We start from the raw sequence: 144,179 nt of genomic DNA, 5'->3' as shown, positions 1-144,179 counted from the left end.
TAAGAAGTCCCGTTTGCGGTTTGTGAGAAGCCATGTGGGGGACACAGCAAACATGTGGAAGAAGGTGCTCTGGTCAGATGAGACCAAAATTTAACTTTTTAGCCTAAAAGCAAAACGCAATGTGTGGCAGAAAACTAACACTGCACATCACCCTGAACACACCATCCTCACCGTGAAACATGGTGGTGGCAGCATCAAGTTGTGGGGATGATTTTCTTCAGCAGGGACAGGGAAGCTGGTCAGAGTTGATGGGAAGATGAATGGAACCAAATACAGGACAATCTTAAAAGAAAACCTTTTAGAGTCTGCAAAAGACTTGAGACTGGGGCGGAGGCTCACCTTCCAGCAGGACAACGACCCTAAACATACAGCCAGAGCTACAATGGAATGGTTTACATCAAAGCATATTCATGTGTTAGAATGGTCCAGTCACAGTACAGACCTAAATCCAATTGAGAATCTGTGTCGAGACTTGAAAATTGCTGTTCACAGACGCTCTCCATCCAGTCTGACAGAGCTTCAGCTATTTTGCAAAGAAAAATGGTAAAAATGTCACTCTCTAGATGTACAAAGCTGGTAGAGACATCCCCAAAAAGACTTGCAGCTGTAATTGCAGCGAAAGGCGGTTCTACAAAGTATTGATTCTACAGGCACTGTAGAAAAATAAGTGACAAGTGAATACTTACAAACGTATGTCAAGTATAGGCATGTCTAAAAAACAAAACGGATGCGATCGCCTCCAAATCCGCCACGATCCCCTGATGGCATGGGAAGACCTCATAGTGTACAGGAATGTCTGACACAATTCGAGGGTCAAGCCCTCTTCTTCAGAGCCCTGGGCTCTGAAGAAAAGGGCTTGACCCTCGAAACGCATCAGCCGGTCCTGTGTGCTATGAGGTGCTCCGCACTGCTAGACCGTCTAAGCTCTGGTGGTCTAAAGTCCAGACATCATCGTGACCAATGTTCCATAGCCCTGCATCGGACAAGATGATACCAAGGGATAATCCACTGCCAGAGCAATGGGGAGCACCGTCTGCGATTGGAGCGGAGGATCAGTTAAGTAAATTGGTTTAATATCTCATGGCCATACATTACACTATTTTCTTGTTCAATTTCCTTTAGTTTGAACCTTCAACCAGTGGTGTATTTAGGTTTTGTGCTGCCCTAGGCCTGACTAAACTCGTGCACCCTCTAATTTAAATATGACCCACCCCTTCCTGTCAAGGCCACACCCCTTGCTGTTTAAGACCCGCCCTGAAATTTTCGAGTGGGGTTCTAAAGGGCCTGGGGGGGGGGGGGAGGCAATGGATTCCCTTAATTTGCATAGATTTCCTCTCACTTCCTGTTTATCTATAGGGCAGGAAGTGAAGGGAAATCTCTGCAATGGGACAGGAATGGTAAAAAATAAACTGACAGGGGCTATAACCCTCCCTTATTCTATCCAAAATGAAAAAAAAGTGTTGCTTATAGTTCTACTTTAAGCACAAATTTCTGATAATTTTATGGAGAGGACTAAGAAGATATAACCGTGCCAATGGTGCAGCAGAAATCATATAGCACAGTGAGGAAGGTTTGTGGTCCAGGATGATATGACAGTCAAAATTAGAAGCGGCACCCCCCCCCACCCCACAGTTGCGGAATGCCGGCCGCCCGCATACCAGAAGCAGTGCGGCTGCTTTATTTGCCTCTCAGCCCAGTCCGCCCCATAAGACTGGCGCTACACTAACAGTGTAGTGAAAGCCGGCGGGGACTCTTTCCGTGCTGCCCCCCTGCAAAGTGCTGCCCTAGGCCTGGGCCTTGTCGGCCTAGGCCAGGATACAGCATTGCCTTCAAATAAAAATTGAGAGTGTTAAGGTTTGACCTTATATTATATGTTTTTGAAAAAATCTAAAGGAAAATTGTACAAGAAAATTGTATAATGTATGGCCAGGTTAGACTAAATGAACTGTGAATCCTTGCAGACCAGGCACAGCCCCCACTGCATGCGAGAATTTTCAAGTTTCCTGGAGTGCAGCTTTAAGGAAATAATTTGTTTCCTATAACTTATATACAGTAACTTAGCTGTTTAGTTATTGGTATATATTTATTGACTGGTGTAATGTTCTGCTAACATGTCACCTGCCTTCCTGCATATATATAGGTTGTGTCTCTGAAAATCATCTTTTTTTTGTGTCCTCAGGAGAAGGAGCAAAATCCAGTATTGCTTATTCCCGAAGCACACTGGCCATCCTATAGGTGGCAGTAACACAGTGCATGCATATACCCTGCACTGTACGGCTCTGCACTGCACAGCTCTACTACGCACCTTATACAAGGAAGCTGTGATTTATTTCCATACTACGCAATGCTGAATAATGGAAAGCTGGACAGGATGTAGGAGAGCCAGTATTCCCCTTACGCAATATAATGATCCAAGTCCCCACAGGCATATATGTGTGATGAGTTACACTAAGACACAGTGTGCCTGCGTAGTACAACTCCTGGGGTAATATTGCACCTGTTACACCGTTGTGTCCGAGGGTGAAATACCCACTGCCTGCCTGTGGCCCTTCAGTGGAGATTCTTCATCTCTCTCTTTTGCCCCATCACCCTCTGTCATCAGAAAGTGAGATAAAAATACACAATTTTATAGTTATCACCAGGACAAGGGGTGAGGGAAAATCTCCAGAGGGGTAACCCATGTTGGAATCTTTTGGTAGAAACTTTTATATCACTTCCTGTTGGATCTTGAGAAGTATTTTTGCTTGTACATGATTGTATGATAAAATCAGCGGAGCTTCCCCTGATTTCAGATCTTCCCCTGAGATTTACAGAGGCTGCACTTCCAAGTGCACTTTCAACTGCACTTGTAGTGCAGAGTGGATTCGCCTTTAGTAAATCAACCCCAGAGTGTCACAGAATAGGTTGTATGTTTTGTAAAGGGACGGTGGTGTGATGATATGGGGCCATATGACATACAAACAGGACTTTGCAAGAGTGTGTAACAATTGACAGGTCCAGATTCTATCTGATACATAGAAATTCAGTACAGTAAAACATTGGATTGCGAGCATAATTTTTTTCCGGAAGCGTGCTTGTAATCCAAAGCACTTGTATATCAAAGCGAATTTCCCCATAAGAAATCATGGAAACTCTGATGATTCGTTCCACAGCCATTTATTCAGAAGTCCTTCAGTTTATAGTCCATATAAAAAGATTAGAGCGATGTGATAGGTTGTGTAACCATAAAATGTCCATCCACAAATGGTGGCCTCCACAAGAGGATTAGAAGCTAAATCCAGCAGATGCTACAGAGTATAAAAGAGAAGAGAGGCGGCTCTAAGTATAGTAATATGGTTACATTTAATGAAGGTACAACATTTAGCAACTCACATGGTTGATGATTAAAAGAGGCACATCTAAGTATGCAAGCACCTGGGGTAAAACTGTCCACATAGACCGTCCTCCACACCGCCGACTCTCACCGCTGTCAGTCTGCAATCATGACCGGAAAGACTACCCTGCAGTAGATCTGAAAGAGAGGCCTGAAGCGGTCATGGAGCGCAGTGTGGAAGGGATCAAGTTGATGTAGGTGTGGGGGATGGTCTATGGGGACAGCTTTACCCCGGATGCCTGCATACTTAGATGTGCCTGTTTTAATCAATGTGACTTGCTAAATGTTGTACCTTCATTAAATGTAACCATATTGCTACACTTAGAGGCACCTCTGTTCTGTTTTATACTCAGTTTTGACATGACGCTACTTGTATATCAAGACATCGCTTGTAGATCAAGTCAAAATTTATTACAAAAATTTAGCTTGTCTTGCAAAACGCTCTCAAACCAAGTTACTCTCAAACCAAGGTTTTACTGTATAAAGAAATGCTGTGTATATATAGTGCTGGAGGCTGGTACTGGAGATTTTAGTTTACTAAAAAACAACTAAAACTATTCAGATGACTAAAATATGACGAAAACAATTCAGATGACTAAAATCTGACTAAAACAATTTAGATGATTAAAGTACGACTAAAGCTAGAATGACATTTTAGTCAAAAGTCTATGACTAAAACTAAATCGGAATTTGACGTCAAAATTAACACTTGCTCTGCTGGCCATTTCTAAATCAGCAACTCAATTCCATCCCCAGCCTATAATAATAGCACATTCAAGTTTAAATATGCATTGCACTACCACATAAGAATAGGTAGGGGGCATCTAAGCTGCTGAAAGCAAAAAAAGTAAGAAAAAGGCTCTTCTTATTGTTTTTTTTCCTTAATATTTAATGTTGGTAATATATTCACGTAATATAAATAAAATATATACATTTTGTTTTTGTTTTGTTATATTTTAATATTGCACTTTTTTGTAAAAGAAACAATATTTGTGTTTGTTTATGAAACTTGGTTTTATTTATAAAAACGTTATATATCACAGCGGCTAAATCTGTGTCTGTAGTGCATGTTCAAACCTTCATACCATAAATAATAACATTTTATTAGATTTTTATGTCAGGAGTTTGGCAATTTTAGAGAACTGCTTGAATCATGAATTAGATTTTAACTAAACCCTTTAAACTATTTTTTTTTTTAACTCTTTTTATTGAAAAAGATATAAAACATTGACACAGTAATCAAAAACGCTCAACATGAGCATAGAAAACAATGAGGTACATTACAGTACAAAAGAATCTATCCATAATAACAAATACGCAGCATTCTACTTCAACCCCTTTAGATTTTAGCCGACTAAAATGCTCTGGAGATTTTAGTTGACTAAAATATGACTAAGAATAAAACAATTCAGATGACTAAAATGTGACCAAAACTAAAATGGCATTTTAGTCAAAAGACTATGGATAAAACCAAATCGAAATTTGACGTCAAAATGAACACTGGTTCATACCACTGGGTGACAACCAGAACTGGCCTTAGAGGAGTTTCCTACCAGGAAAGGACCAATGCACCAAAACCTTTCATCATTCATTCTAAGACAGTGGTGATCAACCCTGTCCTCAGGGCCCACTAACAGGCCAGGTTTTATGTATTACCTTGGGGGAGATTCAGACTAGAATACTGCAATCACTGAGCAGCAAATGATATCACCTGTGATGTATTTCAGTTATCTTGCAAACAAGGCCTGTTAGTGGGTCCTGAGGACAGGAGTTGATGACCACTGTTCTAAGAGACTCTCATTTGTAGTTTTTTTTTCTTTGTGTGCCTAATATGATGCACATTTCAGGCCCATAGCTGTGAAAGGGTCCTGGAAATTACTACCAAATTGCCAAATGTCAGTCTGATATTTACCTTGTCACTGGTATTATAATAACACATCAGGTTTAAAGTAGAACAAAATTTGCATTTCTTTAATTTTTCAAGGAGGGTTATAACCTCTGTGATTTTTTTCCCACCATCTGTGTCCCATTGAAAAGATTTCTCTTCACAGGAAGTCCTATACCCAAACAGGAAGTGAGAGGAAATAAATTTAAAGTGAGGTTATCATCAGAACTGGTGCCCCCCTTGAAAGATTTCCCCTCTATTCCTGTTCTGGTGACAGCCCAAAATTTGGGATTTTCCTTGTCTAAATTGTCCCTAGTACCTTTGCAGCTATAACAGCTTCAACTCTTCTGGGAAGGCTGTCCACAAGGTTTAGGAGTGTGTCTATGGGAATGTTTGACCATTCTTCCAGAAGCGTATTTGTGAAGTTAGGCACTGATGTGGGCGACAAAGGCCTGGCTCACAGTCTCCGCTCTAATTCATCCCAAAGGTGTTCTATCGGTGTTGAAGTCAGGACTCTGTGCAGGCCAGTCAAGTTCCTCCACCCCAAACTCGCTCATCCTTGTCTTTATGGACCTTGCTTTGTATACTGGTCCAAACCATTTGGTGTAGGGATTATGGTGTGGGGTTGTTTTTCAGGGGTTGAGCTTGGCCCCCTAGCTTCAGTGAAGGGAACTCTTAAGGCGTCAGTATACCAAGACATTTTGGACAATTTCATGCTCCCAACTTTGTTGTGAACAGTTTGGGGATTGCCCCTTCCTGTTTCAACATGACTGCGCACCAGTGCACAAAGCAAGGTCCATAAAGACATGGTTGAGCGAGTTTGGGGGTGGAGGAACGTGACTGCCTTGCACAGATTCCTGACCTCGACCCGATAGAACACCTTTGGGATGAAGTCAAGCGAAGACTGCGATCCAGGCCTTTCTCGTCCAACATCAGTGCCTGACCTCACAAATGTGCTTCTGGAAGAATGGTCAAACATTCCCATAGACACACTCCTAAACCTTGTGGAAAGCCTTCCCAGAAGAGTTGAAGCTGTTATAGCTGCAAAGGGTGGGCCAACTCAATATTGGACCCTATGGACTAAGACTGGGATGCCATTAAAGACCATGTAAGGGCAGGCGTGTGGCTGTGGAGCTGGGAATACCTTGGCCACTTTTGGTTGGCTTCATTCAGTGACAGCTTCCTGGCGGGAGAGCTCAGATGGGTCCAGACTGGGATCTAAACACACCTAAGCTCACTGCTCAGCTTCAGACTTTGAGGTGGCAGCGCCCATTCCCAGAACAGGTTGGGGGGGAAGTCAGGACACATTTTACTGATGATACATAGATACTGGAGGTCTCCAGGAATATATCTTTATTTTTCCCAGCATATATTTTAGTAAGAAACACCCGCCGGTCTAGTAAAACCGGGATCTTTTTGGCCCTTTCCAGCAAGCGCGCTTACATCTAAATCTATATTGGTCTTGGGAGGATTTCCTCATTTCAGTAAGTCATTTATTACACGGTGTAATCGCTTTATGGTCTCCAGTCTTCCTCTCTGCTCCGAAAAGGAAGAATACCGAGGATTGGAACAATAGCACACATCATAAAAGTCTTACTTACACTCCTACCGCATGAGGAAATTCTCAGGATTGCCGGCCTAATGACTTGTTGAGTCTATTTTGGCACACGGCGGCTCTGCAGCCCTTAATATTGTCAAGGTGTATTTCTGCGCCGCCCCCCCCCCCCCCAGCCCCCCCTTCGATACGGACTTGAAAGTTAATTGTTTTCTCAAAATCATTTGGGGGCTAGATGGAAAATGGAGATAGCGTCAGCGTGTCCGTAGCCTGTTCTCCACCTGTTGTTATTTCGGTCTGGCCCAATCAACCTGCTAGCCAGGCTGGAGCCACAGACCATCTGGAAAAACTGCAGTGTTTATAAAACTGACATAGAGAGTCACCCCTGGGCCCTGACCTCCCACACAAATCTGGAAGTCATTAAAACTGCCCTGGCTCTTTTCACTGCTCTGAGCTGAGAGCCGAGGAGATCTGGGTCCCGAGCACATTTGGAGATCTCGTTAACAGCGCTGCAAATGTAGCTAGTTTGTCCCTAATTGTCTGTTTTTGTTAGTTTTAAAGTAGACAGGAGCTTACTAATCCTGAGCCTTACACAGAGCGGCAGAGAGAGAAACCACTTGTAATGTGAATTTCTTCTTCTTCATTTTTATTGTTTCTCTATGAAGTTGGAATTCTTTGTGATTCTTTTGAATCAATTCTATAGGAACTAAATTCTTTTTTTTTTTTTTTTTTATGACTCTTTGACTGGACTGATTTCCTTGTTTCTTCTCTTTATAATCCTGAGAATTGGAAGCTTAATGGCAAATTATTTTTGAATAATTGACTTAATGAAACACTTGAGCAACACGCACTGTATAATCATCAGTTGAAATGTGTAATTTTTCCATAGGGAACACACAACAGTTACATTTCCATGTGTATTCCATTTATACATTGTACTCTGATTTCGAAATCCTACGTTTAGGTAAAAATTAAAAAAATAAAACCGCGCAAGGAACAGGGGGTTGTAAACCCTCAAGGTTTTTCACCTTAATGCATTCTATGCTTTAAGATGAAAAACCTCCTGTGATGCAGCTGCCCAACAGAGCCCCCCTTTTACTTACCTGAACCCGGTCTTTCCAGTGACGAGGATGAGCACACCAGCTCCAGCCGTTGTCTCTGGTCCTGATTGGATAGATTGATAGCAGTGCAGCCATTGGCTCCTGCTGCTGTCAATCAAATCCAGGGAGGCGGGGGGAGGGGCAGAGTCCTGCTGTCTGTGTCAAAGGATGCAGCAGTAGGACACGGAGGTGCACCCGCACGAGTGCCCTAAGGGAGAACGGCTCTCTAACGGGGCACTTGAGAAGAGGAGGACCCAGGAGCACTGCTGAGGGACCCCAGAATAGGAGGATTGGGGCCACTCTGTGCAAAACCAACTGCACAGATTAGGTAGGTATGACATTTTTTTAAAAATGGAACCTTTAGTTATCCTTTAACTTGAAGTGTCCCTTTTTCTTGTGCTGTCCTAGTCGAAATGTGAAGTCCTGTGCCCCCCCATACCCCCGCAGCTCTAATCTTCAACTGCAGTGGAGATTAATACAAATGCTGGACCTGCCACAAGCACTCATCAGGAATGCTGACTATGCCTGCCCCTTTTACCTCCTTCATTCATAAAAGCTCTAGTATAGCCTCTATGAATGAAAAATGATCTGTGAATGGAAGATGGGTGAATAAATTAAAGCTCCACCTCCTCTATTCATAGATCACATTTCATTCATGGAGGCTAAAGTACAGCTTCTATATACAAAGGAGAGGACGGGAAGGATGGGCATAATTGACAAATGAGTGCCTGTGACAGGTCCAATGCTTGTATTTACCCTTGCAGCACCAGGAGATTTTTAGCTGTGACGTATGGGAGGGGGGCAGAGGACAGATGATTTCAACTAGGACAGCTGGCACCAGCACAAGGGACACTGCATTAAATGTAAGTATTGTCTTTTGTGCTGATTAAAAAAAAAAAAAATACCTAAAGCCTATTAAAGGTGCATTGATTTGCAACGTTGATTTCATGTGTTGCTGTAATTTCTGTCAGTAACGTCCGATGATTCAAAGCATCCACTGTGTGAAGACCTGGACCTCAACCCAGAACCTCTGCTGCCTCTGGCAGTGGCTCTTCTTGCTGAGATGCTGGACAACTCCCTGTCCTTTGGACTGTCTTGCCTTGTCTCTGGTTTCTGATGAACCTTGAACTCTGCTCCTCCCATGAGCTTCCTGATTTAAGCCATGTTTCTGCACTTCCTGTGTGCCAGATTATTGTGCTCTCTCCAGCTGATACAGTGAGGGAAAAAAAGTATTCGATCCCCTGCAGATTTTGTATGTTTGCCCACTGACAAAGAAATGATTAGTCTAAAATTTTATTGGTAGGTTTATTTTAACAGTGAGAGACAGAACAACAACAAAAATATCCAGAAAAACGCATTTCAAAAAAGTTATAAATTGATTTGCATTCTAATGAGGGAAATAAGTATTTGATCCCCTATCAGTCAGCAAGATTTCTGGCTCCCAGGTGTCTTCTATACAGGTAACAAGCTGAGATTAGGTCTTTGCTGAGATTAAGTCTTTTATATATTACCTGTATAAAAAACACCTGTACACAGAAGCAATCAATCAGATTCCAATCTCTCCACCATGGCCAAGACCAAAGAGCTGTCCAAGGATGTCAAATTTGTCAACCTACACAAGGCTGGAATGGGCTACAAGACCATCGCCAAGCAGCTTGGTGAGAGGGTGTGTCATGGTTAAGCAATAGAGTTTTGTCTGTCAGCTTACCTGTCTCCATGTGTTCATCTCTAAAGACCAGCTGACTCTCACCTGACTGCTTTTATTAACTCTCCTCTAGCATGGCTCCACCCCAGCTCCTATCAGAGAACTCTATATTAACCTCTGCACTGCAGGCCAACCCTGCTGATCAACCTTTGTGTGTTTTGGCTTCCTGTTCCTGCCTGCCGTGTGCTCTACGTTTGTTTCTGTTACCGACCTTGGCGTGTTCTCAACTATTCCTGTCTGCTCATGACCCTGACCTTTGGCGTGTCCCTGACTATCCCTGTTTGCCTGTGACCCTGAACCTTGGCAGGAACTCTGTTGTCCTTGTCTGCTTGTGGCCCTGACCCTGGCTTTTTCCTTTACTATCCCTATCCTCCTGTTGCCTACTGTGGGTGTGAGTTGGGGGACCCTGCGGGGTCGCGACCTGGAGCCAGTTGCAGCCCAGTCCATCCTCACCACTAGAGGCTCTGGTGAACACCTGCTGGCTCTTAGACTCTGCGCCCCAGGGAATCCTATGCTCTAACCCCGGTGGGATCCGTATTGGTGTTCCAGCGGCCCTGCCTTCCTTACCACCCGGACTCCCATCCGCAGCAGTCAGCCGTAGGGTCAACTGCCTTGCGGTGCACTCCTGATCCCAATGGTGTGCATCTGTCACCTAGCCTCAAGGTGACCTGACAGGGTGACAATAGTTGGTGCGGTTATTATTATTATTAAAATTGTCAGTCTCTCTCAGTTTGGGGCTCCATGTAAGATCTCACCTCGTGGAGTTTCAATGTTTATGAGAATGGTGAGGAATCAGCCCAGAACTACACGGAAGAATCTTGTCAATGGTCTCAAGGCAGTTGGGACCATAGTCACCAAGAAAACAATTGGTAACACACTACGCCACGAAGGACTGAAATCCTGCAGGGCCTGCAAGGTCCCCCTGCTGAAGAAAGCACATGTACAGGCCTGTCTAAAGTTTGCTAATGAACACCTGAGTGATTCAGAGGAGAACTGGCCTAGCCAGTCTCCAGACCTTAATCCCATAGAAAATATGTGGAGGGAGCTGAAGGTTCAAGTTACCAAACGTCAGACTCAAAACCTTAATGACTTGGAGAGGATCTGCAGAGAGGAGTGGGACAAAATCCCTCCTGAGATGTGTGCAAACCTGGTGGCCAACTACAAGAAACGTCTGACCTCTGTGATGGCCAAAAAGGGTTTTGCCACCAAGTACTAAGTCATGTTTTGTGAAGGGGCCAAATACTTATTTCACTCATTAAAATGCAAATCAATTTATAACTTTTTTGAAATACGGTTTTCTGGATTTTTTTTGTTATTCTGCCTCTCACTGTTAAAATAAACCTACCATTAAAATTATAGACTGACCATTTCTTTTTCAGTGGGCAAACGTACAAAAACAGCAGGGGGTCAAATACCTTTTTCCCTCACTGTATCGTGCTTCTTTGCATACCTGTAGCTGTCCATATCTCCATTACCTCTCATTACCGACTTGTAGCTTGTCCCTCAACTACGCTTCTGCTTGATCCCAACCTGCAACCACTTGTTACTGACCTTTGGCTTGTTTACTGGCTATGCCTCTGCTTGATCCCTACTTGCTTTACTGGATTCCGACTTACTTACCCAAGGGGGGGGGGTGCTCTGAGGACCGCAACCTGGTACTAAAACGCAGCAAAACCAATCTCCACCATCAGGAGCTCTGCAGGTTAGTACTTAGACCCTGCACCTCGGGTGAGCCCATGTCATTCGCTTGGGTGACCTGCTTCTTTTTTTTTTTAACAGAAAATTTTATTAAACAAATCAGCATTACTTTACAGAGTGATTTAAAACATTCAAAGTATAGAAGAAAATGACATTAAAATCAACCTTCAACCTGTAGTCATTGCCTATCAGATATTCCAATTGTGCAAATATCAGAAGTATCACTTAACAGTACACCTTAATACATTATAGTATTATAGCATCGTAGATAAACTTACATAAGTAACCATTTTCAATCCAACCTGATAGGGAGGAGGAAGGGGGGGGGGGGAGGGGAAGGAGGAGGAAAGGGGAGGGGGGGAAGAGGGGGGGGAAGAAGAACGAAGGAAAGGCAAGGGGGGGGAAGAGGGAACAGGCAGCGGGAGAGCAGTCAAAGAGACACTAGATTTCCTCCAACCAGTTTCATAGCATAATAATTATGCGAGAGGGGGTTCCGGGGCCCCAGAGGCATCTACCCAAGAGGACCAGATCTTATCAAACTTTCCTGGACATTGCCTACTTTCATATGTCAATCTGTACAGGGGAAGTACCATGTTCACTGACCTTTTCCATGATGCCAAAGTAGGAGGCTCTGCCTTTTTCCATACCATTAATATTTCACGCCTAGCATAATATAATGCGAAGGTAAGACACAGTTTACTATATCTGTCTCCCTCAATATCCTCCAAATGGCTAAGCAATAGTATCTGAGGGTCAACCGGTACATTCAAACCTGTGACATCGCTCAGTGTGGTGGCCACTGCTAACCAAAAGGGTTTGAGTTTGGGACAGGACCAGACCATGTGCCAAAAGGTGCCCACTTCCTGCCTACATCTCTGACAATTGGGGTCCCTTTGATCATAAATGCGCGCCAGTCTCTGTGGGGTGAAGTACGCTCTGTGTAGGAACTTAAATTGTATGAACCTATCTTTCGCCGCTATCATGGAAGGAATGTAGGAAATTAAACACTCCTTCCATTCCTCTTCATCCAAGGAAGGGATATCGACCCTCCATTTTTCCCATGTCTTGGTTAGTTTGGTGTCATACTCTACTGTGAGGTATAGATATAACGTTGAAAGTGGCTTCCCCATCACGCTAGAAATCAGGAGCCGTTCAATGGAGTCTGGTTCCAAAATAAGGGGGGCAGGGAACTGAGCTTCAAAAGCGTGCTTTAGCTGCCAGTATCTAAATTGGAAGGAGGAAGGGATAGAAAATGATTGCCTCAGGGCCTGAAAAGTCTTAAGCCTACCATCCTGAACTATATGTTTTAGTGTGAGGATACCCTTTTTTGCCCAGATAGAGGGGTCTGGTATACTATAAAGGTGAGGGAGCATGGGATTGCCCCATAAGGGCATATGAGGTGAGATATGATTGGGTTTCCCATATATCCTCCTGGCCTCCTGCCAGACCCTTACAGTGGTTCGCATCAGAGTTGTCATGGACTGACTAGCCCGAAGTCCACGAAACGGAAGGTTGCTCAGGGCTGCAAAAGAACCCAAAATGGCTGCTTCAAGAGTAACAGCAGGATTCTGTGCGGGCTGGGAGAACCACCACCGAACCGTAACAAGAACAGCTGCCCAGCAATAAATTTGAAAGTTCGGTAGTGCCAGTCCCCCCCCGGATAATGGGAGATATAGGATCTGCTTGGCCACTCTGGGTGGCCTCCCAGCCCACACAAAGTGTATCAGCAGACCCTCCAATCTTTGGAAAAAAGCCCTAGGGATATGGATGGGTGTGTTGCGAAAAAAGTATAAGTATTTGGGAAGGTAAATCATTTTTAGCAGATTTACTCTGCCAACCGGGGTCAGTGGGAGGGAACGCCAAGAAGCACACCTAGCCGTTAGCTGTGTCATAAGTGGTCGAAGATTATCGTCCATATAATCCTGGACTTTACCACTAATCTTAATCCCTAGGTACTTGAAGTCCTCTACCCATTTAAGCTGCACGTGTGGGATCCTAGGGGTCGACTGATGGAGCGGGAACAGTATCGACTTATCCCAATTAATACGGATCCCCGAGTACCCGCCGAATCGGTTAATTAGACCTAGTGCAGTCTGCAGGGAGGACGACGCGTCCGCCAAATAGAGCAGAGCGTCATCCGCAAACAGCGAAATCTTCTCCTCGATTGGGCCCACCTGAAGCCCCCTCACCCCGGGGTCAGCCCGCAGCAGTATAGCCAGGGGCTCCATCGCCAGGGCAAATAAGCCCGGGGAGAGGGGACACCCCTGTCTCGTACCCCGAAACAATTTAAACTTCTCCGATAGACAACCATTGGTGCGTATTCTGACTGAAGGACTATGATATAGCATGCGGAGCCATTTTGTGAAGCCCGGGCCAAACCCAAAACGCGAGAGCACCTCCCATAAGTAGCCCCACTCGACGGAATCAAAAGCCTTCTCTGCGTCGAGTGAGGCCACCACTCCTCCGGACTCCCCATCCGCCCTGTCTATATGAGTATAAAGACGCCTAATGTTGATGTCAGTACCTCTCCCGGGCATGAAGCCTGTTTGATCTCTGTGGATCAGGGCAGTGATGACAAGGTTAAGCCTATTGGCCAGTACTTTTGCCAGGACCTTTGCGTCCACATTCAGGAGAGATATGGGGCGATACGAGGAGCATAAAGTAGGGTCCTTCCCGGGCTTGGGGATCACCACTATAATTGCTTCACTCATTGTATCCGGGAGTCTCTCGAGGCGCATCGACGCAGAGAAGAGGTCCTGAAGCTTGTCTACTAGTTCTGCAGCGTATTGTTTGTAAAATTCTATAGGGATTCCATCGGGTCCCGGTGTTTTCCCTGTCTGCATTGATTTGAGTGCCCGGAGTATTTCCAAGGATGTAATTGGGGCATCAAGCTTATCACGATATGTTACCGTAAGGGTTGGGACATCAATACTGTCTAAGTATGCCACCAGGTCCTCCTCCCCATAGTCTGCCCTGGACATGTAGAGAGATTTATAGAATTCCGCGAAACAGCTATTGATCTCTTCCGGTGTGTGGACTATCTGTCCCGAAGGGTCTCTGATGTGGGAGATGCTCATCCCCCCCGCCTGCTCCCTGGAGAGCCAGGCCAACAAGCGACCCGCTCGCTCCCCCTGCTCAAAAATCCGTTGGGATTGAGCCAGCATTTTTTTCTGGGTAAGAGTGGTACGAAGACGAACCACCTCCGATGTCATCAATTGTAAATGTGAGTAGTGTATAGGGTCCCGGGTACGAACAAAGAGGATCTCTGCACAACTCGCCTCTCTCTCAGCCCTTACCAACTCTGCCCTGCGCTCCCCACGAACTCTGGCTATAATGGTCTGGTATTGTCCCCTCGTCGTGGCCTTGAATGCATCCCAGACAACTGTGGGGTCAGCCGAGCCCACATTTACCACCCAGAAGTCAAGCAGCTCCGTTCTGAATTGAGAGTCTACGGCCGTGTCTGAAATCCAAAACCTCGAGAGCCTCCATATCTTGTCTACAGGGCCCAGTGAAAGGTCCAATGACAACAGCAGGGGAGCGTGGTCAGAAATTCCTCTAGGGAGTATTCGTATATCTGTAACCCGTGGGAGGACCGGACTTCCCGCGAAGACTAAGTCTATCCGGGAGAACGTCCTGTGAGAGGCCGAGTGGCATGTGTATGCCCTGGTCTGGGGGTGTCTCCACCTCCACACATCAGTCAGGCCATACGTGTCCGCCCACTCAGTCAACCCAGGATGGTGATACCCCGCAGACGCCAGTCTATCAAGATCCGGATCAGGGACTAGATTGAAATCACCCAATATAATATTGTTATCAGATGCAAATTCAGCTATCTTGCCGGTGATCTGGTTGAGCACCAGTAGTGAAGCCGGAGGAGGCAAATATAAACCCACAATGGTCCACGTTAGAGAGTATATTTTAGCATGTATGATGACATAACGACCATCAGGGTCGAGGGCTAAATCCAGGAGCCGGAAAGGAAGGGATTTCAATATCAGAATAGTGACACCCCTGGAAAAACTGGAGTGCGTGGAGTGGTAGTGATAACCCACCCACGGTTTTTTGAGGGCCAAAACTCTACTTCCTATCAAATGCGTTTCCTGGAGCACACATATATGTGGGTTGTAAGCTTTAAGGAATTGGAACACCAAGGAACGCTTAACCGGGGAGTTCAGTCCCCTAGTGTTCCAGGAAACAATATTAAGGGAGGACATGGTTACTCAGAATGATAATAATGTTAGGATCAATGTAGGTCGTGGCTCCCGAACTGGACCCCCGGACCCATAACGGACATACCTGAAAACATTGCAATGCTGATGAGTCAATTTTTTTAAAAAAACAATTGTAAAACAAAAACAGAACCAAACTGAAAACAGTCCAACTTCTAACGTAAATTAGAACAGCCCCATTAGGGGAACTTTCCCCACCCCCCACCCCACCCAGCCCCCCCAAACTGAGGCGGGTTTCAATCCCAAACCAATTCAGCTCGCCGGCTGCAGCAAGGGGTCCGTGGAAGAGGCGAGCCCGACCCCCCTAAATTGCACACGGGGGGGCAAGCAACAGTTCAAGCGGCCCTTCGAGTGTGAGAACTCCGCTAATGGATTATAACAGGCTGTGGGGTATTAGAAGTCAAACAGAGAAGAAGTAAATCGTGTTGTGACCCCACAGTGAAGTCGATCCATCACTAAGAGGATACAGGTATGCAGGTAACATGAAGCCTCATAGCTCAACAGTCTCCTGACCAAATGCTTAGGCAGGGGCATTAACTTAGAGTTTTCCTGAAAGGGGATAGTTGGTTACCCCCCTCAAGTCTGAACACATCATGGGGATGAACTGGGCACAACCTGTGCAACAAAACTAAGTCATCCATGGAGCAGTTCGTATGTGAATTCAGACTTGGGCCCAGGTTGTTTCAAGTAAAGAATAAAGAGGAGATTCGGTGTGTACCGATCGGTCGGTCAACGGATCTGTGGCAGAGAATCCAGCCAGACAGAGGCCTCCCTTGGTGTGGTGAAAAATCGAGTCGTCTCGCCATCCTGGACCCTCAAGCGAGCAGGGAAGAGTACACTATAGCGAATGTTGCGTGATCTCAGTGCGGCCTTAACCTGGTCAAACGATTTCCTGAGTTTTTGGGTCTCTACCGAATAGTCAGGGAAAATCATCAGTTTAGTGTTCTGAAATCTTAGGTCCCCAACATTTCTGGAGGCACGAAGAACTTCATCCCTGTCTCTGAAATTAAGGAGACGGAGTATGAAGGTGCGAGGAGGGGATCCAGGAGGCCCTGGCTTAGGCGGTATACGGTGTGCCCTCTCAACTGTGTAGTAGGGTGACCATCGGGCTTCCGGTAGGAGGTCTCGCAGCAGGCCCTCTATGAAGGAGGTAGGATTGTTCCCCTCCGCCCCCTCCGGTAAACCGATAATACGAAGATTATTGCGCCGGTTTCTGTTCTCCGCATCTTCAGCTCTGTATTCTAAGGCCTTTACTTTGGTCTGGAGCGTACGGAGTGTTGCTCCATGTTCCGCCACGGTATCTTCAGTGTTACTCAATCTTTGTTCCGTCTCGGTAACTCGCGACCTGATTTTGTCTATGTCTTGACGGATTAGACCCATATCCAGCTGAACAGCCTCTATTTTTGTTGTTAATGTGGATTGGCAAGTTGCTATGGCCGCCATGACGTCCGCCAGCCAGGGGGGACGAGAGTCATCCGGCTCCATGATGCTTGTCTGTGAGGCTCTATGTGTGCTGCGTGTGGTATGGGCCTCCGGAGTGGGACAGGTGGGCGTCTGGGGGAAGTCCGACTGTGGTGGAAAGGCCAACCTTTTGCCCCCCTTGCTATATTTTGCACTAGAAGATCTGCGCCTCATTCAGATTAGCAAGGCCCCAGTCTGGGCAGTAATTAGTGGCTGGCTGTGGGAGACTATCAGGGGGGGTTCAGGGGTATGCAGTCAGTATGTTTAGAGCTGTACGTGCCCCCCAGAGAGTTTGCCCCCTCACCTGCAGGCTGAGTAAAATCAGGGCTGTCCTCGGACTTCCACAGGCCTACAGGGGCTTTCAGTGTATCTCTCCCAGGGTGTCAGGGAAGGAGATGGTCTAGGGCCTGCTCCACAATCCAGATGGAGACCCTCAGCTTTCCTGGGCTCTCCCCCTCCAGATCTCTGGGGTCAGTCTCACCCTCAGCTGTTCCGGCGGCCTCAGATCTTCAGGGGAGGCCGCGGATGCGGCCTAACTGTTCGTAGGGCCTGAGGATGCAATCCGGGCCGATTCCGCGGCCGTGGCTAGGCCTGAGCTTTTATCTGAGGCCCGTGGTGGGCCGTGATGTTTCCGGAGGCGCCGACCGCGCCAGGGGTCATCCGGATCGCGGCGCGGCCCGCCAGGAAAGTCCGCGGCTGCGGCCTAGTGCCTCGAGGTAGGCCGGAGCGTCCGGCGGACCCGATCGCGACCCCGGATCAAAAAAATTATCCTCCCCCTCAAGAGATAGAGGGTCTGTGAGCCCCCCAGAGACAGCAGGGATGTGTCCGGAGGATTTAGAAGCCAGATGGATCCGGATTATGTCGGCGATGTGCGGAGCTCTCTGAGAAGCAGCCGCTCACATCGCCATCTTGGCCACGCCCCCCCGACCTGCTTCTTTACTCAGCTTGCTGGTCAGTGGGAGCCTCTCTACTGCTATAGCTACTGGACTCCAAGCCTGACCCCTGACCGTGACACTCTGATTGTCATCTACCTCAGTGCCGACTTTGCAAAAGGCTCTGCGAAGTTTTGCAGCTCCCCACATCATTTATCTCTGTTTCTATATTAGGTTTTGTGGCCATGTGACCAGTTTGGGGGTTCCGAATATCAGGTTTAATGACCCAGTATTGTGCTCTGATCCTTATTAGATGTGTTTGAACTGTTATTTATTTCGTTAGGTTGTCCACTGTATCCTATGAACAAATAGGATGCTATTCCATGCACAAAACAACTTTATTGATGTTGTGTTCCTTCAGATAATTTTACTGATTAGAGCGTCCGAGTTAAAAATAGTGAGTAAAGCACACATCACAAAAATCACATTCCTACTTTTATGTTGTTCCTTCCAGGCATCTAACATCAGATGTCCCAAGACCTTACAAATTTTCTTGTGTACTTGACATATGGCAGTAGAATTATTTTTACTTTCTGGTAATAGGTTTCCCGTTGACAGATTTCTGCGTCGGTCACCTCAACCCCATCTCTTTGGGATAGAGAAGAGTCATGGCTCCAATGTGGCTGCAGGCAGGTTGTAACCATGTTGCATGTTTTAGGACCACAAACCATCTGGCTGGATTTGAGCTGAGCTGGTCACTGTGATCTTGGCAGTATTTTTATTAGAGGTGCGTAGCTAATGAATTTTCTACAGCTCCAAACTCTCCGTGGATAATTGAAATCTCATGGATTACAGCTATGACTAGCGACCTGTTCTGGGGCCAGAGATTATGTGTTTGATTGGAGTTTGACATCACCTCTAGATTGCAATTTTGGTGACTAGATTAATACACACAATATGATTTTCTTTATCTACTAAAAGTTATTTATAAAAGTTTTTGAATTTCCGCTATTGCATTTTGTATCATATTTTAGAATTATCAAGTAGCTGTATCTTGTTTCTGGTTCTTAGTAGTCACAGACTTTACCTGGAGCTAATGCAAAGTGCTTGGGTAAAAAATGTAAGCTAGGAGTCCGTGGATCAAAGTAATCTTTATATAAAAAGAGAAATCTTATAATAAATTGTATATAAATGTTAATTGTGCCTTAGCAGTACCCTGAAAGACTTGTCTTTGTGTTTTGAATTCCTCCTGAAAAATATCAGAACGCTTCCTGTTTTTTAGGAAGGTAGTTGTATATGTGCAGTATGAGGGTGATTATACAGGATTTACAGTGCCTTACAAAAGTATTCACCCCCTTGGCTTTTTACCTATTTTGTTACATTACAGCCTTTAGTTCAATGTTTTTTTAATCTTAATTATATGTGATGGATCAAAACACAATAGTCTAAGTTGGTGAAGTAAAATTAGAAAAAAATATACATAAAACAAATTTTCAGAAAAAAAAAAAGGATAATTGGCATGTGCGTATATGTATTCACCCCCTTTGCTATGAAGCCCATAAAAAAGCTCTGGCGGAACCAATTATCAGAGGTCACATAATTAGTGAAATGATGTCCACCTGTGTGCAATCTAAGTGTCACATGATCTGTCATTACATATAAACACTTTTTTGAAAGGCCCCAGAGGCTGCAACACCTAAGCAAGAGGCACCACTAACCAAACACTGCCCGGAAAAACAAGGAACTCTCCAAACAAGTAAGGGACAATGTTGTTGAGAAGTCAGGGTTAGGTTATAAAAAAAATATCCAAATCTTTGATGATCCCTAGGAACACCATCAAATCTATCATAACCGAATGGAAAGAACATGGCACAACAGCAAACCTGCCAAGAGACGGCCACACACCAAAACTCACGGACCGGGCAAGGAGGGCATTAATCAGAGAGGCAGCACAGAGACCTAAGGTAACCCTGGAGGTGCTGCAAAGTTCAACAGCAGAGACTGGAGTATCTGTACATGACAATAAGCTGTACGCACCATAGAGTAGGGCTTTATGGCAGAGAGGCCAGAAGAAAGCCAATACTTTCAGCAAAAAACAAAATGGCATGTTTTGAGTTTGCTAAAAGGCATGTGGGAGACTCCCAAAATGTATGGAGGAGGGTGGTCTGGTCTGATTAGACAAAAATTTTAACTTTTTGGCCATCAAAGAAAACGCTATGTCTGGCGCAAACCCAACATATCACATCACCCAAAGAACACCATATTCAGCAGTCTGGACTGGGAAACTGGTCAGAGTTGATGGAAAGATGGATGGTGCTAAATACAGGGATGCTCTTGAGCAAAACCTGTACCACTCTGTGTGTGATTTGAGGCTAGGACGGAGGTTCACCTTCCAGCAGGACAATAACACACTGCTAAAGCAACACTTGAGTGGTTTAAGGGGAAACATGTAAATGTGTTGGAACGGCGTAGTCAAAGCCCAGACCTCAATCCAATAGAAAATCTGTGGTCAGACTTAAAGATTGCTGTTCATAAGCGCAAACCATCCAACTTGAAGGAGCTGGAGCAGTTTTACAAGGAAGAATGGGCAAAAATCCCAGTGGTAAGATGTGGCAAGCTCATAGAGACTTATCCAAAGCGACTTGGAGCTGTGATAGCCGCAAAAGGTGGCTCTACAAAGTATTGACATTAGGGGGGTGAATAGTTATGCACATTGACTTTTTCTGTTATTTTGTCCTATTTGTTTTTTTGCTTCACAATAAAAAAAACATCTTCAAAGTTGTGGGCATGTTCTGTAAATTAAATGATGCAAATCCTCAAACAATCCATGTTAATTCCAGGTTGTGAGGCAGCAAAACACGACAAATGCCAAGGGGGTGAATACTTTTGCAAGGCACCGTATATACTAACAGTTTGTGCAGTACTTAACAAAAACAAGGAGAACAGTACAGTTACAATACAATTCAATAGAGCAGGTTAAAGAGGGCCCTGCTTATGAGAGCTTACATTTTAAAGACCATCTTACTCCAGGGGTCCCTAGCCTGTTGGGCCGATGCAATTCTGCTTTTTTGCTTGTCTGGTACCTGTGCCAAGGCCCTGTCCTGCTTTCCACCCTAGCTCTATTCTGCCTCTGCTTCTTCAGCTTGTGATATGCAAGTTCCGCTTCTGTCCTGACTTCTTTCCCGCCCACGTTCTTCCCCTTTGTCAGTAAAGATCTCTGAGCATTTTCATTGGGCAGGCTTGAGAAAGGGGGCATCTCCCGACACGCAAAGCCACGACAACTTCCGGAACTGCTGTGTGATGGTTTTGGCTTTCACTGCTGCACACTCTGACTATTTACAGAACCGCCACAGAGCAGCTTAGGATGCCAGCTGCCTCTACCTGCTATGCTGGACTCCGTGTCTGGATAGGCATCTGGTTTTGATATTTGTTGCACTCCTACAACTCCCCCACCTACCCCTGACTCTGGTCCGTAGAGGGGTTGTTATCTGCAGCGTCAGTCCCTGGTGTCGGAGAGGTTGGTGACCGCTGATCTATGCCACTGCTGTCTCACTGCTAGTCTCACTAGATTTGGAGTGACATTTGGTGATATTACTGTACTACTCACTGTTCTCCTTGTTAGAGAGGAAGTTGTACCTGATGATCTGCAGTGCAAGGATCTCCCTGCTTCTGCTTCATTCATTCTGTGGATCTATACTACATCCACTTATCCCACTGCTTCTTGTTATTAGCCCACCAGTCACCTGGATAGGATTGGAAGCTGTGATATGAGGAATCAAAGCCCTGCTCCACCATCACACAGACACAGTGAAGAACAAGACATGGAAGATAAGCATTCTGGAAAAGATCAGCTGTAAGGAGAGCACAGGCAATACTGCTGATAGTCCTATACCCTGTGCTTTTGTTTTTTCTTTCCACAGTGCAGGGCTGAACTATGGGCTCCCTCCACATCCCTCTAATTGCTGTCATAAAAAATAAAATACCTTTTCCTACATGTCCCTTTTACTTATCTAAAATCACATGGGTCCTGAGTCTAAAATAAAGGGTATCATTTAAACTCCATTCTCTGACCTGGGGCCACTGATTGGGGGGGTGTCACCGAGCCTCCTGTAGGGGGCCTGGATAGCGGGGGATCGGTGCAGTGGTACAATTATATAACAATGTACAGTGTTTGTAGCTCTCCCTGCAGCAGCTGAAAGCCGGCTCTTCCCCCCTCCCTCCTACCGGCTTTCAGCTGCTGGAGAGAGAGGCACAGACATAGTGCACTGTTCTGTAATTGTCGGCCTGCCACACTGATCCACCTCCCTGTGCTGCCCACATCTGATTCCCCCATATGCCCGGGCCCCCCTTTTCCCCCATTGCGGCACTGCTGGGTTCCCTCTCCCCTGCCAGCTGCTACGGGTACACAGGGGGATGGAGAATGGGGGAAGGGGCTGGTAAATATGTAATTTACCAGCCCCTTCCTGTTCTGAATTGGACACAGTGAGCGATAGGTACAGATCACTCCTCTGTCCATTCATAATTGAAGCATAGCAAACTGTGTTTACCGTGCTTCTGTTTATGAATGAATAGGAGACACTGTCTCCTGTTCATTTAAATTCAATGCAGCTCAGGCTACAGAGAAAGGAATTGAAGAATACGTGTTCTCAATTCCTTTCCTTTCTCTTTTTAAAAGGTGAGATGTCGGGGCTTTTAAAAATGTAGACAGGCTGTATGGGACCCTGTGATTTCTAACAGCAGCCCTGCTCTGAGCAATGGCTAACACAATACAACACTTTCTCTATACTACTGCAATTAAGATTTGAAGCAATGCTGTCATCAAATAAAATTATATTTCTGTATGAAAAATAGACATTAGGCCCCTTACACACAGGGCGTCTAGTCCCTATGCTTCCAATCCCAGCCTTTTAGTGCACCCTGGAGGTACAGGTGATGAGTCCAGCCCTGCTGCCTGTAGTCTGTTAGAGTCTATGGAAGGCTTAATTACTCTGGGGCTGAATGCTGAATGGTATTCGTGTTTAGGGCTCCATGGATTCAGGGACTGATGCCTGCAACCTAGGGCCTAAGGTTCTGTTCACATCTAGGCGTTGCTATTTTACAGGTGCTTTTTCCAGCGTTTTTTTATGGTGTTTTTTTGGGTGTTTTTGCAGCGTTTTTGTACAGGCATTTTCAAGGTTAAAAGGTCACCAATGTAAAAGCAGTAAAACGCCTGTAATCTGCCAAAAAAGTAGCTCTTGTACTTTTTTGAGCGACGGGCATTTTGATTCAGGTGACAGAATTCTCAGATTTGAACAGGGGCCATTGAAATGAATAGGATTTGTCTTGTTGGGCGTTTTTAGAGTTGAGGCTTACACAGGGCCGGCGCTACCACTAGGCGAAGTAGGCAGCTGCCTAGGGCGCACTACCACCTAGGACGTAGCCACAGCCTCTGTCCCAGTGAAGCTCCAGGCATGTGTGAGCTCAGCTCTTCTCTCCTGATCGCTCGCCCCCGTTCAGTGCCGGGCCGACTATCCTGGGAACACATCCGCTGCGTGCCGCCAATCCCCTGATGTGTCCCGCTGAGCGCCCCGCTGTCCTGTCATCTCCTCACACAGAAATGTCTCGCAGCGCTGCTCCGGGACTCCTTTGCTCCAGCCTGTCCCTCTGGTGCGGCCTGTGTGTCTGTGTCAGTGCAGCGGAGGGGCGGGGCTCGGTGTAGATGGGAGCATTGAGAGAGGTGCAGTGTCTGTTAGCTGACCTCCTGGCCGAGGGGAACACCAAGGAGCAGCTGGATGGCGGGGACTCTTAAGCAATACCGTCTGCCCAGGGCTGAGGAGAGCCCTGATGTAATGGTTGATGAAGCCATAAAGAGCAGAGGTAAGGAGGAGGATCCCAGATCTACACTGAGCTGTGTGTGGGGGATATGGGGGGGTGAGTAGTGCAGGAATTTGCAGTCTGGTAGGTCAGTGTAAGGGTCAGGTAGGTCAGTGTAATGGTCAGGTGGGCCAGTGTAGGGGTCAGGTGTGTCTGGTGGGTCAGTTTAATGGTCAGGTAGGTCAGTGTAATGGTCAGGTGGGTCAGTGTAGAGGTCAGCTAGGTCATTGTAGGGGTCAAATCTCTCGGGTAGGTCATTGTAGGGGTCAGGCAGGTCAGTGCAGGTGTCAGGTAGGTCTGTGTTAGTGGTCAGGTAGGTTAGTGTAATGGTCAGGTAGGTCAGTGTTATGGTCAGGCAGGTCACATGTGCTACAAGGGCAGGGCCAAGGGAGGGGCAGCAAAATTAAGTTTCGCCTAGTGTGTCAAAAATCCTTGCACCGGCCCTGGGCTTACAGCAGAAAAACGCCCAACAACGCCTAGGTGTGAACAGAGCTTAAGATGTACTTATACTTATTTTGTGATACTACATGTCTAATTTAGTAACACATTTGTGTAAATAACTTCAATTAATAACTTTTTTATGTTTTGCTTTCTCTGCAAAAAAAAAAATAAACTGAACATTAAAAAAGTGGATGAAAGATGACACAAGACAGCCGCATACTTTATAAAAAAAAAGTTGCAGAAAATCCCAGGAGAGGTCAGAACCCACCCCCAGTGCGTCATTTGAATACATTCCGATGGTAATGGTGAAAACATTTGTGGAAACGCTTTTAATACCTGACCCTTGAAAACCCACATCTTTAATCCCCCTTTCTTCAACCCTTTTCTTTTCCGAAATGACATTCATAGACTACTCCTCCCTAAGACTTCACCGGTTTCCATCCTTTGATGAGGCTGTTGGGATTTGATGTGATATCAGGTTTTACCATTATCAGAGTTTACCTGTACAGACTTTTTCCTTCTAAGGGCAAAGAGTGTCCTCATGTCTTCGTCTGGATGGATCTAATCAAAGTAGAGAGGTGAAATAATTAGTCTGGGTAGCAAAGAGTCCATGAATGCTACTATGAATCTATCATGGTGCCAGTTACTGTATGTGTATATTTGTTGCATGTGTGGACAGCTGTATAGAAATCTGTGCCATGTGTCGCTTCAGCAAAGAGCTCCACAAGGCCTATTTGTGGGGTCGGAGGTTATATGTTTATGGATTATGCAGATCAATAGCCCAGATCGGGAGAAGAACACTTGCTGCCGCCTGCAAACAATCAAATCTTTGGCTGGAAGTTGTCTGGCATGTGGACAGTGAACACATCCCTCCGACACATGCTGTTTCCAGCCTGGCACCACAACACTCATCTGTCTCATTCTTTTGCTGCAACAATGACAGCTCCTTCGAAAACATGTGCTCACCAGATCTGCAGCTTCATCAGCTGACAGCGGCCTACCCAACACTGTCAGGATAGGGCAAAGAAGCATCGGGGGACCTAACCCTTTCCTGACCACAATGCTGAGGAAAAGGGTTCCAGTCTTATTGGTAGCAGAGAGAAAGGATTATCAATGGTACATCATTGCAGGCATCAAATAGTTCTGCAGAATGTTCTGGAATCTGTCATCATATGTTCATGATGATTGATGCTAGTCGATGACCTGGCTTTAGGCTATCCACCCACAAAAAACATGACGATCATCCATTGAAAGGGGACATATTTCATGGGTGGCCTTTTTTTTTTGTGTAAAGGATGTCGAGGGATAATAGTTTTGCTTTTCATCTTGAGGTCTTGTGAACGTTCTGGTTCAGAGAGGAGCTAAAATGCTTCACTTTAGTGTTAGGAAGTTTTATATTTTGCTGTGTATTTATATAGCTGTACAGATTGTTGTTCTTGCAAATGCTTATATATAATAGGATGAACTGTGACTGTGGTCATGGTCAGGAACTGATATCTTCTGTTATGTGATGACAGAGCACGTTCCATAATGCAGGTAGTTATATGAAGGAAAACGTTGGTGGGGGCTCCATCCAGCCTCCAGCACACGCACGTAGTCATTCTTCTCTGCTCTTCTTGGCCCTGGCCCTTTCAGCAAGGGGCTGGATGGAGGTAGGGGAGATATTAAAGGTCCAAGCAGGGGGTCTCTGCTACATAAGTGATGCAAGAGGCTCTGGCTGGCCAGGCTAGTATTTCATGCAATTGAATGCAGAACTTCAAGAATGAATTCTATTAGACCTGTGTGGGTCTGTGTGCCCCCCCCCCCCATGATTTATGGATAGTAAGGCTTATTCCCAACCTGGGACGTTCCTGGCTCGCAACATGCTGGGAGAGTGGAGAATCACTCACTAGCTTTGGGTACTGAAGGCATCTAGAATGTATCACAGCTCTAAAATATAGCTGGGTTACTTACCGATCTTGGGCGATCTATTCAGAAGACTGTATTCATCTGAATTTATAGCAGCAGTGTCTTCTTGTACCATGTTAACTCTCGACTAATGCGAAAAGCTTGATGCCCTTTACTGACCTAAAACTGACCAGGATAAGCAAATATTGTGTAAATGAATTTGTCATGTTTATTTCTTCCAGATTTGTGCAGTAATCCAGTGTGAGACTTCCTGCAATAAAGACCGCTCACTGATGCTCTCTCTTCTTGTTCAGGGTGGACTGGTCTTGTCTCCGCCCCCTCCTGTAGTTTTCTACAGGCAGCCTGTAGTGGGTGGAGCCTGCTGGATCCCTGCCACAGCCCTGCTCTCTCTCCTTGTTCAGGGTGACTGGTCTTGTCTCCGCCTCCTCTTGTAGTTTTCTGCAGTGGATGGAGCCTTCTGGGCCCTTCCCACAGCTCTGCTCTCTCTCTTTGTTCAGGGTAATTGGTCTTGTCTCCGCCCCCCTCCTGTAGTTTTCTGCAGACAGCCTGTAGTAGGTGGAGTCTTCTGGGCCCCTCCCAGAGCTCCGTTTGGCCTAGGATATGCATAGCACAGTGATGATGTCACTGCTACTATTACAAGGTAATATCTAGGTTTGTAAAAGCGTTTGGTGAAACCCACAGGAGATTTAAATCCTTTGTTGTAACTGAGAGAAATAAATTAATCAAAGTTTTCATGCCTGGAGATCACTTCTAAGTTACTAAACTTGCAAGATTTTGGGACCTGTTAGACTCTTCAAGCTAAAGAAGGACCCAACCGGTCCTGGAAACTCCCATCTTTAAAAGACATGCAGGTTTTTTTTAAATCATACTTACCTAGGTGGATGTAGCATTGGTCCGATGCTGCATCTCTCTTCCGCCACCTCTAAGACTGACAACTGAGCAATCGAGCACCGTTGATCGCTCCGTTCTTAGAGCTCTGGTGACTGGCAGCGACTAGCTCTCTGTTCTGCCCCCCTCCCTCGCTCACTGGGCTGTGGAGGGGGTGGGAGCGGCTGTCTCAGACCCAGTTTCTCGCTGAGAGGCTGAGCCGGGTGGCGATCCAGGGATGTGGGTGGATCCTGACTTCATTGTCACAATCTTGCCCCAGCCTGGACAGGCTGTGTGATGTCAACTGACTGTGAACTTCAGCCCGCTGTCTGCTGAAAACGAGTCACAGGTGTGCAAAATGAACTGCACTTCTGTGATCCACAGGAGAAGTACAGCCAAACCAGCTTTCCTCGTTCTTCTCTTTTAATAACCGAATGTGTATCTAAACTGAAGAAAAAATTTAATATACTGCATCCTCCCAGTGCTTATATGTGGTGTCTGCATTATTTTATCTCTGTTGATCCTGTCAGAAATCCAGTGTAGCTTTCTGTGCACTAAACTAAAATCCTAAATAAAGATATCAGCTTTCTTGGCTATTCTGTGATGGCAAAATACTAACCCCCTACGCTATGAAAGTTTGGAGGGGGCAGGGGGCCCAAAATTAGGAGAGCAGTCCAGAGTGGAAACACTGCTCCTCTATAGATACAGTGCAGAAATTGAGCGTTGTCACCTTTAGACAGGAAGTGTGTTACTTGCAGGATCAGCAGGTGAAAATAAAGCTTTTAAAAAGAAAACTAATACAGCCACCTGTCTAAGGACTGGTAAGCTGCAATATATTTTGTTTTTGGTCTTTAACCACGTCAAGACCCCAATACGTACATATACTTTGCAGTTTACCGGGACTATGGCTGCAGCTGTCAGCCATAACCCTGGCATTGCTTTTTGCAGCAGGCGATTCTCTATCTGATAAAAGGATCACTTTTAGAAGCAGCAGGAGAGAGACTAGATCGTCTCTTCACCTTTATGATCTAGGAGGCTTAGGTTTAGGGCGGATGTAAACTATTTTCCCCATTTTATTTTGATCTGATGCTTTCAAGGGTAGAGGAGAGATCTAGGGTCCTATAGACCCCAGATATCTCCATAATGAGAACCTCTAATGCTTCATTGTTATCACAAGAGATGACAGTGTATTTTTTTTTTTACATATTAAAAAACAAATTTAAAGCGCCCCTGTGCGCATAGGTGAACGCATACGTAGGTTGCACACGCATATGTAAACAGTGTTCGCACATGTGCTTTATCGCTGCGATCATTATAGCAAGAGCCTAAGTTCTAGTGCTAGATTCCCTCTGTAACTCTAAACTGGTAACTAGGGTTGTCCCAATACCGATACTAGTATCGGTGCCGATACTGAGCATTTGCCCGAGTACTTGTACTCGGGCAAATGCTCCGATGCCTAATCCGATACTTTCGCAGTCAGGGGTGCTCCTGCCCCCCTCCATGCTCTGCTCCTGTCCCCCACTGTGCTTGGCACCTGTCCCCCTCCATGTACCGCTCCGGTTCCCTGCTGTGCTCCTCTCCTGTTCCCCGCCGTGCTCCGCTCCTGTCCCCCTGCATGTACCGCTCCGGTCCCCCCGCCGTGCTCCGCTCCTGTCCCCCTCCATGTACCGCTCCGATCCCCTACCGTGCTCTGCTCCTGTCCCCCGCTGTGATCTGCTCCTGTCCCCCGCTGTGATCTGCTCCTGTCCCCCGCTGTGCTCTGCTCCTGTCCACCTCCATGTACCGCTCCGATCCCCTACCGTGCTCTGCTCCTGTCCCCCGCTGTGATCTGCTCCTGTCCCCCGCTGTGCTCTGCTCCTGTCCCCCGCTGTGCTCTGCTCCTGTCCACCTCCATGTACCGCTCCGGTTCCCCCGCCGTGCTCGTAAAATTGGTTAAAGTGTAAGCCTAAACATTTTTTACCTTAATGCATTCCTGGCATCAGGCTGGGTTCACACTGATACGGCCGCGGGTCCCAGCAGGGGGTCCAATGCGTCCCTGTACACCGATTCAGGTGTGAATCAGGTCAGAATTATTGCCTGAATTCGCACCTGAAACTAAGTCAAAGATGCACAGGACACTTATCTAATCTGGATTGCAGCCGCCCCGGAGATGTGTGAACCAGCTCCATTGAGAGGCGGTCACAGTCTCCTGTCATGCGAGTTGGATGCGGGGAAAATCCACATCCAATTCACATAAGTGTGAACCCGGCCTTAAAGTGGAAGTCCGCCCAAAAAAGTCCAGCGATGTCAGCACCGCAGCTGTCGGGTGCTGCCGCCGCCATTGCGGGTAAGGGAACCTGGCAGTGTAGCCTTACGGCTTCACGCCGGGAACCCTACTGCGCATGCGCAAGGCTCCGCTCCTCTCTCCTACTGGCTCGGCGACAGGGGGAGGTGGAGAGAGCCCCGCGGTGACATCATGGCCCATGCCGCGGACTCCCGGAAGTGGGAACAGGATACCTGTCAAAGACAGGTATCCTGTCACCCCCCCCCCCCCCAAAAGGTGCCAATTTTGGCACCGGAGGGGGAGAGGAGACAAATTAGTGGAATTTCCACTTTTGGGTAGAACTCCGCTTTAAAATAAAAAAAGTTTAGGTGTCAGCATCACCCCCTTTTACTTACCTGAGCCCTCATTCGATCCAGCGCCATGCACGTCTGCAGCTCTTCTCTCCCCTCACTTCCGGGTCCGGCTGGCATTGTTGGGTCACAGAGAGCCATTGTCAATCAAAGCCAGTGACAAGGGAGCGGGGCCGAATCCCACTGCCTGTGTCAATGGACGCAGCAGCAGGGCTTGGGTGCCAGCACGCACGAGTGCCCCCGTGGGCAGCGGCTTCCCATGGGGGGCACTGCACAGAGGGGAAGGGCCAGGACCATCGGCGGAAAAAGAGGAGGTTCACGGCCGCTCTGCATTTCAATTGCGCAGACTATAGACATGTTTGTTATTTTTTTTATTTTATTTATCTTTACAATCACTTAGTTAGCAGAGAACATGTATCACATACACTTCATATTTGAAGTATAATTTGTAGATGGCGCACAAGTAACGTTTTTTCACCTGATGTCCCACAAATCGGGGGCTCTGTGCCGTAGACTGTTTGCTCCGTTGCTGTAATATAATGATGGGGCATCTGACCTCTCTGGAGTCAGGAAATATTTTCCATTCTGAGGTTCCATGTGCATTCTGCTTGTTGGGAATTTCCATTGCTTTCGTTGCAGATATAAGAACAGTATAAGGCTTAGTTCACACAAATGATTTTTTTAATGCGTTTACTATCACTGGACACCTTTAATGATGACCTCATCCATTTAGTTGGAAAATATTTCCCTTTCATGCTTTTGTCTTTTCCGAAGGTGATTTGCCCAGTCATTCACGATTAGGTTCTTACGGCCTCGGAAAATGTATTCTGATGCAGGTGATGTCTTACCCATAAGAGTGATTGATGAGTGATTCAGGGTGAGGGTCTATCGCACGTTGGCTGAGGTAAAGTGAGTTATCGCCGCGTCTGAGACAGCAGACAGCGACATGTGAGACTCATCTCCGCTCACCACATCCCCAAGACAGGTCTGTCTGACCGCTTGTATGTCCAGAAACCTCACATTTCCTGTTTATTCTAAAACTTTTCACCTCACCCGGAGGATGATAACGCAGTCTGGAACCCACTACAGACACTGTGATTACAATCCGTCTTATAAAATCATCTTTTCATAATACTCATGTTTCACTTTCAAGTCTGGCTGGCCACCCCACAATCCCTCATCCCTAACACAAATATACATCTTCTCTGGCCTATCCAGGTAATACTGATCCAGTAAAAACAGGCTGAATACAAACTGCTTTTATTTTGGTAAATCCATATAAGACACTACATTATCAAATTACATTTATGAGACACTACATTATCAAAATACATTTAGAGGAGCTTACGCTCTAGTGTCCCTTCCACAGTCACACTATCGTTATATACAGCTAAAATATACCCCAGTGCTGTACACAGAGCCATTGACATCAGTCTCTTCACCAGAGGAGCTTACACTCTAATGTCCACCCACACAGTCACACTATCATTATACATTTATATAACACCAACAAATACTGCAGTGCTGTACAGAGAACACTGAGCCAGTCACATCAGTCTCTGTGCCAGAGAAGCTTACACTCTAATGTACTCCACAGTCACACACTAATATTATTATACATTTATATAGCATTGATATATGCCGCAGTGCAGTACAGAGATCACAGAGTCGGTCACATCAGTCTCTGTACCAGAGGAGCTTTCGCTCTAATGTCCCCCCCACAGTCACACACTATTATTATACATTTATATAGCTCTAACATATACTGCAGTGATGTACAGAGAACACAGAGCCAGTCACATCAGCCTCTGTACCAGAGAAGCTTACACTCTAATGTCCCCCCACAATCACACACTATTATTATTATACATTTATATAGCATTGACATATACCGCAGTGCAGTACAGAGATCACAGAGTCTGTCACATCAGTCTCTGTACCAGAGGAGCTTTCACTCTAATGTCCCCCCCACAGTCACACTCTATTATTATTATTATTATTATTATACAGGATTTATATGGCACCAACAGTTTACGCAGCGCTTTACAACTTGAGGGTAGACAGCACAAATACAATAAACTTTAATACAGTAGGAATCAGAGGGCCCTGCTCCTTAGAGCTTACAATCTAAGAGGGAAGGTCAAGACATACAAGAGGTAATAACTGTGGGTGATGTGCTGATTGAGAAGATAAATGTACAGTTGTTAGGTGGGGGTCGGATAGGCTTCTCTGAAGAGATGAGTTTTCAGGGATCGTCTGAAAGTGGATAACGTAGGAGAAAATAAGACAGATTGGGGTAGAGCATTCCATTATTATACATTTATAAAGCTCTGACATATACTGCAGTGCTGTACAGAGAACACTGAGCCAGTCACATCAGTCTCTGTACCAGAGAAGCTTACACTCTAATGTCCCCCCCACAGTCACACACTATTATTATTATTATACATTTATATAGCTCTGACATATACCACGGTGCTGTACAGAGAACACTGAGCCAGTCACATCAGTCTCTGTACCAGAGAAGCTTACACTCTAATGTCCCCCCCACAGTCACACACTATTATTATTATACATTTATATAGCTCTGACATATACCACGGTGCTGTACAGAGAACACTGAGCCAGTCACATCAGTCTCTGTACCGGAGGAGCTTACACTCTAATATCCCCCCACAGTGGGCCACACAGTGAGGCTCTGAAGAAGAAGCGATGCCTTTAAAATGCATCAGTCAGCAGCAGCCCTGATGTCTTTTCCATATCTGAAGACTATTGGTCCTGGACTGATAGCCACGATCAGGTGGCTACGCTAAGCTGCTTCTCTCCATAAGTTTGCGAGTAGTATTTTATTCTGTTTTTATTAATACATTTGCTTGGGATAATGCACAAGGCTGGTGCGCCCTCCTTTTCTTCCTTGTTCTATGACTACTAGGCTATCCTCTATCCTGGAGGGCAGCAAGGCCATAGTAACTATCTCCTGAGTGACAGGCCACCCGACGTCGCACCATTGCGTAGGAGTATTTGTTTGCTGACATCAGTCTCTGTACCAGAGGATGTTCCCCCTCAGTCACACACTATTATTATATTTTTATATAGAAAAACAAAATAACTTTGCGCTAACTCAAACGTGTAAGCCGCTGACACAGCAAATAGAATTTTTGCTGTAAACCATAAGATATATAAAATACGTGCAGCGCTGTAAATTATACAAAAGTGAGATGACTAATGTGAGTATCAACATATAACGTTCTCATAATGATAAATGTCCATTGTCAATAGAAAAAAGTCCATCTTAATTGTGAAACAATGATAATCACCACATGGATATATAATAAAAATAGTGGTCAAACAATCCCCAAAGTAATGAAGGCGTACCATGGATATTGGACCTAAAAATAGCGTATGCTATATAGGTCTAAACAAGCCTTTAATGCCCAATGGCAAAGGTGTGGATGATGAAGACCAGGAGAAAATATACCGTCTTGGAGGCCTTCTCAGGGATTTAATGTGAAAAACAAAGCTTGTGCAAATACCACCACCCATATGAATGGAGGCTTACCGAAAGGCTGGGACCCAAAAACAGCGTATGCTGTATGAGTCAAACAGGCTTAAAAATTGCCCCCTGGCAATGAAGAGGAGATCCCAATGATACACTGGAGAAGAGATCCTAGGGGTGCCTCACCGTGTAGAGGTTAGAGACGTCCTCGAACATACCCTCTTTTTCTTCTCCTTATCTCTCTAGATCAACCTTTTTACCTTTACCTTGAAATAATGTTCACATCAACAGAACACCGGTGTGGTCAGCAAGCTTAGCAGTCCAGAGTCTTCTGATCTAATGAGCTGCACTGTGATCTGCCTCTTAGACAAAAGTAGCTTTAAACCTTTGAACTATCTAATATAAGCAGCCAATCGTTTCCTATGATAGGATACGATTGGCTGCTTATATTGGGCACACTGCTGGCAATGGTGGGCACTCACTTCTGGCACTGTGGGCACTTTATTGTAATCAGGGCACTAATTATCATTGCCCTGACTACATGCCTAGATGTCCTCTGTTAGGATTTGCCGCTGATCGGCTCGCCTTTTCTCACACTCTGTCAGTGTGAGTCGAGAAGCACCGATTACCGGCATCTCCGTGTTTACATGTGACCGGCTGGGATTGGACACAGCTGATCACATGGTTAAAGAGCCGCGGCTCTTTACAGAGATCGGGGTCGCGCCATGTCCTAGCAACACGGCGCGGCCGCGATTGCCGCTCTGTGCACCTGTTCTGGGCTGCGTCCTATGACGTCCACCCAGAACGAGAGCCGCACTGCCCCGCAGTCAGGCGGCAAGTGGTTAAAGCGGACGCAAACCCATCTATTTACCAGTTTCAAAAAACTGTTTCATTTCCGGCACGTGCTGGAAATGTAACACTCCCATTGGTTTTGCTCTCAACCAATCTGTCAAAACATCCAATGGCTGGTGTCATAACTGGTCACATGTGCAGCATCATGGCAGCTGTAGATTAAACAGAGGCAAAGATGGCACCTTCCTTGGATGACACTCTAATGTCCCCCCACAGTCACACACTATTATTATTATACATTTATATAACATAAAAACACACTGCTGTGCAAATGTTTTAGGCAGGTGCATGTAAATGAAGAATGCTTTCAGAAACAGAAATATTAATAGTTTATTTTTTATCAGTGAACAAAATGGAAAGTAAATGAACAGAAGATAAAGCCAAATCTAATCAATATTTGGTGTGACCACCCTTTGCCGTCAAACCAGCATCAAATCTTCTAGGTAGACTTGCACACAGTTGTTTAAGGAACCTCAGCAGGTAGGTTGTTCTATGTACATCTTGCAGAACTAAGTACAGATCTTCTGTGGATGTCGGCTGCCTCCAATCCTGTCTCTTCATGTCATCCCAGATAGACTCCGTGATGGTGAGATCAGGGCTCTGTGGGGGCCAAACCATCACTTCCAGGACTCATTGTTCTTCTTTACACTGAAAATAGTTCTTAATGACATTGGCTGTATGTTTGAGGTGGTTGTCCTGCTGCAGAAGAAGTTTGGGGTCAGTCACACGCCTCCCAGATGGTATGGCACGATGAAGAAGTATCTGCCTGTATTTTTCAGCATTGAGGACACCACTGAAATCTCCAACTCCATTTGCAGAAATGCAGCCCCAAACTTGCAAGGAACCTCCACGTGCTTCACGGTTTCCTGCAGACACTCATTATTGTACCGCTCTCCAGCCCTTCCCCCAACAAAATGCCTCCTGAAACAGCCAAATATTTCACATTGTGACTCATAAGTCCAGAACACCTGCTGCCATTTTTCTTCACCCCAGTTCCTATGTTTTCCTGCATAGTTGAGTGACTTAGTCTTGTTTCCACCTCAGAGGTATGGTGGCCGCAATTCGTCCATGATGACCACTTCTGGTCAGACTTCTCCGGACAGTGGATGGGTGTACCTGGGTCCCACTGGTTTCCACCAGTTCTGGGCTGATTGCACTGCTGGACATCTTCCGACGTGGAAGGGAAGAAAGCATGATGTGTCTTTCATCTGCTGCATTACGTTTCCTTGGCTGACCACTGTGTCTATGCTCCTCAATGTTGCCTGATCAATGGTGTCCTTATTGCTGAGAAATACAGGCAGATACTTATCCATCATGCCTTACCATCAGGGAGGCGTGTGATTGGCCCCAAATTTGTTTTGCAGCAGGACAACCATCCCAAACATACAGCCAGTGGCCATTAAGAACTATATTCAGTGTAAAGAAGGAGTCTTGGAAGTGATGCTTTGGCCCCCACAGACCCCTGATCTCAGCATCATGGAGTCTGTCTGGAGTGATATAAAGAGACAGAACGATATGAGGCAGCCAACATCCACAGAAGATCTGCGCTTGGTTCTCCAAGATGTTTGGAACAGCCTACCTGCCAAGTTCCTTCAAAAACTGTGCGCAGGTCTACCTAAAAGAATTGATGCTGCTTTAAAGCCAAAGGGAGGTTAAACCAAATATTGATTTGATTTGGATTTCTCTTCTGTTTGCTCACTTTGCATTTTGTAAATTGATATAAAAAAAACAAAAACAAAAAAACAATTAAAGTTTATATATATGTGAAAGCAATTACCGAATTAGAACAAAAATGTGGTGGGACTTTACATGTACCTTGCAGGATCTAGTAACTACACATACTAAAAAGGCTTAAAAAAAAACAAAAAACCCAAATCTTTAATTTCTATATACAAAGGGTTAGATTTAAAAAAGTTGAATACAACTGGTTAAAAGCACAGCTACTGTAATGTCCCGTACACACAAACGGATTTTCCGACAACAAATGTTGGATGTGAGCATGTTGGCGGAAAGTCCGACCGTATGCATGCTCCTATATAAAAAAGGACCAGAGAGTCTAGGGAAAAGATTCTTCAGAGAGGAACACACAGGCTTTAGAAGATTGCAAAAATGGAAACATTTATTAATAAAAACTTGTAAATATCCACCCACAATGACAAATAACCACTATATACCTCCACCAGTGGATAAAGTAATGATGAAATAACAGACACACCACATGAACCCTTCTCATTCACTCAAATTCCCACCCCCCCACACAGAGTATGGGTAGAATAAATGACAAACTGACAGTAGCAAATTCTAATGTTTAGGGCAATGTAAAAATGATGGTGGAACAACAAACTACAAAAAATAATAATAATATGCCCTAGAAGCATTGAATAAGTGCGTATGCATGCTCCATTGAACATTTGTTGGCGGAATTTCCGCCAACAAATGTTGGCTAGCAGGTTCTCAAATTTGCCGCCAACAAATTTTTGTTGTCGGACTTTCCGATCGTGTGTACACAAGTCCTTCGCACAAAAGTTCACACATGCTTGGAATCAAGTACGAGCCGGAAGCGCTCGGTCTTGTAAAACCAGCGTTCCTAATGGAGATATCACATGACTATTGAACTTCCTTTTTATCAGCTCGCCGTACGTCTTGTACGTCACTACGGTCGTAATTGTTGGCTAACATTTGTGTGACCGTGTGTGTGTAAGACAAGTTGGAGCCAACAACCTTTCGAACAAAATTCCACAGTTTTGTTGTCGGAAAGTCCGATCGAGTGTATGGGGCATTACTCTATCCAGGATGCGCTGGTCCTGGCTGAAGAATCGAGAAAACAGGCCTACACGTTTCACTGGGAGGCCCGCTTCATCAGGGCCTTGGATTATAACATAAATTTGTACAAATACTGCAAAGATATACAAACATATTATGAACAAATAACATATATAAACATTAACAAATAATTATATTACCAAGAAATATTAAACATTACAAAATTTCAATATACTGAGTCATGGGAGGGGAGGGGGGAAGAAAACAGGTTGGGGGGAGTGGGGAGCAAGAAAATCTTACCTTAAACAATCAAAAGGGGCCAGAACTGCGTCAAAAGAGTGTCCCAAGTTACAAGAGGCAAAATTAAATGAAGAGTGAATCAAGCCACACCTAAGCTTTTGCTGATATGTGAAAGCATTCTTATGCCGCATACACACGAGCAGACTTTACGGCAGACTTTGTCCTGCGGACTTTTCGACGGACTTTCCGAATGAACGGACTTACCTACACATGATCAACCAAAATCCGACGGATTCGTAGGTGATGACGTACGACCGGACTAAAACAAGGAAGTTCATAGCCAGTAGCCAGTAGCTGCCCTAGCGTCGGTTTTTGTCCGTCGGACTAGCATACAGACGAGCGGACTTTTCGACTGGACTCGAGTCCATCAAAAAGATTTGAAACATGTTTCATTTCTAGGTCCGTCGAACTTTTGGAGGAAAAAAAGTCCGCTGGAGCCCACACACAATCGAATTGTCCGACGGACTCCAGTCCGCCAAACCAAGTATGCTGTAAAGTAGTGTGTACGTGGCATTAGTTTACAGCATTTCTTTACAGCTGCCTAAAACTTTTGCACAGTACTGTACAGTTACAAAGCTCTGACATATACCGTATTGCTGTACATCACAGTATATCTCTTGCCCCGTGGTAATACAGTGACACCGTGTACCTGTGCGCTAAAATCTCAGCTTCACATTATCCGGCATCTCTGAAAATGGCAGCCCTGCCCAGGAAATACCTGACCAGCTGGTTAGAATGAGCTCAGTTTTTGTCTCGGCTTCTCTGCTTGGCATGTGTGGGACAATCCTGGCGATGCAGAGAAAATGCGTTGTCTGGCAGGCTGCGAATGCTTTAATTGTGTTTTCAGATAGACCTGTTGGCGCGCTCATATCTTTCAATGAACAGTCAGCCTTTTCACTTTTTTTTTTTCCATTTTTCCCCCCCCCCTTCTAGCTAATTACGTGTTCCTTTCCTGCAAGAGATCATTAGCGCTATTGTTTTGACAGTCGTCCTGTGTTCGGGGATTTTCAGCCTGTGTGCTGTGTGGCAGGAGAGCAGACACAGTGTCTTCCTATGTGTGACTATAATGAATGTCAGGAGGTGATAATACCGGACTAATCTCTATTCCGTCCCTTTTATATACTCTATGTGTTTGTGTACATTATCGGGAATAGTGGAGCTGCAGATTGCGCTTTGAAGTCGGTAGATTTGTAAAGGTTAGTTAGCAAAGCGAATGTTTTTTTTCATTGTAGAGTCGTTTTTCCCCGACCCTCATAATCAAGCTTGATGAGTCTTTCCTGCGGCTCAGTCTTTCATTTGGGGCTGACGAGCAGATTGTGTCCGCTCTTGGTTTCTTCGAGGTATAATTAAGACTGTTTACAGTGCATTGACGTCTTCAGCCATTGGGTGGCACCATGTTGGCATCCCACACATAGGGCTAATCACATTGTATATAGGACATGCATCCAGCGTGAGGGATGTGTACGCCACTCTGGAGAATGTACAGCCAGAGCACAGAACCTTCACCTTGTCTTGAAATGTCATTTACTTAGAGATAGAAGACGATTTATGATGTCTGAGGAAGGCGGGCAGTCTGCACAAGACATTATACCGATTTAAAGAGAAACTTTACAAGGTAAATTCTAAGGAGCCTCATTGGGGGGGGTGGACCCACACTGGGTCATACTTAGAACTCCTGATATTTCCGTTGGAATTCATACAAACCTTGGTATGGGATGGCAGCTATGTGTGGATTCGCAATAGAAAATTCCATTTTGTAACTTTAGAGCTTTCAATAAACCCAGAAACAAACATGTAATATGTTGCAGCATAGTTGGTAAGGTTGAATAAAGACACCAGTCCATCTAGTTCACCCTGTGTGGGTGTGTTTATGGCAATTATCGGCACTCCCCGCTGACACCACCGATTGTGGAAGGGAGTTCCACATCCTTACGCAGTTTAAAGGGGTTGTAAAGGCTCGTGTTTTTTCACCTTAATGCATCCTATGCATTAAGGTGAAAAAACATCTGGCAGTCATTGGCCCCCTAGCCCCGTCCCGTCTTACTTACCTGAACCCCTCCATCTTCTTCGGCGGGGACGCGCGGTCCTTCTTTCCATAGATTCCCGGCTCTTGATTGGATAGATTGATAGCAGCACAGCCATTGGCTCCCGCTGCTGTCAATCAAAACCAGTGACCGGGGGGGGGGGCCTGACTCATACATTTAGCTTCTATAAACGCCGAATGAATGACTTGGGAGCACGCCCGCAAGGTAACCCCCTTGGGAGAGCTCTTCTCCTAGGGGGTTAACTAATGCGGAGAGGAGCCACCGAGGGACCCCAGAAGAGGAGGCTCGGGGCCACTCTGTGCAAAACAAGCTGCACAGTGGAGGTAAGTATGACATGTTTGTTATTTTTTTAATTTTTTTAACTAAGCTTTAGTATCACTTTAAGTTTCCGCATGTCTTAGGGCTAGTTTACACTTGCTTCAAAACATGCCTTTGTTAAAGCTCTCTGAACACCAGTCAAAGCTCCTGTCACTAAATAAAATGGTTAGCTTACAGTCCTGTTTACACCTGCTTTTGCTTGGTGCTTTGATAAGGCTTCGGTGGAGCTTCAATGAGGCTTTGGTGGGTCTTAAGTGGAGCTTCAAGCGAGCTTTGCCATAGACTTCTATGGAGGCTTTGAAGACGCTTTGAAGCACCACTGAAGCTACCTGGGGTAAACAGGACTGCAAGCTAACCATTTTATTTAGTGACAGGGGCTTTGACTGGCGTTCAGAGAGCTTTAACAAAGCCTGTCCGAAGCCTTGTTGAAGCTGAACCAAGTGTAAATGAGCCCTTAAAGTGATACTAAAGTCTTGTTTCTTTTTCCTTAAAAATAACAAACATGTTATACTTACCTGCTCTGTAATGGAATGCATAGAGCAGCCCGGATCCTCCTCTTCTCGGGTCCCTCTTCGGCACTTCTGGCCCCTCCCTCCTGTCGAGTGCCCCCTACAGCAAGCAGCTTGCTATGGGGGCCCCCGAGCCGCAGCTCGGTGTGTCCATTCAGACGGAGCCACAGTTCCGCCACCCCCTCTCTCTCCTGATTGGCTCCCGCTGCTGTCAAAGTCAGTTAGCCAATGGTGCCGCTGCTGTGTCTGCAACAATCAGGAGGAAGGGTCACGGACAGGCCAAGGCACTTGTGCACGTCGCTGGATATAGATGGGGCTTAGGTACCTATTAGGGAGGCTGCTACTCACAGAAGGTTTTTTAGCTGAATGCATAGGAATGCATTCAGCTAAAAAACCTTCTGCCTTTACAACCACGTTACACTCCCGCGAAAAGAAGTTTTCTCCTTATACTAGAATCACCATTAAGATACTTGAATATATATATATATATATATATATATATATATATGTTTTTTTACCTGGTGATCCTGCCAGTAACACACATTCTGTCCTATGATGACAGCACCCACTCACTATACTGTATCTAGGGAGGATCAACATTGTCACCCTAGAAAAGGACTGCAGAACCACATCTTCCTCTCCATAACATATGAGGAGGTGCTCCACAGAGAGCTGGAGACAAACTTTTCAGCTCAAAAGATGTCTGGAAGGATCAACAGGTATTTTTTTTGTTGTTGTTGCAACAATTGAACAGATATAACAAAACACCTTCATTGATATGTTTAGCAGACCAAAAGGGGAAGAAACAAAAGAAGATTTATTAGTGCAGTTTAACCACGTGCCCTCTGGAAGGTTTTACCCCCCCCCCCCCCCCTTTATTCGGCACGGCGTTACTTTAACTGACACTTGCGTGGTCATGCAGCACTGTACACAAGTGAAATTTATATAATTTTTTTAAAATGGCGCTTTCTTTTGGTGGTATTTGATCACTACAGGGTTTTTTCCTTTCTGCTATAAAACATATTCGATAAAATAAAAATCAAATTTTTTCATACATTTTGGCCAAAATGTATTCTGATACTTGTATTTGGTATTTAAAAAAAAAATCCCAATAAGTGTATATTGATTGGTTTGTGTGAAAGTTAGCGCTTACAAACTTGTGTATATATACTGGAGTTTGTTTTTTTTTTTATACTACTAATGGCGGCGATCAACACCGCCTCACTATCGCAGTTCCATTTAGGGCCAGTTCACACCAGATGCAGTTCCGTGCGCATTTTTTTTTTGCACTAAAAATGCATGCACAGTGTTTTCCATGTATTCCAATGGCTCTAGTTCACACCATGCAGTCAGTTTCCAGTGCAGAAACTGACCAGAAACTGACCGCATGGTGTGAACTAGAGCCATTGGAATACATGGAAAACACTGTGCATGCTTCTTGTGCAGAAAAAAAGCGCACAGGAATTGCATCTGGTGTGAACTGGCCCCAAATGGAACTGCGATAGTGAGGCGTACAATCTGACACTATCTGGCGTTGGGTGATCAGTGGTAATACAATGACACTGTCTGGGAAGGAGTTAACAGCTAGGGCAACCAAGGGGTTAAATATGTGTAACGTGTGCTGCTTTTTACTAGTGATCTCTGTTTTTCATCCTTGAGAAGCTGACAGATCCCTTCCTGTGTACAGAGCTCTGTGTTGAATTTCAACACTGAGCTGGGATTGGACACAGCCGATCAGCAGGTCCCGGCTGTGAATCATTGGCCAGGACTTGCTGACAGGCTCCTGCTGTGTACAATCATAGCGGGAGCCGGCCAGGGGTGTGTGGCCATACCCGGTAGTAGGCAGCGACGTACCTGTATATCGCTTTGCCTACAGTGCCTGCTCACCCGCAGTACAATGCGTGGTTAATCCTTATGCTACTAGCATTAGTAAATAGATAGGAAGGTATATTATATTTACTTGTTTCACATTTTTTTTTTATTCCTTCAGTTGCTTCCTGGTTTCTGGCCTAGGCAAATGATGTCATATATCCCAGGAGTCTTCAGGAGAGGAGGAGGGGCTTTTTCAGCTAAGCACACCCTCCTGCCTGCATGCCTGAGCCAAGGGCCAATGGATTCCAGAAAGTCCTTAGTTAAGATGGCCACCCCTAGTGCTTGGAGGTTGGGGGGGGTTCAAAGTGATTTCTCAGCAAAATAAAGCATGGAGACATTAATGGATTGGGGGAGTTTGCTTTGACTATTAACTTCTTTCCGTCCGCGCTATAGCCGTATGACAGCTACAGCGCGGACCTACATTGCCGGGAGGCTGTCAATAGATGTCCTCCCCTTTGCACGCTCCCTGCACGCCCCGTGCAGGGCGCACGCGGCACGCTCTGTGATCACTGAGTCAATGAGACTCGGATGACCACAGATCGGAGTAAGGGGCTGATCCCGGCCCCTTACCACGTGATCAGCTGTCAGCCAATGACAGCTGATCACGTGATGTAAACAGAAGATCGGTAATCGTTTACTGTTCACCGGCTTCTGTGTAAGGGACATTGGTCCCGAAGAGGAAGAGGCACCTCATCTGTGCCCGCCAGTGCCCACAGTGCATATCAGTGCCCACCAATCAGTACCCACCAGTGTATATCAGTGCCACCTATCAATGCTCACGAGTGCCGCCAATCAATGCCTCATCAGTGCCACCTAGCAGTGCTGCCTGTCAGTGTCACCTAATAGTGCCCATCACTGCCACCCATCAGTGCCCATCACTGCCATCTATTAGTGCCCTTCAGTGCCACCTATCAATGACTTTCAATGCCACCCACCAGTGCCACCTATCAGTGCTCACCAGTGCCACCTATCAGTGCCGCCTATCAGTGCTGCCTTATTAGTGCCCATCAATGCAGCCTATCGGTGCCCATCAGTGCACCCTATCGGTGCAGCCTCATCAGCGTACATCAATGAAGGAGAAAAATTACCTGTTTGCAAAATTTTATAACAATATATAAAACTGTTTTGTATTTTTTTTTCCAGATTTTCGGTCTTTTTTCATTTTTTTTTAACAAAAAATAAAAAACCCAGAGGTGAACAAATGCCACCAAAAGAAGCTCTGTTTGTGGGAAAAAAATGATAAAAATTTAATTTGGGTACAGTGCTGCATGACCGTGCAATTGTCGTTCAAGGAGTGACAGCACTGAAAGCTGAAGATTGGTCTGGGCAGGAGGGGGGGGGTTTAAGTGCCTGGTAAGCAAGAGGTTAAAAATGAATTAAATTGTGTTTTTGGTTTGTGCTGATCAGATGCGGTGAGGTTCCACTTTATGGTGGCCGTACACTTGGCAATGTTCAGTAAATTTCAACCACTTTTGAGCCACAATGCCGAAAAGTAAGCAATCTACCATCTACAAGTTCAGTCGACCACCAGAATTCAGTTCGTTGTGAAGTGGAAACTGGGCAATAAATTGGCAGCTTTAATATGATTCATGGAAAAATTGAATTGTAATGGCAGTGAAACAGGAAAAAAAATCTCCAGCAGTTTTGTTCAGCAATCTGGTTTTTCCTTCGTGTTCCAACCACTTTAAGATGTCTGTATGACCAGCTTCCTGCATAACCATGAATACCTGGTTCAGCTGAGCGTTCATGTTTATACCTTTGAAGAGGGATGGACGAAGTTCACACAACCAAATGTGAGAATGCATACACAGACCTCTATTCCTATGTGTAAGTGGGCACCAGATATTTCCACTAAATGTAAACGTCGTTGTGCTGTACTGAACTTGTCACAGGCCTCCCATTACATAGGACGATTGTCCCCATACCAACTGGATGATCAGTAAGTTTATTTTTATAGGTTTTGCCATTTTGAGGAAAACGACCAAAGCGTCCTATGTGTGTTTTCTCTGGCTTCCTACACTAATCTTATCCGAGATTATACTACAATTTAGCATTACTGGGGAAAAAAAGGGACCAGTGATAAACTTTGCCACCTGTTGGCCAAAAGGGGTTCTGCAGCTGTAAGTCTGATTTACAGTTGTCTTCTGGTCTTCTTCCATATCAGGGGTCATCACTGGACGCTGAGCCAGCTATTGGGAGGTTCCAATGCGACAGTAGACTCCTGAAGTTCAGCATTTAGTGGTCATCTCTAGCTTCCAGTTCAAAGCCTCAAAGTGCAACTCGCAAGGCTTTTTCCTCCCGTTCACTGTCTCTCTCGAAGGGGTTATGAAGATCCGTTGACCCAGAATAAACCGGACCCTGAATTTTTCCAACCACACAAATTGCATTTAATGAATAAATTATGAGTCAGGCTCAAAATGTTTGACAAGGATTAGTGACATTGCGTACCCGAACAGCCGCCAAACTAAAGTCTGAGGAATTGCAGATGCCGAGGATACTGTTTTCTAGCGAGTCAGAGCCTCCAATTAGTGAAATTCCCCTCCCTATAAAATTCAAAGGGGTGAGCACGTGGAAGTGAGCCTGTGCTGTGTGGATGCCGCGGAGTCCAACCCTGAGAATAAATCTGTTTTTTTTTTTTTTAATGCTGAAGTCGTCACGTCACTGCATGTCGTCCTCCTAACCAGTACCGACACATTTCAGCAGCCCCTCCATTGTTCATTCACTCACAGCCCCAATTACTCATCGTCCGTACTGTAATTCTTCATGTGCTCCGACTCTGTGTGATGAAAAGTTTGTGTTATCCTAATTACTGGGCAGTATAGTGAAGGTTACAGAGATCTCTATACTTTGATGGGTTCTTGGAAGGACTCCGTGCCATTCTCCAGATCTCCGCGTCTATTTTAAGTGGTGTATTGTTTGATATTCTAAACCTGAAAAAGAGAATTATTATAGTTATACTCTTTACCACTATAAATAAAGAAATGTCTGTAAGTAAACCTGTCCACACAGGGCAGATTGCAGGTTTATTAAAATCAGACCTGGTAATTAGAGTGAAGACAGGAAAGTCCATTGCAAGCTAGGAGTTGATGGAGTCCTACCGTACACATGGCTGTGGATTCCACATATGATCCACCCTAAAGGGGTCACTTCTGTTGTTCTTGTTAAAGCTTTTCCTATAACCACTTGCCTGCAGGTCACTTTCACCCCCTTCCTCCCCAGGCAAGTTTTCAGTTTTCATCGCTGTTGCACTTTGAATGACAATTGTGCAGTCATGCAACGCTGTACCCAAACAAAATTGTTATCATTTTTTTTTTTAGACAGATAGAGCTTTCTTTTTGTGGTATTTAATCCCCACTGGAGTTTTTTTTTTTTTTTTGCTAAATATATGGGAAATTGACGGGCACTAATGAGGCGACACTGATGAGGAGGCACTAATATGCAGTGCTGATGGGCACTGATAGGTGGCCCTGATAGGCAGCACTTATGGACACTGATAGGCGGCACTGATGCCTGGCACTGATAGACGGCATCGATGAGGCACTAATGGGCAATGACTGGCAGCACTGGTGGGCACTGTTGGGGCTGCACTGATGATCAGTGCCCTGATTGTCAGTGCAGATGTCCCCAGAGGAATGCAGGTTACCGGCTCTCCTCTCCTCACACGTCTTGTCAACATGAGGAGAGGAATGCCGATAACCGGCATTTTCTGTTTACACTGTGATCAGCTGTGATTGGACACAGCTGATCACATGGTAAAGATCCTACGTCATAGGCTTATTACCGTGATTGGTAAAACCTAACCGTTGTGCTGCGTGACTCCAATTGGAAGCACATCATATGGCGTCCTCCCAGAATGAGAGTGCTCCCGGCCCGTCCGTCATTTCACTATATGCTGGGCGGGAAGCAGTTAAAGCTTTTTACTGCTAATTCTTTGGGTGGCAGATTGCTGGATTGCTGACTAGGAAGATCTGTTTTAAATATTTTTGCAGCATTTAAAGCTGAATTCCAGCAATTCAGCCACTTTGTACAATGTCCTGGCTTACTAGGGGTTAAGTCCACCTCCTAGACTTATCTCTTTAATTTACAATTTACATTTTTTTTCTTGAGTGCCAGGAGCATAGCTATCGCTGTACTTCTGACGCAGGACTTTCTGGTCTCAGCTGCAGAGTTGCATGCAGCCACTGTACCCGCCTCCCCCTTCTGCCCAATCACTGAGCACTTTGTAATATGTGGACCGATTGACAGAATACAAAGTCTGCTGTGAATGAACAGGAGAGAGGAGGGGTGGGCAGAGATGGTGTGTGTGAGAAGACACTCTCCTCTCAGAGCACTGGGAGTGTACAAAACCTTCGGGCTGTACATAAAAGAGATAAGCCAAGGTGCATGGCACCTTATGGACTTTTAACTCCTAGTAACCCAGCACATTTTACAAAGTGGCTCAATGAGTTCAGGTTTAAGAGCTAAGTTCACCTTTTCAGGTTAAAAAAAAAAAGTGCATTTGTTCTTTTTTATTTCCAGAGCCTGCAGAGCTTTGCACCTGCAGTCAGCAGATCGCGGGTGCAATGTCAAGCACCTGCATAATCTCAATATATCTGCTACTGGAGAGCAGGAAGATCAATGAGCTATGAGAGTGCTCACCAATGCCCTCACAGTTCAAAGAGAATTACAAGTCATCTGCTGCGCTGGGAAACAGTAGTTGTAGTTCATTCATTCGGAGAGGGCTGTTGACGCAGCCGTATGGGCGGAGCCCTGCATGGCCTCGCTCTTTTTAAATTGTGACAGTGGGTGCGGAGAGACAAAACCCTGCCTGCTGTCACAGTGGGGGATCGGAGGGGCAGGCAGGTGCTCTTTGGTAACATGTTACACCCTAAATACGGGTGTAATATGTTAGAATGTTCTCAAAAAACACTTCAGCCCTAAAACCCAAGGGAAAACTTCAATATTGCTTCCTTTCACAATGCCAATCTCCAGCCCTCCACCAACCAGCAAGTCTTCCAAACGAACTGCAAAGAACACACAGGAGGGCGCAACCACCTCGTGCATTACCATTGATAAGTTGATAGCTCTGAGGAAAGGGGAATAACCCTTGAAACGCGTCAACCATTTGTTCCTAGGACGAATCACATTGTGTCCGAGCTGGAGCAGATCATTTTCGCTTTATGTTTCTTAATAGCATGTGAGAATCCATTTGTCTTTGTAGATCTAAATAAAATTATCAATGGTAATGCACAAGGTCGTTGCGCCCTCCTGTGTGTTTTGTGTAATATGTTACCAAAGGTGAACCTATCCTTTTAGGGAAAATACTTGTATGACTGCATAGGAGAAGATTACTTAATACAAATTTGAAAAAAATCTGTATAAATTGTCCCTCTGACAGCGAAATGTTTCCATTTTTCATGGCTCCTTTACCATTTACGTTTTGAATCGAAATTAAAACTTTCCCTAAACTGGTGAAGTGTAGATATCTTGTGGCGTCCTCAGATACCTGTGCTTTGTATGGGGGAGGACTTTGGATCCAGGGCCCCCGGCTGTATACAAGACATTGACTCTCCAAGTTGAGATGGTCAGAGCCCCTTTGGAAGTAGTTGCTTAGTTTCATTACCCTAATATAGAGCCTGGGATCTACGCTGTGCCCCGGGCATAGAGAAACAGATTTAAAGAGGAACTGCAGTCTGCTCACATAATTTGTAATAAATACATCTTTGCCATTCTGAAGCTTCCCTCCAACCACTTTGCATATTATTTTATATATACTGTGGTTCTGTACTTGCCAAATATGCTGCTGAAATCTCCCTCCACTGAGTCTGGCTGCAACCGTTTTAACTGTGGGCAGCTGAAGCTGCTGCCTGTTCACTTCCTGGATTTACACAGAGGCACACCTCTAGTTCTGCAGCTCTCATTGGCCCTCTTATGACTCATCCCCCCTCCCTTTCTGGCAAATTCTCACAAGAGAGAGAGAGAGAGAGCTGTGCATGATGTCATAAGCCTAGGCTAATGACCGGACAAGAAACAGGAAGTGGGCTGTATGAGGGATTTACTGGCAGAAAAAAAAATGTTTTACTATCCAAAGTTATAAAGCAACAAGGGCAGAAGATTTAATAGATGGAAAGTCGAAAAAATGACTGAAGGTCCGTTTTAAAAAGAAGCACTCTGGTGTTTGCACCGCCCCAGTAATATTGTTTACTTGGCTGATCATGACAGGTTCATTTTAGGGTCTGTAAAGGGTTAGCAAATCTCTTTTAAATTATTCTCACATTTCAAATCAATGAAGAAGCCGAGTCGCAGATCACGATGGGAAGTGTAGTTTAGGACAGGAGAGTGCGTGCTGCACGCGCAATTAGTGGATATATAGAGGGCATAACTGGATAATGTCCGTCTTCTCCTCACCTGTGCTGCTGTAATGATGGATGGATGAGGAATGCATTATCTCACACCAGGCTTTGCATAAATCACTCCATTAACATCAATGCTACAACTTATTTACACAAGGAAACCTTAAAACCCCCATACATCCTGACCCGAAGCACCGGTGCCCTTCTCTCTAAATAGTTACAAATTCTGCTTCCTGTAGCAGTTCCTATCCGAGTCCCGCTGCGGGCAGGAATTCCTTGTGATGTGCTGGCCTGGTACAGGATATAAACAGGAAGCGCCGAGCAGCGCTCACAACTGCAGCACGCAATCCCCCGGACCTTCCTCGCAGGATCAGGCCTTCTTGTCCCCCTCTACATTTGCAAGCTCAGCAGGAAATTCCTCCACATTTCGCACTGTAAATCTGTGCGTGATCCGATCTTCTTACTAAACATCTGTTTGTGAGGAGTCTTCAGGAGGAAATCTCTGGTGCCAGAACAGGCACTTTGTGTTTGATGATGGGGAAGTCATGTATTAGAAGATGAGCTGCCTGTGAAAAAAAAAAAAAAGCACTGCTGGGCACTTTTACTGAGTGCAAGTGGATGTGAAGTCACTTCCCGGCTCAGAGAAACAAAAGCTGTGCGGTAATATTGTATCATGCCTTCACAAATCAAACATTCTTCTTCTGGATATATGGAGGTTCTAGCAGGGGAGGGTGTTAAAAGCAACTGTCTGTTGGAATAACTAGGAAAAAAAAAAAACTTGGTGCTAAATTTTTAGTCTTCATTTGAAGCTTCTGAAATGTTCCCTCTGGTTCCTAGATCTTGTTAGAGAAAACTTAAAGCGGAGTTCCACCCAAAAATGTAACTTCCGCTTTTCGGAATCCTCCCCGCCTCCGGTTTCACATTTGGCACCTTTCAGGGGGGAACAGATCCCTGTATAATCCAGGTATTTGATCCCACTTCCGAGCATAGATAGCCGTAGTATCCGCGGATATCTATGCTATATCCGGCGCCTCCTCTGTGTCCCCCCCCTGGCTGTCTTCTGGGAGACATAAACAAGGCCTGGGGAATGCCCAGGAAAAAATTCCAAGCCTACTTACCACCAGCTCGCAGACAACCAAATTAACATGTCTAGCAGTATGCGTTAAAAACAGGGTCCGCACGCATTTGCAAACGCATGCGGAAGCCGCAGAGCCTCGTCACGGCACCCTGATATCTGTGGTCCTAACACTAAAATATGAGTGTCCCCACAGTGGAGGCACATGCATTCTGATGGATAAATGAGAGCAGGTGGACTGAAGGGCAGCCCATCCCTTCTTAAAGGTACAGGAGCACCCCAGACACCCAGCAAATAGCACAATGGCTGCAAAGGTGCTGGTGCGTTGCTGGACCAATACACACACCAAGGTGATCTCAAAAAACTTGCCACCACCCTCATTTATAGCTGGCTATCGCAGTAAGCGGCATTGGAGGGCTACAAACAGATATAAACAAGGCCTGGGAGACACACAGGTCCCAGAAGACAGCAGGGACCAGTGGAACTGCGCAGTGCGACTTGCGCATGCACAGTAGGGAACCAGGCTGTGAAGCAGCAAGGCTTCACTTCCTGATTCCCTTACTAAAGATGGTGGTGCCTCCACCTGAGAGCCGGGGGAAAGATCGGCTTCGGGTGCCGACATCGCTGGCGCCCTGGACAGGTAAATGTCCATATTTTAAAAGTCAGCAGCTGCAGTATTTGTAGCTGCTGACTTTAAAAAAAAAATAATAATAATTTGGCGGAACTCTGCTTTAATTACGTTTCATACAACATAAAGAGTTGTGATTCCCCGGAGACTTTCTACAATGGGGTGCAGTGATAAAGCACCAAAATCTCTGCTGTGGTATTAGGGTGATCATACTCATGTGGTAGGGCCTTTAGGGGGGGCCGACTGATGGCACTGGGAGTAGAAAATGTCCTGGTGTCATTGTGAATAAACAATGCCCCATCATTGGTATCAGTGGAAGGAATAATGCCCCATCTGTGTCCCTGGGAGGAATAGTGCTTCATGATTCGTGTCAGTGGGTGGAATAGTGCCCCACCATTGGTATCAGTGGAAGAATAGTACCACATCATTGGTGTCAGTGGGAGGAATAGTGCTCCATCATTAGTGTCAGTGGGAGGTATAGTGCTCCATCATTGGTGTCACTGGGAGGAATAGGGCTTCATCGTTCATGTCAGTGAGAGGAATAGTGCCGCCTCATTGGTGTCACTGGGAGGAATAGTGCCCCATCATCAGTGTAAGTGTGAGGAATAGTGCCCCATCATTGGTATCAGTTAGAGGAATAGTGCCCCATCATCAGTGTAAGTGTGAGGAATAGTGCCCCATCATTGGTATCAGTTGGAGGAATAGTGCCCCATCATGATATTAGTAGGAGGAATAATGCCCCATTCTCGGTATCAGTGGGGGTGGGGAATAGTGCCCCATCATTGGTGTCAGTGGGAGGAATAATGCCCCATCATTGGTGTCACTGGAAGGTATAGTGCGCCATCATTGGTGTCAGTGGGTGGAATAGGGCCCCATTGTTGATGTTAGTGGGAGGAATAGTGCCCCATCATTGGTATCAGTTGGAGGAATAGTGCCCCATCATCAGTGTCAGTGGGAGGAATAGTACCCCATTATTGGTATCAGTTGGAGGAATAGTGCCCCATCACAATGTTAATGGGAGGAATAATGCCTCTCTCTTGGTATTAGTGGGGGTGGGGAACAGTACCCCGTCATTGGTGTCAGTGGGAGGAATAGTGCCCCGTCATTGGTGTCAGTGGGAGGAATAGTGCCCCACTGTTGCTGATGGTAGGAGGAATAATTTCCCAAGGGCTGGATAAAAGCAAGCAGACCACTGTATTTAATCTTTCCTAACCAGTCATACATTTCCTTGACTGAGCTGTAAATTCTTAACAGCAAGGATGGGACAGTCACAGGGACCACAACAGAAGAGCCTAGAAACCCAGTGCAGAAATCATTACTGTAGAAGTCCTTGAAAAATAGGTTTTAATGGTAAATAGGTTTTATGTAGGGCTGGACTAATCCCAGGAGACGGGTAGCCGATACATGCGCCTAAAGCCGGCCACACACTATACAAATTTTGACCGGTTCCCCAGAAAATGTTTGAAATTTGCTCAGTGGTTGGCCCTGTGATGGCGGTGATAGTGGGTGGCATATTACCACTAAACCAGAAGACAGCAGCACAAGGGACATATCACATTGAAGTAAAATCCCTTGTGCTGATTTTTAATTTTATGGGGTTTTAACTAAGTTTAGTTTTTAAGTCATAAAAGTAAACATGACTCCCTTTTTAATATGACAATATACTGTTAAATATGACAAAGCTTCTCCTCATACACAGCTCCTCATATAGATACAGTGCAGTGAGTGGGCATTGTCACCTTGGGATAGGTAGAATTTTACAATAAATGTGAAGCCTTTACCACATCTTGGAATATGTGTGTCATATTTACCTACATACACATGACTGCAGTCATACAATTGAAGCACAGTACGGATTATTTGTATTATTATACAGGATTTATATAGCGCCACAAGTTTGCGCAGCGCTTTACAACATGAGGGCAGACAGTACAATTACAATACAGTTTAATACAGGACGAATCAGACCCCGCTCATTAGAGTTTACAAGATGATCCCTATGTGAGGGCATTCCTATTTTGTTTATCCGAGTGTTCTTGTATTTTAGGCTTACTTATCCTTTAGGAAGCCATAATAAATAAAGATCTGCCTATCACCCCCACACATCTGTACAGGCAGCATATCGCTGAACAGATGTCTCATTTCCTGTGTCAGACATGTTCCGTCACCCTATTACATGTCTATGTGAAGTTATTTATCATTGAATATTAGGTGTGATCCTCTCATATAGTGGACGATACACAGTAGCAACTTTGAACACATTGAGCCAACATTGGTCCTGTTAGGAAGTGATATATTGGTATACAGCCGTGGCCAAAAGTTTTGAGAATGACACAAATATTAATTTTCACGAAGATCTGCCGCTTCAGTGTTTTTAGGTCTTTTTGGTCAGATGTTCCTATGGTATACTGAAGTATAATTACAAGGATTTCATAAGTCTCAAAGGCTTTTATTCAAAATTACATGAAGTTTAAGCAAAGAGTCAATATTTGCAGTGTTGACCCTTCTTTTTAAAGATCTCTGCAATTCTCCCTGGCATACTGTCAATCAACTTCTCTGTCACACCCTGACTGATGGAAGCCCATTCTTATAGAATCAATGCTTGGGGTTTGTCAGAATTTGTAGTTTTTTTTTTTCTGTTCACCTGCATCTTGAGGATTGACAACAAGTTCTCAATGGGATTAAGGTCTGGGGAGTTTCCTGGCCATGGACCCAAAATTTTGATGTTTGTTCCCCAAGCCACTTGGTTATCACTTTTGCCTTATGGCAAGGTGCTCCATCATGCTGGAAAAGACATTGTTCCTCACCAAACTGTTCTTGCATGGTTGGGAGAAGTTGCTCTGGGAGGATGTTTTTGTACCATTCTTTATTCATGGCTGTGTTCTTAGGCAAAATTGTGATTGAGCCCACTCCCGTGGCTGAGAAGCAACCCCACACATGAATGGTCTCAGGAGGCTTTAGTGTTGGCATGACACAGGACTGATGGTAGTGCTCACCTTTTCTTCTCCAGACAAGGTTTTTTCTGAATGCCCCAAACAACCGGAAAGGGGATTCATCAGTGAAAATGTCTTTACCTCAGTCCTCAGCAGTCCAATCCTGGTACCTTTTGCAGAATATCAGTCTGTCCCTGATGTTTTTCCTGGACAGAAGTGGCTTCTTTGCTGCCCTTCTTGACACCAGGCCATTCTCCAAAAGTCTTCTCCTCACTGTGCGTGCCGATGTCCTCACACCTGCCTGCTGCCATTCCTGAGAAAGCTCTGCACTCATGGTGTCACCGATCCCTCAGCTGAATCATCTGTAGGAGACAGTCCTGGACTTTCTTGGGTGCCCTGAAGTCTTCTTCACAAATGCAGTGGACATTTTTTTTGTGGGATTAAGTTCATTTTCATGGCAAACAGGGACTTTGCAATTCATCCGATCACTCTTCATAACATTCTGGAGTATATGCAAAGTGCCATCATAAAAACTGAGGCAGCAGACTTTTGTGAAAGGTAATATCTGTGTCATTCTCAAAACTTTTAGCCACGGCTGTACAGGATCCTTATATATTACTAGATACTTCTCGATTGTAAGCTCTAATGAGCGGGGCCCTCTGATTCCTCTTGTATTGAATTGTATTGTGACTGTACGGTCTGCCTTCATGTTGTAAAGCGCTGCGCAAACTGTTGGCGCTATATAACTCTTGTATAATATTAATAATACTAGGGTTAAAGCTGAGCATATGGACAGTGGGCCATGCAGGGTAATGTGTTATGTTCACTGCTTCAGATATTGTTTTAGTTCATCCCAAAGACATTACGATACATCCTGAACCTGCCACTATGGTAGGCTTCACCAGACAATATTTTCCCAGTCATTGTCAGTCCAGTGCTCATGTGCTCAATACTCAGCTCTCTGCAAATTCTTTCCAAGGTTTACCATGGATGGGAGAGGTACCCAGCATGGTTGGGGTGTACTGTGGGCCAGTGGTTTGCTGGTATGACTGGGAGCCCCCAGATGTTTCCAATACTCACCTTTCTGGTCACGTTAGTCACCTGCAAGATTGCTGCCTCTCAGAGCCCAATACACAAACCTGCCCTCATGGCACCGATCATCTTCTTGCCTTTCTCAAAGTCTATTAGGTTACTTTTTTCAGCCCATTCTCAGTAATCAGTTCAGTGTAGAAATGGAAGTGCTGATGTTCAGAATGTCCATACACTGCCGGTGCTCCATTCTCCTGGGACAAACCACTGTCTCTATCTGGCTTGGCGTTCACATACTATGAGCTGCTGGATCAGCATCTGGCTGTACAGAATGAGAACATCCCTAAGTGTGAAAACAGGCAATTCCCATAAGTATCTAAAGTAGACATTTTGCCAAAATGATTACTTTATTGTTCAGTAAGGCGGGACAAAGGATTCAGTTACTCTGCGACAAATAGGTTATACCAGCCTTTTTCTACCAGGGTGCTCAGACACCCTGGGGGTGCCTTTAGATTTCTTCGGGGGTCCCTTGGCAAAATGTCTAAAAATTGCCCAAATATACCGTATTTATCGGCGTATAAGACGCGCTGGCGTATAACACGCACCCCAAGTTTAGGAGGGAATTTTAAGGAAAAAAACTTTTAGGAGGGAAGTTTAAGAAAAAAAAACTTACATTTAAATGCCCATCAATGCAGCCTCATCAGTGTTCATCTGCAGCCTTGTCAGTGTCCATCTGTAGCATTGTCCCTGATTGCAGCATTGTCCCTGATTGCAGCCTTGTCCCCCATTGCAGCCTTGTCAGTGTCCATCAGTAGTCTGCAGCCTTGCCCTGTGTCGTTTGCAGACATCTGGCATTTAAAAATGGCGCCGCTTTCGGCCATTCTCGGCGGCTTTCGGCCATTCTCGACGGCTTTCGGCTGTTCTCGGCGGCTTTCGGACGCACTTGGCGCACTCTTGCCGAGAATTGCCGAAAGCCGCCGAGAGCGGCCTGAGAATGGCGGAGAGCCGCCAAAAGGCTCATAATCAGCGGGGTATCGGTGTATAACACGCACGCACGATTTTCCCCTGATTTTAAGGGGAAAAAAGTGCATGTTATACGCCGATAAATACGGTAATCAAGCCAGCAGGTTCATCAAGCCTGCCTTTTAGTTACACAAAGCCCCAGGTTCTCATTGTGCACCATTACAACCTTCCAGTCGCTGCCGTCCTAAGAACCAATGGATGACGTCAGTTGATAAGGAGAACGTTGGGGCGCCAGCACAGCATCCTTGTTTATCCTTCCCCTGCCCCTCCTTGTCAGCGCTGGGGTCACTTAGCTAAATGAGGGAGAGAAACTGAGGGAGAAGAGAAACGCTGGAATACTAGTGAGTACCAGACTGTTTGCTTTGGAAAAATAGAAAAAACATGAAACCCCCTTGGTAGGTGGGACTTTGAGAGCGACCAGAAACAGTATTTATATCATATAAAAAAGTTTATTACAAAAGTATTCTATTCAATAAAACGACTTTGGTCATAAAGGACAGAAAACGTACAATGCATTTATATGGGTTACGATACGTAGAATCGTAACCCAGTTGGAAGAATAAGGACACCTTCACGAGGCCGGGTAGTTGTGGCCATAGATAAAGCGCCGTTCTACGCAATGGCGCCGCAGCACCAACCTCTGCACTGTAAGCAGTTGAATAGGTGAGGGGGAAGGCTGAGCCGCCTTACAAACTCCCTGATCATTTTCATGTACACTTTCCTTTCATATATAAGTAAAATATTATTACGGGGAAGTTTTAGTCTTGGCGGATAAATCACACTAATTGGGGGGGATTAATTTGTCCTTCATGTGACACGGACATCGCTAATCCAAGAAATGCAACTCTATAGCAGTCAGATAAGTGTAATGGAGAATGCTGTGATAGCGGGGGGAGGAGGAGGGGTAAAATATGAGGTGAGATGCAATGAATGTGAAATTATAAACACAGTTCCCGGGATGGAGGGAGAGGCGGCACAGATTAGGGAGCAGTGTGGGAATTAGTCTGCCTCTGTGCTCTCTATAGATGGGATCTTCACAGAACTGTCATAATACAAACTGTGCGATTCTTGCACACCGGTTTGCACCTCCCCTATATGGTGTTAGTGCAGAGAGGGAGCCACTGACAACTTTTTTGGCAGGAGTGAATACAGAATGTTTATGATCTGCCAGTGTGCTGGCACCTTGGAGGCTGTATTTTTGTGATGGGTGCTCTGTGTATTGTGCCGTGTGTGCCTGTGTATTGTGCCGGGTGCTCCTGTGTATTGTGCTGGGTGCTCCTATGTATTGTGCCAGGTGCTCTGTGTATTGTGCCGGGTGCTCCTGTATATTGTGCCGGGTGCTCTGTGTATTGTGCCGGGTACTCCTGTGAATTGTGCCAGGTGCTCTGTATATTGTGCCGGGTGCTCTGTATATTGTGCCGGGTGCTCTGTGTATTGTGCCGGGTGCTCTGTATATTGTGCCGGGTGCTCTGTATATTGTGCCGGGTGCTCTGTGTATTGTGCCGGGTGCTCTGTATATTGTGCCGGGTGCTCTGTATATTGTGTCGGGTGCTCTGTATATTGTGCCGGGTGCTCTGTGTATTGTGCCGGGTGCTCTGTATATTGTTCCAGGTGCTCTGGGTATTGTGATAGGTGCTCTGTGTATTGTGCCCGGTGCTCTGTTTTGTGCCGTGTGCTCCTGTGTATTGTGCTGTGTACTCTGTGTATTGTGCCGGTGCTCTGTGTATTGTGCCGGTGCTCTGTGTATTGTGCCGGGTGCTCTGTGTATTATGCAGGGTGCTCTTGTGTATTGTGCCGGGTGCTCTTGTGTATTGTGCCGGGTGCTCCTGTGTATTGTGCCGGGTGCGCCTGTGTATTGTGCGGGGTGCTCTGTGTATTGTGCGGGGTGCTCTGTGTATTGTGCCGGGTGCTCTGTGTATTGTGACAGGTACTCCTGTGTATTGTGTGAAGTGCTCTGTGTATTGTGCCGGGTGCTCTGTGTATTGTGCCGGGTGCTCTGTTTTTTTGTGCTGGGTGTGCCTGTGTATTGTGCCGGGTACTCCTGTGTATTGTGCGAAGTGCTCTGTGTATTGTGCCAGGTGCTCTGTGTATTGTGCCGGGTGCTCTGTGTATTGTGGCGGGTGCTCTGTGTATTGTGCCGGGTGCTCTGTGTATTGTGCTGGGTGCTCTGTGTATTGTGCTGGGTGCTCTGTGTATTGTGCTGGGTGCTCTGTGTATTGTGCCGGGTGCTCCTGTGTATTGTGCCGGGTGCTCTTGTGTATTGTGCCGGGTGCTCCTGTGTATTGTGCCGGGTGCTCCTGTGTATTGTGCTGGGTGCGCCTGTGTATTGTGCGGGGTGCTCTGTGTATTGTGCCGGGTACTCCTGTGTATTGTGTGAAGTGCTTTGTGTATTGTGCCGGGTGCTCTGTGTATTGTGCCGGGTGCTCTGTGTATTGTGCCGGGTGATCTGTTTTTTGTGCTGGGTGTGCCTGTGTATTGTGCCGGGTACTCCTGTGTATTGTGCGAAGTGCTCTGTGTATTGTGCCAGGTGCTCTGTGTATTGTGCTGGGTGCTCCTGTGTATTGTGACAGGTGCTCCTGTGTATTGTGACAGGTACTCCTGTGTATTGTGCCGGGTGTATTGTGCCGGGTGCTCTGTGTATTGTGCCGGGTGCTCTGTGTATTGTGCCGGGTGCTCTGTGTATTGTGCCGGGTGCTCTGTGTATTGTGCCGGGTGCTCTTGTGTATTGTGCCGGGTGCTCTGTGTATTGTGCCGGGTGCTCTGTGTATTGTGCCGGGTGCTCTGCGTATTGTGCCGGGTGCTCTTGTGTATTGTGCCGGGTGCTCTTGTGTATTGTGCCGGGTGCTCTGTGTATTGTGCCGGGTGCTCTGTGTATTGTGCCGGGTGCTCCTGTTTATTGTGCCGGGTGCTCCTGTGTATTGTGCGGGGTGCTCTGTGTATTGTGCCGGGTGCTCCTGTGTATTGTACCGAGTGCTCTGGGTATTGTGTCGGGTGCTCTGGGTATTGTGCCAGGTGCTCTGTGTATTGTGCAGGGTGCTCCTGTGTATTGTGCTGGGTGCTCTGTGTATTGTGCCGGGTGCTCCTGTGTATTGTACCGAGTGCTCTGGGTATTGTGTCGGGTGCTCTGGGTATTGTGCCAGGTGCTCTGTGTATTGTGCCGGGTGCTCTGTGTATTGTGCCGGGTGCTCTGTGTATTGTGCCAGGTGCTCTGTGTATTGTGCCGGGAGCTCCTGTGTATTGTGCCGGGTGCTCTGGGTATTATGTTGGGTGCTCTGTGTATTTCACTGGGTGCTCTGGGTATTGTGACAGGCGCTCTGTGTATTTCACTGGGTGCTCATGTATATTCCTTGTGGGTGCTCCTGTGTATTGTGTGAATTGTGTCGGGTGCTCTGTGGTTCCTCCGATTTGGATGTACATACCCTCAAATTCAACCCGAGGGTGTGCACTTTCAGCCCATATCCATTATATAACTATAGCTTGAATATGTTTTGGTAAATACCTGAAAAACGCTAAAATTGTGCCTGTGTCCAAATATATATGGACCTAACTGTATATCCGATCACAGCTATCACAATAGTACACAATGGTACATGAATGGATGTCATTCACAAAGTAAAAATGATTGCTTATACAGTGATCATCATTGTGATAAGCAATCATTGTGTTAAAGAAAAAATCCTGATTACCTCCCCAGAACAGTACAGTGTCAATATGGTGCCACTGTACTGCTCTGGTGACAGTATGTAAAAAAATGATTAAGAAAAAAAAAGTAAATTATATGAAGAATAATTATTTATTTGCAAAATTTTATTGCAGAAACTAAGGAAAATGTGTTTTTATCCCCCTCAAAATTGTCATTTTTTGTTTTTAGCAAACAAATATAAAAACCCAGTGGTGAATAAATATTACCAAAAGAAAGCTCTATCTGTCTCAAAAACTGTAAAAATTCCATTTGGTTACAGTGCTGCATGACTGAGTTATTGTCATTTAAAGTGTGACACCGGTGAAAGCTGCAAATGGTCTGGGACAGGTAGGGGGTGAAAGTGTCCGGTATTGAAGTGGTTAATTACTAACCAGATAATTGTCAGGTGTGTCTACTGGAAATTGTGGGCTGTACAGGATAGTGTGTGATATATTGCACCAAGCTGGCCACACACAGTTGAATGATGTTTAAACAAATGTAACACTCCCAGCAGTGCAGTGTTAGAGCAGCGCACCTGTTGCACACTTGTTGGTCAAATCTGTGGAATTAGTTTATATCTTCTGTATAGTTAAAATAACTATTAATTTTTTTTGTAAATGACCCCCAATGTCTTTCTGTGATTGATTTCAGAAATCTGGCGCTCACGTCACCTTACAGATGCACAGACAGGACCTCCGAGCAGATGTCAGGGTTGGGAGGGCGCTTCTCTGTGTAATTCTCGGATGTCTGACTCCAGATTGCACAGAGACACGTGCAGATCACAGCTCCCCATGTATAATGATGAACAGGAAGTCCGCTATGAATGGATTTCCTCTCCACAGCCCCTCTCTCTCATCGCGACTTTCTCCTGGTGGGCTCCTCATAGCACACGACCTGCTCTTCCTCTCACCTCCCTTCCTCCTCCTGAACACATTATGACTTTTCTGTGTAATGAAGTGAAGGATTTGATTTGAGCATCCGGTGATAGTGGGATCGGGGGGGGGGGGGGGGGGGGACTGTAAGCCAAGAGCGCTGTGCTGAACTGTCCCCGTTGCTCTCAGTAGGCCCTGCAGCAGAAATCAGAACATTGAATTGTTTAAAAAGATTTTATTAGAAATTGTAACAACGAATCATGAACACACAACACTTAAAATATGAGCTTCGGTCAGAGATATGCGTGAATGTTCAATTTTACAGTATTACAATCATGCAACAATATTTATCAATGCAAATTTCCAACGCGTTTCAACATGCATGGTCAAAGTCTTCCTCAGGGGATTAATTTGCTGTCAGAAGACATATATACAATCATTATTCATATATCAACAATATAAACTTTGATGATGCAAAAGTCCCTCATACACATAGGGGCAAATTACAAAAACAACATGTTTACCAATGAAGGATACACACAGAAATTCTCCTGGCCGGAGAGATCCTGGATATATGAATAATGATTGTATATATATATTTTTTACAGCAAATTAATCCCCTGAGGAAACGCGTTGGGAATTTGCAGGCGCCATTTCCAGCCTGCTGGGTTTTCATGCATTACCTGTGATTGATGAACAGGCAGAAGGGTGTTTTCTCTGCAGGTGGTTATGAATGTTGGACATGTTTGTTGGTAGCTTAGAGATTTCAAATACAGAAACATCTCTGAGACCAGTTTCATAGAGGAGGAAGCAATATCCTTTCACTGGAGGAAGTGTGACATTAGTAACAGTTTGGGAGAAAATTGTCAGCAGTGACAATCAGATCCCTCATCACCGGTTCTTGCTGTGTGTACACCCGACCTTTGTGATGATGTGTGGTTTGTAAATAGTGTTCTCTACCTAATGTGTTCCTGTCAGGGGTTGTCTGCAGTAAGGGGCTTGCTGTCCCTTATTGAAAAGCACCATTATTTACCAATCACGGGTATTATACCAGAAGCCCCCGGAATTGCTCATAATGACAAATACCACAATTGCAAATAATTGAAGAAACACTCCTAAGACCACAGCCATATAAAGTTCACTCGGGGAGAAAAGAGGTAAGGAGCCAAGAGACCCTGGTTCGGACTTTTATAGGCAAAATGGACAAGAGTATAATAAATTAAATACTTTATTAACAATGAATCATAACAGACAGGTCAAATAGAAAAAGAATTAAAAACATACAAAACACATATGATGGTCATAGGTGTCTATTGTAAACAAAGGGTTAAACCAAATGGATGGCAGTGAGCCTCTGCGTCAACGCGTTCCGCTATTTTGCTTCGTCAGGACACACTTGGGGGTAGTTGAAAGAAACAGGTCTCACTTGTCAGCACAAGATTATCTACACATGCAGATCTCCTGGATGATCACCAGAGAATCACCATATACAGCAGGAGGCAGATTCTTATTAGTGCCAACAGCCATATATCGGGCTGATGGCTTACAAATATAGGTATATAGTTCACCGGGGGAGAAAAAATGGGAACGCAGAGCGTTGAAGAGAAGGAAAAGGCAAAGATAGCCTATCCAACTCTTTTCGGTCCACACTTATTAGGAGCCTAAATAATAGTCCTTAAGGACATACATATGTTTATTCCAAATGGATTCACCAGACCCTCTTGCATCAACCCACCGTAAGTCTATAAACTCTGCTGATGTATTTAAACAAGCAGCAGTGACATGCCATTCAATACCTCCCCCGGGAACACAAAGAAAAGAAAGGCACATGTACAAATACCACAATTGTTCACAACTAAGGCCCCTTTCACATGGGGCAGAAACGCTCAGCGGAGTCCGCCAGCTCAGTGGGAAATCGCTCCGTTGATCTCCGCTGAGCCGGCGGATGATGGGTCCGTCTCTGCTCACTGAGCTGATCTCTGTGGGGAGATTGAACGAAAATGGACAGCCATTTTCATCAGATCTCAGCCGATCCGATACGCCAAGATGGATGGCAGACGTATTGCCTTATGGATCGGATGGCAGACGGGTGTCAGCGGACACATCTCCGCTGACATCCGCCTGCCCATAGGAGTCAATGGATGTGGCCCGCTCGGATCCGCCTGTCCATTTTTTCATCATGCAAAAGGGGCCTAAGTGTCAGTAAACCAACAACAAACTTTTATTATTTGGTCCCCTTTGGTCTGATAACTACTTGACTTCCTGAAGGTTTTACCCCCTTGTTTGCATGACCAGACCATTTTTTGTTATTTATCACTATGCTGCTTTAACTGGGAATTGCCCGGTCGTGCTGTACCCAAATAAAATGTATATCTTTTTTTCTTTCACATGAATAGAGCTTTCTGTTGGTGGTATTTGATCACCGCTGGGTTTTTTATTTTTTAATACTGAAAAAAAAAAAAGATTCTACTTTCTGTTATAGAACATATCCAATAAAATCTAATTTAGGCCAAAATATATTTTGCTATATGTTGCAAGTTCTGGCAGTGATCGGTGGCTGAGCCTACATTTTTGGGGACACTAGTATAATTCTCATTGTGATCAAGATACTGATCTGTACAGACACTATACTCTAGTAATGTCGGTGATCAGCGATTTAAAGTGTGACTGTGATAGTGTGGCCGGCAATCTGGTGAGAGTCGCTAGCTGACACTGATGTCGCTAGTGACACTAATACAGTGATAATACTGTACACTGACACTGCTGGGTGATCAGGAGGGCAATCAAGGGGTTAACTGTGTGCCTAAGACCCCTTTCACACTGGGGCGTTTTTCAGGCACTTTAACGCTAGAAATAGCCCCTGCTAAGCACCTTAAAACCGCCTCCCATTCATTCTATTGTGACTCTTTACACTCGACGGTGCGCTTGCAGGACGTTATGAAAAGTCCTGCAAGCAGCATCTTTGGGGCGGTTTGGGAGTGCTCTATACACTGCCCCCAAAACACCCCTGCCCATTGGAATGAATGGGCGAAAAGCATTTTGAGAGCGCCACAAAACAGGAGTTTTTAACCCTTTTTTTGGGGTTAAAAGCGCCCCACTAGCAGCCGAAAAGCGCGGCCCCAGTGTGAAAGGGGTCTAAGGCCTGGTTTACACTGGTGCAGCATGGGATCCGACTTGTGATAAAGTCAGAACAAATGTTTCCCTATGAGAACCGTCGTAACTGATCTGACAAAAGTCGCTCCAACTTTAGAAAAGCTTCCTGCACTACATTGGTCGGACTCTGATACAACTTCAGTGCCATAGATGGTCTAAATTCACATTAAGCCAGATCAAAGTCGGTGTAGTGTGAACCTAAGCAAATGTCCTGGGTGCCCACGCTGGCACATCCCTGTCTGGTCAGTTACCGAAACTCAGTGCCGGAACTTGTGGGCTCTGGGACAGTGGCGTCACTAGGGTTGGCCTAGAGGATATCAGGTTAGGCACTTCCTAATTGCTCAGTCCCTGGGAACAGTAATGGATAATGGCCAACAGGCTCTCTTACCAGACCCGGTGAAACCGCAACAGTGATACTTCCGGCTGGACGTTCGCTCACTCTGGGTTGCCCAGGCCGACTCTAGTCAGTAGTGTAGCATGTCTCTACCCTGGCAGTGGCTTCATCTTTCTCCTCCTGTGGGTACAGCATGGCTCTCTTTGGTGGTGCGGGTACAGCGTGGCTCTCTGGTGGTGCGTGTAGAGCGTGGCTCTGGTGGTGCGGGTACAGTGTAGCTCTGGTGGTGCGGGTACAGCGTGGCTCTGGTGGTGTGTGTACAGCGTGGCTCTGGTGGTGTGTGTACAGCGTGGCTCTGGTGGTGTGTGTACAGCGTGGCTCTGGTGGTGTGGGTACAGCGTGGCTCTGGTGGTGTGGGTACAGCGTGGCTCTGGTGGTGTGGGTACAGCGTGGCTCTGGTGGTGTGCGTACAGCGTGGCTCTGGTGGTGTGCGTACAGCGTGGCTCTGGTGGTGTGTGTACAGCGTGGCTCTGGTGGTGCGTGTACAGCGTGGCTCTGGTGGTGTGTGTACAGCGTGGCTCTGGTGGTGTGCGTACAGCGTGGCTCTGGTGGTGTGCGTACAGCGTGGCTCTGGTGGTGTGTGTACAGCGTGGCTCTGGTGGTGTGTGTACAGCGTGGCTCTGGTGGTGTACGTACAGCGTGGCTCTGGTGGTGTGCGTACAGCGTGGCTCTGGTGGTGTGCGTACAGCGTGGCTCTGGTGGTGTGCGTACAGCGTGGCTCTGGTGGTGTGTGTACAGCGTGGCTCTGGTGGTGTGTGAACAGCGTGGCTCTGGTGGTGTGTGTACAGCGTGGCTCTGGTGGTGTGGGTACAGCGTGGCTCTGGTGGTGTGGGTACAGCGTGGCTCTGGTGGTGTGCGTACAGCGTGGCTCTGGTGGTGTGCGTACAGCGTGGCTCTGGTGGTGTGCGTACAGCGTGGCTCTGGTGGTGTGCGTACAGCGTGGCTCTGGTGGTGCGTGTACAGCGTGGCTCTGGTGGTGCGTGTACAGCGTGGCTCTGGTGGTGCGTGTACAGCGTGGCTCTGGTGGTGCGTGTACAGCGTGGCTCTGGTGGTGTGGGTACAGCGTGGCTCTGGTGGTGTGCGTACAGCGTGGCTCTGGTGGTGTGCGTACAGCGTGGCTCTGGTGGTGTGCGTACAGCGTGGCTCTGGTGGTGTGCGTACAGCGTGGCTCTGGTGGTGTGCGTACAGCGTGGCTCTGGTGGTGTGTGTACAGCGTGGCTCTGGTGGTGTGTGTACAGTAGGGCTGAAACAACTAATCGATTAATCGACAACTAATCGATTATAAAATTAATCGATTACTATTTTCATAATCGATTAATCGGCCAGTAACATAAGGGGGTTAAAAAAATAAAATGAGCCCTTTATAGTACAAAAAAAGCAAATAAACGCTACTGTAAATATTACTTTCACTGTTCTACAGTACAAAAATGAACCCCTTACAGTAGCGATTATTTGCTTTTTTTGTACTATAAAGGGCTCATTTTAGTTTCTTTTAACCCCATTATGTTACTAAACGTCTTAGGCCTGGTTCACATCTATGTGTTTTTTGGTACTTTTTGCAGAAACACACTGTAGTTCATTTAACATTCACATCTGTGCTTTTTTTCAGCCACTGCGCATTTGGAAAGGGTCAAGGACTTTTTTTTTTTAACGCAAAATGGTGCTTTTTTGGTTCAATATACTTTAATGGAGAAGCTGCAGAAAAGCATGTAATGCGTTTTTGCAGCAATTTGTATTTTTTAATCTGCCGAACAACAAATTGGCCAAAAAACAGTATTTGTCTTCTAATAGTATATACAGTATATCTCCTCTAATAGTGTATATACAGTATATCTCTTCTGTCTGTTATTCTCAGAGTGGATTCAATATTTTTCTCCCTAACCCTATAGTTGGTTGTTTATATTTACCACTGCATAGAGATATTTAAGAATAAATTGCCTTTTTTTTTTAAACTTTACATATTAACTAAATTATACACCACATTTTTTTTTTTTAAGATTAACCGATTAATCGATTAATCGAAACAATAATCGGCCAACTAATCGATTATTAAAATAATCGTTAGTTTCAGCCCTAGTGTACAGCGTGGCTCTAGTGGTGCGGGTACAGCGTGGCTCTGGTGGTGTGGGTACAGCGTGGCTCTGGTGGTGTGGGTACAGCGTGGCTCTGGTGGTGCGGGTACAGCGTGGCTCTGGTGGTGCGGGTACAGCGTGGCTCTGGTGGTGCGGGTACAGGGGTACAGTGTGGCTCCCTATCTGGCTTCCCCCAGCACAGTATTCTTTTTCTCCTCTTGTAAACCCCCCCCACAGCAGAGTGCATGCATGCTGGGGGCTGTAGCATGATGTCTGTGGACACACAGGGGCCGCCACTCTTTAGGGACTACTTTTCCCATGATGCCCCCAGAGTCTTCTGATTGGCCCTCTGCTGTGGCCAATCATGGGGAGGGAAACAGCGGTCAGGAAGCTGGGCGGCGGCACGGCAAAACCAATTAGAGCCGCTCTCTCTCTCTTCTCCCTTCGACTCACAGAAAGGGGAGGGGGGGCGAGCGGGGGAGATACACAGATAGCCCGCATCTCTCCTCTCCCTGTCACAGTGCTGCTGCTCCATTTACCAGAGAACTCGGCAGCAGCACAGAACTCCCCCGCTCGCCCCCCCTCCCCTTTCTGTCAGTCGAAGGGAGAAGAGAGAGAGAGCGGCTCTAATTGGTTTTGCCGTGCCGCCGCCCAGCTTCCTGCCCACTGTTTCCCTCCCCATGATTGGCCACAGCAGAGGACTAATCAGAGAGAGAGAATCACGGCTTTACGGGGGCGGCTTGATGGCTCCTGCTTACACTGCTTTCTGGCCCCATCTGCAGCCGCGACGCCACTACACTCCTAAGCTTTACTCTGCTGATGTGCCCTGCTGTGCGGGAGGAGAGCGGGTGCCGTTTTGGTGTGTGTGGGGGGGGGGGGCGGCTTTTTTGCCGCCCCCCGCAAAGTGCCACCCTAGGCCTGGGCCTTGTTGGCCTAGGCCAAAACACAGCACTGACTGGAGGCCCAGCATATCCAAGCCACACAGAGCTAGAAATGTTCTGTAATGTAGATCTGACTGTGCGTTATTGTACACAGCACTGGAGTTTCGTATGAACATTTTGTATGTTGTTCTCTATCTTTGTCAAAAGTTCTGCATAAAAAACGCTTTGCAACTGCATGTGTCTTCCAATGCCGGAGTGTGAACAGGCCTTATTGTGAGTTTAGGTAACACCTCATTGGGAATTCGCTGTAAGTAAAACTCGCAGGTGTCTTCTACTGCCTGCATTCACATTTCCCATGAACAGCTGTGGAGCTGCAGGTCTGTGGGGGATTCTGACATGAGGACGATGAGCTGGGCCCGTGAATCAGCGCTCTTTGCTTCTTTGGAAACTTGTTATGATGTCACTCAGGATCCAACCCAGAAACCTCACTGGAGCCAGTCTTTCCTTGTTGTGTAATCCGGTGCTGGAAGGGAGCAGAGGTCTTCCTGGCGACAGGCACCTGCACTCCGATATTAAGTCACTCTGCTGAGATTAACAAAACATAACAGAGATTAGAGCGGAGAACCTTCCAAACTATGAGAGCGCCAATCCCAGCACTTTCCCGGAACACTGGCTAATGTCACAGGAACGTGTGCGCCACTAACGCGTCTAACAGTCTCCGTGTGGGACAGGCTGGGTATATGTCCGCCGCAACGACGCAGTCCCGCTAAAAATCACTGATCACTGCCATTACTAGTATAAAAAAAAAAAAAATTCTTAATAAAAATGCCATAAATCTATCCCTTATTTTGTAGACGCTATAACTTTTGCGCAAACCAATCAATATTTGCTTATTGCGTTTTTTTTTTAAACCAAAAATATGTAGAAGAATACATATTGGCCTAATCTGATGAAGAATTTTTTTTTTGGGATATTTATTATAGCAAAAAGTAAAAAATATATTTTCTTTTTTTTTCAAAAGTGTCGTTTTTTTTGTTGTTGTTTATAGTGCAAAATAATAAAAAAAAACGCAGAGGTGATCAAATACCACCAAAAGAAAGTTCTATTTGTGGGGAAAAAAGGATGCAAATTTTGTTTGTGTACAGCATTGCATAGACGCGCAATTGTCAGTTAAAGCAACGCAGTTGCAAATTGTAAAAAGTTTTCACAGCGGGGCGGTGCGCTTGCAGGGCGGAAAAGAAAAGTCCTGCAAGCAGCGTCTTTGGGGCGGTGTATACACCGCTCCTAAACTGCCCCTGCCATTGAAATCAATGGGCAGCAGCATTTTTCGGGCACTTTTAACCCCTTGTTAACCTCTTCTTTGGGGTTAAAAGCTCCCCGCTCCTGCCCGTACAGCGCCGGTAAAGCACCGCTAAAACTAGTGGCGCTTTACCGCTAACGCTCAGGCGGTCTGAATGTGAAAGGGATCTAAAGATGGTGCTGCCATAAGACCATACAAACAGAACAAAAAATTATAGAGCACACATACAAAAATATCATCCTACAAGGCTATATAACCGCTTGCCAACAACCAGTCACAGGTCATCACAGGTCATAATAGTTCATTTATAAAAAGTCCATGAAATTCATGCTCCCCATAGAGTGAAGCAGACTCTGTAAAAATAAAAAGGAACACAAAGGGACGCCAGACTAAGTGTAGCAATGATAAGTAATGGGTTTATTAAAAAGCCAATTGGCAACTTACAAAAAAAGGAGATATAAAAGCATATCTGTATATCAACAGCCATGGCAGCTGTTTGACCCGATGTCAGACAAAAAACAGAAAAGAAAGGGCGCACTGGCCTTGTGCATTATCCTTAAAAAAGTTTATTACAAAAGAACACATACTACTCACAAGGGTAGATGGAATTCATGCATAAATTGTAATGGTGATGAGTGCACCGATTGCGGTCTCCAGACCTAAGGACAAGGTGTGCAGACAGCTGCTGGCTGACGCGTTTCGAAGGAGGTACCTTCTTCTTCAGAGACTTCAGATGACCCGATGTCATCTGCCACGTCTGAAGGATGAATGGTAATCCTGTAGCTGGTAGGCTTGTCGATGGATGAGGAAGCTCCAGTGAATCACAGAGGCAACCAGCGTGGAACGCAGGAGCCGCCGGACTGGAAGTGACATCAGGAGGAAGTCGGGAAAGCCACTGGCCAATGGGGTGACGCCTTTCAAAGTATCCATTTCTTTGTCAAGCCTTCGCTCACTGCTGTATGATTGTCGGGGCTCACAAATCATTCTCTTCTGTACACTGTACAGGTCCCCTGCACCCATGTGAATGAGCCCTTATATATATATTAACCCCTAGATGCCGACATACGCAAATAAGTGGCCTCCCAGCGGGTGAGCCTTAGTGCCGAGAGGCTGCATATATGGGTACCAATTTTCAGACACGGCTGTGCTGAGATTGCGCGCCCTGTGCGCTCCCGCCACAGTTACCGGCGGCTAACAGAAAAGCTCCCGATTCCTTCTTGTGATCGAGAGCTTTTTCCAATTATGTGACAGCCAATCACAGCGGTCACATGATGATAAACCCCGCCCCGCTTCTCGGCACCTGAAACCCCTGAAAGGGCCGGCGCCAAGAGGTTCAATCAGTTCCAGATCCAGCGCCTCCCATCACTGTCTGTTCCTTCCTTGTCCCAACCAAAACTGCTTCCTCCAGTTTTCGTACAGGACAGGAAGCGAAACAAAGTCTCCTCCTCACACAGGCAGAAATAAAAACTAGTTAAAGCCCAACTCTGAGAATCCTGAGTCTTAGTGCAAGGGTTAGCTGGGAGTAAAAGCACTTTAACTTTCCTGATCCTTCACTCACCCAGCAGATGGCGCTCCCTGCTCCCTTACTCTCTAGCAGTGGGTTGTCCCTTTTAGGGTAATCACATCCGATGGAGGGATATGGACCCCACATTGGTCTGGGTGACATCAGGACTTTGGGCTGTTAGGGAGAAGATGCTGTGGAGACAGGTCTAGTAGCAAAGAGGAATGGAGGTCGATCCTCTTTACTTTGTCCCCTAGACTTAAACAAGCCTGGCACCGCAAGGGACAATTTTTACGTTTCCTGGAGTTGGGCTTTAAAAATGTTACTTCTTCCTCACTCTAAAAGAAAATCATTTTGGTTGGAACAAAGCTTTAAATTGGGTGTAACTGCATTACGAAAAACAAAAACCTATTCTTACCTGCTCTCCGCAATTGAGTGGCCCCGAACCTCCTCTGGCACTCCTGGCTCCTCCTGTCAGGTGAGTGCCCCCACAGAAAGCCGTTTTCTATGGGGGCGCTTGTGTGGGCTTGATCCCGAGCCTTGTTGTCTGCATCTATAGACACAGGCATTGGGACTCGGCCCCCTCGTCTCTGAATTAGGGGGAGCCTCAACAAAGCCCATGAGACCAGGAAGTGAGGGAAGAGAAGAGCTGCACACGAGCTCAGCGCTGGATCCAATGGGGGCTCAGGTAAGTAAAGGGAGGGGGTGAAGGGTCAGAGGGCTATACTGATACCTAAACATTTTTTAACTTAACGCAAGGAATGCATTAAAGTGGTAGTAAACTGAACTTTTTACATTTCTTTTTACATACAGGTTTGTTTATAATAAAGCTTACCTGCGGGTAAAATGAATATCTCCTAAACATGCACCACTTAGGATATTGCGGTGGGCAGCAGCCGGTTGAAGGCACTGGCGTATGTGCTGTGAAGGAAAGGCATACCCATGCCGTTCCTTCGGAGCCCTGTGCCGCAGCCCCTGTGCGGACGCGCAGGAGTGATTTAATCGCGGCTCAGCCAGTCAAGCAGCCGCAACCCGTGAACCTGAAAGGAAGACTGGGTGAAAATGGAAGCCTCTGCAGCGGTGACAGCGCGCTGCTGGATGGCTTTGACCCCTTTCACACTGGGGCGCTTTGCAGGCGGTATTGCGCTAAAAATACCGCCTGCAAACCGCCCCTAAACAGCCTCCGCTGTTTGTTCAGTGTGAAAGCCCGAGGGCTTTCACACTGAAGCGGTGCGCTGGCAGGACAGTGAAAAAAGTCCTGCAAACCGCTTCTTCTTTCTTATTCACCGCTCCTAAACCGCTCCTGCCCATTGAAATCAATGGGACACCGCGGCTATAGCCGCGCTGTACGAGTGATTTTAACCCTTTTTCGGCCACCAGCGGGGGTTAAAACCGCACCGCTAGCGGCCAAATACAGTTGCAAGAACGACGGTACAGCAGCACTAAAAATAGCGCTGTTGTACCGCCGACGCCCCCACCGCCCCAGTGTGAAAGGGGCCTTTGTTTCAAGGTAAGTCTCCATACTAGCCCATTATGCCTTTTTTTTAGGTTACCGATCTGATCCCCCCGTTGCCTAGGCAAGAAGTTGAATGAGGGCAAAATAGCCCCCACTCTGCTCCATGCTCTTGGAGGACCAGAGTGACGTCTGACATCACTTCCGCCTCTCGGGCTTAAAGTGGTTAATTTTTTTATTCTTTTTAAAAGTCAAACTGTAATTTTTTGCTGTTTTTTGCTTTTGAGGGTAAATGAGAGATTTGGGGTCTTTTTGACCCCAGTTCTGTCAATATTTGTCATTGAAGAACTTGTTTCATACCAGGTCCTACCCCAGAAATACTACTTGCGCTAGTCGCCTAAATCAATAATGGTTTTCCTTTGCCCCCCCCCCCCTTTTTTACTTTAGGTCAAACTCACAATCATCTACCCTTGCACATCTTATTTTCCATTTCTAGTATCCTGCCAATACCTTTGATTCCATCCATTGTCTCCCTTTATGGTGTTTATAGGGTTTTATGATGTTTCAATTTTGTGCCATACACGGCGGCAAAGCACCCTTCACCATGGAGGCCTCCCTCTGCCTGGTTGGGCCGGGCGGGGCGAGGCCTGAGGTTATTGAGGGGTACTCTTTCAGTATGTTCCTCGATTTAATGAGCCCTCCCTTTGCACCACACTTAGGTTCTAGTACAGAAAGGGTTACCGATGTTTCTTATGTTTCTTACCGTCGCCAGCGAGCAATTTGCCTTTTGGTTTTTGGTATAACTTCTTATGTGTAACCCAGGGCAAGGTTTACTTATATGATCTGTATACTATACTTTTGTACTGGTGGTATTTTCACACTATTTTCCTGTTATTTGATGAAAAATTCCAATAAAAATGACATAAAAAAAAAGAGAGGACCTGTCATGCTTATTTCTATTACAAGGGATGTTTACATTCCTTGTAATAGGAATAAAAGTAATAAAAAATAATTAAAGTGGAAGTCCATGCAAAAACTAAAATCCTTGTATCTATAGACACCACCGATCTAACACTAACCTATCTAGCCCTGTAAAGAAAAAACGAGTATACAGCCGATCCGACCCGATCCAACTGGATCCCACGCTGAGCTGTCACCCGCGGCTTCAATGTGGAGGCGGGTGCAGAGGAGACGGACGACAATGGAAGCCCCATAGTAGCTCTATGGGTGATGTCACTTCCCATTAATTTCACAGCCGTTGTCGGCCGTGTCCTCTGCAGAGCTTTCGCCGCTGGAGATCGGGTCAGATCGGGTTCAAAAAAGTTATGTATACTAATTTTTTCTTTACAGGGCTAGAGAGGTTAGTGTTAGATCAGTGGTGTCTATAGATGCAGGCATTTTAGTTTTTTCATGGACTTCCACTTTAAGGGACAGTGTAAAAATCAAATAAGATTTTTTTTTTTTTAAAGCACCCCGTCCCTCTGTGCTCGCACGCAGAAGCGAACGCATACGTAAGTCGCGCCCACATATGTAAACGGTGTTTAAACCACGCATGTGAGGTATCGCTGTGATCTTTGGAATGAGAGCAATAATTCTAGCACCAGACCTCCTCTGTAAAGCCCCATACACACTATTAGATTTTCTGCAGATTTTTGTCTTCAGATTTACCAAAACCATATAATATGAGGTCAAACCTTAAGAGTTTCAATTTGTATGCAATCAGACAGGCACCTTGCACTACATGGTTTTGGTAAATCTGAAGACAAAAATCTGGCGAAAATCTAATGTGTGTATGGGGTCTAAATCTAAACATGTAATCTGTAAAAAATTTTGAAGCGTTGCCTATGGAGATTTTCTTAGTACAGTTTGTCCGAGCCTGCACAATTTTAAAGCATGACATGTTGGGTATCTATTTACTCGGCATAACATCATCTTTCACATTATGCAAAAAAAATTAAGCTACCTTTAGTGGGTTTTTTTTGTTTTTTTATTATTCATTAACCACTTGCTTTACTGGGCACAACCCCCTTCCTGCCCAGACCAATTTTCAGCTTTCAGCCCTGTCACTCTTTAGCCCCATACACACTATCAGATTTTCTGCTGATGTTTTCCTTCAGATTTACCAAAACCATATAATATGAGGTCAAACCTTAATGCCCCGTACACACGGTCGGACTTTCCGATGGAAAATGTCCGATCGGAGCGTGTTGTCGGAAATTCCGACCGTGTGTGGGCTCCATCGAACTTTTTCCATCGGATTTTCCGACACACAAAGTTTGAGAGCAGGAGATAAAATTTTCCGACAACAAAATCCGTTGTCGGAAATTCCGATCGTGTGTAAACAAATCCGACGGACAAAGTGCCAGGCATGCTCAGAATAAATAAAGAGATGAAAGCTATTGGCCACTGCCCCGTTTATAGTCCCGACGTACGTGTTTTACGTCACCGCGTTTAGAACGATCGGATTTTCCGACAACTTTGTGCGACCGTGTGTATGCAAGACAAGTTTGAGCCAACATCCGTCGGAAAAAATCCTAGGATTTTGTTGTCGGAATGTCCGAACAAAGTCCGACCGTGTGTACGCCCTATAAGAGTTTCTATTTGTATGCAATCAGGCAGGCCCTTGCACTACATGGTTTTGGTAAATCTGAAGACAAAAATCAGCAGAAAATCTGATAGTGTGTATGGGGCTTTAGAATGACAATTGCGCTGTCATGCTACAGTTTACCCAAATGAAATTTTTATCATTTAATTGCTGCTGGTTTTTTTATTTTTTGCTAAATAAGAAAAAAGGACCGAAAATTTTGAAACCCCCATCCCACCCCACCCCCACAAAACTGTTTCATAGTTATACAATTTTGAAAACAGGTAATTTTTCTCCTTCACTGATGTGCGCTGATGAGACTGCACTGATGGACTGATAGGCGGCACTGATAGGCACCGATAAGGCAGCACTAATGGGCACTGATGGTTGGCACTGAAGGGCACTGGTAAGTGACACTGATAGGCAGCACTGAACATGAGACACTGATGGGCATTGATTGGCAGCACTGGTGGGCATTGATGGGTGGCACTGTGGGCACTGGTAGGTTGGCACTGTGGGCACTGGTAGAATGCACTGGTGGGTACTGGTAGGTGGCACAGTGGGCTCTGGCAGTTGACACTGGTGGCACAGAAAATGCAGCCGCAGCTTTCTGTGTGAGGGATGTCCCTCTGACAGAAGCCAGTGATCGGCTTTTTTTCCCCCTCACGCTGACAGCGTGAGGAAAAAAAATACAGATTACTGAGCTTCCGTTTACATCACGTGATCAGCCGCCATTGGCTGACAGCTGATCACGTGGTAAGGGGATGGGATCGACCCCTTACTCGGATCTATAATCAGCCGAGTCTCATAGACTCGGTGATCACAGAGAGGGTCGCGCAGACATCGCTTGCTCGGGGGGACATCCATGGACGCCCTCCCGGCAATTAAGGCCCGCGCTGCAGCCGTCTTTTGGCTATAGCGCGGGTGGCAAGTAGTTAAAGTGTATTTTTAAAAAAAAAATGCTTTTGAAAGACTGCTGCGCAAATACATGCTGACATAAAATATTACAATGTTCCAACGCTCGCCACTTTATTCTCTAGGGAAGTGATGGTGAACCTTGGTACCCCAGATGTTTTTGAAACTACATTTCCCATCATGCTAATGCACTAGTTGAGCATCATGGGAAATGTAGTTCCAAAACATCTGGGGTGCCAAGGTTCACCATCACTGCTCTAGGGTCTCTGCAAAAAAAAAAAAAAAAAAAATATATATATATATATATATATATATATATATATATATTTGGGGGGTTCTAGCAAAAAATACAAATTTAAACAAAAAGTTCCAGAAAAGGCCTGGTCAGCAAGTGGTTAAATATGGTAGGAGGCAGATGGTTTTTGGAACATTTCGAGTTGTGTAATTCTGCTTCTGTTTTATATTCTGTTTAATGTTTTGTAATTAATATGGCACTGGTTGTCTGTATACAGCAGATGCAGCATAAATGTATGCAGCGTTGGTTATTCTGATAGAATGGTGGAGCAGGAAGTCGATGCACCTGCACTTCCTGCTTCAGCTCCAGAAAATGACAACAAAGCAAAATCTCCACAGGGCACATATTTGAGTGGCGTGTTGTGCTGGTTATTACACAGCAGGGTGATCCCGGCTCATAAGTGTATCCAGGCAGGAAACAGATGCTGTAAATATTTAAAAAAAACAGCCGGCGGACCTTCAATAGAAAAACGTGGAGCTGGATGCAGGCAATATATATATATATACAACAAACCTCATATCTGTGCAATGCTTAGCTGGCGAACATGTATAGAGATCTAAGAGCCACCCAAATCACCTAGTCCTGAGATAGGAAAAAAAATCCCCGTACAAGCCAAGATTGTCATCCGTAAATGTCAGGCAGGAAATTATACATTAAATTCTTCCAGCTGCACAACCCCAACTCATATTAAAGGAAATAATTCCTGCGTTTTCAGCCTTGATTTGTTTTATCCAGGATAATCTGACAGGAAGTGTAATAAGTTCCCCAAATTGTAGCCAGAGCCCATTCTGTTTACTAATGCTGAAGCAGACGTAAAGAGAACCTGTATGGGATGTGATAATGGGTGGTGGTGGCTGGGTGTGTACTCAGGTTATTGGTTATTTTGAAGGAACAAGCTGAGATACAGCAGATTGTTTAACTGATACCTGCATTAGGTTGAAGAAGGAAGATTCCTATCCTGTCCTTGTTTGTATACTCTGCTTTTACATGTAGACCATACAGTCCAAATCTTGTAGACTTCACCTCCATAACATCTCTAAAATTCACCCCTTTATAATGAATGAAACCACCAAGCTACTCATTCGCTCCCTTGTTATCTCTCGCCTTATTGCAACTCCCCTCTCATAGGCTCTACACAGGCCAGACTCATCTACCTTACCAACCGCTCAGTGTCTGCCACCCCTCTCTGCCAATCCCTCCACAGGCTTCCGAATTAAATAAAAAAAATACTAACAAGTTCATACAAAGCTATTCACAACTCTGCCCCGAGCTACATCACCAATCTTCTCTCCAAATATCACCCAAACTGTCCCCTCTGCTCCTCCCAACACCTTCTGCTCTCTTCTCACCTCCTCCCATGCTCTTCTCCAGAGCTTCTCCCGTCCTCTGGAACTCCCTACCTCAATCTGTCCGGCTATCTCCTACTCTGTCCACCTTTAAGTGATCCCTGAAAACTCATCTCTTCAGGGAAGCCTATCCCGCCTCCACCTAACAAATTAACTTTTAATTCTGTTCCATCAACTCATCCCTCATGGTTATTACCTTTTTGTACCACTTGTCCCACCCTATTAGATTGTAAGCTCCTATGAGCAGGGCCCTCTTAACCCTCTTGAATTTTATTATATTGTTACTATACTATCGCCCTTTTTATATATTGCCGTTATATATAAATCTTGTAGAATATTATTAATACAGGCCAGGTAGCAATCGGGTGTTTTCTCTTAGGCGCTGGTGACTGTGCTGGGTGCGTGCTCTCGGCACGTTTCTTTACATTTTGGTACACAGATATATATTTGCGTACTCCTTTGCGCTTTCTGATCATGTGACTGATGCGACAGCCAATTACGGCAGTCACATGATCATAAATATCTGCATCAGAAACCCCTAAACTAAAGGGCCAGGAGGCACCGGCCTTAAAGTACTATATTATGCTTACTATAAACCAACTTTAAATGTTGTCTGGACAGTGTTCCCCATTGCCACAGCATGTTTTCTAATAAACTGCAGCATAAATACCTTTTCTAAATGTTTTTTTTTTTTTCTTTTAATGTGATCATGTGAGTGCAAATTTCCTGCTCTCACTCCGCTCTGGGCGACTATCACTGCTCTTCAGGATTCAGCCCCGTTGCCAGTTCTCCACATTACACAGAGTGCCAGAGCCTTGCACTTGTGTGATTGCATAGAAAAATATTTTAATATTTATATTGCAAATATTTATAATACGTCCTGCATGTGGGGCAATGGGGAGCACTGTGGAGGCAACATTTAAAAACGTGTTTTTATATTTAGCCTTTGCTTCTACTTTAAAGCACACCTACCATGACAATAAAAGCCCCCAAAATCAAATTGCCTACAAAGGTCATTTAAAATTAAGTCACTGCACCCCATTGCTGCCTCCTGGGAAAGCTGGGCGCTCAACATCTCATGAGGGTGAACTCTAGTCCACTGTAGGGGGCACTTTCTTGCAGGGTTCAGAGCCCACAGCTGTCCCAAGAGGTGGCGGTGAGGCACGCTGACGCCACCTGCGCCTCCTCCTGGAAGCATTAGAATCAGCAACAAGTTTGTTTTTTTCTCACAATAATTTTATTTATTTTTAAAAACACCTTTGTATGTGATTTAACTTCGAGGCCTCTCAATAGAGTGGACTTTCCACTTTCACGGAGGGTCCACTTTAATTCATATAACTACCATCTCTTCTGCCCAACTCCTATTTTTTTTTTTTTTTCGTTTTGTTTTGACTGGATTGAACCTCTGTCAGACTTTACTTTGTTACTTGATGAGGATACTTCCTCTCGTTTTCAGCCTTAGTAACAACACAGGAATTTAGGGGAAACCCTCCAAAAAAGAAAGAAACAGAAGTTAAATCCTAACCTTTCCCAGTTGGTGCCATCACTAGAAATAAGGTTGTGTTGAAGTTGGGCTTTAAGTCCAGTATCATTTCCTATGGTGATATTCCTGGGTATGACGTAACCCCCTCCTCTACATGGCTAAAAAACGTGTGAGATGAATGAGGGCTTGTACTAGCCGTGTAGTTCCTGGACAATAAGCTGGCTGACCCTGTACTTATCAATTAGTAGCAGTAGATGAAGAAAGACCCCGAAACTGTGTCTATTCAGTGTGAAGGGGGCTGCCTGTGGAGCCCCACACAATCGGCTCATTGTGGGCCTGCTGGGTGATTATTACCCTGGGTTATAAGGTTTGGAGCCAGAGAACCTCAGGGCCCCAGTTTCCCCTAATCAATAACACCGCCAGTGTCCTCTCTTACACCTACTATAATAATTAGGCATGTCGTGTCACAGCTGGAGCCTGGGGCCCGACACCAACACATGAGAGACACATATATACCTGCAGGCTGTCCTAGCAGTGAAGGAATGTGCATTCAGCACTTCCATCCATAGCTCTTCCGCTCTACGTTATGAATGTTATCTGTGTTCCTTCCATGTATACAAGACAACTGAAATGTCGTTCATTGTGTATGAACCATCTGTACTGGAGAACGAGTTATATTATTTAATGACTAAGGAGATAACCCCCCTGAAAGCCACAGGCTCCCCTCCCCTGTGACAGGTCAGCCTGACCGATTACTTTCATTTTAACCTCCCTGGCGGTATTATGATTATGTCAGATTTTTGATGCTGAAAGCGGTACAATTGTTTTGCATGGAAATTTGGCGTTTTATATTGTAGGCCTGTAATTCTTAGGAATAACACACTTAAATCTGTCCAAACAAGAGTCTAGTAGACATCTCGGGTATGATAAAATTTGAAACACAAAATCATAAATTATAATATAATAAATAACTATAAATAATTATAACAAATAATATAATAATAAAAATTATTCAATAATGTAATCAAATCAAAAACACTGAAATTTGCTCAGTTGCAGAATTGTCGCTGTCGTTACTTTCAGTGTTTGATGATGAATTTCCCCTCAAATCACTATCGCTCAATTCTGCAAGTGATTCTAATTTATTATCACTGTTTTCTAGCTGGTCACACTGGGACACTTTTTGGTGGCTATGGACAATCTCTAGTTTCCAGGCAGAAAGAACAGTATATATAATATAAAACTGCATGCAGGGCACTGGACAAACCACTAGGGACAAAAGGAGTGAGAAATAATTTAATACAGTACTGTAATCTGTAAGATTACAGTGTATTGTATATGTATTGTGTTTTTAACTTTTTGAATTTGGCGCCGTGCCCCGTCCCCGTGCGTCGCAATGCTCGCAGGGAACAGAGCTCGGCACTGTGATAGATCGAGCGGAGGACGGCTCGCTCACACAGCGGAGAGACATCGCAGGATCTTGGGGACAAGGTAAGTAACTTTGCCTGGATCCTGCAATGTGATCTCGAGTGTGGCTCGGGGTTACCGCTTTTGGTACTGAAAATTCACCCTGTGCCAAACTCAGGAATACCGCTAGGGAGGTTAAAGGCCTACTTCACTCAGAACTTAACAATGTTGGGTGGAGACTGCTCCCTCTTACAGGTTTCCCTGAGTACTCCACCTCAGGAAGAATGATTTTTGAGTACTAATGCCCTCATTTCTCTTTGTAATGTGTGTTACATGATTGGGTGGAAACATGGTCCTGGAATCTCACTGTAGTCCCTAAGGCACAAGGTCTGAATTTTTTTTACCCTGCAACCACAGGCAGTGCTGACAGGGGAATCAGCAATTGTCTTCTCCTAGTAGGAGGGCGGGGGGGGGAGCCATCCCTGCCGGGAGACTACAGTGATAATCGCTAGTGGCTATCGCAGCTACTAGCAATAATTGCAAGAGGATTCGGCAGGCTGGATGTACCCAAGTTGATCGACAATTGATACATTCCGCCTGCCCATAAACGGTTTAAATCTTGGCCGGTTGAGAAAGATTCCACCATCAACAAAACCAGGTGTCCTATCACCAACATCCTAATTATCTAGGAACAAAGAAATATACCCCTTGCATGAATACCAATTATTAAAAAAATTATTTTATTACAAATGAAGTTTAAACATAACAATAACAATAAAATCTTGTCTGTGCAAAGACAAATACATAAATATTAAAATTGAGTAATGTTGATACATATACAGATACTTAGTATTCTCCAAAGTACCCGACGCGTTTCTGGCAGGAGATCTGTATTCGTATAACTCATTTAGCATATTGTGTGATCATGCACTTAAATATAAGAGACCCATAAATGGTCAGTTGCCAAAAGGAGAGCTGGTCAGAGAAAGATGGAGAAATGGCCGCCCGCCCCCCGCGAGGTCAAAGTTGCCTCTACAGAGGTCCACTTCATTGAGGGCCACAGATATGAGGCATCACAGACAATGTACCTGGAGTATTATGTTTAGTTTGTAGCTCATATGGCTTTGTCCATGGCCAGTGTGGGCCAATTCAAGCCTCTAGAGAGATTCCCTACTTGAAGGGCATTCCCCTGGTACCCCCCAGGCTTGCAGTCTGTGTAGTGTCTTGTCCGTCAAGGATCTGCTGAATCTCGGCCAGTTCCGTGGGAGTTTATAACCGTGTATGGCCAGCCTAAAACATGAAAGAAAGCGAAACATAATTTAACTAATGTTTCCGGCCCTCAGCAGTTATAATGGCTATTTACTTTTTAACAACTTTTTGGAAGGTGTGTGTAGCATATTTTAGAGGCTGTCCCCAATTTTGTCCCAAACTAATAGAATGTGTCCCCAGTTTTTTTGCAGCTTTAATAATGATGTCCCCAACCCTGGCTGCTGCAAGGTAATCCTTCTTAGCAACATTTCTGTGGTTGGCCAGGAGAAGGGAGGGAGGGGCGCCCGCACCTGGCAGTGTCCAGGGTTATTGATGATGTCACATTCCAATATTAAACGGTTTAGTTCTTCCCTTCGCGGCAGACTTTGTGGGAGATAAGGATGTGGACCCATTGAAGCCCCTCCCACTGTCAGGCCACACCCAGCATTTGGTGTGATGCGCATTGCATGCTGGTCCTCTCTGGATTTTGAAAATCTGGTCACCTTTGTTCAACAACGTATCTTTACTTATGTATTCATGAGCCTGAATGCATCAAATCCCGGAAGCTTTGAGGACGGACAGCCTGATGGGTTTCCTTCTGCAGTCTCTCTGTATGTGGAAGAAATTGTAAATAAAAATTATGTTTTAGATGAGGCAAAAAAAATAAAAATGCAGCAGAAGTAATGAGATTGACGCTCCTGCACACCATACAAACTAGGCATTGGGATTGATTTACTAAAACTGGAGAGTGCAAAATCTGATGCATAGAAACCAATCAGCTTCCAAATTTTTTTGGTCAAAGCTTAAGTTAAGAGCTGATTGGCTACCATGCACACCTGCACCAGATTTTGCACTCTCCAGTTTTAGTAAATTAACACCATTGAGGTGGATTTACCAAAAGCAAATAGACTGAGCACTTTGCAAGTGCAGTTGCTCCAGAGAAATGAGGGGAAGTTCTGCTGACTTACCATCATCCAGTCATCTTTTCCATCTTTCCATCATCCAGTCAAAAATGCTGTTTTTTTTTTATTTTATTTTCCTTGCACCTGATTTTGTATTCTTTAGAACAGGGATATGCAATCAGCGGACCTCCAGCTGTTGCAGAACTACAAGTCCCATGAGGCATAGCAAAACTCTGACAGCCACAAGCATGACATCCAGAGGCAGAGGCAGAGGCATGATGAGACTTGTAGTCTTGCAACAGCTGGAGGTCCGCTAATTGCAGATCCCTGCTTTAGAAAGTGAAGCTTTACCGCATTTACTAAGGAAAATTAGTGCAACTATACTTGCAAAGTGCACAGTCTGTTTGTATGGTGGGTAGCAGCTTTCTGTGCAAGATCTCCTAACTTTTGATGCATTTTTTTTTCCGTTAGTAAATGTAAATGTGGTTGGCATGGCGCAACCTCCCGCTCACACCGGTTGGTGGGGGGAATTTAGTTAAAATGCTTTATATACCCAAACTGCTGTATTTCTTCAGGTAGACCCCTGCTCCTATCCCTAGGTCTTTCTTTCGGAGATTGGACAGCATCGTGACCTCCTTTATTTGGGCTGGTCGCCCCTTCAAGGGTAGTGCGACGAATCCTCTACCTCCCATTATCTGGCGGCAGGTTAGCACTTCCCAATTTTTTACTATACTACTGGGTGGCGGTTCTAGTCACTGTGTGATGGTGGGTTCTCCCAGCCTTAGCAGAACCCAGTGGTAACTTTAGAGGCGGCCCTTCTGGGATCCTTTGCGGCACTGTCTAACTTGGTATTCAGGGGGTGTAAGGCGCATCCCTCTGTGACGGACCCCATGAGGACTACGATACGGGTGTGGCAGTATTCTAGGGTGGCAGGCCTTGAAACCATCTTGTGTCTCTCCTCACATGCAGCTCTGTGGAAACCCCCTACTCCCTCACTTATATACAATACCAGATCCTGCGATCTGGGCTAAAAGGGGAATTCTCACACTTGAAGCGTGTGATGACGAGCGGTAGAGTCATGTCACTCCAAGAACTGCGACAGGCATACCGTCTCCCTAGATCTTTTCATTTCAGATACTGGCAGCTCCAGCATACCCTCAACTCACAATTCCCGACTCGGTGACTCTTGAATTGGACCCAATTGAGCGAATACTGGTCTCGGGGGTGATGGGGAAACCTTTTTCATCCCTATACCTATATTTGACTGTGGCCCATGACGGTAAAACTACTGCCTCTCTGGGTAAATGGAGGGCGGACATCCCTGACTTGGGGGAGGATGACTGGGAGGACTGTGTGTCTCTTCCTTCATTCCCTCTATGATTTCGGCCAGAGACTGCTACATTCAGTTGAAGTTTTTACACAGGGCGTATAACACCCCGCAGAGGCTAGCTGGTATCTACCCCTCCCTTAGCCTGCTGTGTACAAGATGTACTCTTGTACCAGGGACATTCTTTCATATGGTCTGGTCCTGTCCCAAACTTTGCACTCCTACTGGCAGGCGGTGGCAGACACTTTAACGGGGATATGTGGAGTTCCTATACCGATGGATCCCTTGATCCTACTATTGAGTTATCTAGAAGACATAGAGGGAGATAGATATACCAAACTGTGCATAACCTTCGTCCTATTCTATGCCAGAAGAGAAATCTTGCTGAGATGGAAGGGGAAGGAGCTTCCTACGAGAACCTCTTGGCAAAATAAGATTAACAGAGTGCTACCAATGTATAAAATCACGTACGAGAGCAGAAATTGCCCGGCAAAATTTGACAAAATCTGGTCAAACTGGATTGACGCCTGTGGCTGAGATCCGTCAGTCCACAAGGTTACCAACTAAAGAAATGCGTGTATTTGTAGTGGGTGGCCCTGGCCCCCCCCCCACTACACTTTACTTACCTGCTACTCACCTCTGGGCATTGGGGGGTAACGCAGTCATAGGACAGCTTGCTGCCTATATCCCTGCCAAGATCTTTCTTCTATATGTTCTGTGCTCTTAACTGTTACTTTGCTATCTGTTCACAATAAGCACCTGCTGTGTTACTCTCAATCCTGTGGTATCAATGCGACTTGCAATGTTAGGCAAGGATTTCACTTGACATTCTGTTTGTGCTTTGTATGTTTTGAATGTCCAATAAACTTTACTGGGTTTTTTTTATGTAAATGTGGTAAAGATTCATTTCTGTGAAAAAAAAAAAAAAGATTCACTTTCTGAAGAATACCCAATCCTATGCAAGGAAAAAAAAAAAAAGCATTTTTGCTTTCTTGTGATTGGATGATGGAACTCAGCAGAGCTTTACCACATTTACTAAGCCCTGGGGAAAATAAGTGCACAAGATACTAGAGCCGCAGGATTCTGGCTAAAATGAGAATCGCCAATTTTTTGCTTAGAATAAACATCACGATTCTCGCGGTGTAACATCTTTCACATTATAAAAATAAATTGGGCTAACTTTACTGTTTAGTTTTTTTTTTTTTAATTAATTGAACTGTATTTTTTCCCCCAAAAAATTGCGTTTGAAAGACCGCTGCACAAATACAGTGTGAGATAAAAAACAGTTGTGCTCATAAGTTTACATACCCTGGCAGAATTTATGATAGCTTGGCCATTTTTCATAGAATATGAATAACACTTTTCTTTCACTCATGGTTAGGGTTTGGCTGAAGCCATTTATTATCAATCAACTGTGTTTACTTTTTTTAAATCATAATCACAACAGAAACGACCCAAATGACCCTGATCAAAAGTTTACATACCCCAGTTCTTAATACCATGTATTGCCCCCTTTAACATCAATGACAGCTTGAAGTCTTTTGTGGTATTTGTGGATGAGGCTCTTTCTTCTTAGATGGTTAAGCTGCCCATTCCTCTTGGCAAAAAACCTCCAGTTCCTGTAAATTCTTGGGCTGTCTTGCATGAACGGCACGTTTGAGATCTCCCCAGAGAGGCTCAATGATAATGAGGTCAGGAGACTGAGATGGCCACTCCAGAACCTTCACATTATTCTCCTGTTAGCCAATGACAGGTCGACTTGGCCTTGTGTTTTGGATCATTGTCATGTTGGAATGTCCAAGTACATCCCATGCGCAGCTTCCTGGCTGATGAATGCAAATGTTCCTCCAGTATTATTTGATAACATACTGCAGTCATCTTGTCATCAATTTTGACCAAATTTCCTGTGCCTTTATAGCTCGCACATTCCAAAAACATCAGCGATCAACCTCCGTGTTTCACAGTAGGAATGGTGTACCTTTCATCATAGGCCTTGTTGGGTCCTCTCCAAATGTAGTGTTTATAGTTGTGGCCAAAAAGCTCAATTTTGGTGTCATCACTCCAAATGACTTTGGGCCAGAAGGTTTGAGGCTTGTCTCGTGTAAGCGGGATACTTTGTGGCATCTGCGTAGTAATGGCTTTATTCTGGCGACCTGAACATGTAGCCCATCTTTCTTCAAGTGCCTCCTTATTGTGCATCTTGAAACCGCCATACCACATGTTTTCAGAGAGTCCTGTATTTCACCTGAAGTTATTTGTGGGTTTTTCTTTGCATCCTGAACAATTTTCCTGGCAGTTGTGGCTGAAATTTTAGTTGGTCTACCTGACCGTGGTTTGGTTTCAACAGAATCCCTCATTTTCCACTTCTTTTTTTTTTTTCTGTTCAAACTTTTTTATTGAAAAGAGGACATAAAGTTTAACAGGCAATACATATGTAACTTATAGTATTGAGCATTATACATGTTTTTTTCCCCAGTGAAGGTTGCGTTATAACAATTTTCGGGGATAAGATGTGAAGCGGAGGTCCTGGGACTATATTTTCGCAGAGATAAGGTGTGAACATAATATAACAGCTTTCTATTACGACTAGAAAACAAAACAACACCTATAAAAAAAAACAAAAGCAAAAGCTGAAAGTTTGTACTTTCATATGAAAAGTAAATCTGCGAACATATAGAAAGTCAAAGATTGGGAGACTTTTTGTAATCTACAAGTAAAATTACCTGTGTTAAGAGCGTAAGAGGAAAAGAAAGTGGAGGAGAAAGAGTCAGAGAGATGAAAGGTATAGGAAAAGTATAGAAAGATTAGAGAAGGACAGGGAGAGGGGAGGAGTGGTCGGGGGGAGCGCAGATTACCCGGTGTACCGTTAAGTCTATCTATTTTTATTGTGACCTGAATCTAGAAACGTCAGTGCAGCACTGGATGAAAGATGCAAGGGTCTGTCAGGAGTCCAGAATCTCATTGACCTTTTATATACACACACACTGATTACAAGCAAACAGATCACAGGTAAGGATGGTTACCTTTTAATAGCCATTCAAACCCCTTTGTGTCATGTTATCAGGCCAAAATCACCAGGGTATGTAAACTTTTGATCAGGGTCATTTGGGTAGTTTCTATTGTGATTATGATCTAAAAAGCCAAACACTAACCATGAGTGAAAGAAATGTTTTTGTGTTATCATTCATATTCTCTGAAAAATGTCCAAGAAATCATAAATTCTGCCAGGGTATTTATATATAAATAATAAAAAATGCAGTGCTAAATATAATAAGTGCCAGGATGACGTGCTCACATCCTATATAAAGTTAAATGGTGAGTATAACAAACAATGTTCATGAACTAAAATTGAACAAAAATGGTCAAACAATCACAAATAACTATATATATAGCTATATGCCCCAGTTGAAGGACCATCATCCGTCCGAAACATGTCGGGTTGCTGAAGCTTTCGATGTCTTTTTACCACGCGATCTTTCTTTATTCTGTGATCACATTTTATCCAGTGCTTGTTAAAAAGTATTTTCTGGCACTCTTTTTAAATAAAACCATTTTCTATCGGATTCATGCCCTATGTGGAGATTTTATTTTCCTCCCATGAATTGAATGTATATGGAGCGGAAGTCGTTTTTCCAGTATCCTGCTATTCTTTGAGAATCATTCCTCTGCCTGCTGCGGATCCATACACCATTCTACAACCACGGTGGCCCTGGATGGAACTTTCCAGCAGCGTCTTTCAGCATAGTACCTCTGGGATTGTTCGACCCCTAAAGCTTGCATGACACTCCACCGTACGGTGATTGTGTCCACCCCCTCCGGTAAGAGTACCCACTTCTACCACGTATATGTTGATCCGAATGCATTAGGATTCCTTCCTGAATTGCAACCACTATTCACATCCCACATTGTGTTTTCATTTTTCAAGAACATTATACTGCACACATTAACAGAGTTTTTATTCATCATGGACACTTTCTAGTTATTTGTGATTGTCTGACCATTTTTGTTCAATTTTAGTTCATGAACATTATTTGTTATACTCACCATTTAACTTTATATAAGATGTGAGCACGTCATCCTGGCACTTATTATTAGCACTGCAATTTTTATTATTTCTATACCCCTTTGCACGGTGCACCACACTGTTTGATGCTGGCAGCTATTTTTCTTCTTTTTTTTTTAATAGCGCAATTATTTCTGAGTTTTATATGTAAACTTATGAGCACAACTGTATTTCAACAATCGCCATTTTATTCCCTAGGGTCTCTGCTAAAAAATCTATATAATGTTTGGGGGTTCCAAGTAATTTTCTAGCAAAAAATACTGATTTTAACTTTGTAAGAAACAAGTGTCAGAAAAAGGTTTAGTCTTAAGTCATTTACAGACCGAAGTTCATCCCTTTGATCTAAGAATGAAAAGTTACAATGTTTATAGTTATCCACCAGCACCAATGTTGTGAAAAACTTGTCAGGCTGCCTGTTTATTTTTCCTTTGACAGCTGAGTGAGCAGAGAACTCTCTACACTTGTTACATGAATGACTCAGGAAATTCTGTATAGAGATTGTGAGGGGGGTTGAATCGAGATCATGATTTTTTAACGATTAATCATGCAGTTCTACAAGCTACCCCATTGGCTATTATGTATAAAGGAATCCGTGTAGCCTACAGAAAGCAGAATCAGATCTGAGCTGGGAAAGTGGCGTCAAGAGTCGAGTTGCTATAGGCAACACACTTTACTACCAGACATAAGATCCAAGGAAGTCATTGAATGTGTCGCCCCCTTGTGTTGTGTGAACAGCGATGAACAAAGCCTCTTTATGACATAAATGGTTACAGTAAATACAGCAGCCTGCGATCTTGTAGTGTGAATGAACAAAGGCTGGATGTGACTGTCCAAGTTCCTAATAAAACATAAAACTCACTTCCAGTTCTTACATCACCCTGCTGTGTCCCAGCCAGAGCTGGTCCCAGCAGACAGGAGACTCTTACCACAGCCGCGAGAGTGATATATTCACAGCATCGCACCTCATCTGGGTTCCTGTACCAGTTCCCTGCGTCAATCCTATACAGCAGGCAGGACGTGTCACAGGAACAGACAAAACAGTACCTGTCAGGAACCGTCCTGTGTGTGTGCAGCATAGGGGTATTTCAGGGAAGGGCTCTGCCCAGCTTGTATCTGTGTAAGGGGAGAGCGATGTGTGACGGGGCAGTATCATGGTGTAGGGGCAGGAAATAAGTTAATGGAGCAGATTACTCCTAGAGAGAAATGTTAGTGAATAGAGCAGAATCCAGTGGAAGGAGCAGATTTCTTCTGCAGACAAGTGTTAGCAGAGAGAGAGAGAGCCCCGTTCGCCAGCAGAATAAAGGAAAACTCATCCCATAATACTCACCCTTACCACAGCTCCTTCAAAATATCAGGTGCACCATTGTGACCTCCTCCCAGGAACAGCCAATCTCCGAGCCTAAACATGATCACATGAGGAGGATGTCATAAACGAGGAGGACCGGGGTCCCTCAGCCCCCCCCCCCCCCCCCCCAAAAAAATAAATAAAAGTCCGCAGCTACAAATACTGACTTTTATGAGGACACTTACCTGTCCAGGGATCCAGAGACGTTCTCACCCGAGCCGATTCTTTAATTGGCTTTGGGTGCAGGTACCGGCATCACAAGTAGGGGAGCTTCACAGCCAGTTTTTCTACTGCGCAGGGGAAGGAGAGGGATGATCTTCCAGCTTCCTACCTAAACCAGGTACCTGCTCCCCCCCCCCCCCCCCAAAGAAAAAAGTGCCAAATGTGGCAGTGGAGGGGGGAAGGGGGGCAAACAAGCAGAACTTCCCCTTTTGGGGGATGTTCTGCTTTAGCCCAGTTTAAGCTCTGACACTATTTGAGATGGAACTTACACAGATCTTGGATGCTTACCTATAGTGGGGAAGTGCAGTAAAAGTGAGTCTAGTAGTGGGCTTCTAAGAGAACCTGTTACTTTGCATTAAATCACGCTCAGATGTGCTAAGTATGTCCTTAGGTCCATTGTTAGTCATAAATGTGAAATCTAAGCATTCGTGTTTATGATATGGAATGAGGGGCATGCAGACAAGGGCCTGATATATCCTGTCCAGTTTGAGATCTCTTGGCTACCAGTTTCTGCTGCAGGTTTTCCTATGTGTCTGTCCAATATGCAGACGCAATATTCCCCATGCACTCATTCAAGAAAATGGCTGTTCAGTAATGCTGGGTGCCATAGGCTGGAGACCATGGATGATCAAAGTGAAGAAGTATCATCACCAGCACACCAAGCATTCCTCAAAAGGGTCCAAAGCTTTATTTTTGTGGTAACATAGTAAACATACAGCAACGTTTCGTAGTCACGCAGGGACCCTTGCCTGGCGAAGGAACCCTGTGTGGCTCCGAAACGTGGCTGTATGTTACATAGTTGGTGAGGTTGAAAAAAGACACAAGTCCATCAAGTACAACCTGTGTGTGCGCTTTTATGCTAATATTACATTGTATATCCCTGTATTTTGCAGTCCTTTAGGTGCCTATCTAATAGTTTTTTGCAGTTATCTATGCTCCCTGCTGAGACCACCGCCTGTGGAAGAGAATTCCACATCCTTACGGCTCTTACAGTAAAGAACCCTCTATGCAGTTTAAGGTTAAACCTCTTTTCTTCTAATTTTAGTGATTACTTTAGAACTGGACAGCATACTCCAGGTGCGGCTGGACCAGAGTCTTGTAGATCGGGAGAATTATCGTTTTATCTCTGGAGTGAATTCCCCTTTTAATGCATGCCAATATTCTGTTGGCTTTGCTTGCAGCAGCTTGGCATTGCTGACCATGTGACCCTGAAAATAAAGCTTTGGACTCTTTTGAGGAACGCTTGGTGTGCTGATGTACAGCATGCAGAGCACACTAGTCCTGAGTAGCCTGATTTCATATCGCCTCCCTACTGGTTGCTGTTGCCTCCTGCACTGTCTGTGTACGGCACACAGAGGGAGTTGTTCACTGGCACTCGGCACACTGATTATACTCTTCCCCCCACCCCCCCATAACACATTTTAATCTGCCCCGCTGATTGGTCATTAGCGATAGCGGGTGTACGGTAGCGTTCTCTCTGGTGCTCCGTCCCATGCACATATTCTGAATTTGGGTGGCTGCCTAAATCTCACGACTTGGCAGACACATCTGAAAAAGTCATTTCGAATTTATTCTGTGAAATAAAAAATAAAAAAAAAGAAGTGATGTTTGGAATGCCAAACCACGTAACTGAATTCACAGATGGATTTCACAGCGATCCTGCGCTTCCTCCAAGGACGATGGCAGTGGTTGAATTTATACATCGAGGCGCCACGGGCTATTTTATCCCTCTTAAACTAATTTGCAGTAAATGGTTCCTTTACAGCACAGCCCAGGGGAATGTTTGATCCTTTATCCCGGAGCTCTCCGCAGGAGGATGTTTCTGAACAGAGATGGCTTACACCATCCGTCATAGAACACACTAAGAGAGCTCATATAACCTAAATATACACACACACAATTTGCAGTCATATGGTGCTTATTCCGGCTGTGGTCCCCAATACCTGTTATAGGACATAATAGAAAGAATGCTTTTCAAACACCCCGGGCATATTATTGTAAAGCAATTAAATCTCCCTCTGCTTAATTGCTAAGGGAAAGGCAAGTTTTGTTTTCCTTTCTTTTACAATAAAGTATTCCAGTTGAGCATTAATCTCTGGTACTTCAGCCCCCCTAACGTGTATTTTTTCCAGTTCTCTTCACACCGATAGTTGGGATACCGAACATTTGCTTGTGGCAGTGACTGCACTGTGTTCGGGGTGTCCTGCTGCATTCCACGTTAGTGATGGCAGACTGCCACACCCAACAGGCACACAAGGTAACCCAACGCCGCAGGTGATGTACTGTGTATTGAACCTGCATTTAAAATAGAACTTATCTGTAGATTGAGCCGCACTAAGCCACACAGATACAAAATAGACAAGTCCCCAGTGTGCCCTTCTCTGGTGGTGGAAGAAAACTTGCCATCAGTAGGCCTAACAAGCACAGAAGCAGTACACACAATGCGGGAAATAGGAATTTATAAATAATATAAATATAATGTATGTGCTTCTAGAGTTGTGTATGTATAAAATGGTTCCCCACAATGTGCATAAGTTGGGGTAGCAGATTGTGACACAGGCACCTAGAGCGCGGATCCAGCAACCAGTAGATTGCGATCTACCTGTCGACCACAAGCAGGTGATAGATCGTGATCAAGTCCCTGTCATGTCAACCTGCAAGTGCCCCCCCTCCCTCTACATCCCTGATTGGCAGAACACTGCAGAGAAAGGAAGAGCTCAGGCGTCTTTGTCACCTGAGCTCTCAAACTGGGAAGCAAAGGCATTGCATTCCCCACCTCACAGCATTTCATATGTGGCTACAAGGCGGGCAATACCGCTGCTACCAAGGATTTGCTATCAGGTGTTGGGGCTCACGTCCCACTGAGTGCAGGGTGCAGATCTCTGCTGGCCCTCCTCTCAAATTTATTCAAGTGATTGTGCTTGTGAGTAGCTCTGCCATAGCAGATTCCCTGCGCTGCTCTGCATCAGGAAAACACTTGTACCCTCCTGACCCCAAGCACCATACCTTTCTGACCCCTCTGTGTGGCCTCCTGGCCCCAGTACCATGCCCTCTGGAGCCCCAGTACCATGCCCTCTTGGCACCTTTGTGTGCCCTCCTGACACCTCTTCGTGTCCTCTTGACACCCCAGGACTGTGCCTTCTTAACCCCCCAGTGCCTTGCCCTCCTGACACCTCTGTAGTGTACTGTCCTGACCTGCCAGTACTGTGTCCTCCAAAATACCATGTAGATATTTGCAAGCACACCAAGGATCAGCACAAGGTGGCGCCCAAACGGTTTAGTTTATTGCATGATCACAACACAAAAAGGTGCAATGTCTCGGAGCCACGCAGGACCCCTTTGTCAGGCATGTGATAAACGTGAAATAACAGTGGAGAGAATTTAAATAACCATCAACCAATCAGAAAATAAAGAAAAAACAAAGCTCCTCCCCACCAGAGAGGTATGACGTTACATATCCCACCAAAAAAGACTAAAAAAATTAGAGATTACAGATCAACAAACATATGTAAATTAGGGGTTAACATAAGAAACCACTGACATCACCTGTATTTTGTCATATGAAATTTGGTATTGTGGATCCTGAGTCATTTTAGGGACGGGCCCGTTGCCAAGGAACATAACTATTGATCGCACGATCTAGATGTCAATCGGCGCTAGTGCAGGGAAGCATTCGTTTTATTAAAACGGCAATCATGCCCTCCTGAACCCATAAGTTCCATACCCTCCACAAACAGTGCTCTCCTGATCCCCCTGTACCATCTCCTCCAGATCACCCCTATATTGTGCCCCCCTAACCCCCAGGACTGTGCCTTCTTAACCCCCAAGTACTTTGTCCTCCTGATCCTCCAGTGCCATGCTTTCCTGATCCACCAGTACTGTGCCCCCCTGACCCCTCACTTCCATACCCTCCAGACCCACCTGCACCGTGCCCTCCAAACCTCTCTGTACTGGACTCTTCTGACCCCCTTGTACCAGGCCCTCCTGACCACCCCTTTACACTGCCTTGCTGATCCCATGTCCTTTGCCCTGCTAACCTGTACACTGTCCTACCTACTACTGACCTCTGTATACTGCCTCACCAACTACTGACCTCTGTATACTGCCTCACCAACTACTGACCTCTGGGGGCTTCCTAGTTAACAAAAAAAAAAGGCCATGCCACCCCAGTGATCTTTGCTGTCTTCCACGTTGTCGTGGTAGCTCTCTACCTCTCAAAGGTTGATAACCCCTGAGCTAGAGGGATGTGGATAGAAGACACAGCTTGGACACATTTTATTGAGGGGGGTCTTCACAGTACCACACTGATGGTTTTATCAGCACAATCTGGTGCTATATTAAGAGTAGCTCTAGAATCAGGGGTCTGGTGGCCTTTCAGCTGTTGCAAAACTACAAGTCCCATGAGGCATTGCAAGGCTCACAGTTGCAAGCATGACTCCCTCAGGCAGAGGCATGATGGGACTTGTGGTTCTGCAACAGCTGGGGGGCCGCCAGTTTGAGACCCCTGCTCTAGAAGAACGTTGTTTTTGTTGCTCAGAGTGATCAAACTTGTTCTAGCAGAATGTGTTTGAATGGTTACAGTATGTATCCAATACATGAACTAACCCATGGTGGTTACTGGTTCTTATCAAAAATAGAAAGGAATTTTGCTATGGGATGGTCCAGCTATATTTTTTTTTGCACGCTTTAGCTGTTCTGTGATCACATTAGGGGTGCAATGGATCGTCACCAATCCGTGATCCGAACGGGTCAACCTGTTCTGATCGGCACACACGTGATCCATGGAGCGCCTTTGGAAAGGCCGCGGCTTTGGCCTAGCTCCGGAGCGGTGACCATCTTGGTACAACCGGCGGCGGCCTAGGTGAGCGGCGCGCTGACGTCATCATCACCCGCCTCAACGGCAAGCAAGATGTGGGGAGATGTGGATATTAGTGGGGGAGATGTGGATATTAGTGGGGGAGATGTGGATATTACAGTGGAGGAGATGTGGATATTAAAGTGGGGGAGATGTCCATTACAGTGGGGGAGATGTGGATATTAGTTGGGGAGATGTGGATATTAGTTGGGGAGATGTGGATATTACAGTGGGGGAGATGTGGATATTAGTTGGGGAGATGTGGATATTACAGTGGGGGAGATGTGGATATTAGTTGGGGAGATGTGGATATTACAGTGGAGGAGGTGTGGATCTTACAGTGCGGGAGATGTCCATTATGCCCCGTACACACGGTCGGATTTTCCGATGGAAAATGTCCGATCGGAGCGTGTTGTCGGAAATTCCGACCGTGTGTGGGCTCCATCGGACATTTTCCATCGGATTTTCCGACACACAAAGTTGGAGAGCAGGAGATAAAATTTTCCGACAACAAAATCCGTTGTCGGAAATTCCTATCGTGTGTACACAAATCCGACAGACAAAGTGCCACGCATGCTCAGAATAAATAAAGAGACGAAAGCTATTGGCCACTGCCCCGTTTATAGTCCCGACGTACGTGTTTTACGTCACCGCGTATAGAACGATCGGATTTTCCGACAACTTTGTGTGACCGTGTGTATTGAAGAAAAGTTTGAGCCAACATCCGTCGGAAAAAATCCTAGGATTTTGTTGTCGGAATGTCCGAACAAAGTCCGACCGTGTGTACGGGGCATTACAGTGGGGGAGATGTGGATATTACAGTGGGGGAGATGTGGATATTACAGTGGAGGAGATGTGGATATTACAGTGGAGGAGATGTGGATATTAGTGGGGGAGATGTGGATATTACAGTGGAGGAGATGTGGATATTACAGTGGGGGAGATGTCCATTACAGTGGGGGAGATGTGGATATTACAGTGAGGACGGAGATTGTGACTATTTATAGTGGGGGTTATGTTTATTTTTCTTTTTTTGCTGCTCCGAAAAATGATCCGATCCGTGGTACAATCCGAACCCTGAGTTTTTTGATCCGTTGCACCCCTAGATCACATATTAGCAGGATTATAGCTAGCGCCCTCTAACATGGCTTTCATTGTGCTGATATCCCTCATCAGTGCTCATGCCATGCCTGGAACCTTCATAGGCTGGTTTACTAGTGTAATGTTTTTATTTCTATTTTTAGTTGAAAATTGTTCATTGTATATCACATGGGAGGCATCCCTCCCAATTTACAATGCTTGGAAGACTACAATGGGGGGCTTTACTAAAACTGATGCTCTCAGAATCTGGTGCAGCTGTGCATGGTAGCCAACCAGCTTCTTCCTTTAGCTTATTTATTGAAGCTTTGACAATAAAACCTGGAAGCTGATTGGTTACTATGCAGAGCTGCACCTGATTTTGTACGCTCCAGCTTTAGTAAATCAACCCCCAATGTGTTTGCTCCGTATTGATTGTGACTGGGGACAAACCTATAAATAATGTAATGTGCCTTTAGTGCAGGTATTCTTTCTTCCCTTAATCCCAGTTTCCTGGGGCCACTTGCACATAGAATTATCACTTATATAAGAGTGTTGTCTTCCAGCTATGTATAAATGGTGATTCCTGAGGGAACATGTCCATAAATCTCCCAACCTGTTTTTCCTCTTTCTAGATCCCCCTGTTCATAGCTGGCAGGCCTCTCCTCCCATGTGCCATTGTTCTTCGGCCAGAGATAAATGGCTTTAAGTGAACTATTTGGCCCGAAGGATCATCTTTTCCACCTGCTCAGTCTTGTACTGATCTTCCTGCTGCTTCGTCATTTCATCATTCCACACACAGCTCTCTCTCTGTCCGCCGGCTCTTCCTAGCAATGTGTACAGACGCTGGGTTATAAAATATCCTATTTAAAGCGGTAGTAAACTGCATCCAAAAAAAAAAAATCGGGCCCTGGGCAGTTTAATTTATAATGTGTTAGTATGCACTGCATACATTATGATAGACTTACCTTAGAATGAAGCCCTCCAGCGGCGCGCTGTCACCACTGAAGGCGCTTCCATGTTCACCTGGTCTTTTTTCTGGGTTTGCGGGCTTCGGTGATATGAATGGCCGATGCGATGATGACTTCACTCCTGCGCATGCACGGAGGGAGCCGCTGTTTGTGGCACGGCTCTGAAGGAGCGTTACGGGCGTGCTGTTCCTCCAGAGCGCATGCGCCGGTTAGGTCACCGGCTGCATCTAAAGTACCGCATATACTCAAGTATAAGTCGATCCGAGTATAAGTCGAGGCCCTAATTTACCACAAAAAAATGGGAAAAACTTAGTGACCCGAGTATAAGACGAGGGTGAGAAATGCACAGCTACTGTAAGTGGAAAAGAGGGTCAACAATGCCCATTTGCAGCCTCACTGTGCCCATTTGCAGCCTCACTGTGCCCATTTGCAGCTATAGGTCCCCCGAACTTCAAACTCGGTAGTTAAGGGTTCCTAGATGCCCCCTAGCTGCAGCCAAAATTTGGGGTCTCTGAACCCAAAGGGTCCCGAAGTTACATTGCTGCAGATGGACACAGTTAACCGATTTTGGGGCCCGTATCTCGGGGCCACTTAATGCTAGGAACCCCAAATTTGGTGTGCAAACCCAGTGGAACTAGCACCATAAAATATCCAAAGCTGGGGTTTCTAGCACCCAGTGGCCCCAAGATACAGGGCCCCAAAAAGTCGGTTCAGAAAATGTCAAGCACTTTTCTGCAGCAGAGAATGACATTTTCCGAACCGATTTTGGGGCCCGGTATCTCGGGGCCACTTGGTGCTAGGAACTCCAGCTTTGGATATGTTATGGTACCAGTTCTACTGGGTTTGCATACCAAATTTGGGGTTCCTAGAACCAAGTGGCCCTGAGATACAGGGCCCCAAATTCAGTTCAGAAAATGAAATTTTTTGCTGCAAAAAAGTGCTTGACTCGAGTATAAGTCGAGGGGGGCACTTTCAGCACAAAAAAATGTGCTGAAAAACTCGACTTATACTCGAGTATATACGGTACGTTTCTCCTATACGGTGCACGTTTAGGAGATATTTACTGTACCTATAGGTTAACCTATAGGTAAAAATCCTACATGGGAGTTTACTCCCTCTTTAGTCACTCAATACAGAACGAACGCTGCACGTGATCAGACTTGTACCCCTTTTTGCAACCAGTCAGCTCCTAGAGCTGTAATTCTAAATGGAACACCCCTAAGCCTCATCTATTAGGCCCTGATTCACACTGGTGCGATTTGTCATGCAATTTGACAGTTCAAAATCGCATGAAAAGTCACACCGCTTTGCCGGCAATGGAACTGTCCGATTCACAGCGACTTGGAAAAAAAGGTTCCTACACTACTTTTTTTTTTTAGGATTTCATTGCGATGTGCATTGACTTCTGTTAAAGTAGAACTATAGCCAAAACTTTTCTCTTCATTTTGGATAGAGCAAGGGAGGGTTATAACACCTGTCAGATTTTTTTTTTCTACATCTGTATAGTATTGGGGAGATTTGCCTTCACTTCCTGTCCCACAACGAAACAGGAAGTGAGAGGAAATCCCTGCAAATTAAGGGAATTCCTTGGGGACCCCCACAACTAGTGTCTCCATTTGGAAGAAATCACCACTATTAGTTTTCTGGGGATGACCCAAAATTTGTGATTTTCTTTACTTTCACTAATAATGGTAAACAGAACAAATAGGGAAGGTCAATCCCCCTAACAGGGGGTGCAGACACAGCAATACAAACCTGACAGATGTTCTAATCCCTCTACACTCTATCCAAAACTTTAAAAAAAAAAAAAGTTTTGCCTTTAGTTATGCTTTAAATGAAGTCGCAAGCCGCAATAAAATCGGAGGTGCAAATCGCACTGCTTTGTGGCTTTGATATTGCGCCAAATTCAAAGCCGCACTGGTGTGAACCAGGGCTAAAAAAAAAAAAAAAAGAAGGAAAATGTCTGTGATGAGCCTTTTACAACCAATCAGATTCTAGGCAGCACTGGAAAATGAAAGCCAGTATGTGTGACACAGACTCTTCATTCCTGTGGCCCCCCAATACCCGTCAGATCGTTTTTTTTTTTTTTTTTTTGATTAGTATGTGGCGATAACATAAAATAATGACATTTCCTCAGGACAGCGGATCGATTTTCACCCTGCACCCCCCCAGCTCTGGCTGACACCGAGCTGCATAATTCCCATCAGTAATGCCATCTACACCCCCCCTGAGGTGTTCAGATGGTGTTGCTGGAGATCAACTGTTCACAAATCTGATCTAATCCATGAGAAGCTCCCAGTCCAGCCCAGTCCCACCTACAGATTGTGACATGTTTCCACTACAGCCTGTAATTATAGGAATCCTCCCTTATGTGGCCATTTATCTGCCTGCCAACTCCCCACCACATACCAGTAGCTGGTGGACCCTGCCCAATGCTATCTCAGTCTATAATGATCGACTCAACACAGTGCCTAGAAAAAAAAAAAAAAAAAAATCCATATACTTCTTTCTTTACTAGTTTGGAAAACTGTGCACGTGCTGTGTGTGTGTCAGCTAACACATAGCAATGCTCTTCTGTTCCACTAGGGGGCCTGTCCTGTGTAAGACAAGTCCTCTCCGTCCACCTGTACAGCAACAACTTCTGAGGGAGAGGAGAATCGAACGTTTCCAGACAATCCCAGCACCCCCCCTCGTGCTGACGTCTCCAACCACCGTCGCTTCTCTACATTCACTATCTATTCACTTCACATCCAGAGCAATCTTTTTGTTTTGTTTCACACACATAGTAAAATCTGCATTTATTGCTTAAAAACCCCCCAAAACAATCATATCTTTTATGAAAGCCGAGGCCCTGTAAGTTAAATGGTGACAGTTGCAATTTTTCTTGTTGCACGATATTTGCACAAATGTTTCTCAGATCTGTATTTTTTGGAAAAAACACTAAAATAAATGTTTACTGCACACAAAATAAATATATAAAAATAAATATGGTAAAATATAAGGGGCTCACAGGCTTCCTGGGCCCATCCTGTATATGTGAAGCTATTGCCTGCACTCAGATATACCTGGTGCAGCATACAGCCTGTCAGTAATATGAATGTGTGCCGATGTACTTGTGTATACAGAGGTGGTATCATGAATACAGAGTACAAGCATTTGCAAACTCTTGTACTATGTACTTGTGTTTATAATAGGACCTCTGTATTACATGAGTACAGCGGCACACAGCCATTCGTGTTACTGACAGGTGAAAATAGCAGCTTTAATTACAGTGAATGGGCTCAAGGATCCAGTGTAAGACATACTTAAAAAATTCACATTGTGTCAAGTAAATAGATACCAAACATGTCAGTCCTTAAAATTGCACGCACTTGTTAAATGATGAGAAACTACACTACACACACAATTTAACTTAGGTGATGCTTTGATAGTCTTGAGGTGGCACAGACTGATTCCCTGTGTTAGTCCTGAGGCGGCACAGACCACTTCCTTGTGTTTTGTGCGTGGTGACGTCACAAGCGATGGCCCCCACCCTACACGTTTCGTCATAGATGACATCCGGAGGCTCGGAAGCTGTGCTTGTTCACTATGCTCTATATAATAGGAATAAGCACAAGGTTACAATGCAATACAGAAGATAAATAATAAGGCCCTGCTTATGATGCTTACAATCTAAAGGGAGGAATATGCCTGTGTGATGTCTCTAGAATTATTACTTTCACTTCCAACAATAAGTGCAACACCAAACGTGTGGAGCAATTTCCATTTACATACACTTATGTACCCTACGTGCACAACTGCATTCACCTCTGAAGTTGGGGTGACAGGATTGCTTTAAATTTTCCCTTCTTTAAAACCACTTACCACTAAATGTAACTTTATTGCTATCACAAGGGTATTAACAAGCCCCCATTGTGATAGCAATGGCCAGTGACACATTCTCTTTATGTAGACATCAGGGGTCTATTGGACCACTTATGTTTCCCCTGGCCTCCATAACCCATCAAACACAGTAATCTTCATAGTACCGCACAGATAGAGCCACCTAAACCATTACGGTTTTTCACCTTAATGCATTTTATGCATTATAGAGGAACTGCAGTCAGCTCACATAATTGGTAATGAAAACATCTTTGCCATTCTAAAGCTTCCCTCTAACCACTTTGCATATTATTTTATATATACTGTGATTCTGTACTTGCCAAATATGCTGCAGAAATCTCCCTCCACCAGGTCTGGCTGCAATCATTTTAACTGTGGGCAGCTGTTCACTTCCTGTATTTACACAATCACACACCTCCAGTTCCGCAGCTCTCATTGGCCCTCTTATGACTCATCCCCCCTCCCTTCCTGGCAAACTCTCAGGAGAGTGAGAGAGCTGTGCATGATGTCATTTTTTCCAGACAAGAAACAGGAAGTGGGCTGTATAAGGTATTTACTGGCAGAAAAAAAAATCTTTACTATCCAAAGTTAAAACAACAACAAGGGCAGAAGATTTCATAGATGGAAAGATGAAAAACGATGAGGTTCCACTTTAAGGTGAAAAACCGAGGCTTGATGACCACTGTGATTGACAAGGGGTAAGGGGAATTATTGTTTCCCTCCAGTTTTATACACTGAGCCCCGGTGTGGGCAGGTGACGGGACGGACTGATGCAGTGCTGGTGCTGTAATGCACAGAGCTCTCTGTACAGAGCCGCACAGTGCTGTGAGGAAGCCGGGACAGATGTTACCTATTTCCTGCCCGGGGACATTGGACGGCCTCTGTAACGCTGACTCTTCAAGATTTGTCAGGCCAGCTGGGAGTAGAGGCCGTGCGATGTGCGGAAGTTGTATGAGCTCATACACAATTACCTAATTGTTTTCTGAGCAACACGGGATGTCACTGGACAGAGATGCTTCCAAGGTGTGTGAAGTGTTTGAAGCATGCGACGCTCCCAGTAAGGGAAACATCAATCTACTACACAGGCGGAGCGAACTTTATTAGTGTTTTCCTGACAGAGATCAGCCATGAATTTGGATGTATTCTGGTAGCTGGGAGGGATACGGATCCAAGAACAATATGCCGTTCAAAACGGCTGTATAGAAACCATAAAGATCATTAGAGCTGTTATATAGATATGAGGGGGGGGGGAGGCCTCCTTCACAAAGCAAACTGCAACACAGGAGGGCACACAGTGATCACTAGAGTCCTAATAGGAAAGGAGTTGGGGGGGACCTTACATTGTCTGTAACATTTCTCAGATGCAATGAACATGCAAAGTGTTACAACCTCTGTATAAATGTGCACTGCTGTCTGCCTTCACTTCTTGTCCTGATACTTGCCAAGGCAGTGCTGTAGGCTCCCTCTCTGGACGAATGATAGATAAACAATGCACTTCAGAGAAAAGAAACAGGAAGTGCAGCTCACAGCAGTTCCCCTGGTAGGCATCAGGACAGGAAGTGATGGGAAATATTCCCTGTGTGCACACAGACAGCAATACCAACCTGATGGATTTGCCTGCTTTCTTTAGCTTTCATTCACACAGCTGCAGAGGTTCAATAGAACCGTTTTATTTCAGTGACCAGGAGTTACAGGTGTTTGCATACAGCTGCCTGTAAAAATCAATGATAGGCCGAGGCTGTAAGCTGGTAACTGCACATATCTGAGCGTTTATAGTTGTACTGGTATGGATGTTTGCACCCAGGTCTGTTGATCTGTCCCTTTATACTCTTCTATTTGTGTGTATGGCCCCCTGCAGCTGTGTGACTTGTATAAAGTAAGGGAGGGTTGTTACCCTGTAAGGTTTATTTTTACCATCTGTGTCCCTTTGGAGAGATTTCCAATCACTTCCTGTCCCATAGCCAATACAGGAAATGAGAGCAAATCCCTGCAAATTAACCACTTGCCCACCCGTTGGTCGTCACATGACGTCCTGGGCTTTAAGTGGTGATATCTGAATGATGGGTGTAGCTGCAGGCATCATTCAGATATCATTTTTTTCAGCTGGCGATTCCCTGCAATATAAAAGCAATCATAGCGGATGTTTACATTCCTTGTAATAGGAATAAAAGTATTAAAAAAAAAAAATGTAAGGGAAAGTGTCAAAATAAAAATCAAATAAACAATAAAGAAACATTTTTTTTTAAAAAGCGCCCCCATCCCGGTGTGCTCGCACGCAGAAGCGAATGCATATGTAAACGGTGTTCAAACCACACATGTGAGGTATCGCCGTGAACGTTAGAGAACGTTAGAGCGAGAGCAATAATTCTAGCACTAGACCTCCTCTGTAACTCTAAACTAGTAACCTGTTAAAATTTTTGGAATATCGTAGTTTGTCACCATTTCACGAATGTGCGCAATTTTAAAGCGTGACATGTTAGGTATCAATTTACTCAGTGTAACATCATCTTTTCGCATTATACAAAAAAATTGGGCTAACTTTACTGTTTTTTTTTTTTTAATTCATGAAATTGTTTTTTTTATTTGTTTTGTTTTTTTTTTTAAACATGTTGGAAAATATGCGTTAATACCGTGTGACATAAAAAATGGCAACGACCACCATTTTATTCCCTAGGGTCTCTGCTATAAAAAAATATATATAATGCTTGGGGGTTCTGAGGAATTTTCTAGGAAAAGAAACACTGATTTTTACATGTGGGAGAGGAATGTCAGAATTGACCCAGGTTGGCAAATGGTTAAGAGCTCCTTTCACACTGGGGCGGGGGCAAAACGCCGCCATTATTAGCGGCGTTATACCGTCGGTATGCGGCCGCTAGCGGAGCGGTTTTACCCCCCCGCTAGCAGCCGAGAAAGGGTTAAATACCACCGCAAAGCGTCTCTGAAGAGGCGCTTTGCCGGCGGTATAGCCGCGCCGTCCCATTGATTTCAATGGGCAGGAGCGGTATACACACCGCTCCTTCACCGCTCTGAAGATGCTGCTGGCAGGACTTTTTTTACCGTCCTGCCAGCGCATCGATCCAGTGTGAAAGCCCTCGGGGCTTTCACACTGGAATGCAAGCAGCGGCACTTTCGGGTCGGTTTGCAGGCGCTATTATTAGCGCAATAGCGCCTGCAAACCGCCCCAGTGTGAAAGGGCTCTAAGGGAATTTCTTGGGGGACCCCCCCCCCGTCACCAGAACTGGTGTCCCCATTGGAAGATTTCTCCTCTATTTCTGGGGACAAATCAAAATTTGGGATTTTCTTTTACTTTCACTGGTAATGGTAAACGGAACAAATCGAGAGAGGGGACACAGACCGCAATAAAAGCTGACAGGTGTTCTAATCCCTCTCCACTCTATCCAAAACTAAGAGTGTAGCAGAGAGGAAGGACAGAGTGCGGTATTTACTGAGGAAGAGTCTTTGTTTACTGGTGGACGTCTTGTGACATGAGTTTGGGAACAGAATGGTGTTTAGCCTTAGGAGTTTGTAACATCTGTGCCTCAAATATTGTCATCTCAGAAAGCACTTAATGCCATTAATTAGTCTGGTTTCAGTTACTATGTTACTGTGGAGGCTGAATGACAGAATGCTGCTCAGTCAATGTGTCCTTCTGCTGGGGGCTATCTAGGTGGAGTCACATAATAGTGGCTACACTAACTATCCACTCACCTTAGTCCTGGGGGACACACAACCTGTTTTGCTGTAACCTCTGAATAGAGAAAGCATATGGAGGAACAGATTGATACCTCCGGCCAGCAGGGTGATACCCATCTATTCTGGATAGGTATCAGGTGGATGTTACACTGGGCAGGAGGCCGGCTAACAGTGATACCTATCAGTCCTGGAAAGGTATCAGGTGGACGGGAGATGGAAGTCGGCTTCTGCTTCTCGTTGTCACCTGTATCTGTCCAAAAAGTATATATATCTGTGATTTTCTATTCCAAAAATTTCATAACATTGTAATGCTGACTTATATTCTCATCCCTCATACAAACTTTCACTTTTTGCCGACCACATAAAACATACACTCACCGGCCACTTTATTAGGTTCCCCTTGCTAGTACCAGGTTGGACCCCCTTTTGCCTTCATTCTTGGTGGCATAGATACAACAAGGTGTTGGAGAGAATCCTCAGAAATTTTGGTCCATAGTGACATGATAGCATCACGAGGTTACTGCAGATTTGTCGGCTGCACATCCATGATGCCAATCTCCTGCTCCACCACATCCCAAAGGTGCTCTATTGGATGAGATGTGGTGAGTGTGGAGGCCATTGGAGTACAGAGACCTCATTGTCCAGTGGTGAGATGATTGGAGCTTTGTGACATGGTGCATTATCCTGCTGGAAGGAGCCATCAGAAGATGGGGACACTGTAGTCATAAAGGGAAGGACATGGTCAGCAACAATGCACAGGTAGGGCATGGGGTTTAAACAATGCTCAATTGGTACTAAGGGGCCCAAAGTGTGCCAAGATAATATCCCCCCCACCATTACACCACCACCAGTCTGAATCATTGATACAAGGCAGGATGGATCCATGCTTTCATGTTATTTACACCAAATTCTGACCCAACCATCTGAATGTCGCAGCGGAAATCGAGACTTATCAGACCAGGCAACGTTTTTCCAATCTTCTGTTGTCCAATTTTGGTGATCCTGTGCCAATTGTAGCCTCAGTTTCCTGTTCTTCGCTGACAGGAGTGGCACCTGTTGTGGTCTTCTGCTGCTGTAGTCCATCTGCTTCAATGTGTTCTGCGTTCAGAAATGGTATTCTGCATACCTTGGGTGTAACGAGGGGTTATTTGACTTACTATTGTCTTTCTACCATCTCCAACCAGTCTGTCCATTCTCCACTGACCTCTGACATCAACAAGGCATTTCTTTCACACAATTTTGGATATTTTCTCTTTTTCCCACCATTCTCTGTAAACTCAAGAGATGGTTGTGAGTGAAAATCCCAGTAGATCAGCAGTTTTTTTTAAAATAATAGACCCGCCCGCCTGGCACCAACAACCACGCTACGTTCAACGTCACTTAAATCTCTTCTTCCCCATTCTGATGTTCGGTTTGAACTTTAGCAAGTTGTCCTCACCACATCTAGATGCCTAAGAGCCCATTCACACAGGGACGACTTGTCAGGCGACCTAGTCGCCTGACAAGTCGCCTCCCGTTCTGTGCTATGGAACTGTTCTAAGGGGAGCGACGCAAGTCGCTCCGACTTAGAAAAAGGTTCCTGTACGAGTTGCTGCCATGTGATTGGCCGATTAGCAATTTGTCTTACCAAGCACTTGAACAGGTGTACTTAATAAAGTGGCCGGAGAGTGTATGTGCCGCAGTAGAGGAGGGTGGGCCTTAACACTATGTTCATGATTGGCTAAGGGTCCTGTGCTGAGAGCGGGCTCAGTGTGCACTCCCAGCACGGTGACTGAGCTGTCACAAACGATCTCTGTTGTGACCTCTATCACAGCCAATCACAGTGATTTCATGATCGGAAAGTCTTTCCTGCCTCCAGGAAACAGGGCCACCAGAAGGGGGTAGGACGGGGATGGCATCCCCTGCCTTTCATGATGAAAACATTGAGGGCCCATTTACACCAGGAAGGTCGGTTGCAATGGCTAGAGCCTGGTACGCACTGTGAGCTCTGGTTGGAGCCGCTGTACTAATGATCTGACGTTAGTACAGCGATCTCCCCTGCGGAGCTGTTGTGTCCTGACAAGGGGAAGGCCCCCCTACCAGAACACTCCGTTAAGTGGCTGAGAGCGCTGATCCGGAGTCGGTTGGCTGCTGGTTTTTGTGTACGGGGGCTTAACGCACCACAAGTCTCTCCTGCACCCAAGCTTCACGAATACAATGCATACCATGTGTTACCACACATTGCAGTGCAGGTACATTGTGATGCCATTCACAATACATAGCACTGAACAAACGCATTTTATGTCCCTTACTGTAGTGGTTTTTGGGCTCTTAACGCAAAACTAAACTCTCTCAACATTTTTTATTCCTTATGCTGGAAAATGGAAATGGTGTCGCGTGGCAGATTGGGGGGGGGGGGGGGGGCAGTTGGCGCGCCCTTCTGCCACTTTTTAGCCGCTTGGATCACTTTTACCAAAAAGGGAATAATAGCAACTAAAGAATGCTGAAGCCATCATGCAGATACCACCACCACTTCCCGGGGGCGTAGGTTGGGAAGTGGTAATAACAAAACAGTATAATATGTGAAAACACCATTCCATTCATATGTAACTCTCACTGGCCTCTCTAGTCCTCTTAGTGTTTGTTATTTGCAATTGTTTGTCCTGCACTCTTCTTATCTGCACTAAGAAGGATTCAAAGACATTCAAATTACAGCTCATTAGCAAACTAATACAGCAAAATTAAAGATAGCTTAGCCAGAACTGAATGGATTATGCAGTCCAGCAATGTTTAAAAGTGACCTCCGGGCAGATATAAGGGAAAACAAATTAATGCAGCTCTGTGTTCATTATTGGATCATGACATGTCATTTCTAAATGCAATCAGTGTAAGTTTACCCGTGCTGTACTGCAGAGCTGGGTAAATCTAAGCACTGGATAAACATAAATACAAATGCTTTGGAAGATGAACCAGTTCCCATATATGTCTCTTACCTTTGTATTTAGCGGTTTGGCCGGAGTTAAGATTTAACTTATTTGCATCTCTGGATGTCACAGATTCCGGGACACAATTTGTGATATTTTTCAACTGATGTTGGCATTAAATTGCATCAGTGTTTAGGTTTACCACTTCAATACCGGACACTTTCACACCTTCCCACCCAGGACAATTTTCATCTTTCAGCGCTGGCCCACTTTGAATTACAATTGCGCGATCATGCTACACTGTACCCAACATAAATTTTTAGAATTTTCTTCCCACAAATAGAGCTTTTTTTTTGGTGGTATTTGATCACCACTTTGCTAAACAAACTAAAAAAGACCGAAATATTTGGGAAAAAAAAAAGTTTGTTATAAAATTTTGTTTTCTCCTTCACTGACGGCCACAGATGAGGCGGCACTGATATGTAGAATTGATGGGCACTGATAGGCGACACTGATAAGCAGCACTGATGGGCACCGATAGGTGGCACTGATGGGCACTGACAGGCAGAAATGATGGGCACTGATAGATGGCACTGATGGGCAGCACTGATGATGAGGTACTGACAGATGTTACAGATGGGCACTGTGGTGAGCATTGATTGTCACTGCGATGGGCACTGATAGGCGTTCCTGATGGGGCACTGTCTGGCAATGATGGCCACTGATGGGCATCTTTGGTGGCAAATCTGATGGGGCTTTGTGCTGATAATCAATGTACGTTTTATCAGCACAGACCCCCTCTGACAGGGAGAGCCGCCGATCGGCTCTGCCTGGCAGCGCGAACCAAGGAAAGCCGTTTACCGGCACTTCCTGGTTCACGCTGTGATTGGTCACAGCTGATCACGTGGTAAGGAGCCTCCGTCAGAGGATTCTTACCAAGTTCGGAGATGCAGTGGGTCAGAGTGACGCACAGCACCACTGATCGCCACGCTGCGCGCCGGCATGTTTTCCCGCTGGACGTCATATGATATGATATGAAAATAATAAACATGTCAAACATGTCACCTGGTCTGTGAAATGGTTTTGCACAAAGCACCCCCGATCCTCCTCTTCTCGGGTCCCACTTCAGCGATCCTGGCCCCTCCCTCCTGTTGAGTGCCCCGACAGCAAGCAGCTCGCTATGTGGGCACCCGATCCGAGCCACAGCTCCCTGTTTCCATTCCATTCCACACAGACCGCCCCGACCTTGCCCCCTTTCTCTCCTCATTAGCTGTCTGACTGATTGACAACAGCGGGAGCAGTGGTGATAACGTTTCAGTGGAGACACCTTTTTTCCCATGATAACTCTTAGGTCAGTCATACACTTTTTGAACCGTTAAATGGGCAGGATCGATCAACTTGGGTACAAACAGCTTGCCGGATTCTCTTGCGGCTGCTGTCTTCCCCCACCCCCCCCCTTGCGGGGAGAACACAATTGCTGATTCCCCTATCAGCACTGCCTGTGTTCATGGGGGAATTGTAGTTGCAGGAAATAAATTCCCACCATGTATGGCCCGCCTAACGCAAGGAAATTTCCCTTCCAAGGGGTAGATTTCCTCTCACTTCCTGTTTTCTCCCCTTTTTTAAGTATGAGTCGGATGTATGTAACTTTGGGGACCGCTTGTAATTGATTTCAGATAGACTTCATGTTAAAGTGGAAGTAAAGTCAAAACCCAACTAACTCTAATGCTGCGTACACACGATCGGAATTTCGGCCCGCAAAAGACCGATGAGAGTTTTTCGTCGGGAAATGCGACCGTGTGTATGCTCCATCAGACTTTTGCTGGCCAGCATGCTCTCAATTTTTCGGTCAGGAAAAGTTCCTATCCGAAAATGCGATCGTCTGTGGCAATTCCGATGCACAAAATCCCTACGCTTGCTCGGAAACAATTCGACGCATGCTCGGAAGCATTGAACTTCATTTTCTTGGCTCGTCGTAGTGTTGTACATCACCGCGTTCTTGACGGTCGTAATTTCAGTGAACTTTTGCGTGACCGTGTGTATGCAAGGCAAGCTTGAGCGGAATCCCGTCGGAAAAGCCGTCATATCTTTTTCCGACGAGAAATCCGCTCGTGTGTATGCGGCATAAGGCCCCTTTCACACTGCCACGACTTGAAAGTCGTGCGATTTTGCGGCCAAGATTGTGCCGCGATTTCAGGGAATGCCTGTGTAAACTTGAGGACCTCAACTTGCACCAAAGTCAGAACAATGACAGTACAAGGACTACTTTGAAGTTGGTGCGACTTGACGTCGCACCAGGGGCGGATCCAGGGGGGGGGCAACGTGGCAATTGCCCCCTCCGAGAAATTTGTGACAGCTGAGACCAGTCAGCGGATGAGTGAGCGGGCGGGAGGCCAAGTGTGCCGGTTAACGAGGAGCAGCAGGTGGGCCAGATGAGAGAGAGCCTGAGCAGGCTGCGGGCAGGTCGGCGGACGAGTGAGGGGTCGCCAGCCGTGTGTGCATGTAAACGAGCGGGCAGGTCGGCGCCGGCGGACGAGTGAGGGGGGTCGCCAGCTGAGTATCCGGGCATGCAGGGCAGACAGTGAGTGAGGGGGTGGGCCGGTCCACAGGTGAGCGGAGAGACTGGCCAGTCAGTGAGCCGGCGGGCGGAGATCAGAGAGATGACATCATCTCTCACCGCCCGCCCTGCATCACTGCAGTTCCGCCCTCACTGTACAGCCGTGGGCAGCAGAGAGATTACATCATCTCTCTGCTGCCTGCCTTCACTCTGACAATCTGCACCTTCGCAGGCCAACCACAATGAGAAACATGTGGCAGGTGACGTGGCAAGTGTAATCTGCAATGTGTGGCAGGTGACGTGGCAAGTAACAACCAGCAACATGTGGCAGGTGACGTGGCAAGTGTAATCCGCAATGTGTGGCAGGTGACGTGGCAAGTAACAATCAGCAACATGTGGCAGGTGACGTGGCAAGTATAATCTGCAATGTGTGGCAGGTGACGTGGCAAGTAACAACCAGCAACATGTGGCAGGTGACGTGGCAAGTAACAACCAGCAACATGTGGCAGGTGACGTGGCAAGTAACAACCAGCAACATGTGGCAGGTGACGTGGCAAGTGTAATCCGCAATGTGTGGCAGGTGACGTGGCAAGTAACAATCAGCAACATGTGGCAGGTGACGTGGCAAGTAACAACCAGCAACATGTGGCAGGTGACGTGGCAAGTGTAATCTGCAATGTGTGGCAGGTGACGTGGCAAGTAACAATCAGCAACATGTGGCAGGTGACGTGGCAAGTGTAATCCGCAATGTGTGGCAGGTGACGTGGCAAGTGACAATCAGCAGCATGTGGCAGGGGACCTGGCAAGTGACAATCAGTATCTGGTGGCAGGCAAGTGACAATCCGCAGCTTGTGGCAGGGACGTGGCAAGTGACAAGCTGCATCTGAAGGCAGGTCGACGTGGAAAGTGACACACTTGGGGCTCCCACAGATTCTGCATTATGGTGAGTTGAACCATTTCATTTTATATTAAAATGTAATAATATAAATAAAGCTCTTCAATCATCCTGACACCATAACAACCATGGTGCAATGATGATGAAAGCGCTAACACCAGCCACTGCCTCGATAAATTGCCTGCAAAAAAACATATTTTCTGGCAGTGCCCCTCCCGAGACTGGACTCTGGATCCGCCCCTGCGTCGCACAGATATGAATGGTACTCATTGGAAATCATGGTGTACAACTTGTTATGCGACTTTGCAGTCCCAAGTCACAGGACAAGTCGCACAAATGTGAAAGGGGCCTAAAGCTACTCTCAGCCACATTCTAAGACGAATCTATTTAGCCCTGTAACGCAAAAATCGTTGTACTTACCTGTTCTGCAGCCAATTTGGTCCGTTCACACGCTGAGCTGTCAGCGGCGGCGTCCATGTGTGGGAGTGTGCAGAAGAAGCAGCTTGACAATAGTAACTCTTTGAGTGACGTCACTTCCCAGCCGTTGTCGGTTTTCACCTGAGCAGCGTTGGACTGGACTGGACTCGATTTTTGCTTTACATGGCTAGATAGATTAGTCTTATGCCGCGTACACACGGTCGGACTTTTCGTCTACAAAAGTCCGACAGCCTGTCCGACAGACTTCCGGCGGACTTTCGGCGGACTTGCAGCAGACTTTCTAACGAACGGACTTGCCTACACACGACCACACAAAAGTCCGACGGATTCGTACGTGATGACGTACACCGGACTAAAATAAGGAAGTTCATAGCCAGTAGCCAATAGCTGCCCTAGCATGGGTTTTTGTCCGTCGGACTAGCACACAGACGAGCGGATTTCGGGGTCCGTCGTAGTTACGACGTAAAGATTTGAAGCATGTTTCAAATCTAAAGTCCGTCGGATTTGAGGCTGAAAAAGTCTGCTGAAAGTCCGGAGAAGCCCACACACGATCGGATTACCAGCCAGCTTTAGTCCGTCGGCGTCCGTTGGACTTTTGTAGACGAAAAGTCCGACCGTGTGTACGCGGCATTAGAATGTGGCTGAGAGCAGGTTTAGAGTTCGTTTTGACTTTTTACTTCTACTTTTAAATGTTTTGGCATAAGTGTGTTATGTGGTCAAACTATGGACAGTCTTTGGACTTGTTCTGTTTTTCCTGACATTGTGTAAACAAACAACTAAAAAGTAAAAGTTCATTTTTTTTCCCTTTTATAATGAAATATGGAAACAGACACCACAGAGGCCTCTGGTGTCCGCCGTCTTCTGGTGTCAGCATGTGAGGGAGCAATACCCTCTGAACTGTCAGCTCAGTGCGGCCCCCAGCTGAGTCTCCGGGACGCCACAACAGCAATAGTGTAAATAAATGAAAGGAGCACAGGATTTTCCACAGATTAACCATTTTCTACCGCAAATAAAGTAATGTGCAGGATAATTGCTTTTATTATGGAGAGTAGAATGAAGACCAGCTGTGTGTCTGTCGGTGATGTCAGTGGCAGTTCTTTTGGTTGTTATGGTCAGGTGCTGCCCTCCCTACATTGGCTGTTACCTGTAGAGCTGTAAAATGAATACAGGCAGTGTAAAACTGATATCTAGTCTCTTATCTCTGTTTATGTGATAGTATGACCTACCAGTATCATGATCTTCTATACAGATCTTCTCTTGCTGTACAGATATACTGCTACTATTTAGATATATAGTAACACAAACAGAAATGCAGTAGGTATCCAAAGAAATTTTTTTTCAACAAGCTGTATTTACTCTTATAACATCCAAGTGATCCACCATGTCAGAAAAACATAAAAAAAAAAAAAAAAAAATCAAAAACAGAATCACTGAGTTGGAAAAGGCACCACCCCCTTATGTCAGTATTTTGTTGGACCACATTATGCTTTAATTCCAGCCTTTAGTTGGGATTTGTCTCTACTAACTTTGCACATCTAGACTTTGCAATATTTGCCCGCTCTTCTTTGCAGAACTGCTCAAGTTCAGTTACACTTGATGGTGACCATTTGTAGACTGCAGTCCTCAAGTCGTTCCACAGATTTTCAGTGGGGTTTAAGTCCGGGCTCTGAATGGGCCATGGAAAGGCAAATGGGGTGAGCACCCCTCCAAAGGCTTTCCTGTGAGATCTTCAGCTGCCAAAAAATCCTGGGTGCCTGCCTGGGTCCACAAACCCCATGTACAGGTAGAAAAGAAAAAGATAGCGACACTTCCAGAGAATAAAAACAGCTCCTTTTATTGTGCAATAATAGGAATGAAAGACATGCCACATGCACTCAACCCACGGAGGGTCAGCAGCGTTTCACACTCCTATGCTTAATCCTTGCTAATAGGACATTCACCTTCTTTTCCTTCAACCACTGTGGGCTCATTGTTGCTGTGTGTTTTGGGTCATTGTCATGTTGGAAGGTAAACCTTCTTCCTTTTGACAATTTTCTGGCAGAGGGCAGCAGATTTTCCTCAAGAATTTGATGGTATTTTGCCCTATCGATTCTTCTTTCTATCCTGACAAGTGCTCCAGTCCCTGCTGCAGAGAAACACCCCCCATAACAGGATATTACCAACCCCCCCCCCCCCCCCCATAACAGGATATTACCACCCCCATAAAAGGATATTACCACCTCCATGCTTTACTGTAGGAATGGTGGTATTTGGATGATTTCCGCCAGACATATTGTTTAGTGTTGAGGCCAAATCATTAAAGTTTAGTCTCATCTGACCATAACACCCTTTTCCATGTGGTCTCAGAATATTCAAGGTGCGTTTTGGCAAAGCTCAGTCGTGACTGCATGTGGCCTTTCTTGAGGAGTGGCTTTTTTCTTGCAACCCTCCCATACAAGCCACATTTGTGGAGAATTTGTGATATTGGTGTTATATGCACACAATGACCACTCTTTGTCAGACTTGCTGTAGACCTCTTGGTAGCCTCTCTGTCCAGTTTCCTCCTGGCTCTTTCATCCAGTTTGGAGCGAGGTCCTGATCCAGGGAGGGTCTGTGTTGTATCAAACCCCTTTTACTTCTTAATAATAGACTTCAGTCTGCTTCTATCCTTTGATAAAGCCTTTGTATCCATCTCCTGACTTGTGCCTGTCCACAACTTTATCCCAGAGATGCCGGTGACAGTGCCTTGCCACCCATAGTTGATTGTTTGCTTCAGTTGCACTACCAGGCACTGAAATGCTCCAGGAAAACTCTTTTCATGCTGAGCTAATCAAAATGACCACAGCTGATCACAGTTGAAAGTCAAATGGCTCTATGTGCCATTGAAAAGGTGATTAGCGACACCTGATTGAGTCATTTTTAGGAGGAGGGTGATCCTTTTTCCAACTCAGTGATTCAGTTTTTGATTATTATTTTTTTTTTTTGACATATTGGTATTATATCTTTTGCTTAGATGTTATTAGTTGCACTGAGTAAATACAGCTGGATAAAACAAAAACTGTTTTTTTTTTTTTTAACTTCAGGCTGCAATGCAACAAAATGTGATTATTTTAGGGGGGGGGGGTGATTATTTTCTATACCCACTGAATATAAATCACAGACTGAAGGCAGCCAATCTTAATTCATCTTCCGAGGATCTGAATTGAATAAAGTGAAATATACCTGTTCAGGGTAACTCCACTTTTTAGATAGTCATTCATAATGGTTACTGGATTAGGAAGCATGTGTTACTATAAAGTGAACCTGTCCATTGATTATGTTGCACACGTGGTGCACAGCCTCCTGCTAAAAATAGTATGTGGTATTGTGGTATGCATGTTGAAGAAGAGAAGTAGTATTGGCAGAAGCTGGAAATCATTTTTGAATTCCCCATGGCACCCACTGCACATAGCACTTGGGCCCATTATCATAATAATTTGTTTTGAAATAAAATAGAATCGTTGATTTACCTGTAAACATTTTTTAGATGGCTGGGATACCCAAAAGCAATAAAAAAAGAAAAGAGAGAGATGGGCAACACAGCAAACAAGTGCAAACAGGCTCACAGAACAAAGGGTCACAGACCCTTAATCAAACAGCAGCCTGGAAAACCTTGCAGCTGAAGCCAGCATCAGTAGAAGCCTGAACATCCACCAGGTAAAAACTTTGTAAATGTGCGAACAGGAGACCGGGTGGCAGCACTGGAAATCTAGGCTTTGAAAAATGTAAAATGCATCCACTGATTTGATGGACTGTGTCTTAACAGGAAAGAACAGAACCTTCTCCTGCAAAGAATAGGCTTGTACATCGACTTGCCAAATCCACCTGGCAATGTGAATTGAGAGGCAAGGAATCCCCTGCTGTGAAAGTCTTCAAGAAGAACAAAGAGTAAATCTTACTGAAAGAAACTTTACCTTAAATGAAAACTTGCACAGCACAGACTACGTCCAAAAAGTGGAGAGGAAACTCCCAAAGACATTTTGAATCCAGACAAAATTACAAGGACAATGTTCTGGTAAATGTGGTAAAATTCCCTATACAATAAGACTACCAATTCTGATTCCCTCCTAGGTACTCTTATGAAAATATATGTGTCACTGGCGCAAAACCTATCCTATCAAAAATAGTGTAAGTGATATTTATAGCTGCTGCATCCAAAAAATGTTTTTTCAGAGAAAAATTAAATTAAAAGTGCTATGTGAGTGGATGCGCTGCTCCCATCTGTGCTCTCTATATTACCTGTGTATGTGCTATCTTAATAGCCTAATTTGGTTCACCATCCACTTAACAGGTTATATCTCATTTATACAATAACCATATGTTTGTATAATTCATCACATGTGAACAACAACTTAATCCAAATACTTTAAATCATATAAAAAGTCCAGTGACATATGTCACATAATGATAGACTCTTCTTCATATGTGTTGCAAATCATCCGTTATAATTGCCGTGGGCGGCGTGCTCTTGTGTGTGGTATCAAATTAAAGTGACTTAGTGCTTCACCACCACCTGTGAGATTTGCCACTCACCAGATTGATCTTTAAAACTGCACCTTTGGTTCATTAACAGGGATAACCACTCCACTCAAAGGAAACTTTCTCCAATATCTATACCAGGTCCTCAATGTTCCTCATGCAAACGGATAAAAAACCATCATCGCGCAATAACGTTTAAAACCTTTATTCCATACATAAAAAACACTTTGCACTCACATTTCCAAGTGCCATTAGGCCGGCACCGGGCTTTTCCCGCAGTTAAGGACGGGTGGGCACTGCAGCCCGGTTCGTCTGGTGTGTGCTAGATGGTCTCCGTTGCCGCTTACGTTCCCCCCTGTTTGCGTTCGCGTCCTCTCCAAACCCCGTTCGTTCCCGGTCACGTGGGTACGGTAATCTCCCAGCAGCCTCCTGCTGGGAGATTACCGTACCCACGTGACCGGGAACGAACGGGGTTTGGAGAGGACGCGAACGCAAACAGGGGGGAACGTAAGCGGCAACGGAGACCATCTAGCACACACCAGACGAACCGGGCTGCAGTGCCCACCCGTCCTTAACTGCGGGAAAAGCCCGGTGCCGGCCTAATGGCACTTGGAAATGTGAGTGCAAAGTGTTTTTTATGTATGGAATAAAGGTTTTAAACGTTATTGCGCGATGATGGTTTTTTATCCGTTTGCATGAGGAACATTGAGGACCTGGTATAGATATTGGAGAAAGTTTCCTTTGAGTGGAGTGGTTATCCCTGTTAATGAACCAAAGGTGCAGTTTTAAAGATCAATCTGGTGAGTGGCAAATCTCACAGGTGGTGGTGAAGCACTAAGTCACTTTAATTTGATACCACACACAAGAGCACGCCGCCCACGGCAATTATAACGGATGATTTGCAACACATATGAAGAAGAGTCTATCATTATGTGACATATGTCACTGGACTTTTTATATGATTTAAAGTATTTGGATTAAGTTGTTGTTCACATGTGATGAATTATACAAACATATGGTTATTGTATAAATGAGATATAACCTGTTAAGTGGATGGTGAACCAAATTAGGCTATTAAGATAGCACATACACAGGTAATATAGAGAGCACAGATGGGAGCAGCGCATCCACTCACATAGCACTTTTAGGTACTCTTATGCCCTGTACACACGATCAGACATTGATCGGACATTCCGACAACAAAATCCACCAGATTTTTTCCGACAGATTTTGCAAACTTGTCTTGCATACACACGGCCGCACAAAGTTGTCGGAAAATCAGATCGTTCTGAACGCGGTGACGTAAAACACGTACGTCGGGACTATAAACGGGGCAGTAGCCAATAGCTTTCGTCTCTTAATTTTGTTCTGAGCATGCGTGGCACTTTGTGCGTCGGATTTGTGTACACACTATCGGAGTTTAAACGATCGTATTTTGTTGTCCGAAAATTTTATATCCTGTTCTCAAACTTTGTGTGTCGGAAATTCAGACGGAAAAAGTCCGATGGAGCCCACACACGATCGTAATCTCCAACAACACAATTCGATCGCACTTTTTCCATCGGAAAATCCGACTGTGTGTACAGGGCATTAGAGGTAATCACTAGGAAAATCAACCTTGTGCATAAGGTCGGTCAAGAAAATGTCATGATAAGCTTGAAAGGTGGTCTGTAGACTTATCTGAGAATGTCTGGGGGAGCTCGTTTCCACTGAGCGGATCGGTTCAGGTCAGTACAGTTTGAATGGCCTAGAATGGTCCGGTCTATTCTGGTGAGCGTTTTCACTGCAAGTGGGACCACAAGGGGCCATACAGGGTTTAGAATGCCTCAGCATAGCACAGCAGAGGGTTTTCTGTCAACCAATCAGTGGAATGTATCGTAGCTCCGCCCTAACCAAACCATTCCATTTTCTATGGCCCCACATCTGAAGCAGGACCCTGAATGGAGCGGTACGGTTTGGTTGTATGGGCCGCTTTCATAATGGAAACACCCAAAATAGCGTACCGTACCGAACCGAAGCGATCCGCTCAGTGGAAACGAGGCATTAGTGACTCTTTGCAGAAAAGGCCTTCAAAGCCTAGTCAAGGCCAAGATCTACCCCTTGAAGGTAGCTCAAGGCCAAATTCTGATTCCAGGCTTTGTCTCACACAGTTATGTCTAGGAAGGAACTTCCTTTGTTGACACCAAGCAAAAAAGTCTACCAGGTACGATGGTAGACAATGCAAGAAGTTAACTTCTTAGCAAGAATAATCATAGGAATGGCCAAATCCAACAATTCTCTTTCCCTCAAGACATGGCTGCAAAAGCAAAGCTGGCAAAGCTAACTGCTGAAAAGCAAGGCGGAGGACAGGTTCTTGTGACAGAAGGCTCCACTTGTGTCTGGGAAGAGTTTATGAACTTTTGAGTATTGCACTCTTTTGGTCCAGTTTGATCCCTGGACTTGGTGACAAACCTGGAAAGTTTGGAGTTGATTCTGGATGGTAGAAGGTGCACCAAAGTCCCCCACCTGCAACATGGGCCCATTAAACACCTCAGAATGAAGATCCAGCCGTTGGCCTGCCAAATTTCCATTTCAGGGAATGTGCATGACAGTCAGGGACTAAATGTGCCAGGTCAGAAACAGACCTACCACACTTCAGCTGCGCAACTTGTGGTACCCCTTTGACAGATGATGCAAGCCACAGCTGTGGCATTGTCTTACTGTACCTATTGTTGATAGCACCTTAAGCTGAGGAGCCCAACACTAAAAGGCCCTGCGTTGCATAACACTGATGAGAGATTTTGATTCCCTCTCCAGTTCCCTTGGACCATCAAGGTCGTGAGGCCCCCTCCTAGCTCAACAGGCTGGAATCCATGAGGAATTGGCAAGACTGACTTTCCTGATTCCAACAGCGGGTTGAAGAACCACCACACCCATAGTCCAGTTCTGGGCGAAAGACACATCGGTAGGTCCTGTGCCACGTAGTCGGAATGCAGAGTTGCAGCAGCCTGGAGTAAAACTGAGCATAAGGGACAGCCTTGAAAGAAGTTACCACCAGTCTCACTACGCTCATTTAAAAAGGGAACAGAGGTACACCATCTGGACTAAGTAGTCTGCACTTGAGAGGGGAGGGACAGGGATTTTTTTTTCCATAGGAAGAAAAACCTGAGCCAGGTTAGTGTTCAAGACTAGCCCCAGATTTTTTGAGGCAGTGAGCTGGATCCAATGCAGACCTCTAAAAATTGAGGATCCATCTGAACTCTACAGAAATTGCATTGTCTGTTGCATGTACGCAGTGAGTGTCGGCCAATGCAGTACTTTAACAGCTGGTTTTTCAGATAGCCTAAGATGTGGACCTCCTGATGGTAGAGCAGAGCCATTACAGGGACCAGCACTTTTGTGAAGACCAGTGGAACCGTAGACAAGACAAAGGGAATAGGGACAAATTGAAAGTGACACTCACCTACTGCAATGCACAAAAAGCAGCTCAAGTGGAGGAAACATAGGGGTGTGTAACTAACTAGGCTTCCGTATGTCTCAGGAAGCCAGCAGACCCCTCTGTTGAAAAAGGGCAATGACTGACTTGGCCAATTCCATACAGAACTTTAGACAAGAAAGAAGTTTAGGCTGGAATGAATGCCACCTTTGGACTTCTAATCCGTGAAAAGATTGCACTAGGAAAAAACGCTCATCCACAAGGACAGTGATCCCCCCCAAGGTAAGTAGCTACTGCTCTAAATGTAGATCCCCCAGTTTATGCAAGCAAGAAGGAAGATTGGAAGGCAAAAAAGCACAGGGGAGGAAGAGAACAAAACTCCTCCATGTTGTACCCGGTGGAGAAAACATTTTAAACCTAAGATCTGGGAGGTGCAGGACCTTGCGGCCACACAGACCGACAGACATCCCATCACTGGCGAAATGAGGGGTGCCCTGTCACTTTGAGGGTGATTAGCCTGTGACAAAACTGGGCATGAGACTTGAACTTGGAGACCTAATAGGAACAAGAAGGAAACTTTCCAAAACCTGGAGAGAACAGATACACAGGTGCCTTTACCACCTTTTTTGACAGGCAACAGGGTGGTCTTATCGCTGGTGACCCCTTAATGATGGAGTCCAATTGTCCAGTAAATAGTTGTTCCCCCGCATCTGTTCCAGGAGTTTTATTGCAGACCAATTACTTAAATCACAGGATTCTGAGCAAGATGGACATATAACCAGTTCTTGACTATCCACTCAATACCGCAAGGCAGCATGAAGGATCTCCAAACACCACAGGATGGAAACATCCAGGAGAATGCAACCTGGGATTTGGACCATGTGTTTGGACCAGACCACAAAAGTGTCTGACATACCTCCATGGCCACATCGGTATGCTGCACGCCACAGCCTACTGCTAAAAGAGATTTAAGACTCTTGCCCTAAGGATTGCCCTAAGGATCAGAATGTCTTCTACTGGGATGGTTAGGGACTTTTTTAAGGCAGGCAGAAGCGGGATCAACAGAAGTTTTCTTTTCTTGCGAAACCCCTCCTCCATCTGATATTGTTGAACAACCACTTGCCGGGGGGGATAAACCTGTTCAAGGGCAGCCATTTGCCCTATAAATCCCCACTGAGTGCATGGGGAGGGTCTCAGGCAGATTGGGGGCCTTCTTTGGACCCATCCTATTGACCTGCAGTCACACCAACACTGGTACCTTCAGCTCCAAGCAGGTTCATACATCATCCACCAGGACAGCAATGGTGTCCCCATGCCTTGTAGAGGTAATGGCTTGAGAAGAGCCCTCCTGTGTGGCATTTCTAGATTCCAAAGAGGGTCTTTAACCATCTGCTTACTTTGCTGTGTTCTCCACCTGAAACAAGGTGTTAACCACAACAGTCTGACAAATAGAGGGGTCTTTTCCTCGCCCTGCAGCCCAAGGTTTCCCACAGTTTACCCTCTCCATAAATTCTTCAAAAGAGGTAGAAAACCTCCTGCTCTCTCAGCAGAGGAGATACTACAGTAGTAGCTAACGTGTGGTGTTGTGGGCTTGTTTTTTTTTTTTTTTTTTTTAATGATGGCGGCTGTCTCTGGCGTGCCATCATTCACAACACATACCAGCTACTATTCTAGTCTCAGACCCATAGACGCAACTCTGGAGCCATTGTATATCTTTTGATGTACAGAGTATAAATATTCTAAACTCAGACACAAGAAGATGGACTTTGTGTGGCTGTGATTTGTGTGCCCTGATCTGCATGGGCCATCCTTCTTTGTTAGAACTCATTAGACTCTGAGACAGTCATAGAAACACCTGTTCTGCTCTGGGCCTCCTCCAGGACTGGCCTACACATCACGAAGCACAGGCCGCTCCCCAGGGGTCTCGCTCATCCTGGCTCACTCCCGATTTGGCACAATAGCTGAAGTTAATGAGTTTACACTGGCATGGGCTCCCACTGGCTGACAGTTAAACAGAAATGCTAATCCACTGGCAGGTATTATTAGAGGCACGCTGGCCAGTCTCTGCCCTGGCACTAGTACAGCCTGGCTGAATACGCTGAGCCCAGGACTGTACGTGGTGCTGGAATTTTGCAGAGACAAACTGTCTGCTTTCAGTGTGTTCTGTACTGCCAGAACAGTCGTTGTTAAGGGAAACACCCTCTTTATCTGGCGTTTCCTTTCATAAGTGCATACACAGAGGCCACAATTTGACAGTTGGAATCAAGTTGGTTGAATACAGGCTCTGCCTTTTTGTTTTCTTGGTACATTAGCAACCTTAAAATTGCAGTATACTGTGAACATTCAGGAAATTATATATAAAACTCTTTTCATTTAAGCTCAGTGATCCCTGTGGGTGCTGTATGATTTATGCCTGATGAACACTGGGCTTCAAAAAATGCCGCTTTTAGAGGTATTTGGCTTTTTTAATATATATAATATCTATAAAGGCACCTCTATCTAAGCCTAGGTGTCCATGCACACACAGGCGTGTTTACAGGCAGGAAAAAAAATCCAATAAAGGTGCGTTCAGGAGAAGAGCTGAGGAGCAGAATAAACCTGCCTAAACATGTGTAAACGTGCCTAAACTTTAAACTCGTTTAAGAGTTGATGCATTCCAATGGCCAGAAGAAATGACTATTATCAGAATAATAATAAAAGATGTTTAGGTGCGTTTTTTTAAGCAGCTCTTTCTACTGCCAGGAGTTCGGGCGTTCAGAGGGGCTACATAGATGCCCAGTGTACAAGAGGCCTTTCAATTTTACACTTATGTTCGTAGATGTACAATGAGGGAAAAAATTATTTGATCCCCTGCTGATTTTGTACGTTTGCCCACTGACAAAGAAATAGTGGTTTATTTTACCCGTGAGAGACAGAATAACAACAAAAATATCCAGAAAAGCGCATTTCAAAAAAGTTATAAATTGATTTGCGTTTTAAAGAGTGAAATAAGTAGTGGACCCCTTCGCAAAACATGACTTAGTACTTGGTGGAGAAACCCTTGTTGGCCATCACAGAGGTCAGACGTTTCTTGTAGTTGGCCACCAGGTTTGCACACATCTCAGGAGGGATTTTGTCCCACTTCTCTTTGCAGATCCTCTTCAAGTCATTAAGGTTTTCGAGGCTGACATTTGGTAACTCGAACCTTCAGCTCCTTCTACATATTTTCTGTGGGATTAAGGTCTGGAGACTGGCTAGGCCACTCCAGGACCCTAATGTGCTTCTTGCCTTGGCTGTGTGTTTTGGGTCATTGTCATGCTGGAATACCCATCTACGACCCATTTTTAATGCCCTGGCCCCTCGAGGGAAGGTTTTCAACCAAGATTTAACGGTACAAGGCCTCGTCCATCGTCCCTTTGATGCGGTGAAGTTGTCCTGTCCCCTTAGCAGAAAAACTTTCCCAAAGCTTGTTTCTACTTCCATGTTTGACGGTGGGGATGGTGTTCTTGGGGCAGCATTTCTCCTCTAAACGGCGAGTTGAGTTGATGCCAAAGAGCTCGATTTTGATCTCATCTGACCACAACACTTTCACCCAGTTCTTAATTAGATGTTCATTAGCAAACTGCAGATGGGCCTGTACATGTGCTTTCTTCAGGAGGAGGCCTTGCGGGCGCTGCAGGATTTCAGTCCTTCACGCTGTAGTGTGTTCTTTGTGACTATGGTCCCAACTGCCTTGAGATCATTGACAAGATTCTCCCATTTAGTTCTGGGCTGATTCCTCACTGTTCTCATGATCACTGAAACTTCACGAGGTGAGATCTTGCATGGAGCCCCAGACCAAGGGAGATTGATAGTTATTTTGTGTTTCTTCCATTTGCAAAGAATCGCACCAACTGTTGTCACCCTCTCACCAAGCTGCTTGGCGATGGTCTTGCAGCCCATTTCAGCATTGTGTAGGTCTACAATGATGTCCTTGACATCCTTGGGCAGCTCTTTGGTCTTGGTCATGGTGAAGAGATTGGAATCTGATTGATTGCTTCTGTGGACAGGTGTCTTTTATACAGGTGACAAGCAGAGATTAGGAGCACTCCCTTTAGGCTGGGTTCACACTGGTGCGACACGACAGACGTCCTACTTTGGATCAGACTTTGCCCTGCGACATGAAGCCGGCATGCGTCCGACTTTCAATGAACGGGGATCCGACTTGGATCCCCGCCAATGCCCGGCACTGTGTTTGGTATGAATCTTGAGGGGGAACTCTGCGCCAAATTTTAAATAAAAAACCGACACGGGTTCCCCCTCCAGGGGCATACCAGGCCCTTGGGTCTGGTATGGATCCTAAGGGGAACCCCCTACGCCCATGTTGGAACCCATGTTGATGAGGACAAGGGCCTCTTCCCGACAACCCTGGCCATTGGTTGTTGGGGTCTGCGGATGGGGGGGGCTTATCGAAATCCAGGAACCCCCTTTAATATGGGGGCCCCCAGATCCCGGGCCCCCCACCGTTTGTGAATGAGTATGGGGTACATTGTACCCTTACCCATTCATGTAGGGAAAAAAGTGTCAATGAAAAAACACAGTACACAGGTTTTTAAAGTAATTTATTAGGCAGCTCCAGGGTCTTCTTCCGACTTCAGGGGTCCTTTTCCGACTCCGGGGGTCTTCTTCCGACTTCGGGGGGGTCTCTCCGGTGTCTTGATCTTCTGCCGGCTCCTCCGCCATCTTCTGCGGCTCTTTTGCTAGCGGTGGCCCGGACTTCTGCCTTCTTCCCTCTTCTCTTCTTCCGATGTTGACACGACGCTCTCTCCGGCTGGAATGCTCTCTGAGAGCTCCGATGTGACTTATATAGGCGGTGACCCCGCCCCCTTATGCCATCACAGTCCTTGGGCATGCTGGGACTGTGACGTTTTAGGGGGCGTGGTCACAGGTGATGTTGACCATGCCCCCTTATGACGGCAGTCCCAGCATGCCCCGGGACAGTGACCTCATAAGGGGGCGGGGTCACCGCCTATATAAGTCCTATATAAGTCCATCAGAGAGCATTCCAGCTGGAGAGAGCGTCGTGTCAACATCGGAAGAAGAGAAGAGGGAAGAAGGCAGAAGTCTGGGCCACCGCTAGCAAAAGAGCCGCAGAAGATAGCGGAGGAGCCGGCAGAAGAGAGACCCCCGAAGCCGGAAGAAGACCACCTAAGTCGGAAGTAGACCCCGGAGCGGCCTAATAAATTACTTTAAAAAACTGTATACTGTGTTTTTTTATTGACACTTTTTCCCTAGGTGAATGGGTAGGGGTACCATGTACCCCATGCTCATTTACATAGGGTGGGGGGGCCAGGATCTGGGGCCCTCTTATTAAAGGCGGCTCCCGGATTCCGATAAGCCCCCCGCCCGCAGACCCCGACAACCAACGGCCAGGGTTGTCTGGAAGAGGCCCTTGTCCTCATCAACATGGGGACAAGGTGCTTTGGGGTGGGGGCCCGCAGGGCGCCCCCCTCCCACAAAGCACCCACCCCCCATGTTGAGGGCATGCGGCCTGGTACGGTTCAGGAGGGGCGCTCGCTTGTCCCCACCCCCATTCCTGACTGGCCGGGCTGCGTGCTCGGATAAGGGTCTGATATGGATTTGGGGGGGGCCCCCACAACGTTTTTTCGGCGTAGGGGGTTTCCCCTTAAGGTCCATACCAGGGGGAACCCATGCCGTTTTTTTATTTAAAATTTGGCTTCCCCCTCAAGATCATCTGAGCACAAGTCGCATGCCGAAGTCGGATCATGTGAGACGGGGATCTGCCTTTGATCCGACTTCAATGATAGTCAATGGGCTGAAGTAGGATCAAAGTCGGACCAAAGTAGTACAGGGAGCATTTCTAAAGTCGGAACGACTTGTGTCGGACCAGTTAGGACGGCTCCCATAGGGAAACATTGGATTTCACACGTCATTCGACAAGCTCCCAATGTCGGAGCGTTTGTCAGATCAGTGTGAACCCGGCCTTAAGAGAGTGCTCGTTACCTGTATAGGAGACACCTGGGAGCCAGAAATCTTGCTGATTGATAGGGGATCAAATACTTATTTCACGCATTAAAATGCAAATCAATTTATAAATTTTTTTTTTTTTACCCACTTCCCACCCACCCATCTTCAAATGACGGAAGGACGGTGCGGCTCTCGTTCTGGGTGAACGTCATATGACAGCGCCCAAAACAGCCACTCTTGTGAGCCCGCGGGGGTGATCTCTGTAAAAAGCAGATCACGCGGCTCTTTAAGCATGTGATCGTCTGTATCCAATCACAGCCGGTCACATGTAAATGCGGAAGTGCCGTTAATAAGTGCCCCCTCATCAGTGCCCATAGGTGCCACCTGATCAGTGCCAGTCAGTGAAGGAGAAAAATTACTTATTTACAAAATTTACTGACAGAAATCAAGAAAACCTTTTTTTTTTTCAAAAATTTCGGTCTTTTTTTCTTTTTTGTTAAAAAATAAAAACCCAGCAGTGATTAAATACCACCAAATGAAATCTCTATTTGTGTGAAGAAAATTATAAAAAATTCATTTGGGTACAGTGTTGCATGACCACGCAATTCTCATTCAAAGTGTGACAGCGCTGAAAGCTGAAAAATGGCCTGGGCAGGAGGGGGGGTAAAAGTGCCCTGTAGACAAGTGGTGCATTTTCTGTATTTTTTTGTTATAGACTGATCATTTCTTTGTCAGTGGGCAAACATACAAAATCAGCAGGGGATCAAATACTTTTTTTCCCTCGCTGTATGTGACTGACACCCCTCTGCTATTATTACCATCCTAACTGCTGAGGATTAGTTTTGTGCACTCATCTTTTTTGCCTCTGAGCAGCAAGTGACTGACACGCCTAGGAAGGCTTATGGGAAGTACATTGCTATAGAATGTGATGGCACTTTATCTGTCTATATATTTATTTAGACAACACAGGATTGGAAATGTTGCTGTTGTACATTGTATTCACATCCTGTATTATTCTCTGTGTGTTGATCCATAAACACATCTCACAGATCTTGTCAGCAATCAGTCACTTTCCTGAGTTCATCGCTTTACTCTGCGTCCCTGCCAGAGACATGTGAGCCCGCGGCCCCCTCCAGATCACACCCACCATCTCAGGACCTCCAGTGTCTGACATAAGTACTGACAAATTCTCTACCTGCCATTTCTAGGGCAGATTGGAAAATGAGGAGTGCTGTAGAATTGTGCTGTGCCTCTGCATGGCAAAGTGCCTGCAACAAAATTCTTGCACCTGTCAGAAATAGGTGTATATGAATGTATCTCATGGTGGAAGCAACACTGAGGCCATACTGCCCCTGAAGAACACTCCAGCCCCATTGAATATTCAACATCTTTGGATGCTGTAGGCTGCACAGTGTCACTGGTTGCTAAGATGCTGTCCATCTGACAGCATCATAGCAACCAATGACCCATCCTCAACTCTATTTAGCTGCCGGTCAGGAGATTCCATTGCCATATTTGGGAAATAACATCAGCCAGAATCCCCAGCCCCCCAATGTTTATATACAAAATCTCAGCTTTGGTTGCCAGGAAGCCGACGTCCTAGTAGCCCACTATCCCTGAATGGGAAGCTGTCACATTCATAATTGCTTCCCAGCAGATGGATGCCAATTCTGAGCATTGGCGTGTCTTAGTGTGCCAACTGTAATTACCACCAGATTATATAACTAGCACCTATTCTCTGTATACCAGAACCCCCACCCCCATATCACCCTCTCTCATATACCCAGATCACTGTCACCCTCTCGCACCATCAAGGTAAACTTTCTCAATACCAACCACATACAAGTCCTCACTCATAACCACTTGATCTCCAAAAGATTTACCCCCCTTCATGACAAGACCATTATTTGTGATAGGGCACTGTGTTATTTTAACTGATAATTGCTCGGTCATGCAATGCTGTACCCAAATGTCATTTATGTCATTATTCCCCCACTAATAGAGCTTTCTTTTGGTGGTATTTTGTCACCACTGGGGTTTTTATGTTTTGTGCTACAAACAAAAAAAGACCAAACAGTGTCATTTACATTCTGCTATAAAACACATGCAATTAAAAAAAATAAATAAATAAATGTCTTCATAAATGTAGGCTAATATGTATTCTTCTACATGTTTTTAGTAAAAACAAAAAAAAAAACCCCAATAAGTGTATATTGAGTGATTTGCGCAAAAGTTATAGCGCCTACAAACTATGGGATATATACAGCAATTTTTATTTATTTTTTATACTAGTAATGGCAGCAATCAGCGATTTATAGCGGGACTGCGATATTACGGCAGACAACCGGACACTGACACTTTGTGGGAACCATTGACACTGATACAGTGATCTGTGCTATAAATATGCACTGTCACTGTACTAATGACCCTGGCTGGGAAGGGGTTAAACATCTAGGGTCATCAAAGGGTTAAATGTGTGCCTAACCAGTGTTTTTGTGTACTGCGTGAGGTACTATTACGAAGGGATGTGCTTTGCAGGGAAACAAAATCCAGCACATCCCCTTTGACAGGACGGAGCTCTGCATTGTTTACTTAGAGCTCTGTCCAGCCTGTCTACTCGCCGATCAGCGGGTGCCAGCCGTCATTCATTGGCCGGCACCCGCTGATCGGCTTCTGCTGTAACTAATCACAGAAGCGAAGTGACGCGCCCCCTACCCAAAAGTGCAGAATTACACATATATACATGCTTCTATATTGTAAGCTCTAATGAGCAGAGCACTCTGATCCCTCCTGTATTGATTTGTATTGTAACTGTACTGTCTGCTTCCATGTTGTAAAGCGCTGCGCAAACTGTTGCCGCTATATAAATCCTGTATAATAATAATGATTCTGCGCAGAACAGACGCCCTGTAGCAGTAAATCTGCTATAGGGCAGCCGGCCGGCAAGTAGATAATATATACTGCCAGAGGTCTGGAATATTACGTAAAGCATTAGGTTTAGGCACCTGTATTGGTGTGCACAGGATTCCCAATACTTTGAATGAATCATGAGATGTATGTGACCTGTATAGTCCTGAAAGCTAGCAATCTCATTTCACATTCAAAAAAGGAAATTATATGTATACAGTAGCGACGACTGGTATGCAGTCCCTGACTCTGCACTGAAAATACACAGAATAAACATGGCTGGCAGTCATGTTCCGTCTTATCCAGATAATCTGTAAATTCTTGTCTCCATTGTCTGCCATCACGTACACCAACTATGATGCTCACCTGACCTCAGTGCATCATGTATCTTCCAAATCTGTTCACAGGTGACTGAGTAGGGGAAGCTTGTCCCGCCTCACCCTGTGTCTCCACCTAAGCCAGGCCCCGAGGACACTTCATAACTGCTCATGGCACGGCATGTCATGGGACTTTCTCAGAATCCAGCTCATCTGGAATGTGGGGGTGTCTAAGCGAACCCCTAAGACTGATGAGGTGGATGGGTCTCTGCACTGCCCTCCTCCCTCAGGGAAGCTGAAAATCAGCCTTTGAAAGATGAGACTTGAAGGAAATATCCCCTTCAGGGGTGTTATTTCTTCATTTCTCCCTGCAGCCTGTACAGTGTGCGGCTATCACATTTCAATACAGTGTATGCAATGCAGCACATTCCCATGTATTCCTATTGATGGACAGTGTTTTACAGCCTTATTGTCTGATCAGTTAAGTAGGGGCACTCTGTAATTACACAAAATTACATCCCCCACCTGATGGGTGTAACCTATTACCAGTGCCGGCAGGTGCAGGGATGGGAGAGTGGATGCCAAAGCAAGCAGAATTATGGGTAACGCTGTGCACCTATTATCTGACATTAAAGAGACCCTGTCACCAAAGGAACCGAATTCCAGTTAAAAACAGAGAATAGTTAAGGTTCTCACAGCAAAACAGGTAACCTAATAATAAAAGCTTAGTTTACCTTTGCAATAAAATGTCCCCTGTAAGGGCCCCAATACCTTTAAAAACATTGTAGGTGTTCAAATTTAGAGTTTAAGTGCCATACCTGTAGGTCCATCGCAGCTTACCCACAGCATTGTAAAAACTTCAAATGGAGATCCGCATTATCATGCCTTTATTCTGGGAAGCCCCATACATTGCACTCCCAGCATCACCGAAATGAGCGATCTTCCTCTTTCAAATGGGCTGTCCCTCTCTCCTGTTGTATACAAGAAAAAGAACTGCTGCTCCAGGTGAGATAAGGCGTTATAGAGATAAGGCTTATTGGAGTATCTTGCAGACTGCTAGCCCCGGCCCACCTCCGTGGGAAACTTGGAAAGAATAAAGAAATGGCTGCACATCCAGAACTTCCGATTTGCCTTTTATTTTGTTTCACAAAGATAACACCAAAGACCCCAAAGTGTGGTCACGTAGACACGTTTCACACATACATCTTGTGCTTAATCATTACCAATAATGATTAAGCACAAGATGTATGTGTGAAACGCGTCTACATGACCACACTTTATGTTTCCTCTCCTGTTGTAGCAGTGCTGAGCTCAGCCGGTGTGGTGACAGGAGAAGTACTGCGCATAAGCGGGTCTTCGAATAGGGAGAGCACTTGTTCCCATGGTGCTGGGAGCGTGCCCAATGTATGGGGCCTCACAGATCACAGGCGGGTTGGAGCAGATCTCTCCCATTTGTCGTTTTTCAGTGATGTTATGGGTAAGCCGCAATGGGCCTATAGGTATGGTGCTTAAAGCGGAGTTCCACACAAAAATGGAACTTCCGCTTTTCGGAACCCTCCCCCCCTCCGGTGTCACATTTGGCACCTTTCAGGGGGGAGGGGGGTGCAGATACCTGTCTAAGACAGGTATTTGCATCCACTTCCGGCATAGACTCCCATGGGAGTCTACGCCTCTTCCCGTCCCCACCGCGCTGTCTGCTGGGAACACAAAGCTCCCAGGAGAGAGCGGGGACCACTTGGGACGCACAGTGCGACCTGCGCATGCGCAGTAGGGAACTGGGAAGTGAAGCCGCAATGCTTCACTTCCTGATTCCCTCACCTAGGATGGCGGCGGCAGCTGCCGAGAACCGAGCGGGTTCTCGGCGTCGCCTGCCGACATCGCTGGACCCTGGGACAGGTAAGTACCCATGTATTAAAAGTCAGCAGCTGCAGTATTTGTAGCTGCTGGCTTTTAATATTTTTTTTTTTGGCGGTGTGGGTGGACCCCCGCTTTAAAGACCCAAATGCTAAAGCTACACAATGAGAGGTACATGTGGACGACTTAGTTAGCTGGGAGTGTAATTATATGAAATCGTTTTTCATTTCACTTTATTTATGTTGGTAGACTGTTCGTTTATTAATTTTATCAACCATTGATGTATATATTCATATGATCCCACTAAGCAGCCCCCTATGTGATAGCATGGGCAGATGACAGGTACTCTTTATGAAGACATTGGGGAACTGTTAGACTTCCAATATCTGCCCCGCCCTCCAATGTAACTATTCAAACACAAATCGTGTTTGAATAGCTGCATCCTTGGCTACCCTAGCTGAGTAATCACAGCTGTGACCCCGGCAGTGATATAATACATGTCGCTCTCAGGGTGATTAGTCTCAAGAGGGATTGGGAACGGATGTTCCCAGCGTTCCTCCTGGTTTCACCGGAGAAGCACTTTCCCATGGTCCTGAGCTCACCTGTAGCTCTGATGTTTAGCAGGGCTTCTGATGTGATGGGGGGGGGGGAGCTCTGATGTGAAGGGGGGTTTCTAATGTGATGGAGGATGGCCCCTGATGTGAAGGAGGGCTTCTGATATGATGGGGGGGGGGGGGGGGGGCACTGATGTGATGGGGCACCTCTGATATAATGGAAGGTTTATGATGTGATGCGGGGACCTCTGATCTGAAGGGGGGCTTCTGATGTGATGGGGGGGGGGGGGGCTTTGATGTTACATAGTCAGGTTGAAAAAAGACACAAGTCCATCCAGTTCAACCAATAAGGGGGGGGGGGGGGAGATTACAATCCTGTATACACAATCCTGTACCCACAGTTGATCCAGAAGAAGGCAAAAAACAGCAAAGAATAATCCAATTTGCTCCAGTAGGGGAAAAATATCCTTTATGATCCCCAAGAGGCAATCGGATGATCAACTTTACCTAAAAATTGTGGTATCCAGTCATATTATATACATTTAGGAAAGAATCCAGGCCTTTCTTAACCACTTCGCATCCAGGCCAATTCTGACACTTCGCTCCTACATGTAAAAAATCATCATTTCTTTGCTATAAAATTACATAGAACCCCCAAACAATATATATGTTTTTTTAGCAGAGACCCTAGAGAATACAATGGCGGTCGTTGCAACTTTTTATCTTGCACGGTATTTGCGCAGCAATTTTTCAAACGCGTTTTTTTTTGGAAAAAAACAGTTTCATGCTTTAAAAAAAAACAAAAAAAAAAACAGCAAAGTTAGCCAAATTTTTTTGCATTGTGTAAAAGATGAAGTTACACTGAGTAAATAGATACCTAACATGTCACGCTTCAAAATTGCACACACTCGTGGAATGGCGCCAAACTTTGGTACTTAAAAATCCCCATAGGCGACGCTTTAAAATTTTTTACTGGTTACATGTTTTGAGTTACAGAGGCGGTCTAGGGCCAAAATTATTGCTCTCGCTCTAACGTTCGCGGCGATACCTCACATGTGTGGTTTTAACACCGTTTTCATATGTGGGCGGGACTTGCGTATGCGTTCGCTTCTGCGTGAAAGCTCACGGGGACAGGGGCGCTTAAAAAAATATTTTATTTTTTTTTTATTGTTAATTTTACTTAAAATTCTTTATTTTGACACTTTAAAAAAAAATAATTTTTTTTGATCACTTTTTTTCCTATTACAAGGAATGTAAACATCCCTTGTAATAGGAATATGACATGATCAGTCCTCTTTACAGTGAGATATGGAGTCAATAAGACCCCACATCTCACCTCTAGGCTGGGAAGCCTAAAATAATAATAAAAAAAAAAAACGATCACCGCTTCCCAGCTGAAGCGGCGCCGTTTTTTTAAATGCAGTGGCCGGGCGTGACGTCACAACATCGCGCCCGGCCTCCGAACGATCATAGAGACTCCGGCGACCATCTGGTCCGCCGGAAATCTCTATGATCTACATCCGGCACCTGCGGATCCGCTATCCGACTCACCGATCGCTGAGGTGAGTCGGTAGAAGCACCGGAGATCGGCGGGAGGGGGGGGTGTCCCCTTTCGCCACCCGTAAGAACGATCAAGTGGCGGAACAGCCGCTATGATTGTTCTTATGGTGTACGGAATTGCCGGCTGAAAATGCCGGTATCTGAATGATGTCTGTAGCCTCAGGCATCATTCAGATATAACCCCCGAAAGTCGAGGCCGTCATATGATGGCCTCCGGATGTCAAGAGGTTTTTTAAAACAATCTACTGAGCTGACCAGAACCAGCTCTGGAGGGAGTTTATTCCACATTTTTACAGCTCTTACTGTGAAGAAACCTTTCCATATTTGGAGATAAAATCTCTTTTCCTCCAGATGTAAGAAGTATCCCCATGTCCTCTGTGATGACTTTAAAGTGAATAACTCAACAAGTTCACTATAAGGACCCCTTATGTATTTATAAACATGGTGATCATATCCGCCCCTTATGTGTTTATACATGGTGATCATATCCCCCCCCCCCCCCCCCCTTATGTACATGGTGATCATATCCCCCCCCCCCCCCCCCCTATGTACATGATGATCATATCCCCCCTTATATATTTATACATGTTGATCATATCCCCCCTTAATCTCCTCCTCTCAAGAGAGAATAAATTCAGTTCCTCTAATCTCTCCTAATAGCTGAGCTCCTCCATGCCTCTTATCAGTTTGGTTGCCCTTCTCTGCACTTTCTCCAGTTCCCCGATATCCTTTTTGAGAACTGGTGCCCAAAATTGAACTTCATATTCCAGATGAGGTCTTACTAATGATTTGTAAGGGGGGGGGGGGGCAAAATGATATCTCCTTCTCTGGAGTCCATACCTCTCTCTAATACAAGAAAGGACTTGGCTTGCTTTGGGAACCGTACAAATTGTGTCCCAATGTCTGTTTTTCAGAGCTACAGCCTCCATCAAAATTTATAAATGTGCAACACTCCTCACTGTGTCAGTTGCCTGGGTCCCCACCATATGCTGTCATGGTACCATCCACTGCCCTTACAAGACACAGAAATGGCGTTGAATGGCAAAGATCTTTAGGACAGCAAAGTTTGGATTTGCCACCTGCCAAGGAGGTAAGAGTCTTCTTTATCCAAGAGGTGCTTTTTTTTTTTTTTTTTTGTAAGTGAAATTTTTATTTTTTTTTGGATGGCACTATAACTTTGCTATGTTAGGGCCGCCATGAATGGCTCAAATTTTGCCCCATTCATAATGAATCAGCTGATATTTGAGCCGTAGGTGCCCCTGTCAGCATACCCAGCTCATACTGCTGTGACCTCAAAATATATATACTGTACATCCCGGATGTGGTCCTATATGTCATGCCTCACCCAGTGTGATGTCTGTCAGTCCAGAGCGGCTTCAGAGGCGTCCTGAAATCTGTTCAGTTGGATTTGAGAAGTGTCGGCAGGTTGTGGATTATGGGGAATGTGTGGAATGTCAGCAGGACATAGTTTATATTAGGACAGGGCTGTATGTGTGTAAACGCTGCATCACATAATACCTCTCCCTGCTGAAACAGAGGCGGCGGCAGCAGGCTTGAACCTTGTGATTTATGTCTCTGAGCAGGTGTCCGCAGGGGGCCACACACCAAGACAGTGGAGGAGCTGTACAAACTTTTCGGATGGCTTCACCTGTCAACCTGTCAGCGGTGTGCGCTCGGGGAGAGGGAGAGTGTACTGGGCTGGGACCCAGGCTCCCTCCTTTCTCTGTATGGGTGAGTCATTTCTCTGCTCACCTTGGTCACTGACAGGAGAGATGACAGTGTGGAGCTTCTCCCGGGGCTTAGCTACACAGCGCACACACACAATGCCAGCTAACACAGGAATACCCATCACAAAGACTGACCGGAGCTGCTTTAAATACTGGTCTGAGCTGTGCAAGAATATCAGATCTACACCTGCCTTGCAAAATGACGGTTGGTGAAGGGAAAACTAAATCTGATTGGTTGAATTCACAAGTATAAAAGTATATTAAAAAGCTATAACTTGCTGCATGTTCAGCTAAGCTCTGCAAATGAACGCTAGAAGCTGATCAGTTACCATGCACAGCTGCTGTTGATTCTGGCTGCTCCAGGCTTCACACTACTTGCTTACCGGGCACTTACACCCCCTTCCTGCCCAGGCCAATTTTCAGCGCTGTCACCCTTTGAATGACAATTGCGCGGTCATGCAACACTGTACCCAAATTACATTTTTATAATTTTTTTTTCACACAAATAGAACTTTCTTTTGGTGGTATTTAATCACCAGTGGGTTTTTTCCTTTTTTGCTAAAGAAACAAAAAAAGACAAAAAATTTTTTGGGGGGAATAAATATTTTTTCCTAGTTTGTTATAAAAGTTTGCAAACAGATAATTTTTCTCCTTCACTGATGGGCACTGATAAGGAGGCACTGAGAGGTGGCAATTGATAGGTGACACATGATGAGGCACTAGTGGGCACTGATTAGCAGCACTGGCGGGCACAGATCACGAGGAGAAAAAAAAAAGCCGATATTCTGTACTTCCGTGATCAGCTGTCATTGGCTGATGGCTAATCACGTGTTACCCCTGTTGTGTGATCCGAAGGACTCGACGATCACAGTGCACACTGACCCTGTGAGCAGCACGATCATGGGAGGGTGTCTAATGACGCCCTCCTGGCACTGGAAGCCCGTGTTGCATCCATAAGACACAGAGCGCAGCTCAGCCCCACCCCCTCCTCACTGGCTGTGATTGACAGCAGCGAGAGCCAATGAGGAGGGAAAGCCTCGGCTCTCGTGCACATCGCTGGTTCGGGATCAGGCTCAGGTAAGTATGGGGGGGGGGGAGGGGAGGCTGAGGAGGGATTGCTGCGCACTGAAGGTTTTTTTTTTTTTACCATAGAATGCATGAAGGTAAGAAAACCTTCAGCCTTTAGAGCCACTTTAAGCTGGCCATATATGGATAGAAAATTCAGCTGGTTCAGAAGTGTGGATGCAGGAATGTGCTTTTTTTTTTTTTTTTTTTTTTTTTTATCAGCCCGTAGGATTTAAAAAAATAAAATGAGTAATCTATGACCAGCCAAAGAAAATTCACTTTTTTTTTGGCATTGAAAGATGTGACTGCTGGACCATTTGTGTATGTTCAACCATTCTATAGTACACAGCATCCTCTTCTGTGAGACTCCCTTTGTTGTTTGAAGTCTTCCAAATTTTCTTGAGCAGCAGTGACCTTCTGATGAGAGAGGTGTGGAAGTGATAACCTGGACCTAGCCTCAAAAGCTGGGTACACACTGTGGAGTTTTTTTTTGCCCGTTCAACCATCAGCCTGAACGAAAAAAAAAAAATCCCTCATATTCCCCCCTCTGCGCTATTGTTTTCTGATGGCAGGGACTCCCCCACCGTCGGAATTTAATGTTCAGCACGGCAGCAGCTGATCAAATGCTGGTTTTCCAGCAGGGCGGTTCGACAGAAGCCAGTCTAATAATCATCTTCTGCTGCACAAGGAGGCCCACCACACTCAGACTTCCGTCTGAACCGGACAAATTTCGACCCATGTGTACCCAACTTACCCCAACATAATTGGGACATCAGGCTCTGTGTGCAGCTTGGTGTCACAATGAACTGAATGAGTAACACACAAGTCTGGATCAATATCTGTACACACGCTGCCATGACAGGTGTGCTATCTTCATGTGAGCGATAATAATGTGTGACTACAGCCCCCCCACAGTCCATCATATGACAGTTCACAGCAATCTAGAGACCTCTGGCCTACCAGCATTATTCAAGTCCATGACTATAACAAATAAAAATCCCCCATCACCATGAGAAATGGAGAAGAAAAATATTCGGTGTCAAGCAGGCAGACCATACCATTTTTCCAAATAAACATGTTTGTTTTTATATGACATAAATCAAAGTGTGACACTCTTTACTCTCCTCCTGCTTGGCCTCCATATTTTTGTTGGCAGTTTGAAATGCCAGCGAGTGCATTGTATTTATAAGTAATGGCTCAGAAGCCAGACAGGGCAGATACTTTGAGCTGACAATGTTTAGGAGTCTGTGTCGGGGCAAATCGCGCCTCCAGCACCACCAACACACTGTCTGAGCGTATGGTTTTATCTGCAAAATGTAAAGCATCTAGCGCAGGGGTAGGCAACCTGGGCCCCCCCCAGCTGTTGCAGAACTACAAGTCCCATCATGCCTCTGGGAGTACTTGTAACTGCCAGCCTTGCAATGCCTCATGGGAAATGTAGTTCCACAACAGCTGCAGGGCCCCAGGTTGCCTACCCCTGATCTAGCGCAAAGAAATCTGGTGCACCTAGCAAACAAATAAAACAATGTATCCAATGAAGTCTAACAAGCACACTGTAAACTTCCCAATAATCCCCTGGACAGTCACTACTACAGCACAGGCCCCTAATTCTGGCCATACATGGCACAATTATTTTTTTCCGTTCAGCCCGCAACTGCACTGATTCCCCAATCCACACATCTGCTGCGTTATTGTATTCTGATAGTGGATGGTACTCTGCTGCCGTCAGAATACACTGATCAGTGCTACAGCGCTGATCAAAGCATAATTTCCAACAAGCATTGCTCTTGAACAGGAATGGCCGTAAAATGGATCGAAATTTAGCCGGTCCTTGCTGAACCAGCCTAATTTCAATCCATCTATGGTCAGCTTAACCCCTTCATAACTGGACGCTTTCACCCCCTTTCTGCCCAGGCCAATTTTCAGATTTCAGTGCTGTCTGAAAGACAGTCATCTGTGGGGTATTGTCAAGAGGAAGATGAGAGACACCAGACCCAACAAAGCAGATGAGCTGAAGGCCGCTATCAAAAGCAACCTGGACTTCCATAACACCTCAGCAGTGCCACAGGCTGATCGCCTCCATGCCACGCTGCATTGATGCAGTAATTCATGCAAAAGGTGCCCAACAAAATATTGAGTGCACACTATACTGTACATGGACAGACTTTTCACTAAGTGATACAAAAAACGCCACTTGCTCACATCTATAGCTGGTTAACGCAGTAAGAAGCATTGGAAGGCTAACAATAGGTACAAACAGGGCCATGGAAAAAAACAAGCTTAACTTACCACCAGCCCGCAGACAACCTAATAACCTGTCTAACAGTATGCGTTAAAAGCAGGGGTTTAGTCTGCACACATTTGGACTGAAGTCCACCTGCTCTCACCTATCCATCAGAATGCATATGCCTCCACTGTGGGGACACTTATACAGTAAGTTAGTGTTCGGTACCACAGATACCAGGGTGCCTTGACGAGGCTCTGTGGCTTACGCATGCATTCACAAATGTGTGCAGACTAAACCCCTGCTTTTAATGCATACTGTTAGACAGGTTATTTGGTTGTCTGCGGGATGGTGGTAAGTTAAGCTTGTTTTTTTTCTATGGATTTATCCATGGCCCTGTTTGTATACTTTTCACTGAGCCAGCATTTCTGTATTAAAAATCCTTTTTTTTTTATTGGTCTTATGTAATAGTCTAATTTTTCTGAGAAACTGAATTTTGGGTTTTCACTAGCTGTAAGCCTTAATCATCAGAATTAAAAGAAAGAAATGTTTATAAATATATCACTCTGTGTGTAATGAATCAATATAAAATATGAGTTTCACTTTTTAAATTGAATTACTGAAATAAATTAACTTTTTGATGATTTTTTGAGACGCACCTGTATATATTTGTAAATTCATCCTGATGTACTGATGGCTCATTTCTTGAGGCCCTAAAATGCCAGAACAAACACCCCCAAATAACCCCTTTTTGGAAAGTAGACAGCCTTAGGTATTTAGTAAGAGGCATGGCGAGTTTTTTTTTTAAATTGTAATTTTTTGTCACAATTTTAATATTAACACTGGTGACAGTATGTAAAAAAGAAAAACTTTTTTTTTTTTTTTTTACAATTTATAATTTTATTTTCCTTTTTTGCAACTTTTTTTTTTTTAAATACTGTCACTGGAGCAATGCAGTGTTTTCAGGTTTTTTTTTCTTTACACTATGATTGGTTATTAGTGATGATCACTGTACAGGCAGTCATTTTTGCACTGTGCCATTTTATGATATTGTGATAGCTATGTTTGGCCACAGCTATCACATGGTACAGATCTGCTGTGATTGGCCTTGTACCATGTAATCATTATGACCAATCAGAGATCACAATGGCTATGAATGACAAGCCATTGTTTGTTTACAACTGACGTGATCGCTGTGATTGGTCTCAGCGATCATATGTTACCATGGTCACACATTGCAGCCCAATACAATGATCTGTGTTCACCCACAGAGGGCCGGTGAGTGGGAGGACATCACATGATGTCCACCTGGGTTAACAGCACCCGCCCGGCCGTATTATTACAATAGGTCGGGCAGGAAGTGATTAAGAGTTCACAGAAAGCTTTTCAGTCGCTGCAAACCACAAACATTTTTCATCTGCCTTATTTGCAGACACAAGATAAGAAGAGTGAAGTAATATGATGTGGAGAACAGAAGAACACAAAAGCTACAGAGATGAAGATCAGTACTGGTGACACAAGAAAAGGATACAGACCGGCAATGCTGTTAAAGTCCAACTACGAACAAGATTCTGGAGTTGTTTCCTGAATGGGCACAGTGACAGTAATGGAGAAGACTTTAAGCTGGATAAACACACGTAGATTTTTCATTCAACCAGACAAAAAAAAATCTGATTGATCGCAGCCATTGGACGCAAGCGCTGATTGAATGCTGGTTTTCCAGCATGACTGGTCGACAAAAGCCGTTTTTTCCAGATTTTAAATGTGTAAATATTGTAAAAGAATTGTGAAAGAAAGAATTTTGTTGCTGTGAGTTTTTGTTCTGCATAGGCAACATATTAAACATGTTTCTTGCTGACAATTCATTTGGTTTGTCTCATTTATTATCTAAAATAGTGGTCTCCAAACTGCGGCCCTTTACTTGCCTTTATCCGGCCCTTGAGGCATTGTTCCAGCCACTGACACCAACAATGGGACATAATTCCTTCCAATGATGGGACAGTCTTACTCCCACTGAAATCGATTATGCACTATTGCTCCCACTGACACCAGCTATTTCTCCCCCTAATACCAAAGGTGGGGCATTGTTTTCTCCCACTAGGCACAGTCCTGCCCCCCTAAAGTCTGAAGGACAGTAAAGTGGCCCTTTGCTTTGAAAGTTTGGAGACCCCTGATCCAAACAACAGAGAAAAAGGAGCATCCTTGTAAAACTCAGCTCACAAACCTGCTCAATGCGGTAATTAACTAACTTTGATAATTATCTATCAATAAAACAGGGAATGCTCATGCAAAGACAGCACCCAAAATTTTATTCTACTCTGGTTACTCTTCTGAAGTCTATTTTTATTTACATCCATGTAGTTTAGTACAAATGTCCCAATAATAGAGCACTTTTATGTGCTGTGTATATTTTCTGTACTTAAAGGAGAAGTATAGCCAAAGCTCGTTTGGCTGGGCTTCTCTTTATGGGTCACAGGAGTGCAATTCGTTTTGCACTCCTGTGACCCGTTTTCAGCAGAGAGCGGGCTGAGGTCACAGAAGTCAGTCCAGGCACTGCGTCATCCCGACAATAAAGTCTGGATCCGCCAGGTGCCTGGACTAACACCCTGCTCAGCCTCTGAGCGATCCACTGAGAGATTGAGCCGGCGGCCATCACCCCCTCCGCAGCCCATCGCTTCAGTGAGCGAGGAGGGAGCGGAGCAGAGAGCTGTGACTGACAGTCTGCAGCTCTCTGCTCAGGGAGCTGTCAGAACCGAGCGATCAGCGGTGTTCGGTCGATCGGTTCTCAGTGTAGAGGTGTCGGGGGACAGATGCAGCTGCATCCACCTAGGTAAGTATAATTCTGCAAAAAACCCAAACCCATACTTCTCTTTTAACTGTCCGCATTCATAAGGAGTCAATGACAGCTGGTCCAACAGGCCTCATGTTGAAGTGATATTAAAGTTTTTTTTTTTTTTTTTATAAATAACAAACATGTCATACTTACATGCCCTGTGTAATTGTAGTGCACAGAGCAGACCGGATCCTCCTCTTCTCGGGGCCCCACCGGCACTCCTGGACCCTCCCTCCTGCCAAGTGCTCCGACAGCAAGCAGCTTCCTATGGGGGCACCTGAGCAGGCTCACTCCCGAGTCACTGCTCTGTGTGTACATTCACACACAGAGCGCCGCTCAGCCCTGCCCCTGCTCTTTCCTCATTGGCTCGCTGGCTGTGATTGACAGTAGCAGGAGCCACTAGCTCTCGCTGCTGTTTTATAGTATGCATGACAGTGAAAAACCTTAGGCCTTTACAACCCCTTTAAAGGGGTTGTAAAGGTTTGTGTTTTTTCACCCTTTTTTCATCCTATGCATTAAGGTGAAAAAACACCTGTTAGTGACCAGCCCCCCCCCCCCCCGTTTTACTTACCTGACCCCTCAAACTTGACCCATGGGACGTGCTGCCTCTCTGCCCGGGGTTCTCGGCTGTTGATTGGATAGATTGATAGCAGCACAGCCATTGGCTCCCGCTGCTGTCAATCAAATCCAATGACGCATCCGCCGGGGGGTGGGGCAGAGTCCTGCATTTGGCCTCTATGGATGCCGAATGCTCGACTCGGGAACGTGCCCGCAAGGTAACTCCCCGGGAGAGCGCTTCTCCCAGGGGGTTATCTGATGTGGGGAGGAGCCGCAAGAGCCGCCGAGGGACCCCAGAAGAGCAGGTTCGGGGGCCACTCTGTGCAAAACGAGCTGCACAGTGGAGGTAAGTATGATATGTTTGTTTTTTTTTTTTTTTTAAAACAAACCTTTAGTGTCACTTTAAGTCTATAAAATGTGTTGCTCGTACTAACAAAGTGAGTTCTTATATACACTCTCTTACGCTGCTCTATGCTCTATGTGATGGGAGATTCAGGCTACTTGCTATGAGCAACAAGTACAGCCCCTTTAAAGGGTGCACTGCCCGCTTACAGCAACAAGAACAGACCCTCTAAATGCTGCACTGCCCGCTTAGAGCTACAAGAACAGCCCCTCTAAGTGCCGCACTGCCCGTTTAGAGCTACAAGAACAGCCCCTCTAAATGCTGTACTGCCCGTTTAGAGCTACAAGAACAGCCCCTCTAAATGCTGCACTGCCCGTTTAGAGCTACAAGAACAGCCCCTCTAAATGCTGCACTGCCCGTTTAGAGCTACAAGAACAGCCCCTCTAAATGCTGCACTGCCCGTTTAGAGCTACAAGAACAGCCCCTCTAAAGGGTGCACTGCCCATTTACAGCTACAAGAACAGCCCCTCTAAAGGGTGCACTGCCCATTTACAGCCACAAGAACAGCCCCTTTAAAGGGTGCACTGCCCATTTACAGCTACAAGAACAGCCCCTCTAAAGGGTGCACTGCCCGTTTACACTTGTTACACAGACCCAGCAACTGCTTCAGCAAGAACTACAAGGGAAAGGATGTACAGTCATGCACAGGTTGAGCAGCCTCCATATTTAGGGTGATGCAGGAGTTAATCACGCTGTTACAACAATGGAGCATTCTCCATTAAGATGACTATCAATGTCCCTCATTGTGTGAAGTGAGAGGTGTAAGCATAGCTGAGCCTTGCACAATAGACAGGTAGGAACAAGGATCAGAGCTCAACAAGCAGGTGCATGAGCCGAGCCGCCCCCGGGGCACGCACCTTCCCACACATGGCTCCACTCTGTTCCAAGCACACGACTAGCTTGCTGCCTGCTATTAACACAACAGCATTCTTTGCCATGCTATATGCTTTAACATAGCCCCGGGGAAGACAATTCACAATACTGTACAGCTCAGCACATGCCTCCGCAACACAGGTCCCAACACGCCAGGGATCTGCCCCAAACAGGTGAACATTCCACTGGAATCAGACTACTGACAAGTGGCTGTATGAGATCAGCAGGACAAGATGTACCCCCCGCATTCCCTGTCTACTCCTGAACAGGTGCCTGCTAACTAAGACTACAACACCGACACAGTGTGAGTCAGTGAGAGATCACCGTCCACAGACACCACATACTAATCTGACTGTCTGCACCCAACGTGCATCACATCCACATTATCATAGCATGTGTGACTGACGGCTAGACTACTCCCGGGAACAATGAAGGTCTCATCTCCCAGGACCAGACTACTGAAGACCTCAACTAGTGAGGGCAATGAAATGCAACAACCCATACCAGGGAGATTTCAGTGCCACTGTCTGAAGTTTGGTTGCTTTGGGTTACTGTTTTCTTCACAGATGCCAGCAAAGTCTGCTAAAGTGTGATTCTGCATTTGTCACAACCTACACTTACATTACAAATGCATTTTTTAGAACCTTGAAGTGGTTGTAAACCTTTACCTATACCTAGTGAAGTGACTGGCCTCAGGTGATACACAGAGAAGGAACAAATCCTCCTACATAAGTTGTGCCTGTGAATCTGAAGTCTTCTCTTCTCTACAGCCAAAGTCCAGAACTTATACAGCTTGTCTGAGCTTGCAGAAAGCAGGGAGCTGAAGCTACACCATGCAGAACAGATTGGAGGGAATGGAACACACACACACCCTTCACACAGGAAAAGAGCAGAGGCTGTCAATCACAGGTTGTGTGCTGGAGATCCATCCCCTGTCCCTTTTTTTTTCTCTTGGTGTCAGGAAAACTTGTCAGAAGAGATGCCTGCAGATGGCAGAGGAAGGAAACAGCAGACAGAAATGACACTTAGTGGTTGATTTACTAAAACTGGAGAGTGCAAAATCTGGTGCAGCTCTGCACAGAAACCAATCAGCTTTCAGTTTTTATTGTCAAAGCTTAAATGGACAAGCTAAAGTTAGAAGCTGATTGGCTACCATGCAGAGCTGCACCAGATTTTGCACTCTCCAGTTTTAGTATATCAACCACTAATGCTGCATACACACGAGCGGACTTTACGGCAGACTTTGTCCGGCGGACTTTTCGACGGACTTTCTGAATGAACAGACTTGCCTACACACGATCAACCAAAGTCCGACGGATTCGTACGTGAGGACGTACGACCGGACTAAAACAAGGAAGTTCATAGCCAGTAGCCAATAGCTGCCCTAGCGTCAGTTTTTGTCCCTCGGACTAGCATACAGACGAGCGGACTTTTCGACCAGAATCGAGTCCGTCGGACAGATTTGAAACATGTTTCATTTCTAGGTCCGTCAAACTTTTGAGAAAAAAAAGTCAGCTGGAGCCCACACACGATCGAATTGTCCGACGGACTCCGGTACGCCGGACGAAGTTTGCTGTAAAGTCCGGTTGTGTGTACGCGGCATAAGTCTAATTTCTGACTGCTGTCTCCTTCCTCTGCAGGAGTCCCTCTCCCCCTGGATCACAAAAATTTTAACCAAAAGTTTGGTTCAGAAAAAGGCATTGGGCTAAAGAGCAGGAATTGAAAGAGAAACGGTATATTAATTGACATTAACTTTCATAAAGTCTTGTGCAGTAACACAAGTTTAAATCAGAACTGTAGCAGGGCAGGGTTTTGACACAGTCACTTGTAGGTATTTTGTCTTTGATCAGAGTACAGGAACCATCTAAGGGCAGGAGTGGGATTCCCAACCAATAGGCAGAGGCCTGGACACCTGCCTGGATTGTACTCTGGGAGGGGGGGGGGACCTCGCAGGTCACTACAAGCAGCATCCTCTGTATAATGGTTGCTATTGAAACACTTCTATGTTTGATGGCAGCTGACGTAAGGACGGGATGAATGCTGCTACTTAGCAGAAATATGCAGCAACAGGTAGCATGTTGGAATCTGCTAATGAATAAAGAGCATCTTTGTAGGGGTGGGAGATGGAGCCGTTATTATGAACTTATGGTCGCAGGCAGAGCCTACTACAGCTGAATGCTGTTCCCTTCAATCTATGTTTGGGGGGCTAAGAATACACATGCATCATACATACCAGGGAGAATACAACTGGGGGAATCCATAGTGGAGAAGGATTTGGGGGTTTTGGTAGATCATAAGCTCAATAATAACATACAATGCCAAGCTGCGGTTTCCAAAGCGAGCAAAGTCCTTTCTTGTATTAAGTGAGGTATGGACTCCAGAGAGAGAGATATCATTTTGCCCCCCTGTACAAATCATTAGTAAGACCTCATCTGGAATATGCAGTTCAGTTTTGGGCACCAGTTCTCAAAAAGGATAACGGGGAACTGGAGAAAGTGCAGAGAAGGGCAACCAAATTCACTTTAAGGTCATCACAGAGGACAAGGGGGCACTCTTTACGTATGAAGGGAAAAGAGATTTCATCTCCACGTACGGAAAGGTTTCTTCACAGTAAGAGCTATGAAAATGTGGAATAGACTCCCTCAAGAGCTGGTTCTGGCTAGCTCAGTAAATTGCAATAAAAAAAAGGACTGGATTCTTTTCTAAATGTACATCGCAAGCTAATCTAACCATGAGTGCCCATTTACACTATATAATAACGCATGGTGTTATCGTGTGTTGAGGCAGTCCATTGATTTGGTATAAGGTGGCAGCTCACCTTAACACACTAAAAAAAGTCCCTTTTTTGGTTAACATGTGCATGAGGAGTGCCATTCCACAATGCAGAGATGTGAATAGGCCCTAAGGGGCATCATTAACACCACTCTGCTATCCTGTCAATGAATCTGTTTTTCGTAGATCTGTTGTTGACATCGACAGATCTTTTGGTAAATGTGCCTTTCAGAGGTGGCTCAGTGGAATGGTGTAAGAAAATATTTTGTCTGAAGTTTTGGAGACCTGGGTTTGAATCCCAGCTCCTTGGGTTGTGATTATGACACTTCAGCCCACTGTGTGGTTTAGAGGTGACGGTGGAAATACTGGTCCTACATGAGCGACTGAGAGGAGGTGAATAACTCAAGAGAATGAGATCCATGAAGATTCAAACCTGAAACTCCAATAGCAACAATGAGCAGACACCAACATAAATGTCTGGTACCCATGAGATGCAAACCCCGATCTGCAGAATTATGGGTAGGTATCAGATAAACCAAATTCTCTAATACAAGCTTTCTGATTTTTTTTTTTGTTTTTTACAAACATTATTCAATTGCTGGCTGCTAAGTTGACCCAGAGCCCAAATAAGAGAAAAAATATTTCTACTTTTCAACCACCTAGTTTTTTATTCCTTTTAACTACTAAATCTTGCATTACTATATGTTAATATTCAAAGGACTGGCTGCTAAAACAAAAACCAGAGTTTTGCTCTGGTTGAAAGGTTTAGCAGCCAGCCAGCGGTTTAGCAGAGATTTTGAAGTTGCAGGTTTGAATCCTGATTTGTCTATTTGAACTTGTCAGTGAGCACATTTCACTTACTAAGTCTTCATTGATTGGCTTTTTGTTCAAAGGCCTGGCTGGCTCAAGGGTTTAGTATGCAGGCTATGACCGGCCAGAGATTTTGAAGTTGCTGGTTCAAATCTTGCTTTAGCTTCTTGAATTTGTGGTGACTTTAACTCCTGAAATAGGAGAACAAACACCACAGTACTTGAGCAGAGGATGAGATCTATGAATATTCAAACCTGAAATACCAACATCAATAATGAGTGGATACCAATATTAATGACTGGTACCCATGAGACGCAAACCCTGGTCTGCAGAATTATGGGTAGGTATCAGATAAACCAAAGCCTCTATTATCAGCTTTTTTGTTTTTTAATTATTTTTTTTGTTATTTTTCAACAAACATTATTTAAGGGGCTGGCTGCCAAACTGACCCAGAGCCCAAATAAGAAGACAAAAACTATTTCTCCTGCTTTTCAACCACCTAGTTTTTAATTCATTTTATTTACTAAGTCTTGCATTACTATATGTTAATATTCAAAGGACTGACTGCTAAAACCAAAGCCAGAACTCTTACCCTGGTGGAAAGGTTTAGCAGCCAGCCAGCGGTTTAGCAGAGATTTTTGAAGTTGCCGGTTCGAATCCTGATTTGTCTATATGAACTTGTCAGTAATCACAATTTACTTACTAAGTCTTCAATAATTTATCGAAAGGTGTGGCTGGCTCAGGGGTTTAGTAGTCAGTCTACGACCCTCCGGAGATGTTGAAGTTGCTGGTTCAAATCTTGCTTTAGCTTCTTGAATTTGTGGCGACTTTAACTCTTGAAATAGGAGAACAAACACCACAGCACTTGAGCAGAGGCGAGTAGCTCAGTGGATGAGAGTGTTGACCAGCGTGCTGTAGACCCGAGTTCAAATCCACATAAAGCACTGCAGACCCCCGAGTGCAAATCCAAGAAAGTGCTAAAAACCCTGAATGCATATTCACAGAGTGCTGTAGACCCCAGGTGCAAATCTGTGAAGCACAGTAGACTCGCGCTCAAATCGCTGAGTGAAAGCTTGGAGGCCATGGACAACCCACCAGTCTGCTCCAGTCCCAGGCCCACACAGGTCTGTAACATATGTTGGCATCACATTAGGTTGTGGACACCCTGCCTCTTCAGTCCACAGTCTGTGATATCACTGCAATATATATAATTAGAATGGGCTGTCTTACTGGGGCAGCCCATCCCAAAAGTAGGGACTTAGGTTTTTTTATTACCTCACCCCAGGTACTGCACAGTACCTGAACCTCTTGAAATAGTTACCACTACTCAATCACACCTTCAAGGGGTTCAGGCACTGCACAGCACCCAGGACACACAAGGCTTTCCCTCAGTGGGATTTGAACTCAGGACTC

The 144,179-nt window shown here is 45.3% G+C and overlaps 1 long non-coding RNA gene across 4 annotated transcripts; it reads left to right on the top strand.

Annotated features, from left to right (window-relative positions):
* The first annotated feature begins 38,404 nt into the window (after nt 1-38,404).
* On the top strand, nt 38,405-136,378 carry LOC141113257 (uncharacterized). Of its 4 annotated transcripts, none has more exons than XR_012236755.1 (3): nt 38,405-38,586; nt 130,416-130,591; nt 135,950-136,378. It is a non-coding gene; the product is annotated as an uncharacterized lncRNA (long non-coding RNA). The 4 variants fall into 4 exon arrangements; XR_012236756.1 differs by lacking the exon at nt 38,405-38,586 and adding an exon at nt 98,496-98,622; XR_012236757.1 differs by lacking the exon at nt 38,405-38,586 and adding an exon at nt 98,544-98,663.
* Nucleotides 136,379-144,179: the final 7,801 nt, after the last annotated feature.

This window comes from Aquarana catesbeiana, linkage group LG12 (assembly GCF_042186555.1).
Source record: "Aquarana catesbeiana isolate 2022-GZ linkage group LG12, ASM4218655v1, whole genome shotgun sequence".
NCBI lineage: Eukaryota > Metazoa > Chordata > Amphibia > Anura > Ranidae > Aquarana > Aquarana catesbeiana.
This window is presented reverse-complemented; position numbering and strand designations above follow the sequence as displayed.